Genomic DNA, 144,179 nt, shown 5'->3' on the forward strand with positions numbered 1-144,179 from the left:
AACAGAGCAGACAGGGACAGTGGGTAAGAGGTGTGATAATGCACTTCCACAGAGGTGTGGACCCGTAGCCCAAAGGCATGCTGGTGTTGGAAATCAATGTTACTGCAATAAGCATTTTTTAAATATTTATTCATAAAAGAGCTGGGGTGTAGGCTAAAGGCGCAGTAGGGTGAGAGGATTCACCAGAGACAGAATGAGGAGCAGATCAGGTGGATCTACTGAAACACAATGCTGAGGGGTGCAGCGGGCGAGATAGGAGAGGTCTGCTGAGCCATGTGGGTCAACTTCCTGGCAGGGGATTGAACTCAGGCCTCAGCAGCTGTGCATGGCTTCATAGTACAGTGGCTGTGTAACAGGGTGGTCCCCAGGAAAGGGGGAGGTTCCCTGCCCCACCCAAGGGAGGGTGGAGCTGAGCAGGAAGAGGAGAAGCTGCAGAAGAGACTGAGGAAGGAAGCAGGATGGAGCCAGGAGACCTGGAGGAGGCGCATGGAGCCTAGAGACACGTGAAGAAACTGTGCTTGCCTTTCGGTCGTGGGTCGTGGACTGGGTGACACAGATGTGGGTGAGACCCGTGGGGAGGTGACAATGGCAGCTTTTATCTTGATGTTGATTTTGCTCTTTTCCTTCCGGGCTTGTCTGCTTGTTTCTGACCCTTTTCTGTGGGTCCCCACTGGAAGATGCTTTAGACTTGTGGCAGGCTTTGGGGCCTTGTTCTGGGCCAATCCCATTTGGATGGACTTTTACCCACGAGGGGACGGGTAACTCTGGATGCTTCATTTAGAAACTAGACTCTTTGCCTTTCCTGTATTGTTTCCTAGTTTTATTAAAGTTCCTTCCCATTAAAGTCTCCTATGTTTTGTGTTGATGCGGCGGATGGCAGAACCCATGTAGAATAGGCAGGTTTGCGGGGTTTGGGCTGCCCCTCTCCCTGTCCTATAACAGCTTCATAGTGCTGAGACTTAACCCTTTGCACCACCAGGGAGGCCCACCACAATAAGCATTTTTTTTAAAATACCTCAGCAAAGGAAAGGATCTATAACTCACATGCAACAAAATCTTGATAATTTGGGTGATAAAGTGGTTCATTGTACTTACCTCACTGTCTATATTTTTTAAGTTTTACATTCTTTTTAATTGTGATGCTATCGCTGACAGAAAGAAAATAAAAAGCTAGTTTGAGAGACAGGTCATAGGTATTGATGAAAACATGAATTAGAAAGAGAGACTGAGGGCCTCCCTGGTGGCGCATGCGGTTGAGCGCCACATTGTGAAGCTGTCTGCAGCCTCTGCAACATGAGTTCAATCCTGGCCAGTCAGCAAGAATCCCACATGGCGCAGCAGACCTCTCCTGTCTTGCCCACTTCTCCACTCAGCAGAGTATTTCAGTCAGTCCGCCTGTTCTGTTCCCCGCTCTTTCTCCAGTGAATCTTCTCACCCTCCCGTGCATCTGGACTGTACCCTGGTTCTTGTATAAAAATAAAAATCTTTTTTTTATATACCTATTTTTTTAATACCTGGTGTTTTTTTTTAAGATTTATTTATTTACACAAGCACTGGGTACAGTCAGAAGCGCGGGAGGGTGAGAGAATTCACCAGAGCCAGAGCGGGGAGCAGAGCAGGCAGAAGGACCGAAGTACACTGCTGAGGGGAGCAGTGGGCGGCAGGAGAGGTCTGCGCGCCATGTGGGACCCGCCTCCGGTGGCCGGGGAGCAGCCGGGGATCGAACCAGCACTGCAGAGGCTGTGGGCAGCTTCGCAACCCAGCGCTCAACTGCTGCGCCACCGGGGAGGCCCCAAAAATAAAAATCTTTAAAAAAAAAAAACAAAAACAAAAAAAGAGAGACTGAGCTAAACCTGGAATCAAGACACAGAGACTGGAGCTGCTCCCCCTTGAAGCTTCATGCCCAGCACATGCGCGCAGGGCTGGTTAGATGGGGGGCTCATTCAGAACTCCCGCCTCCCTAACCCACCCTGACTCAGTCCAGCAATGAGAGCACCACCTCCTAGCCGGACCAGGCCTTTGGGTTTAAACCCCACTGTCCTAGGCAGAGGTCAGGGTGTGCGGTGTCAAGGGGTTCAGACTGGATGGGCTCTGGATCAGAGCCTGCTCAGCTATACCACCACGCCCGGTGTCAGCTCAGCCGGATCTCTGAGTCCCCCTCCCTGGATGACTCAGTGACTGTATAGTGCCAGTGTTAGGGGGAAAAGGCTGTCCTAAAGCTAATTCCATACAGGCTTTGTGGACTCCACCCCCACCCCAGGCCAAAGCCAAAGACACTGGGAACTCCAAATCCCATCCCCACCCAAGGGAAGGTGGCTGGGACCTGAGGGTGGGGTGAAGCAGCCAGGTGGATACAAATGGCAGACACGTGGGCTTTGGGGGGCTCTCCATTTTTGGGCTCTCGGCCAGCTCGCAGCGTCTGGCCAGCTCTGAGAGTGCCTTTGGGTTTCCAGGTCGGCAGATCGGGTAGGACGCATTAAAGACTTTATTTCCCTATTTTCTCCCTGAGTTGTACATTTTCCTTCTTTCCTTTTCCCTTGTAAATAAACCTTTTATGAACCTTCTGTGTGTGCCTGTAGTGGAGTATTCATAAGTCCCTTGTAAGCGCGCGGGTGAGGACCCACAGCCAGGCAACCCGCTCAACATCAGGGCTGCTCTGTAACAAAATCTCCTTAGATTCTCAATTCCCAAGAGCCCACGATGCTGGCTGCCTATAAACACCAGGGGCACAAGAATGCAGTAAAGGCCACCATCAAGCCCATGGGGGGGTGAGGGAGGGAGAGAAGAGGGAAGAGGAACAAATCAGGGACTTGATAATAAAGTAAAATGGTGAGAGCCCAGTAAGTTAAGCCAAAATATAAACATTGTAGAAGCTGAAAGCGATCAAGTAAGAGGTTGAAAAAAATAACAGAGGGCCACCCACCCCTCCGTGCCCCAGCACGACTGGAAGCTGGGGACGAGCCCCAAGGCCCCCTCTGTCTAGCCCCTGAGGCCTCCCCCCCATACACAAATCAGTCATGAGAAGAGGGAGAAAAGGAGGGGGAAGGAAAGAGAGAGACAGACAGGGTGAGAAGAAGCAATGGTGGAGGAGCGAGGGGGAGGAGGGGAGGGCAGGAGGAGCAGGGGAGAGGACAGACAGGCTGGCAGAGGAGCGGAGAGAGGACGGAAAGGAGGTGGGAGTGTTACAGGGCAGCCCCGATATTGAGCGGGTTCCTGGCTGTGGGTCCTCACCCGCGCGCTTACAAGGGACTTATGAATACTCTACTACAGACACACACAAAAGGTTAATAAAAGGTTTATTTACAAGAGAAAAGGAAATAAGGAAAATGTACAACTCAGGGAGAAAATAGGGAAATAAAGTCTTTAATGCGTCCTACCCGATCTGCCGACCTGGAAGCCCAAAAAGCATTCTCAGAGCTGGCCGGACGCTGGGAGCTGGCGGAAGCCAAAATGGGGGACCCCTCCAAAGCCCACGTGTCTGCCTTTATACTCACTTGGCTGCTGAACCCCACCCTCAGGTCCCAGCCACCTTCCCTTTGGTGGGGATGGGATTTGGAGTTCCCAGTGTCTGGCTTTGGCCTGGGGTGGGGGTGGAGTCCACAAAGCCTGCATGGAATTAGCTTTAGGACAGCCTTTCCCCCTAACAGGAGAAGCCAGCTAGAGACAGTGGAGCTCCGTGGCTTGGGAAAGGCTGATGAAAGAGCCAAAGAGGGAGTTGTGGCTGGAAAGCAGAGCAGGGGGTGAGGAGCCGGGAAGGAGGGGCAAAGGATCAACAGGGGGGACGTGGAAGACAGGCCAGAGGAGAAGCACCCAGAGCGGGGAGAGGGCAGAGGAGGGGGATCTCAGTCCCACCTGCCTGGGTGTTTGGGGGCCCAGCACCTGCTCTGGGGAGTAGAGGTAAGCTGGACATCCTGGAGGGACAGGGTCCCCCAGAGTGAGGGCCTGGGAAGCTGGGCACACAGGGTAACTCGGAGCTCCCCAGGGTGGAGTGCAGCTCCTCTGAGCACCGGGGAGCCCTGGGGGTAGCAGCACCAGCACCAGGACTGGGGGAGCTTCAAGAAGAATCTCCAAGGAAACCATGCCAGGACCTCCCTTGAGGACCTGGTGAGCACTGTGTGGAGTCTGTGCACCCCAGGGGAGCCACTGAGTCCCTTGGATGTGGAGCTGGAGAGGGTCCTTTGGGACCCTTTTCTGTTGCCCTGGGGCTCAAGGTCACATCCGGGTCCGGTCCATGTGTCTTGGGTCCACTCCTTCATAGCCGCGGGCGTACTCAGCAGATCCGCCATTGGGCTTCTCTGCTGGGGTGCAGCTCAGCCCCTGAGACCAAGAGCCCCAGGGGAGCCTCTGCACAGCCTCTGGGACCCCAGTGGCCTCTTTGTCCATATGCCCCAGCTCAAGCCCATTCCTCCAGCCTCCAGAAGATCCAGAATCTCCTGTAAAGAACAGCCCCTGCAGCCCTGGGCTCACAGAACCTGGAGGGGCAACAGGGGGCCTGCACCCCAGGGGCCTGTGAGGTCCCAGCTACTGCCTGCAGGCAGGTGGATGGTGCTCCCCAGGGTAGCTGAGACTCCCCATCAAGCCTGCTCTTCCAGAGCCTACTCACAAGGGGAAGGGAGTCACCCCCCAAACAAAGCTATGAAAGGGACAGAGCACTTCCTGTTAAAAAGTACACACAAATTGAAAAATGAAAGAAGCAAAGGAGAGGCTGGACTTCAAAGCAAGTTCAGGCAGGGCCCCAGCAGCCAGCTTGTGTGGTCGAAACCTGGGCCAGACATTCTGATTGTCCTGCCTCCTCCTCACCCGTATTAAGTGGGACTAGGGATCCCTTCAGCGGTGTTTAGAAATTCATGTCATGGTGGCAAAATTTCTAGTTTGAGGTGATATGTTCTTTAGAAAACTGCTTTTCATGTCAAAACAGGGCATTACTTTATTCCAAATGGCAGAACCATATATAATATATTCCCAAAGGATAATTTCAGAAAATGTTTCAGTTTAAGAATAATCCAGTAGGTTTGTTATTGATGGGAAAAAGCATTGATTTAAAGCCACGCTCTGAATTCTTCCATCAAAAAATATCCACTGTTACATATTTCCTTTCAGATTTGCATGCTATAGAGAGGGGGGGAGGAGAGGGGAGATTTAGTTTTTTTGTTTTTAATTTTTTTTTTTTAAGATTTATTTATTTATTTATACAAGCACTGGGTACAGTCAGAAGCGCGGGAGGGTGAGAGAATTCACCAGAGCCAGAGCGGGGAGCAGAGCAGGCAAAGGGACCGAAGTACACTGCTGAGGGGAGCAGCGGGCGGCAGGAGAGGTCTGCGCGCCATGGGGGACCCTCCTCTGGTGGCCGGGGAGCAGCCGGGGATTGAACTGGCGCTGCAGAGGCTGCGGGCAGCTTCGCAACCCAGCGCTCAACTGCTGCGCCACCGGGGAGGCCCGAGATTTAGTTTTTAAAACAAAAATTAGAATCCTAGCACAGGGCTTCCCCTTGTGGCGCAGCGGTTGAGCGCTGGGTTGCGAAGCTGCCCGTAGCCTCTGCGGCGCCGGTTCGATCCCTGGCTGCTCCCCGGCCACCAGAGGAGGGTCCCACATGGCGCGCAGACCTCTCCTGCCGCCCGCTGCTCCCCTCAGCAGTGTACTTTGGTCCTTCTGCCTGCTCTTCTCCCGCTCTGGCTCTGGTGAATTCTCTCACCCTCCCGCGCTTCTGACTGTACCCAGTGCTTGTATAAATAAATAAATAAATAAATCTTAAAAAAAAAAAAAAAAGATTTAAAAAAATAAAAAAAAAAAGAATCCTAGCACAGGTACTTATAAGTGTATTTAGAAACACAGTTATTGAATTCAGTTGTTAGCACAGATATTGAACAAGCGTTAGCTGAGCATCTGTTCTGGACAAGGACGTGCTGCTGCTGAGCACAGAGCAGGGAACACAGGAGACCATCTCCCTCTTGGACAGAACATCAGCATGCAATTATCTGAAATGCTGTGAACGAGAGTGACAGGGCCTCCCTGGTGGCATAGGGGTTAGTCTCAGCTCTATCACCCACTTCCATGGCCTGAGATCCATTCCCAGACAGGGAGCTACCCACATGACGCAGCAGACCTCTCCTGACTTGCTAGCTGCTCCCCTCAGCAGTGTATTTCAGTCAATCACCCTGTTCTGCTCCCCACTCTGTCTCTGGTAAATCCTCTCACTCCTGCATCCTCTGGCCTACACCCCAGTTCTTCTATGCAAAAATAAATAAAATCTTTTTTGAAAACTTAAGAAAAAGAAAGAGAAGGATAAGGTGCTAAGCAAATAATTTAAAAAAAATAATAATAATCCTTGCCATATAATTGTTTACTTCTGCAGTGCCCATTCCCACTGCTTCCTACAGCCCCAATTTGGGTTTGGGGACCCAGCTCATGGTGAACTCCAGCCTTAGGGGTGGAACAGGCCCTGGCCAGCCAGAACGGTGCTTCCCCACGGCCAGGACTCTTGGCTCTCAAACAGGCGATGCCTGGAGTCCAGGAAGCCAAACCGATGAGACCAAACTTCTAGGTTGTTTTTAGTTAGGAATCCCCCCGGTGAGGATCCCACTTCTCCTTCTAGGTTTGAAGGTAAAGTTGGAAGCTGGAGCCACTACAGCCATGTTAGCACTATGGAGGATGAGGCTTTCTTCAAGGCCAACATCAAAGAAATGAGACCAAGAGGTGAGAGATAGTCAGGTCCAAGTGATTTCTGGAGTCCTGGATCAAGCCTGAGACTGACTTTGGAATTTATAGTTTCCTGAACTAGTTTGGGCTGTCACAGTTTGGGTGGATAAGGCTGGGGACATAAATGAATCAGGCAAGGAAGGGAGGTGTAAGGTGAGAATAGTGGAATGAAGGGGAGGAGCTAAGTTGCCCCAAAGTAGGAGGGAGGCTAGGAGAACAAGAGAAAAAAGGCACCACCGGGCACAAGGTGTCTGGCACAGGGAGGCAGCGAATATTGTAGCAAAGAGCTGAGTGCATGGAGGGGCGGATGACACATGGCCTTGGAGATCAGGCTTTGCAATCAGGCAAGAAATGAGAAAATAGTTCAGGCCTGCAGCTGAAAGTGTCACGGTCCTGTTTTAAAGCTCCTTATTAAAAACCCTGTTTTCTACCGGATAGAGAGCAGACATGGGGAGGCCGTTGAAGAGCCCTTTGCAATGCATATTGCAAGTGAAAGATGATTGGGTGACGTCAACCAGTATAGGTGTAATGGATTTTTCTTTACATTATGTGATTTTGTGAGATTTTCTCAGTAACCATTTCTAGTTAAAAAAAAAAGGAACACAAAACTTAAAGGACGTACAAAAGGTGGTTTCTCTATGTGGAATATAGAGAAATCAAACAAACGGTCAAGACAAGACAAAGCCAGCAAGCTGCCCATCCATCTGAGGAGGGGGAGGGGAGAACACAAGGGACTGTGGGGATGGGTCCCGGGGGCTGTGGGGGCGGGGGAACTGTGGGGAATACACCTGGAGAAACCGATTACTGTACAAAAACGAGCAATGACCTAAGAAAATAAAATAACAAAAATACATCAAAAAGTGCATTCTTGGATTATCCATATTCCTTTTCCTTATAACTGTTACATGATGAAAATCCTGACATCTAAATCCTGATGACTAAACACTGAAATTGTTTCCAGCTGTGATTTTGTGACCACTGGTGGAAATCCCGCGCATAATCTGTTTGTCCAAGCTGCTGGTTACATCAGAACAAATACTGGTTAAAGAGTAAATCTTTGGGGCCTCCCTGGTGGCGCAGCGGTTGAGCGCTGGGTTGCGAAGCCCGCTGCTCCCCTCAGCAGTGTACTTCGGTCCTTCTGCCTGCTCTGCTCCCTCCCGCGCTTCTGACTGTACCCAGTGCTTGTATAAATGAATGAATGAATGAATAAATAAATCTCACTTTATCCCCCAAAATATTTAAAAAAAAAAGAGTAAATCTTTGAAGGCCTGTCTTTGTATCCATGCATCAAGCAAGATGGCCCCGCCGTCTACACAGACACACATTCCAACGAGTAATAAACAGCCAGTGTGACTCTTGAATAATAGTCCATGTAAACGCAGCTCCAGCTGAACTTAGCTGGAGAAATTCACAACTGTACTGGTCTCGCTCTAAGTTCTTGCTACGGATTTAACAATAACCCTCAGGGCCAACTGGCAACCCCCCATTTCCCTGGTCGGCTCTCTTCCCTCTTCTGAAGGACAATTCTCCTCTGTCTCTTCTTTGCTCATTCTTCAGCACCACCTCCCCTGTCCTCCCCTGAGCCCCTTATTTCACCCAAGAGCACAGAAGCAATCATAAGAGAACTTCCTTGTCCCTGAAGCTCCAGCCCCAGCCCCTGCTCTTCTCCCCACAACCCACAACTGCCGTCCTGTCTCCTCTGCAGTCACCGCTCTTCACCTGCATCTGCCCCCTCTCTGCTGAATGTCCCGGGACCAGGCAAACATGCAGGACTACCCTCTACCTTTTAAAAACAAAACCCGTGGGGCCTTCCTGGTGGTGCAAGGAGTTAAGATGCAGCCTTTGAAGCTGTCCACAGCCACTGCAGCTTGAGCTCCATCCCCGGGCCAGCCAGGGAGCTACCCACATGGGGCAGCAGACCTCGCTTGACTCGCCTGCTGCTCCCCTCAGCAGTGTATTTCGGTCGATCTTCCTGTTCTGCTCCCCACTCTGTCTCTGGTGAATCCTCTCACCCTCTGGCACATCTGGCCTGTACCCCTGCTCTTGTATGCATAAATAAATAAATCTTTTTAAAAAAACCTGTGGTTCACGGGGTGATGTGGTGGTGGGAAATTTATGGGGATTAGACCCAAGGGGAGAAATCAAAAATTTTACAAAAATGAACAACGATGTAAGAAAGCATTGATAAAAAATAAATACTTATAAAAACAAAAGAAAAAACCTCCTTTGGTCTTACATTCCCTTCCAGCCACCATCTTGTTTCCCTGCTCCCCACTGGAGTAATATCTCCACAGTCCCCTTGTACTCCCTGTTGTTGTAGCCTGTCACCCCTCCTTCCTTTGAATTCACTCCCTTTGGGCTTTTGCCCATGACCAAGCTGCTGTCTCCAGAGCATCAGCGAGTACCCCCTGCCCAGCGCCAGGGACAGCCACCCTTCTTCCTCTCACTGCAGCGCCAGACACAGTTGACCAAAGGCTCATCTCCTCCAGGAAGGATGGACGCCGCCTCAGGACACCTCCCTCCCGTCTGCTGCACCGACACCCCAGGCTCAGTGCTCAAACCATCGCCCCCCCCACCACCACCACCCCCTACCACCCCCACCCCCACCCCGGGTCTTCACATGCCCTAGCTCTGAGCTGTGGCATGAGCCAGGAGCCTGGGTCTCTCAGAACTGCTCAGCTAGTTTGCAACCTTTTCCTGAAGGGCCTTCATGCTAGTCCAATATTTTTGGCTTTGCTTTTAGACCATGAGGATCTGCGGGAGGATGGTGGGGTGAAGATATGAGGCGGGGCTGCCATGGAATCAGTTTTTGTGCAGCTAGAACGCAATTGTGCTTAAAAGAGTTGAGGCCCAGCAGGTACTTGTCCGCAGGGCTTCGGGGACATGATGTGAGGAGGAATTGTTCCAGCAACCAGAGGCTCAGTCAGGGCGACTTTAAAAGCACTTCTAGAGATTTGAGATGATGCCAACAATCTGGACGAAAAATTCAGAGTGTATATGTGACTTCATTCACAGACGTGTGTGCTCGTGTGTCCATGTGTGCACACATACATGCGCATGCACACAGATATGCACACACACCCCAGTAGAGGCAAAAGTTCCCCAAGGAATCAGTTCCCTTAGGTTATGGCTTTTTTTGCTCCTTGAACGCAGTCATCAGGGAGGGTAGGACTCAAACTTCTAAGTCGTTTGTATTTCTCCTTGAGACATTTCCAGCCCAAATCCCAAAAGAGTAAATATTCAGGCAGTTGGGATAGAGGGAAGGGGGAAGTAAACTCAAGTCAGAGCTGAGCTGGGATGGGACAGGGCCTGGAGGAAGGGGCCATAGTCAGTCATGTCTGACTGCTATCGCCCCTTCAGGCCTCGGAAGGTTCTCCACTGCTAAGCCCCCTTGGTCCATCCGTAAGTTAATTATGTCCATTATTTCTGGAGATCACAAGCTACATACATATGACCAGACACAGCCCATTCTCTCAACTTGCCAGAGGATGCGCGCAGACAGCGAGTCCTGAAAATGTGATAAAGTCCCTGCAGTTACCTGCATCTGCCTCAGAGACTTCATGGGATCCATTCTGATGACTTAGACACTGATCCTATAACCATAAATCTAAGGCTGACTTTCGGAAAGGAAGTGCGTGCGAAGTCTGCATTCTTTGCTCTGTGACTGTACACAACGCTTCCTATGGCTATTGACTTCTTAACTGTAATCTTTGGGATCTGCAAATAATTGATACCATCAAACAACATTTGTCAGGAAGGGAACAAGCCTTTCTCACCAATCACAACAGTAATCTGGTCGAAGGCTAATCAGCGAGAGCTGGGAAGGAGCAGCTGGTTTCCCTCTCGCTCTTAATTTTTCTTTGCCTTTCCACTACAAGATACCCCAAGCGAGCAAGCTGACAGTTGTCACGGCTACACTGAAAAGGAAAGGAGAGAATGGAATACAGACGAGCCTTGCTATGGACAGTCACACTCACCACTGGAAGGGCCAAGTGACACTGAGGGTCTCTGAAGCCACCAGCACAGGTGCTGGAGCGCTGGCCCATGTGGATTTGGTCCCCCAGCCAGAACCCAGTAGACTGGCCTTCCCCACTCCGGGGTTTGGTTTAAAGGGATCAGCAGCATTCCCGACTGCTGCACCCCACTCTGGCCACCATTTCCTCACTGCTCATCTCTCCACTGCTTTGGAATCCTCAGTGCTCAGAGAACACTCCAGAAAGTTCTGGGGGCTGCCCAGTGCATCCAGTGGCGAGGCAGCTGAATCACCAAGATAGAGAGAGGATGTTTTGGGCCAGGTTTATAGCAGGAGACACTGCCCCACTTAAGAAGCCTTCGGTTGGGTCAGAAGCTTTGTGCCACATTGACATGCAATGATATGGTCTCTGTGGAATATTCTGAAGTCCTTCACTGATGTTTAAATTCCAGCATCCACCAGACTCCTAAGTCCTGGTGCTTTTTATTTTTTTTAATTTTAAAAAAAGATTTATTTATTTATGTATTTATACAAGAACCGTGGTTCAGGCCAGCTTCGCGGGAGGGTGAGAGGATTCACCGGAGACAGAGTGGGGAGCAGAACAGGCACACTGAAGAAATACACTGCTTAGGGGAACAGCAGGTGAGACAGGAGAGGTCTGCTGCGCCATGTGGGACCCTCGCTGGCGGCGGGGATTGAACCGGCGCTGCAGAGGCTGCGGACAGCTTCACAGCATGGCGCTCAACCGCCCGCGCCACCAGGGGAGGCCCAGTCCTGGTGCTTTTGATGAACAACAGTCTTTGTTTTGGCAGCTTTTAGTGAACTCACCATATAATGCTGTGAAGGCTGAATACAGTTAAGTCACTAGATGCAGGTATCTGTCAGGCAAGGCCAGGGACTAGAGCTCTACACAGGGAGGTAGGGGAGTATGGAGAACAGTCAGAACCACCCCACCCTTAAGTGAGCTGGGGCAGGGAAAGGAGTGAGAGCCAGCCCTGCCCAGGGGAAGGTGGCTCCACAGACCTGGGCTGGATGCCCGGTTGTCTTGTGGAAAGAGAAGGGTTTCTGCAGCCAGACCCTGAGTGCCCATCCTGCCTCTCCTCCCGCCAGCCCTCTTATTTGTGATGCTTAACCACACTGCCCCTCAATTTTCACATCTATAAAATGGAGACGGTAATTTCTAGGCCTGGTAAAGAGGCTGACAGGATTATAAGGTCAACACTCAAATTATGTCTGTGATTACTACTGGTAGATTTTAATTAGCATTAACTTTATTAGAAAGCTACATAGCTTCCCATGCACCAAAGCATATGAAGCTTGGGCTTGTCGAGCCTGTTAAGGTGTGCATGCTGGAGATCCAGGGAGAGAGCTGAGCAGATGGCGTGAGGGCTCCAAGCCCCTTCCAGCCTGTCCCAGCAGCACAAGCCACGCTTGAAACTCGTTTCAAACTCAAGAAATCAGCAGAAGACCAATGTGCACAGAAGCAGGATAGGGACCACCACATCGGGTCGAGGCTCTTTAGGGTGAGCAATGTCAGCCAGCAGAAAAGTGTGTGAGAAAATATGGTCCCTTCTTCTCCTGAAAGAAGTCAAGTGTTTTGTCTTCTAATTTCTGTTGTCATAATTTATGCTGTCACAAATATCCCATTGTATGTAGCTTTTTCTAATACAGATCAGTATTCTTGAAAATGGTGGTGATCGGAACTAGATACTGGTTGTTACTCTTATCTTTAAAACAAATATTCTGCCCTTTTGATCAAGTATTTGAAGACTCAGGTGAAGCAAACAATTGCCAGAATTCATTTGGGGGAGGGTTTCTAGGCAGGCTTATCCCCTGCCCCACCTGTGCAATTTGACAAGTTTTGACATATGCAAATACCCATAAACCCATCACTATAACCATTAAAATGTGTCTCATTTTCCTTTCATTCATTTAATGCTTTTTGTTCTTCCTATAGGGTCTCTTATTTAGATCACCCATCCTGATTTTTTTTTAAATAATAAATTTTATTTTTATATTCCCCCATACAATTGCAAACGCCCCATTCTGACCCCAATCCCTCCCCTCCCCGCCTCCCACCCCCCAAAAAGTGTCTCTGGTTCATAGTTTTTTGTTGATTTGGATTTTCACTTTCTTATAGTTATTCATTTTCCTGGTCCCTTATTTAAGTTTTCTAGATTCCTAGAAAACTAATTTTCTAGATTTTCCTAATTTTCTAGATTACTAGAGACCATCCGGTATTTTTCTTTTTCTTTTTGGCTTCCCCTGCCCCACTTTTGGGGTGTTTTGAGACCAATGGAGGAGCAGAGGGGCTCTCCCACCCCACCAAACAACTCTGGGACACCCGCAGAACCCAACTCAGCCCTCACAGCATCCCCTCAGAGAGGCTATTAGGCTCCACAGGTTAAGGCTCACCCCTATCCTTAGGGGCTTCCTGAAAGCCACCTCATTAATGGCACAAAAGGCATTTTCCAAGGAATTAGGTGCACTGGGCCAGAGAAGAGCAAATCATGTCTAGTTCGTATTGTAAATCACACTATCAACTTTCTAAATCTATTTTCTTAAGCTGCATTCTTATCCTTTCAAGTGACTCATTTCATTGTTGATCTGTCAGATCATGCTTGTTTCCTCTGAAGCTCCACATTTTAGCAAGTACTGAGACTGCTTCAGTCATGCTGAATAAGTCACTATCCCTTTTTTAGATGAGAAATGGGGGCTGGGGACAATGAAGGAAGGTGTTGGGGCCGCCTCGCTGGTCAAGGGTGCAGGTGGAGGTGAGACGTGGAAACCTCGAATCCCACATCCATCATCCTTCCACGCCTGTCACCCCAGTCCTAGAAGCCTCCCTCTAGACTTTGAACTTTCCTTTATTCTTGTCCCCTTCATTCCCAACTCGTTGGCTGGATTTATTCTGGCCAAACCTCGGCATTCGTAGGATTCTGGAGCGGGTTCCCTGGGATGCACACAGTGCTCACAATTCCTTACTCCTGTCGCCGCCCTGGACAAGGGCCAGAGTTCCACCAATCAGAAGTGGGACCCACAGAAAAGTCAGACACCCATGGAAAATCCTGCTGAGGCCGTGGGGAGCCGTAAGAAGTCTGACCCCTCTCACGAGAGCTTGTGGAGCTCAAACTCTGGTGTACAGAGTGGCTACAGGGGAAGCCAGAGACGCGAGTGCCCGGCCATGCCCAGGAAAGGCAGGCTCAGAGCTGTCCTGGGGCTACTGGGAAGGTCACCGTGAATGCACGTTCTTCTGAGTCTTTGATTGGAGTCCTGTCTACAGCATTTGTTAGACTTGGACAGATGGCCAGACTTCTCTGTGCCTCAGTTTCCTTATCTGTAAATGAAGATAATATTAGCATGCAACTCAGTTTTGTTGGAGCTGTAACCACAGTAATAACGGTGTTCAGCACCTGAACGGTTTTCAGCATGCTGCTCGGTACATCCTAAGTGCTTAGTTAAAAGTTAACTGTTTTGTTGATTCTGTGAAAGCTGACATTTGTGCACCCATTTTTATTTTTATTTTTTTAAAGATTTATTTATTTATGCAAGCACTGGGTACAGTCAGAAGCGCGGGAGGGCGAGAGAATTCACCAGAGCCAGAGCTGGGAACAGAACAGGCAGAGTGACGAAGAACACTGCTGAGGGGAGCAGCGGGCGGCAGGAGAGGTCTGCGCGCCATGCGGGACCCTCCTCTGGTGGCCGGGGAGCAGCTGGGGATCGAACCAGCGCTGCAGAGGCTGCGGGCAGCCTTGCAACCCAGTGCTCAACCGCTGCACCACCAGGGAGGCCCTGTGCACCCATTTTTAAATGGAGCCAGGAGGTGTTACAGAGAAATGTTATTACCTGTCTCCTTTGAAGTAGGTAAAAGGCCATTGTTTTAAGAAATCTTGCAACAGACAACTGTTTGAGAAGTTATCCAAATATCGATAAGTGATGACTATGAAGTCCTTGCCAGAGAATAGAATCAGAAATAATCATGTTTAGCCAAGATATGTTGAGTTTATTAACACTAATTGACACTTTTCTTTAAATACTTACCTCATCTTCCTCTTTTTCTCCCATAAAAACCCCTGCCTCTCCCTCCCCTGAGCACATTTTAGGTTTACGACTTTGATCTGTGCATCCAGAACTGCAACTCTTTGATCCCAAATAAACACCTCTTGCCTTTTTAATTGCCTCCTGAATTCTTAGGTTGGCAATGCCGAGGTTTGTGAACCTCTGTCCTAGGTGTAAAGGAAGACCTTGCTGGACTGCATCTCCCTCAAGACAACAGAGGAGGCTGAGGCTTTTCCTCTGATCTGGCAACACAGTTTCACGGGCCCAGAAGTTAATTATCTTTCAACTCAGCTCAGTCCAGAAAACTCCCTCAAAGAGGGAAGGCCAGGCCATCCTGGTGGCATAAGGGGTTAAGCACAACACTATGAAGCTATCTGAAGCTATAGCACAAGTTCGATCCCCAGGCAGCCAGGGAGCTACCCACACGGTGCAGCAGACCTCTCCTGCCTAGCCTGCTGCTCCCCTTAGCAGTGTATTTCAGTCGATCTGCCTGTTCTGCTCCCCACTCTGTCTCTGGTGAATCCTCTCACTGCCCGCACCTCTGGCCTGTACCCCAGTTCTTGTATGCACAAATAAATCAATCTTAAAAAAAAAAAAAGAGGGAAAGCCCTGCCAGCTGCCTAGGTAGAGAACCCCAATCCAATGGCAAAGCAAAAGACGGTCCCTCACGTTTTTTTTCTTTTTTTTTTTTTTTTAAAGATTTTATTTTTTGTACAACAATTGGGGCAGGCTGGAGATACGGGGGAGGGGCAGTAAGAGGATTCACCAGAGACAGAGCGGGGAACAGAACAGGCAGACAGACCGAAGTACACTGCTGAGGGGAGCAGTGGGCGCGGCAGGAGAGGTCTGTCCCACCATGTGGGTTTCTCCCTGGCCAGCCGGGAATCGAACTCGTGCTGCAGTGGCTGAGGATCGCTTCATAGGTTACTTCTTAACCCCTGTGCCACCAGGGAGGCCAGTCCCTCACTTTTTAACATAAGCAATTCGAGAACCCACAGCTTACAAAGACTGCAGAGCGGCCTTCCTTATTCAGGAGCACCCGATCCATTCACCAGGATTTACTTCTTCACCAAGCCCGATGCACAATTACCTGTTATGCCCCTTCTCTGAGCTGGACACCTGCTGGTACACGGGCAGCGGTCATGAAGCAGGCAGTGACACCCCTGGCCTGGGCGAGTTTATAGTCTCGTGGAGGGACCAACATAACCAATCTACCCTCCACAGTGTAACTGGGAAAGGAGACCAGCTGGCGAAGGGCACGGGAGAGGGCAGGTGATCGCTTGAATCTGCTGAATGAAGGCAGGTGAGCTGCTGCCAGGTAGGAAGCAGAGCAGCCAGCGCAGACCTCGGTCCAGGCAAGCAAATCTGTGGGCTCCAGCAAAGACCTCAGATTGTATTTCTTTCAAAAAAACCTCTTTCAGGGGCCTCCCTGGTGGTGCAAGGGGTTAAGACACAACCTATGAAGCTGTCCGCAGCCACTGTAGCACGAGTTCAATCCCTGGCCAGGGAGCTACCCACATGGCGCAGCAGACCTCTCTTGTCTCCCCTCTGCTCCCCTCAGCAGTGTATTTCAGTAGATCCGCCTGTTCTGCTCCCCCCTCTGTCTCTGGTGAATCCTCTCACCCCCACACCTCTGGCCTGTACCCCAGTTCTTGTATGCATGAATAAATAAATCTTAAAAAAAAACCTGTTTCTTCCTATAAGTGAAACCAAATAAGGGATCAGGGGAAAAAAATAATAACAGTAAAAACCAAAACAAACCAAAATTAACAGGCAGCAACTGTTAATTGCTATAAATTAGAGACATCCTGCAGGGGAGGGAGAGGGAGAGGGATCAGAGGGAGTGTGGGAGGAGCTCAAGGGACTGTGACCCTGGCACATGGGTGAATTGGTGGTGGGAATTCAACAGAGAGGGCACCTGAGAAAAGAAAGCAAACATTGTACAAAAATGAACAATGATGCAAAACATTTAAAAATAAATAAATTATTTAAATAAAAAACAAAACCTCTTTATTTTAGGTTTCTGAGCAAATTGATGCCCAGATCTCATTAGTTCCTGCAGCTAATGAGTTTGTGGACAGACTCTTTCTTCCATAGCCCCTTCTCCCCAATTTGCATTCTTTCTCAGGCTTTGGCCTTGGGGTATTTGCTTACCTGAGCCCCTGGGCAACACAGGAAATCATTCTTCTTTTCTGTGGTTTTGGAGAGTCCCAAACTTTTCATTGCTCGTTTCATAATCCCAGAACATTTGCCTACATAGTCCCTTGGCATCAAAACTACACTTCTAGCAAAACGAGAGTCTGAGTTTCAGCTCAGAGTGTGATTGCTGGTAAAATGAAGCTCCCAGGGAAGTAACTAACTTTTTCTCTCCCTGCTGGGCTTAAAGACTAGATTCTAACAGTCTGCTGAGTTAAAAGTAATTGAGCTATTTTCAAAGAACACAAGACCGAGCTGATTGTAGGTCAAGACATGGCAGTGGAGACCCCCTGTGTTCGTTTTGAGTCATAGCTACCACTTTGACTCTCATCTAAAGAAAATTAAAGATATTAGATGGGAAAATGTCCTTTATGCACTGGGGCATCCTTAAGAATTTCATTTTTTTCTATGATAGGTGGCCAAATGCAACTAATTAGCAAGAAGATCAGCTCAAATTCAGTGGAGCTAAGCAGTGAGGCCAGCAAGGAACTGCCTGTCCAGCACACTGGGCCTTATTGTTATCTGCAAAACAGGAAGGGTGGACTGAGGTCTGTCCCGGCGCCTTTCAAGTCTAACATCACAGGAGCCTGTGATGAGAACTGGAGATCCGTGTTCCAGTGTTGCCTTTGCTTTGCCTTTCCCGTGGGTGGTCAAGGCTGACCCTCCCCAAGTCTCAGTTTCATGGGGGTGGGGTGGGGTAGGGGGGGTGGGGAGGCATGAGTTGGAGCCAGTGCTCTCTCGGGCACTTTTCAACTACTTTAACTGTTCACTTTCCAAATTTCTACCCATCGTCATAGGTTGACAGAGTCGCCATTGCCTTTCTCCAATCTCATGACATTCTCCAAGCTTGGCTTGCAAGCCGAGGTGGCTCCCTTTACGCTGTGTTCTCTGTCCCCAAAATGAAGGACATGATTGACAAAGGTCCATCAGGAACTAGAGAACATTCAGACATAAAACCACTTGGGCTCTTCAGCCACCACCTCATGGAACAGGGCTAGAAACCCATCTGGGGTCTGCCCAACATTCTGCGTTAACAAGCAAACTCAGATTCCACCTGCCAGAGCTGAGGAGCTGCTGAGTGCTTTTCAGTCCTCTGAAACATCTAGTCTTTGAACATCTGATTTTCTGGCCCAACAAAATAGCTCAAATATACTGGGCATTTGAGTACGTGCCAGGCAGTGTTCAAAACACTTTAATGCATGAACTCATTTAATCTTTACTAGAATGCTCTCTGGAGGTAATAACTCTCCCCACCTGACTGATAAAGCAATCTGCAGCCAAGCTTAAGGTCGCGCAGCTCTTCATGGGGTTCCAGTCTCAGGGTCAACCCCACGCTCTGTACTCTTGGCCACCCCTGACAAGCACCTCTAAGACCCAGAAATGCTGTGGAGTGAGCACCCAATCAACCCACATCTGGTGGATTAATGAATGATCAAATAGATCAAGACAAGACTCGATTTAAGATTCCACCGAGGAATGCTGGGCTCCAGATTTGCCTGGAATCCTCCCTTCCTACCTGGCCCTGAGGGATTCTTGACCAGCAGCTCCCCTCCCCCCCACCCATGGAGAGCCCCTCCTTCTCACAGCAGGGAGTCTTGGCCACTCTTAGGGTGTGGATCTCCCCTGCCCCCAATGTGTACTTTAGAGGTTTCTTCTTTAACTGGTTACAAGCATCCGGAGGCTGAGTCAGAGGACAATTGCACGGTACTGCCCAGGATCTACCTATGGTAAAAGCACCCTATCTTTCTTGCAGGCCATGAACCAGGAACTCAGGATGGGATCAGGCCACACACCTCTAGTCTGCACCCCAGTGTGGCTTTGCTGGGGGAGCACCCAGGCTCTGTTCCCCGCCGCCCTCCCAAAGCAGATCCACACTCCACTTCATCTCCATCATCGCTCATTAAAGAGAGGGAGAAGAAAGACCTCATATTTCTTATCTGCTTTGATACTAGGTAAGCTTTTTCGCATGCCTGACATAACTGCACTCAAGTCGCTGGGTGCCGAGGCTGAGCCTGCCCCGAATGCTCGCAGATCTTCCAAGTGTTGACAGGGCCAAGGAGCAGCTGCCTTGGAATTTAAACCCAGATAAGCCTGGGGCCAAGCCTGTCATCTCCTCACCCAGGGCTGTCTCAGGGGTATCCTTGCGCTTCCTGTTGGCTGCCTCTGGGATCTCAGGATCTCTGTTGGGACAGGTGTTTTGCAAGCAGAAAAACCAGAATTTGAGAGTTATTTCTTCATCTGTAAAACAGGAATAAAAATAGTTCTTGCCACAGAGGGTTCTTGAAAGGATTAAATCAAATAATCCAGATAAAGAATCGGGCACGGTGATTAGAAAAGAACAACCACTCGGTGCTTGTACAGTCCTGCCTCTCCTCTCTCCCCCTCCCGCCCCCTCCCCCCTCCTTCCCCTTCTCCCTTCCCCTCCCCCCTCCCCTCCCCCACCCCCTTCCGTCTCTTCTCATGCATTCCGCAGCTTCCTGTCATTCTGATTCCCACTTTTTTAATAGATTAATTTATTTTGTTTTCCAGCTGCAGAGACGTCTTCAGAAGACCTCAAACCAAGGTCACTCCCAAATTCCTTTCCCAGAGAAATTATAACATAATAAATAGTTTCTTTTTGATTGAAGCAGCGTTGTGTTATAACATGTAAGTTTACTACATTTACATATTTTTGTTTTCCATATTTGGGGATAATGTGCTTATATATATTGGTAGATAGCTAATCCATAAGGATAAGGAAAAAAAATGCCCAAAACTTGAACACTTTTCATGATCTGTGGTGGGCTGGCCAAGCAGACTATAATTCTAAGGACTTGAGAGACAAAGGCACCATAGTTTACTCAGTGTTGACTGAGGCAAATAATTATTTTGGTGCTATGGAAGGAGGCGTATGCATGCATGCGTGGGTGAGTGTGTGTGTGTGTCCTCGCACATGCACGTGTGAGCCTGTGTGTGTCTGCACCCACCTGATAACTCCTCCTCAGGGGTCTTTACTGAGTGACCAGGGGAATATGCTGAGGCTGGAGGTCAGAGCAGGAGACTAAGAGATATCAATCTGGAATGTTCTGCACTTTCAGTGGCCAAAGAGTAGAAAAGCTCAGAGCCCTGCAGGAATGGCAGGAGGAGAGGGAGACCCCCAGGAGCAGAGCCCCCAAGGTCCAACTGGAGGACAAAATGAAATGACCAAGAAGTTCTCAGCCAGGCTCTAAGGAAAGAGAGGTTTCCAGTGTGGGAAAGAAGCAGCATGGCCCTCGGGGATTGCTCATGAGTAACAAATACATGCGTTCAATCCAACCAAGTCCATCTCAAAAGTTCAAACAGTGAACATTAATATGTATAAAGAGGGCCTCCCTGGTGGCGCAAGGGGTTAAGCACCCCACCATGGGGCAATCCGCAGCCTCTGCAGCACGAGTTTGATCCCCGGCTGGCCAGGAAGCAACCCACATGGTGCAGCAGACCTCTCCTGTCTTGCCCGCTGCTCCCCTCAGCAGTGTATTTCAGTCAGTCTGCCTGTTCTGTTCCCCACTCTGTCTCAGGTGAGTCCTCTTACCTCCCGCATCTCTGGGCTGTACCCCAGCTCTTGTATGCATAAATAAATATTTAAAAAAATAAAATATAAAGACTTCAAAACTCAGAACAAATGAACAGGTGAAGTCAAGGAAGATTTTGCTGCCAGTCAGGTCTGATGTAATAAGCAGTGGAAGGAGGAATTTTTTTTGTTTCACACTCTCACCAGAGGAAAACAAGGCTTTCCTTCTGTGTCTGATTGAGATGCTAAAATGGTGATAAGCTTAAAAGGCAGTAAAATGATGGAAGCTCTCCTCTGCCTTCCAGAACTTTCCAGAATGGTAACAGGGATCTTGGTCCATCTCTCACACAAGTCACCTAAGACAGGAAACCGAAGCATGCCCCCTTTTACTCCTCTACAAAATCCTCTATGATTGAGACTTACTGTTGAAATTTCATGAGAGAAGAGATGAGAAGGACAGATGATCAGAGGTCAGAAAACCAGAATTAAATGGCTGAGTCGCATGCTTGGATCCAATGTGAGACTGGGCCTAGTCGTCCAATGTATTAGATCTCTGCCTGCCAAGCCACGCTCAGCTCTGTCACTGTCCTCCCCACTGAATGCAGGGGCTGTTCCTCTTCATCGCACTGTCTCCTACGCCTGAAGGCATATAGGGGGTAACCCAGAAAGCCCCCCTCCTCCTACCTCCTACCATACGGCCTCTACCACAACAGTTGACGCCTTCCACCATTTTGCCAGTTCTCTCGATAACTCTTAGAACCACTGACACCACCTCCGGGGATACTTTACCAGCCAATCTAACTTTCTCTCTCAAAAGCCATCTTGACATTCTATGCAGTGCTCCCCCACTCAGCCCAACCAAGGGGTCACCTCTAATAATGGAAACTTTCCAAGAAGATGGAAGATGGACTTTCCTTCCCTATTAAATCCTGTATATTGCCCAAAGGACCCTGGAGTTTATATTAAGGTGCAGCGAGATTACTCATAGTTCCTGGACTCCAAAGTTTCAGCTAAACATTTCTTGGCTTCAATTTATTATAGTGTAATACAAAGAAAGGCAGGGCTTCACCTGCCCTATTCATTAGTACATCCCCAGTGTTTGCTTAAACCAGTGCCAGCTCTAAAAAATGTGAAGAGGTTATTCAAATGAATATAAAATGAACAAATGAATCCATATTTACCCTCTTCGATTCTCTGGCTCTTCAAAACTCTACCTTTCAAGTGGAAATTTTTTAAATCACTAATTGGATCTCCCTCATTTCACCAGAGATACCTAGAGAATATATTGAGATAATAGTTCTTCACTGAGTTAACTTTAATGAGGTTTCTGACACTAGAAAAAAAGGTCGACTGGACTCCAAGATGTTCTCGAAGAACATATTTCCTTTTACGTCCCTTTCAATATTTGATTTCTAGACACTAAGTGCAAATACCAAGAAAAATTCTGTGATGGACTTTTATTTTCTGAGATGTAACCATCACTATGGATGTAACCATCACTATGGATCCTGCTATGGCTTGGGGGTGAGCTTTGGGCATGGGTGTAAATAAACCCAGTACTATGCGCTTAATTAGAAACTTCCACTATACTCATTGGGATGCAGATAAATAGTTTAAATAGCAAGAATAATGAGCAATTAAAATGATTATAGGAGCATGGAAACAAGTTTACAACTTGGGAGAATTTTCCTAAATGTGCAACTGCATTTTCAACACAATTAGGTGCTTAATTGTGTTCCACCCTTGGTTAATACATTCTAACACATAAAACAGAGTAAAAACAAAACTACCTTTGTCTACTGTCTTTTGGAAATTTGAAAAATATATGAAAGCTTCTCCCTAATGACATATTACTGTAGTTTAAAGTGGCTCAAGTTCATACAAATGTAATTTGCTTAGCATTCCTAAACAATAGCTTAAGTTCTGAAAATTTGTAAGGAGCCATATGAGAGATGTATAGTTTATATAGAAGATACAAATTTAAATTTGTTTCCTAACTAGGACTTTGATTATTTTACCATAATTAAATATAAATATCTGAGATAACACTATGTTAAAATGTGCATTTATTTTTGTTTATCTATATTCATGAGTTGTGTTTGAAATATGGCAGAAAAAAGTCTTCAACTTATTTACTAAAACAAATGTCCGGGTCTCATGAAAACTAACAAGTTGGGAGGGGATACAAAATTGTTTAAAAAGCACTGAAACAATAAAGAATTCAGTTAACAAAGCAGCATATAATTTCAAAAGACAAGAAAGTCAAGAACCTTCATATATACAACTACTGGTTAGAGATTATATTGGTAGAGAAACCCTCCATTTACAAAGTCAACAAAAATGAACAGAGAGGGGCCTCCCTGGTGGTGCAGGGGTTAAGGACAGCTTTATGAAGCTACTGCCAGCCACTCCCTTGCCAGCCAGGGAGACACACATGGTGCAGCAGACCTCTCCTCTCTTGCCTGCTGTTTCCCTCAGCAGTGTGTTTCAGTAGACCCACCTGTTCTGCTCCCCACTCTGTCTCTGGTGAATCCTCTCACCTCCCCACACCTCTGTCCTGTACCCTAGTTTCTGTGTGCATAAATAAATAAATCTTTAAAGAAAAAAAACGAACAGAGAAACCAAAATCTGGGGGATAAATTTATTTATTTATTTAAAGATTTATTTTTATTCATACAAGAGCTGGGGTACAGGCCAGAGTCGCGGGAGGGTGAGAGGATTCACCAGAGACAGAGTGGGGAGCAGAACAGGCAGATGGACTGAAAGCACTACTGAGGGGAGCAGCAGTTGGGACAGGAGAAGTCTGCCACGCCATATGGGCATCTCCCTGGCCAGCGGGGAATCGAACCCACGTTGCGGAGGCCGCGGACAGCTTCACAGCACTGTGCTCAACCTGCTGCACCTCCAGGGAGGCCCATTTCTCACCTTTTTAACTAACTAAAAGTGAACAGCACAAGAGCGTGCTGGGCTGGCAGCTGTGATGACAGGCTCTCCCACATGCACACTGTTTCACCCTTAGAAGGGTGATTAGACAATGTTTCACCTTTCAACACAGCAATCCCTCTTCTCAGAACTCAAAGAAGATACACCTCCAACATACAATACACATGCAAAAATTAATCACTGCAGCATCACCAGTAACTGTGACATACTGGACACGCGTGTGCCCGTATTGGAGGCAGCAAGGAAACGGCAGAGCACAGGCCTCAAGAAGGAAGCAGCATGTGAATGTGAAGCAGGAAGTTTCTTAAGTCTGCTGCTTGGGGGTGTCTGCTCCTTAGATTCTGCTGCTTGCTGGAACGGGGAAGTTGCTGGGTGTTCTGCACTGCTTGTTCACAGTGGTAGCCATGGCTACCTGACCCCTTCCTGAACAATAAAGAATGCTTATGCTATAATGGATGGGATGCAAGTTTCCTCATACAAACTGTATAAAACCCTGCCATTTTCACTCTTGGGTGCTCAGCCTTTTGGGAGCTATGCCACTGAGCCTGCCGGTGTGACAAGTAAATCTTTCTTTCACCTCTCTGAGTGCCGTCTGATTTCTCTGGGAAATTGCCTTAATAAATGAATGACAGGGGCCTCTGCGAACCAGCAGATGGTCTCCAGGATGGACTCCAGTGAAGAAGATGAAGTGTGTGCTGCCTTTGTGCAAGATAAACGAGGAATAAGAAGATGCACGTGTGTTTGCTTATTGTGCAAAAGGAACATAAACCAGCACTATCAGATTATTTACCTCTGGAGGGGGAGTCGGATGGAGAAGAAAGGTCAGCAGAAGCGGGGCTGAGAGAATGCCACTTCTCTAAGGGTAGCCTTGGAGCAGTTCCAGCACTGGAGTTCTGGCTAGTTTCTCAGCTCGGTATCAGCGAGGCTGTTCCAGAGAATGGGAACTTTAGGACATGTGTGTGTACAGAGACAGTGACATAAAAAGCCGATTAATTCACTTACCTTACAACCCATCACCACCTCCCAATGCTGGAGGCAACATCATCACCTTCTCTTTGAAGATAAGGAAACAAAGGTTCAGAGCAGTTAATTACGTCCCCAGCGTGGCACGGCCAGCAGGTGGCAGAGCTGGGATGCAAGCCTGGCCTGGCAGTGTCAGGCCTGCACTTCTCTTTTTCTTTTTTCTTTTTTTTAATTTTCTTTTTTTTTTTAGATTTTTTTATTTTAACATTTATCACTTTTTACATTTTTAAGACAATATTTGCTTCCCCCACCCCCTCAGATTGAGTCCCCACAGAATTTCCTTCCCCAAGGCACCCGTGCACCATCACCACAGTCCCCTGTGCTCCTCACTCCCTCCCTCTGATCCCTCTCCCTCCTCTTCCCCTGATCCCCCCCCCTTTTCTTTTAAAGATTTATTTATTTGTACAAGAACTGGGGTACAGGCCAGAGGCACAGCAGTGTGAGAATTCACCAGAGACAGAGCAGGGAGCAGAACAGGCAGAAGAACCGAAAACACTGCTGAGGGGAGCAGCGGGTGCGACAGGAGAGGTCTGCCTCGCCATAGGGGTACCTCCCTGGCTGGCCGGGAATCCAACCCGCACTGCAGAGGCTGCAGACAGCTTCACAGCGCTGTGCTCAATCTCAATCCGCTGGGCCACTGGGGAGGCCCCAGGCCTGCACTTCTAATCACTATTACCACACTGCCTCCACTTGCCCCAGGTTAGAGGCTTAGTTTTCAAAGTAAGGGTGGTCATCGGGTACAACAAAAACTACATTTTGTAAATTTATCAACTGAACTGTCATCCGTCCTCAGGGCTTATTCTGTATATCCTTTGAAAGTGTGAATTTTCTACTATTTAAACTTACAGTCATCATTTTCTTTTGATTTCAGAAAATTAAAATTGAGATGTAATATTATGGTGCGCTGTTACTTCAACAATAAATTATATGTAAAAAATAAAGATGTTCTGTGAGCCCCAACAGCGACATGGACCCTCGGCACTGTGTCTTTTCAACCGTGGATCAGCAGGGCCTGCTGGGGCAAAGCATTTATCTTTTCATGGAGCTTATAGTACGATGGGAGATACTGACACTCCCATTCCTAAGTGAAGAGGATGGTTTCAGATTATGATAAATGCTAAAATCAGGATAATGTGGCTGTGGGTGGGGCTGTTTGGCTCGGATTAGTGAGGCTCCTAGTGTCAAGCATTTAAGGAGTCAGCAAATTCCAATTCTGCACTGCAGAAGCCCTGAGGCAGTCTGAAGCAGTGTAGTTTGCATGTCCCTCACCAAATAGTGAACTGGTGCTTAATATCAATATAGTTATCGGTGGACTCCGTACCCTTCTAAACTGGCATCTTTGGAATGGTTATTCCATGCTGGGATGATAAAATGTCTGCAATCACCTCTTCTCAAATCCACAACCAAAGAATCTAACAAAGTGTCTAGAGTAGTTTCCAGCCCCTCTCCTCCCTGAGGGTTGAACATTCCAGCAGGCAAAAGCATTTACGCAGCAGTAACTAGTAACTATGCAGCCAGCACTTCCACATTGCGTCAATTTCCTCCTAATATTGAATATCTCCATGCAACAGAAGTCTACCAAGATGTCAAAAGATCATTCATCAGCCTTTCTTAATTAGCAGATTATCTGGCACTATTATGGACCCAGAGGTCAAAAGCAAAATGAATCCAAAGTTAGCACAAGCTAAGATACAAAGAAATTATTGGTAATGCCTATTTACACTTGGAAGCCATAGAATTGAAATACCTGTAATTAGAAATGATTCCCTATAACTAGAAAATTATAGGTAGGATCAAAGGCAACCAATCCAAGAGACTGTTGTGCCAGAAAATAAGCAATATGCACTCAGAACAGGGGAGATTTAGAAAGCAGTGATACTTTCAATCAATAATTAATCTTGCCATAGCTAAGCAGCACATTATGAAAAACAGTAAAAATTAGATAAAGCCTGCTAAGCTACTTTCTGGAGTTCTGCCACAGAGAGTCAATGGATGAGAGTTGACAAGGTATGGAGTTGAATCCCTCTCGCTGGGCTGGCATTTCCGAAGTTTAGCTTCATTCTCACCCCTATGGGGACCCATCTACCCCCAAGCCCCACTCATGGATGTTGTGTGACATGAAGAAAAAAATGCATATGGAGTGTGAATTTGGCATCTGATCTGTTCGGAATATGTTGGGTTCTTGTCTAACAAATTTAAGCCCAGGGTTGTGAGTCTATTTTGCCGTTCAACAAGTGGTGGTAACCAGGTATACAGCAGCTCCACCCTCCAGGTGCTCAGGCCAAACCTTGGGGCCTTGACTAGACTTCCACTGGACCTCACCTCCAGCGCAGCAGGAGGGGACGCCTCCCTCAATGTGTCCAGAAGACGATCACTTCTCCCTACCTCCTCCGCCACACTCCTGGCTGAGCCACCATCATGTCTCGACTGAGTGACTGCACAGCCCTTTCAGCGTCCTCTCCGCCTCTCCTCTTGCCCCTACAGATGGGCAGCATAGCCCCAGAGTGCCCGCCGATGGGCACGGGACACCCCCAGTACTCAAAGGCATTCTGAGGGCTCCCACCTCATGCTCAGGAAAAGCAGTTGCCCTAGCAGAGACCGAGCAGACCTCCCAGGATCCAGCCCCCACCGAGGTCTCTTGCCTTCTCTGCTAAAGCTCCCCCCACACACCCCTTATGTCAGTGCTGCAGCACCTCTTGTCCCTGCTCTTCCCCAAACACCGCAAGCTCCCTCCTGTCGGGAGCCTTTGATCTTTTCTGGGCCTGGGTCCTCTTTCCCGGGTTTCCCCTTAGCCACCTTCCTGGGCTCCTTGAAATTCTTCGTCCGTCCGTCCGTGTATCATTCTCATCACTATTCGGCAATTTCCCTTCACCCACATGCATTCTGCATTTCCAGCAATCTGCTTTTTTTTTTCTTTTCTCCAAAGCATTTATGAACTTCTAGAAGACTGGATAATTTACCCATTTACTAGGTTATTCTCTGTCTTCCTCTGCAAGAATATAAACTCCACCAAGATCCAGATCTTTGTTTTGCTCAGATGTTCTCCGAACCGAACCTATACATGGTGGGGAATCTATTTTGTCGGTGAAGGCATTGAGCTAACAAAAGCACTATGTGACACATACTGCGTAAAATATAGTTAGATTTCTGTGCTTGGAAAACTAAAAACCCCTTAATCCAGCATCCTCCCTGCCCTAATAACCATGGTGCAAAAATTGCATTTACAACACAGGCAAAAACATTGAAAAAATGAGGCATCCTAATATGGTCAGTATAAGTATCTGCATATGCTTAGTCCAGACCAGGTTAGTTCAAAACCAAATTCAATTGTGGCCAAACGCAAACTCCCCCAAAAAAGAATTTTAAGTGGAGGTAGAGGGATAGCTTTGGTGGTAGGAACATGGAGGAAATTTGAAGGAAAAAACAAAGACCTCGACCCATTTGCTCTGGGCTGCTAGAAAGGAGCTCATTCCAAAGACGCGCCTCATCTGAACTGGGCCACCTTCTGTCCACAGCGCTGTCCTCACAGGGGGGGCCCACTGCCCTCTGACTCGGGGTGAGGATTAAAAGCCCATCATTGGGGTTATTCTACTGTGTAACAGATCACTCCACAACGTGGCATTTTCAAAGGAACACTTTATTTTGTTCCGTTTAGTGGGGCGCAGCAAGGGTTCACTGAGGGCTCACCGGGCAGCCCTCACTTGGGGCCTCTCCGGCTTCTGCGGTCAGTGGCAGGCTGGGTCTGCGTGCGCCCTCCCTCCAGGAGCTGTCCACGAGCTCCGCTGGGGTCGCATCTGGCGTCCAGAGACCAGGAGGAAGCAGCATTTCAGACACTGCAGTGTCGCTTTCACATTCTATTAGTGAGTTGTTATGGCTGCCCACATTCAAATTCCAACCCCCCACAGGAGGAGGGCCTAAAACCTGCAGTAGTACTGTAAAGCCACCATCACATCTGTCAGTTAGGAAGCTGTAAAGTGGGGCTGTCTTGCAGTACGTTTTATGATGATCAGACACACAAAACTAGTGTTTGATGTTTTAGGAAAATGGGAAACATCTCGCTGTGTCTCTTGGTACGCTTTCCTCCAGCCGCCCCTTTCAGCCTGGAAACCGGACCTTTGGTTATAGGTGTGAAATGGCTGAATGATACACTTTGAAGGTAGTGCCGACAGACCTGTGCTGGGATTGTGTCTGCAAGCTTTGCCTACATTTTCTTTTTAAGATTTTTTTTTTATTCAAGAAGTGGGGTGCAGGTCAGAGGTTGGGGGGCAAGAGGACTCACCAGAGACAGAGTAGGGAGCAGAACAGTTGAATCTACTGAAATACACTGCTGAAGGTAGCAGCGGGTGAGTCAGGAGAGCTCTGCTGCGCCATGTGGGTCAGCTCCCCGGCCAGAGCCTGAACTCAGGCCTCAGTGGTGATAGCGCTGAGACTTAACACCTAGGCCACCAGGGAGGCCCAGTCTACATTTTCAGCACATGTATACCACGTGGGGGGTTCATCTGATCAAAAGCAGATATGATCAAAAGCTGATCAAAAGCTCCTGACCAAAAGCTCCTGCAGTAAAACAGATCAGATGTCGTATCTGAGGATAAACTACTAGAAACATCAAAGCACGTGATCTTAGAAACAAAATCCCCTACTCCCTTGAGCAAAGATTGGTTACCAAGTAAACCCAGAAATGAACAAACTTCTGTTTGACCGTATGCTTTTCTCTCTCCCTTTCTTCCTCTTTTTTAATACCACACTGGGGTAACTCAACCAGATGTTCGTATTTATTTATATAAGTCTCTCTCCAATTAGCTCCTCTAACCCCAGGTTACAGTTCAAGTGAGTGCACATAGCAGAAGTTTCTACATAGTCAGCCTAGTGTGGTGTTTTCAGACGCTGGGAAGAAACACACCTCCGTTTGCTCTCCTATCTGTTGAATAAATGAATGAAGATTGGAGAATCAAAGAGCTAAAGCCTTGCAGGATCGGGTTTCGCGTGGTGGACACCGGTCCCGCCTTCCTGTGCTCTCAGGGAGAACACAAACAGCAGGCAGGTGGCACCATGCATTTCTCAGACTCATCACATGAGCTAAAGTACATGATAGGCCCAGTAAAATGGCTTAAACAGAATTGCAATTATTAAAAAAGTAATTTTCCTGTTTAGGTATTTAAATTCAACAAGTTATGCAATCGCGCACATTTTGATACCGTAGAATAAACTGAAACAATCTACAGCTATGGAAATGTGTGGTGGTTACCATTAGCTTGTCGAGATTTAAGTCAGATTTATTTAACAACAGAAAGCTATTTGGAATGCTTAGATATGAAAACCGTGTGACTGCCTTGGGACTTTATTAGTTGGATTTGAATTTTGGGGTAGTATCTAAGATCCTGAGATGTTACAGGGATTGATGCCTGATTTAAGGACAGATATAAGTAAAAGCCCCTTAGGTGTGTCACAGGCTTAACCACCATACCTCAGAAAAGTGATTCTTAAGTCCCTTTAAATTCATTAGCTTGGGGCCTCCCCGGTGGCACAGCGGTTGAGCGCTGGGTTGCGAAGCTGCCCGCGGCCTCTGCGGCGCCGGTTCGATCCCCGGCTGCTCCCCGGCCACCGGAGGAGGGTCCCACATGGCGCGCAGACCTCTCCTGCCGCCCGCTGCTCCCCTCAGCAGTGTACTTCGGTCCTTCTGCCTGCTCTGCTCCCCGCTCTGGCTCTGGTGAATTCTCTCACCCTCCCGCGCTTCTGACTGTACCCAGTGCATGTATAAACAAAAACAAAGAAAGAAAGAAAGAAAGAAAGAAAGAAAGAAAACGTGCCTCTATATATATATAAAAAAAAAAAAATTCATTAGCTTGATTTGGGGATACCCCTACGTTATTTGCTATGCACTGATGGTAATCTACTTTGGATCAAAATAAAATTTACTGTCTAGGACTTAAAATAGAAAATCACATGACTTGATGGCTTAAAAATAGGAAGGTTCCGCAACACACGGCAAGCATACAGCTTGCCACCCTTCACAGCAGATCGGAAATGACTGGTTTGTAGTAAGTTGGCACCGAAGCCCGAAGCAGCGCCATGGCTAACAGCTTCACGATTGTGGAAAACAGCGTGGAACAGGGTCCCAGTGTCCCTCGCCACAAAGAGCTTGGGGCTGCACAGCCAGGGCACGCCGGTCAGCAGAGCACTGAACTCTGGCTTCTCCACAGCAACTAGAAATGCTCAGGAACATCTCTATTTTCTAAGATGGGCAAATGCCCATAGGGCAGCAAGTGGGGAGAGGTCTGGCCCCACTAAACAGACATCTGTCTGTGTCTGAGTGCACACTCATTAAGACCCTGGAAAGACACACAGCATAGGCTTAGCTGTGTTTTCTCTGAGTGGTAGAACTAAAGGTTTTAAAAAACCTTTTTATATACCTTTTGGTATTCTCTTTGGATTCTGCTTTTTTCTGTAGTATAATAAACATGCTGTGATGCTTGTTACTGATACATCAATTGATTTTTGAAATCAAGTGATTTTTTTTTTAAAAAAGTCTCTTACCAGTGAAACTAAGAATCTGTTCTCTGGACCCAAACTACCTGTGTTCACTCATAAATTGAGCTGCTGAGGTGGAGAAGCACATGGCTAGGTGCACTCAGAGACCCTGGACGTCCCGAGCAGAGCTGGCCTCGGGGCTTCTTATACTGCAAAACACACCAACACCCCCAGCCCTTCCGTAGCACACTTGTTCCCTGCGAGCCCTTGAAGGCGGGCAGCAGGATGAGGACATGTGTCTTCAAGTCAAATGGATGGCCGCTGCTTGATTATCTGGAAAATGGGGCAAATAATGCCTTGCAGAGGACTGAATTAATGTTCATAAAGCACTAAGCCCCCAGAGGGGGATAAATAAATGGTACCTGCTACTATTGTCCTATGTCGAGATCAAACATAACAAAAGCTAAATAAAGCAGCATAGTAACAAGCAAGGAACATTTTATTGTATGCATATTCTCAAAATAAAAAAAAAAAACCCACAAAAACAGAACCCACAAATAAGAGCAAAGAACAAAGGTTTCTAGCTCTCTGGGGTAGGCCGGGCACCAAATCTTATAGAAACGTAGCTAGTACAAAACAAAATGTACTAATCAACATTGCCCTTTACTTCCCCTTCAAAAAAGACTATAGAGAAAAACACTGGAGTCTAATATAAATTTGCTGCACAATTAAACTTCAATGCGCTCAAAGAGTTATTGTATAGTAAACTGCAGAAAAGAGAGTAGGCATTTAATAATCTGCTCACAATCAAGAATTAAGCAACAGCCACTTGGAAAAAGACCGCGCATATTACTTAGTTGTTAAATCTCGCTTACAGGGAGCAGATGGTTATCATGAATAGTTTTCTTACATTTTGGGGAGACACCAGGTCCAGTCATGGAAGTAGAAAGGAATTTAATAAAGACTGATTTTAGAAAATCTCTCCTTTGCCTAAGCCACAATTTATTATCTACCTATTAGGCTGGTCTCAACCATTTTAAAATGTAGATACCAACAGACCAAATTCTTTAGGGAGAGACAGACTGACATGTTCCACAACAGGATCGTGTGTTTACATCCTCCAGGCAGCAGGGCAGAACTTGGACACATCAAACATCAGAGACTTACAAGGCCGGCAACACTGTGCCTCCAGGCAATCAACTGGGCCTGTTTTGTGACTGTCTAAGGTAAATTTAAAATGAAAACCTGAAATCCCCTTGTCACCTGCAGACGAGATCTAATCATCAGGACCCTCTAACATTCTGAACTTCTCACTCCCTATTTGCATAAATTAGTGCAAGAATTCAGGAATGGAAAACCCAATAAAGTGTACTTGAAGACCTGTGTAGTGGCGGGATGGGCACTGAGCAGGTGGCAGAGGGCAGAAAATCCTGAAGATCATTTACCCTGCAGCCTGTTATTTTCAAAGACCCGTGGAAGAGACATGCAGTCTCTAATAAGGCCTCACCAAAAGCCTTGCTACGCTTTCCTCAGGTGTCTGTCATGAATTTTCAGTCAAAACAAATATAATTTTGCATACCTCTATCAAAACTATTACCCCATTTGCTACCCACCATGTGCCAGAGACGAGGCTGCCATGTATGTTTTTAAAAAGAAACCGGCGATAGCTTGACAGCGCTGAGGCTTTAAATACCTTGAGTTAAAAATAAAGGGCAGAGTATTAGATGAAAAGACAAAAGAATTGGGTACACATGCATTGGCTGAACTCAGGGCCGACACATTGTGCGTGTCTAGGGGAATATATTCACAATAAAGTCTGTGGCAGGAAAGAGAGAGTAGAAAATCATAAAAAACAAACAAACCGGTGACTGGCTTGGGGGTGGAGCAGATGACAGAGAATCAACTCCTTGCCTTTCCTGATATCCAGGCCCAGTTCTCCAAATACCCATTTCCTCCCTGACTCATGGTGCTTCACCTGCAGGCAGCCTCCTATTTGCTACAAAACATGGGGGTGGGGGGGGGGCCTCCTATTTGCTACAAAACATGGGGGGGGGGATTGGGGGACGGGGACAGGAGGGGTAAGTATATTCATTTCTTTTAATTTAAAAAGTGTGAAAGTTACGGCATCCTCTCAGCAGCTGTTGTGTTCTGCACAGTCCAGGGACATTAAAAAAAAACAAACTCGCATTTTTACACAAGTTACAGGAAAACAAAACCACAGTCCAGCTCTCTCCCATACAGCAAGGACCCACTCACATTCTAGTCTCCTTTCAGGACTTTCATAAAAGCCCAGGGTAGCACATGTGTGTGGGGTGAGCCCTGACTCAACTCAGCTGACACTCAGCATTGCTGCCCGCAGTTGCCACCACGCGGCTTTCCTTCCAGACTCTGTCACCTGCCAGGAACAGGTATTTGGCAAGGGGCCTAGGAAACATTTTTAAAGGAAACATCTTTTTCAGGAGATAAAACACCTCTCAAGGCAAATCAATCTTTAATGCAGCTCATTCTAGAAGAGACGGGCCGCCCTTCTCCCTGAAGCTGTGTCACCTGGCCTTTGAGGGGGACAGGCTGTCTGACATCGCTGCCCTCTCCGCTGCTGTTACAGGGCAGACTCCGTCCCTTCCTTAAGTCACGCAGGACCGCTGTGTTGTTGTTGCCATCCCAACACTCAGAGCCGTGAGTACTGGCGAGCCTTTATCCCTCTAAGACGCACAAAGACATGGCTGCCATCTAACTCTGAATTTGTCCTTAAGCCAAGCAGGCCTCTCCCCACTCACTTCCAGGGCCCTGAGCGGCGGCGCCTTCCCACTGTTAACAGATCTGTGAGGATGGAAGGAGGCTCCCCACCCCTCCACAGCCTGGTAGTGAGGGTCAAAAGCTTATAAAACGCCATTTGGTACAAGAGATTCTGCTAATTGTGACCAGGGCGATGGCCAAGCTGGGGGTCCCGCGCAGGACCTGGTCACAGACGACTGCTCCGGTCACGATTTCCCTGCAGGAGACGTTAAGGAGGATCAGTTACAAAGAAAAGTCGCATCGTTTAGGAAGCTTTGGAGTCTTTTCTGAGGTGTGTGTGCAATCGCCACCTCATGGGGCTTGTGTGGGCCGGACACTTGGCTGCTCAGGCCCCGCAATCCAGGCTGCGAGGAGGAAGCGCGCAGCCGGTGCGACTTCGTGGTGACAGCACCATGAAAACAGTTTGTCCTTGGGCGCTTCTGGGGGACGGGGAAGGATGGGTTTGCTGGGTGACCCGGGCAGTTCACGACCCACTGAGTAATGAGGGTCTGGCGCGCCGCGGGCACAGACGGGGCCACCTGGAGAGAACAGCGTCTTTAGCAGCCAGTCCCGGGGTGCAGGGCATCTCCACTTTCTGCCAGCACGAGGGGAGTCTCTGGGGTCTTCGGCTGCTACTGCCCCCCCTCGAGAGAGAGAGAGAGAGAGAGAGAGAGAACGAGTCCTCTTACTCCCTAATTCCTGCTGCGGCCAGAGAGCCACGGGCCCTGGGGGGCCGCGAGTCTGGGGGCGGGGGCTTGGGCTGGGAACTGCTTTAAGGAGGTTCCGAGCAGAAGCTGCTTTGTCCCCGCTTCCCTCTCATACGCTCATCCACCAGGTCACTCCCAGCACCTTCGCTCGCTCGCCCTTCCTGAAGGTTCGCTGCAGTCATCCTGCTCCTTGGGGACCCTCTACAGGTGAACCGTTTCCATAAGTCCCCACAGGTAGTTCCACAAATGCCCAAAAACACACCTTCACATTTTTTTCTTTTTTAAAAATGTCAATTTGTTTTTAGTGGCTACTGTCCGTTCACGAGACAGTGAGTGGAGCGACAGGGCGGGGCTGCGTGGCGAAGGGGGCGGCCGGCCGGCTCCGGGTCAGCGTGGAGAAAACCCCACCGCCAGGCTGCAGCCCACCACGGGCGTCATGTCCCAGACCTGCAGGAGAGAGGAGGCCAGAGGCCGAGTCACGCCGAGAACAGCAGAACCTGCCCAGGGGTCGAACGACCGCCCTCCCCCTGCACCACACGGCCGCCTCCGGTTATGCCGTGAGAAGGCGACAGAGCTCTCTAAAACCCAACAGAGCTTTTCGGTACAATCTCAACACCTGAAAATCATATAATAGCTTATGATTAAATTCAATTAAAAAAATCCCACAGGGAGAAGCCCATTTTTCCGCTATAAAATAAAATGTCAGTTTCACGCCTCAGGAGTGGCTCTGCGCAGGAACCAGCCTAGTGGCTCTGGCATCGCCAACGTGGTCATTCCTACAACTCGGAAGCCCCCTTCCCAGTAGGAAGGCACATCAGCGAGGGCGTGAAAGACCAGAGAGAGGGCCAGCCATGGCCCAGGCCAGCCGGGGAGGAGCACCCTGGGCCAGTGGCCGAGGGGTCCAGGCCCAGCGCAGCTGGCTCGGAAAGTCAGTGTGGCAGAGGGAAGCCACCGGGAGGGGCCCCTGCCAAGGGCACGAAACTTAAGAGGATGCACCTTGTCACGCAGGGTTTCCCGGCAGCCTGGGCCAGGCTGCCGATCAGATGGTGAGACTGGCCTGGAGCCACAGAAGCCGCCCCAGCCCAGTGATGGAGCGCTCTACTGGGAGATGCCAATGGGGCAATGCGGCAGGTTACCTTGACCACGCGGTCGGTCCCACAGGTCACCATCAGTCCCCTGGCGACATCCATGGCCATGTGGGAAATATTATGCTTTCCTTCATGAAACGTTGCTAAGGACGTCCGGCTAGCAGAGAGAGAAGAGACCACTGCAACTCACCCGCTGTCCCCCAACCGGGCAACAGAGAGGAAACACAGTGACAGCATCAGCGGCCTCTAAGGCGGTGGCTGCCTCTTAAAGACCTACTAATTGAGGGGAGATGGAAATCTTGGGGAGTTGCAAGACTATTGAGAGGATTTTATAAAACTTCCCCCCAAAATGGGTTTGTACATTCTTGGAAAGGAGAACGTATTCCCAGGCATAAAAACAGGAACGTCTCATGCAGCAGAGGAAGTGCACGGCGGCCTGCAGCCTCCAGGCCTGAGTGCCGGCAGCGCGTGCCCAGCACCAGACCCCTCAAACCCCACACTTGCCCACCCTTGCAGGGCGGCCGAGACCGCTTGGCAACATGGCCCCCTGCCAAAATGTGCTGTCAGCCCGTTTCAAAGACGAATCGGAAGGGGAGGTCAGGAGGAGCCTGGTTCCGCCTGGATTCACCTGCTGGGTCAGGCTGGGAAGGAAACAGACAGTCTCCACACAGTTACAACAGACTGCTGTGACTGACTTTTGTGGCAGAGAGAATACTGGTTGCTGGAGTCTTCACAGATCTGCAGGAGGTGTGAGCCCACACAGACGCCCCATGCTGGGCGAGCCGGCCTCACTGCTGCGTCCAGGGACATGGGATGGGGCTCAGGAATGTCCTCAGGAAGCGGGGCAGGGCTCCGCTCGTGTGTGGGAGAAACGTGTCTTAAGTCAGAGCCAGGATAGAAACCTCACCTTAGAAACCACTCATGGGTGGGGAAGGGACAAACGGGTGGGTGGAGGGCATCGACGTCATTTCACAGTAAGACAACGACAGGCAGACACTCACTCCTCGTCCTTGATGGAGTCGTAACAGGAGTCACACATCCGGACCTGGAACTCGAAGCCCATGATGGGGTAGCTGGAGCGCTTGCTGCTGCACTTGCCGCACACGGCCTGGCCACACTTCCTGCAGTGGTGCTGAGGGCCAGAGGGGGAGGGAGTTACTTTCTGCTTTAATGCACACGGTTTCCCTGCAGAGGGGAGGGAGCAGGAGCGGAAGACGTGCCTTGAATTATAATCACCAACTGAATGCATCAAAACACGAAAGGTAGGCACTTTCAAAGCTGGCTGAAATATGGATTTCCAAACAACCCTGCTTCACTGGCTAACTACTGCTTTTCACTCATTTGGATGATGTCTAGATGTCAACAACATTACCAAAAAAATGTTCCAGTTCATATGGGAGTCCAATGACTGGAGATATCAGGAAGGACAATTCCTATCAGAGCAAAGTTCTCAAATCAAATTTCAAGTGTCGCATGCCCTCATTAAGAAACAAATACCCATCATCATTTGTTCTACTGTTTCTTTTAGTCTTTCACACTGTCATTCTGGAAATAAGCTTCAAAAACATTCCAAAGAGCCCAGTTGTTATTATAGATTTTGGCATATTCTATCTTTCCTGTCTCTTCCATTAGTTAATTCAGAAGAGAAAATGCATTTCGTCATGTTTCTTCAGACGCCTCCACCAGTCACAATGCGGCTGTCCCCCCCTGGCATGCACTGTGAGAACGAGGCCGATGCTAAGACTCAGGTGAGCATTAGAAAGTTATGAGTGCTGAACTACTCCTGCATCCCTGAGCCTCAGTTAGACCTTGCTGTAGGGCAGCTTTGTGAGTAGGATGAAAGAAAGTTTATTAACACACGCGAACTTAAAGCAAGTCCCTCACAGAAGTGTAACCCATAATAAAAGGCATAAAGTCAGCATTTTTCACTTACCTGCAAGGTCACATTCACCCTGAGTGAGTGGCTACCTTCAAGGCTGCTGTAGAAATATATTTTTTTGCAGAACTTTAGTATGACATGATTACCTAGCGATAAGAATATCTTTGAAATCTAGAGGCTATTTGGGATATGTTTCTATGATTAAAAAAAAAAAGTACTTAAGACATGCTTAATAAAAAGGCTCTGGGTAGATGTTTATGGAGCAATTTATGAATGATTTAAAATTCTCAGTATCAGTGCATCCCAGGGAGGCTGCCCTGTTGCTTTATACTCTGATGGTGAAAGCATAAGGCCTACAGCCATCTGCCCTCGTTCATTCTAACTTTGCGCTTGGCCAGTGTGAAGACTTTAACATGGCATAGTCCTAAACTAAAAGATCTTCATCTGTTTACAAGCAGGGTCTCGGGGTCCTCTGCACCCTCTTTTCCAGTGCAGGAAAAGGGAGGGAACCGTGAGGGAGGCGGGGTGTCACTGCCCCAAGAATGGTCTTGTCACCGTTAGCCCCACAGGAACCGTGACACGTAAGTGCCGGAGTTAACAGGGAAGAGCGCGGCTCCAAACAAAAGAACAGGTCAGTCACACAAACACACAAGGTACATGATGGACCCAGCTTGGGTCCGGCGCTGGCTGCTCACCTGTCTGAGGCCCAGAGTCTTTGTGTCCCACATCTGCTTTATGTTCCAGAAAAAGGGCTGCTCGCATTTCTGACATGAGTCGCTTTCCAGCCATTGCGGAGCCTGGGGGAGAAAGCCACACCACCGTCAGCTTCTCTGCACGCCTGCCTTGCTTTTCAGAAATCTGTGACAGTCTCAGGCCTTGCTGAGGTCAGCATTTTTAAAAAGCCCTCCATGCTTTAGAGCTGTTGCTGTTCAATACCGTGCGTGCTGAGTAGTAACTTTAATGATGTTCATGGGGATTGTCCAAATATTAATCTACAGATGGCAGGCAGTGATTGAATTTTCACAGTGAATGCTTAAGAGGCATCTTTATGTGTGTATATTTTTATGCCAAAGATGTTTGACATCTCTATCCAGCTGAGTTAAAAACCCTTTTCTTGCAGAATATGGTGAACTCCCACCTGGGAAGGCTTGTGCGGTCATGAGGTGACCGAAATGAGAGTTCTTGGGGGACATACTGCCAGACAGACCTGCCACCATCTTCTTTGGCAGCCCCTGAGCAGGCCCCCCTCCCTGTGGGCTACCTGCATGCCTCCCCACCCCAGCCGTGGCCTCTGTGCTGTCATTCTTCATACCCATCTTCCACCCAACTAGCCACTGAGTTGCCCGCTCCTCTATCCATTCATCTTCACGCATGCACAGCCCTCACAGAGAATGGGCTCGATGGATTTTTCTTGAAACGGGACAATTCAAGTCTCAAACTTCCCCTCTTGAGAATGCAGAGAATATAGCCCTTAAAAGAGAGGCTGACCTTGATTACAAGATCAGCCTATTAAAAGGTTTGAATTAACCTCAACTGCTTGCCAACACACATGTGTACTAAAAAAGGTGGCAAATCTTGGTTTTTATAAAGCTAAACCAAAGATCATGAAAGAAGAAATAATCTCTTGATGTCGTAAGTGAAATTAAGAAGCACATATCTGATCAGAGGGGACGATGAAAGGAGGGTCACAGGAACCGAAACACAGTGAGTCTCGTAAGATGTGTAGTCAAGACAGCACTTCAGAGATTCTACTGAACTGCTGGTTGAAGGGTGAGTGCCCCTAGTTCTTTATTTGGCTTCCTATTGCATCAAAACTTTTGGACTTCCTAGTTCTTATTTTAGATCTGCCACTAGAAATATTTCTATGTATGACAGCTACTGTTGGAAAGGTCGTTCTTCCTGGGGGCCTTGGGGGTAGGCACCCACAAACAGAATGAAGGGGGCTGAGATAGGAGAGGCTTCTTTAAATAATGAGGGAGATGTTGAAAATGAGAAGGGAGGACAGGACAGAGAGAGAGAGGAGGGGTCACAAATTATTTGTTTCTGCGGTTGGTGGAGGAGAGAAGCTGGTTTGGGGGACGCTGCTGTGAACAAGGTCCCTGAGAAAGATGGTTCCGTGGGGGATCTGTCCTCGTGACACCAGTTGCAAGCGCAACAGTCATGTGGCAGCAAAACCAGGTACCCACCTGCTCACAAAGGCCACGTTCCAGTGTGAGCCGAAACACACATCCACGTGCGTGCTGATGTACAAGGTGAGTTCAAGTACATGCCTCATGAGGTTGTGAGGGTTAAATGAGTTAAGATTTGTGAGAGGTTAAGATTCGTGAGGGGTTTAGCAGACAGCCTAGCATTCCAACTGTTCTAGTGCCTTAGTTCATTTCATCTTTATCACAACCCCAGGAGACACAGAGAAATAGTATTCCAGGTTTACAGACAAAGAAACCGTGGCCCAGGATGGACGTGACTGTCTGTGATCAGTTACAAGCTTGAGGTCCTGGCAGGTGTGGGAGTCCAGCCCTGGATGTCTAGGCTCGATCCAGCCACTGTGAACATGTCCTATTTATTTCAACACACCAGGGTCTCTCCACGGATCTGGGGTCTGAACTGAGTCTAAGCCTCACAGAGCACAATTCTCAGAGTTCAGGAAAGAATATTACTTTGCTGAGCAGGAGATCAGAGGGACACATGGAGGCAAAAATGCTTAAAATAATGTCAGATAAACTAAAATCAAAATACAAAGTAAACAGGCTTTTTGGAATCTATTTAAGTATAAGAAATATCCACAACTTTATTCCTTTAAATACTCAGGGCTGTGGTAAGCTAGCCAGGGCCATTTGTTATATGCTTATTCTCCGAGGAGGAAAGTAAATTTACTTTGGACAAAAAGAGCAAAAGAGAACATTAACCAACTCTTCTGACTGTTTCACTGTCTTTTCTATATCCTGTTCCCTCTCGCTAAGCCAGACAGACGATGGCACCAACACTGCTGACCACTGCAGTGACCCAAGTGTATTCTGTGTGCTATGCCACACACGCCATGATCGACTAGATTCAAATGAAGTTCTCATTTCCAGGGGATCTGTTCTAGTTATTGTGACTTGCTCACTTATGTTTCATCTCTCCTTACAAAAAGGAACGCTCTAATTACAAGCCAGCAGCTGAGCAAGCTTGCCTCTAGCTGCCAGTGTGGAGGCCGAAAGCCAAGCAGGTAGGAAACACTGCTGTCAGCATCTCCAGGTGACCTGGGAAGACAGTCCCCGCAAGCACCGTGGGGCTGGAGACTGTAGGGTGATTCTCTGTTCTGGCCAACAGAAGCCCCAAAACTGTGCAGATCTCTAACACAGGGCAGAATCTTACAGTACAGGGACTGCTGACCTCTGTATTCCATTTACTGGTAAACCACAAAAAAAAGCTACTAAAAGTAATGCATTTTTTTACACAATCTGCTTTTCCATCAACACTGCAACCATCAAGACAGATAAGCATGGTGTGAAATGTGTCAGCAGCCAGAGAGCCTGTGATGTGGGGGTACCCTGCCATACACAACTAAAAGGACAAGAACAGCTGGCACAGGATAGACCTTGAACAACAGGACTGTCTTTTCTTCCCCTCGATGTACAAATGTACTCCATGTACAAGTGACCTTGACGGTAGGAACCTGCTTCTATTTTCCATTTTTTAAAAAAATGGAATGAGATGAGAATGGATGGGAAAAGGGATTGAAACCCAACTTGATATAAACACTGAGAAGAACCACAAGGGCCCCGGGGCCCCTGGAGGCTCCTCCCTCAAGCTCAGGATACAGATCCTTGGAGCTTTCTGCTCTCTCAGAGCAAGACGGCCTGTCCCTGAAACACGACAGGCCTAGAGAGCAGGAAACTGAAGAGCCTACTAGCTGTTCTTGATGCTAGTAACTAATAACTTGATGAATATAAAACACTGGTGTGTCCAAATAAACCCTTGAAAAGAAATTATTCCGCATTCTCTCATATCGTGCAAAATTACACATGTTTACTAACAAATTACCCTAAGCCACACCACAAGATGTTTGGAACATTCAAAAAGAGAAACGAGGCAACAGAATTGTAATCAGGATTTTTCTCTAATTGGTTAATCTTACAAGGTCACCAACACAACTAGCAATTGGTGCCTCTCTGCAGTATGGACAACCTTTAACTATGCATAGACTGGTCAATCTCCTTTGCAAGATACAAGCTCCCTGCAGGTAAGAATCTGTGTGCGGAACATTACAGCCTGCAGCATGGAGATGAGTGATGTTGCCATTCTTTGTGTACTAGGCCCCGAGGGTACGCCTGCTGGGGTGTGCTAGAGAGGCTGGACTGTGGCCCTGGTCAGCCAGCAGGGCAGAACCCCAGAGGCCAGAGAGGGTGAGGCTGTCTCCCTGGGCTGCCTGGCTTGCTCAGCGACTTACCTCCTCTCTGCTCACATCCATGTTCCACACTGCGATGCCACCATCCGAGGAACAGGAGACGAGCTGCCTCGTGAGCTGGAGGTAGCACAGCGACTGCACCCGGTCACTGCGAACAACACAGCGAGTCACGCTGGCTCGAGTGGGGAAACACAGGAGCCTCTTCACTTAGGCCCCAGCCCTCTCCACCCGTAGGGTCAGCCCACTGACTATCTGGGAAGGACTGTGGACTCGAGGAATACTTGACTTGGCATCCTGTAATCTCTCACACAGACAATCATGTCTATGAAATAAACACCACTTCCAAATCGGGGGTTAAGAACTGCAGGTCCGAGACAAGACGCGGGCTACAGTTGTCTGAACCGTCCGGGGATTTCTTTCTTGGGTGCATAGGATTTACCTACTTGTTTCAGAAACCACGATCAAAGGAGGCGTAACTCCTTCAGAAGCCACCAAACAAGGAACTAAACAGCATGGCAGCTATCAGGGTGTAGATGTGTACACACATGTGTGCACGCGTGCACACACACACACTCCAACGGGTGAAGACATCTGTCCCCTTCCTGCATTGTCAGATGCTGCTCTGGGTGCCCCAGGACACACTCTCCTCCCCAGCCTGTGGAGCTGTGAGGGAATCTTCCCTGACGCTCTCTGCAGGAAGCAGTCACCGCCTAGCCAGCAAGGAGGGAAGGGGAAGGAACGTTTTCATGACCAGAAGGCAGGGGCCTGAGTATGCCAGTGTCACAGCTGAGGTGCACAGGACTATAACGTCACCACATGCTACTCAACGTAACAGGTTTTAGAATTTAAAACAAGGCAGGCATCCAGTTCAAGCAGGGCTTAGATGTGTACACAAGCCTCCGTGATCCAAGCCCTCCCTGCAGCCGCTGACCCATGTGTGCCTCAAGCAGGTACTTCAACCCATGATCCCTTGGAACAGAAAGGTGGGGAGCACTCTGGATTGAGAAGGGAAAAAATCCTGTGCTCCTATTTGCTACAGAACCCCAGACATTCGGGACCACAGAAAGGCACCTACACATGGACTGAAAGGCCCATCCCACTGTCCTCTTAAAACATGGAACACGGGCTGAGAGGGCTTCCCCTAGTGGCGCAGCGGTTGAGCGATGGGCTGCGAAGCTGCCCACAGCCTCTGCAGTGCCGGTTTGATCCCCAGTCACCGGAGAGGGTCCCACATGGAGTGCAGACCTCTCCTGCTGCCCGCTGCTCCCCTCAGCAGTGTACTTCATCAGTCTGCCTGTTCTGTTCCCCGCTCTGGCTCTGGTGAATTCTCTCACCCTCCCACGCTTTTGACTGTACCCAGTGCTTGTATAAATAAATAAATAAATCTTTAAAAAAAAAAAAAAAATCACGGGCTGAGAGAACGCAGCGTCGGAACACCCCGTGGCCCCCCCCCCCCATGCCCACCGCCCCATACGCACTGGTGGCCCTGGAGCAGCAGCATGCGGCCCTTCCGCCCGCCAATGTCCCACATGATGATGCTGTTGTCTGAGGCGCCGGAGAAGAGCAGCCGCTGCATCGGGTCCCACCAGAGGCAGGCGACACTACCTGTGTGGGGAGAGGGCGACATGTTATGTCTTGAGGGCCTCACAGCAGCTCTGTGGCGCCAGGCATCCCCCAACACTCGGCCGCGAGGCACAGCAAAGACATAGCACCCCCATTCCCATTCCAGATTCGGGGGTGAGCTTGCCAGCTGTGCAAATCACTCTGACAAGGACTTCCAAAGGTTATTTTCCTCGCGCTGCACTTAAAGAAAAAATTATAAAACAGCTGCATATGAAAGTCTAGTTTAGAAAAAGTTTTTGGCAGAAAAAATGATAGCTGTTACTATTTAACGAGGAAAGGTAGTGAGGTTTCCTGTGGAAACACCGAGACAAACACCGAGATCACTCCAGGTCTCCAGCAGCCCGCGCGCCCTCCACGTGAAGGCCTATGTCTCACAAAATTAAATGCCTCAAGAAAAAAGTTGTGAGTGCACAGAGACTTTAAGGTGAAAAAATCCAAACCTTCCACTTCACACTACTGGCTAAACATATCAAATTTGATACCCTTGGGAAAATCTTGCTTTCTACAGATTTCTCTTTCAACAGAGCTCTTCGTTGTTCCACTGAGTGTTGCTTGCCTAGAAAAAAATCGTTAATAAAAACTTAATTAAATAGCCAGCCACACCAGCTAATAATATTTTTGGTGAGTATATAGAAAAGCAATGAAGCCACATTCAAAAACAAAAATAAAAACTAGCTTCTCCCAGAAACTTAACAAAATTGAAAAAAGTATCCTGTAAAAGTGGCTTTGGGGATCAAATCTATGTGAATCCTGACCAAGCCTGCTGAAGCCAGGTCCCAGACACCTCAGCTGGTGGCCAGTGGGAGGTAAGATGGTCTTCCATAGACACACTAGTAGCTTCCAGAACCTGTTCTGTCCCGAGCAACCCACAGAAGAATGACCCTCCCTCATCACCAGACAGTGGGGTCTTCCGGACCATGCTTTCCTGCCCAAATCTATTCTGACTTAGTGTTCTTTCTCCTCTACAAGCTCCCTCATCTTTTGAGAGACTCAGTCTCAGCTAAAAAGACTAACTGGAAAGCACAGAGTACATTTTGTCATATTTAAAGCCCTATTTTCATAAATAACTCCATCAATTTCTTTCAACAAATCTCTCAACTCTTCCATCTACACCAGATGGCCTCTAAGATTCTAACTCATTACCCCATAATAGCCAGTAGCGATCTGAACGCCTTCCGCTGAGCCTTGCTAATTCTCTGCAGCCTAGAAGCAATGCCAGCCAACCCAGGAGACCCCTTTCCTCACTGCCTGGCCGGGAGGCTTCCTGAGCAGAGGCTGAACCAGAGCACACACTCCTTCTAACTATTGTCCTAACAGGTCTTGCTCTATGTCCCAGAAACTGCAGATTAAATTAATAATAGTAATAACCAAGATAAAAACTTCTTCCAAAGTTCTGTTTACAAGAAAATTTGGAAAGAGCACCTGAAAATCATTTAAACTGGTCAACAAAACAGAAAGCATTTTCCACACAAGTATGTAGAAGATTTTGACAATATGAGACCCAAGCTGACACCCTTACCTTCACAGACTGTTCACTCTTTGAGATCTAAATCCCACAGCTGGGCCTCCTATCACCACCACAGCCTGAGTTCGATCCCTGGCCAGGGAGCTGTCCCACATATGGCACAGCAGATCTCTCCTGTCTTTCTGCTGCTCCCCTCAGCAGTGTATTTCAGTAGATCCACCTGTTCTGCTCCCCATTCTGTCTCTGCTGAACGCTCTCACCCCCAGCACCTCAGGCCTCCACCCCAGTTCTTCTATGCAAAATAAAATAAAATAAACCCCCCACTGACAGAGCAGACTGAAATCTAACAGACCATAAGGAATTGCTCATTCATGAAATCACGAGCTGAGAATGAAACTTGGCCACCCTGACTAGGAGGACACACTGCAGGGGAAGCACAGCCTACCTTCGTGTCCTTTGAGTGTTGTGATAACCGAACAGGTGTTCTGCTCAAGCTTCAGCAGGGTGATCTGTCCAGAGTAATCGCCAACAAAAGCATACTGAGTGTCAAAATCATATCTGTGGAGTAGCGGTCAAGGAGACATAACGCAACCCATCTCAAAGGCAGACAACAGAAAATGTGCATTTTAAAGAGAAGGAGCACAAACCAAAACCTGTAATGAGAAAAGAAATACCCAAGGTAAAATCACACAGAGTGTAAACGTTGGAGGAAAAAGAACGGCTGGAATCACTAGGAAGATGCATATTCATCGTTCAGCAAGAATTTGTTCACTGCTGTAGAAGCTGGAACTAAAAGAAGATAAACGCTGATGAAGACAGGCCTGAAAACAAGTATTTAGAATCAGCTTATAGCAAAGTATGAGACAGTAAAATAGCTCAATAACAAGAAAGCAAGAAAGAACTGAACAAAAAGGCTACCATGAAGTAGCTGTAGAAATAATGTAAAACTGACAGCAAATGCAGGACACGAACCCCTTTATTTTGGTCTACATGACTTAGCTTTAAGTGCAGAGGGTGGTTTACTTTCAAGTCTTGTGGACAGTTTAATCATCCAAAGGGCAGTTCTTTGGGGTAGCAGAAAATTTTAAAATACATTATCTAAGGGTAACCACTCATTACTTTCTCAATCACTTTTTAGCCATAAAACTCATGACAAATCAGTGGTTTATACACAATAGGATAAAATACCTTTTAAATTCCAAACACTGGTCAACAAGAGCACTGCTGACTGGGTATAATGTCATTACATATTATCATGTGTAATATGTGACTGTGCTCATTTCTATAACGCATATGAAAAGCCAAACACAAAACATTTGCTTAGCTAATTAGCTCATGACAGATCTGAATATTTCCCTTGTTTCACTATGAAGTGTATGGCACTATTTTAAATATCTCATGCTGCACAGTCAATTGTAGCAAACATTTTTTCATAAAGACTTTCAATGGGGAAAAAAGGCCTTTATGGAGAAGGGCATGACTTGCCGTAGCTGGCAGCCCTGACCGTGCCATCTCTAACCCACAACTTTGCAGGTGGCCAAAGGAGGGCGGTTATGTGTGAGACAAATGCCACACCATAGTAGGAAATTTTTAAAGTGGCAATTTCTTAACAGTTTGGGAGCTTCCTGAGGCAACTTTGAGAGCACTGTTAGGATGACGAATCCTTTCCAACAACAACAAAAAGTTCAATGAAAGATTTTTAAGTTTTATATTACGCTCTGCAGGGACACCAATTTGCTCTCTTGCAGGGTCTGCAAATAACCAATTATTATAAGATTAATTCCCTTTTTTTCCTTTACCCAATAAAAAGTCTTTTCTTTCACTTCAAAATTCAAAGGAATGAGGAGGGGATTTACATTAGTCAGGTTTAGATTTTCCATTTTATATTAAAAACAGATAGCATTTCCCCACAAAGAACAGCAATTCACTCCATTATTTTTAATTTTATACCAAAGAGAAGTAGATACAGAAATGCCTGGATATTATGGGGGTTTGCGGGGTCCATTCAGACTTTGGATCTCAATGCACAGCTGAGGGTCAGACTCAGAACCACATGCCAAGAGAGCGGTGCAGCAGGCGCGACCCCTGGAAGGATACTGCAGACAGGACGCCCAGGCGGAGAAGATGTGCCTGCCCAGCAGGCTCCCACTGCGCGTGCACATCCAGCTGAGACACTTGTCATGGCCGGTGCTGACCACCCACTCCGTGGCCAAGCTGAAGATGATCGCAGACACCCGGTTCTGATGAGCTGGGGGACAGAAAGGGACAGTCTGTGCCCTTCAGAATCACATCTCCTGGGATGAGGACTGAGGGCCCCTCTGAATCTGGAGCCTCCCAGTCCAAATTCCTAAGCGAATTCCTCCTGGCAATGCCTGCATTCTGTGCTCACGTTTCAGCTAGCCTGCTCTGCTGCGACCACAACCCAGGCCTCCCACCCCGGTCCTCTGGCTCCTGTGTGAAGACAGCAGAAGCTACAAATCACTGCAGGATAATATTCAAGAGGCTTCTAAAAAGAATGGTATGTTGTTTAGGACAACATGCATGGACCTGGAGGGCATTACGCTAAGGGAGGCAAGTTAACGGAGGAAGACAAACACCTATGACCTCACGTCTGTGGAAGGTAAGGAAACAGAACAGACAAACAAAACAGCCAGCTCTTAAACTACAAGAGAGGTGGCTCTGAAAGGGAAGGGGCAAGGAGGGTGAGTTGGAGAAAATGGTCAAGTAAGTGGGGGAGGTGGAAACCCATCTTCAGGGCGAACACAGAGTAGTCTGTGCAGGTGCAGAGTCCTAAAGTTGCACGCCTGAAGCCTTCATGTTACCCACCAATCACTACTTCAGTAGATTTTTAAAAAGATTAACGCTCAAGAAAGACTTGATCAAATATAGATTTAAAACAACTACCAATGAGTTCCATAAGGAAAGCAGCGGTCTTAAAAGAACAATGTTTTCATTATATTTAACTCTGATGCTTTGACCGTTTAGAATACCCTGACATTGTACAGAGAACAACTGTGATTTTCTGAAATTAAATAGGTACAGGCATTTTGTTTCCAGCATAATTTCTGTCTGTACACACAAACTTACTGTTATAAAGACAAAATAATCGCTAAGTTTCCTATTCCAAAAGAAGGGCTGAGCGTGAGGAAGGCGTTCCACTTATTACCTAGCTTCTAGAATGTTTCTATTTTCTGGTTGACCATAAACCATGGTGGGGCAGCGATCCATCTTCTACTTCATCACGCAGGAGTCCATGCAAAGAGCAGATGTTTCACAAGTGCCCAGTCTGATGACTGAGGTTAGAAGCCCGACAGGGAAACTGTAGAACTTACTCTCAGCAGTAGAAGCACTGAGGGACTGCTTCTCCCCAAGCCTCTGTGACCCTGGGGCTCACCCAGTGCTAGGCAGTTATGCTGGACTTTAAACACTCAGGTAGGAACCTGAAATTTAAAGGTTCTGGTGGCTGTTTGTCCTCAACACTCAACACCAATAAGCCAAGTCCCAGGTAGTGAGAACCGCCATCAGCTGACTCGGTGGCAAAGTGGGCCTTCTGCTTCTTTAGTTTCAGTGCTTTTTCTGATTTACACAAACACGGGGTGTGTGTATGTCCACGTTCAGAGAGCAAACTGAGAGGCAAACAGATTAAATGCCCAAACCAGCCACAGAGTAACCTCGCTGACTTCAAACACTGCTGGAACTAAGCCTGTGGGGGGCCGCCTCAGGCCAGAGGCCAAGCTGGTTCCCTCTGTCTGTGTGAAGATGTGGGAGCAAACGGCCATCTGTCCTCTCTGGGGAAGAATGCTCCTATTTCTAATCCTTTGTTTTGAAGTGTCCTGTCTTTTATGACAGTGTGGTGAAATATGGTCATGTGTGTTTTGCATCATTTTTATTTTATAAACTGTTCATTGAGGCAAAAAAAAAAAAAGCTGACAATCCTATCTTATGTTTTTTTAAAAATGTTACTAGTCAATGAAATGTAAAGGTTTTGAAGCCACTGCAAAAAATTATGTGGCCTTACAGCCCATAAAAAACCTAAAAAACCAAAATAGGGATTAAAACACCACTAAACATGTAACTATGAAATCATCTGACAAAGTATTCAATGATGAAATAACTTATTAAAAAATTTGCCTTTTGCTAGAAATACTGACTGGATAGATATAAACTTCATAAGGAACTTAAGGATTCTTGATTATTTCAAGATAAACCTATGAGTGAGAGTTGGTAAGTCAGAGTCGTTTCTATTGTTTTAATTTTTAAAAGATAGTTCAAAAACTAGGGGTAACACTGTAACACTTGGACATTATTCGACAACACAAGATGGGAGCATCTATTATTCATTTTCACAAAACAGTTTCGCCAACAACATAATCCATGTCTAGCAGTAATTACATCACTTTAAAATTTGGAGCAGGCCTCCCCAGTGGCACAGCGGGTTGAGCGCAGCGCTATGAAGCTGTCCACAGCCTCTGCAGCGCCAGTTCGATTCCCGAGCTGTCAGCAGCCTCTGCAGCACCAGTTCGATTCCCGGCCAGCCAGGGAGATTCCCAGATGGCGCGGCACACCTCTCCTGTCTCTTCCGCTGCTCCCCTCAGCAGTGTACTTTGGTCCTTTTGCCTGTTCTGCTTCCTGCTCTGTCTCTGGTGAATTCTCTCACCCTCCCGTGCCTCTGGCCTGTACCCCAGTGCTTGTATAAATAAATAAATCTTTAAAAAATAAATAAATAAAATTTGGAGCAGATGACACAGTATTAATGGAGCAGTAACTTGTGCTTCCTATTAAAATTCAAAGGTCTTTTCCATATCCTATTATCAGGCCAGACTTCACAAAAATGAACAATGTATACCAAAAAATATCAGGACTTGAAGTTTCACTTTATCCACAAACACAAAATAACAAATTTATAAATGTATGGTGAAGATGATGAGAATAATTGTTATGTGTGAAATTTCTGGGAGCCAGATAATTGATCTGATGGGAGCCCCCAAATTAACCAAACTGCTTTGGTTTTGCAAGTTCAAGCTCAAGTTAACATCAGACACTTGCTTTCATGAAGTGAAAAAATGCATGGATTTACAAGGCAAAGTAAAACTGGGAACAATATACATGCCACTGAATCCCAAGACTCTAAGCGCCTTATATAAAAGGGCCCTTCATAGGTTTACTAGCAAACATGACTCCCTGGGATCATGGCCAAAATTATGAATGTTCATAAAAAATGACATATGGTCGATATTTATTAAATAAAACTTAAAGTTGAGTATTCGTTTGACTACCAAACTGGAAAATAAAGAACGGGATAAGGCGGCAGCACTGTGAAGACTTCTGGGGCAGACAATGTCCACCAGGACTCCTGGGATGCAGAGTTAAAATATTGCTGGGAAGCAGTTTGCAAAATATCCAGGCATCATAGAACCTAACACTTGCCCTGTTTTTAGGAATTTGCCTCAAATAGGAGTAATCAGAGAGGCAGGATTGGAGTCAGAGTGACATCAACACAAGCGTCTACAGACACAGGACAGCAGCACCCACAGACATACACACACTCGCACACACACGGCAGGGGCACTGCCCAACGAGGCGATGCGTGGGTTCAGCAGCAGAAGGTTAAATTAAAGCTGATACCAGTACCCAATGGGACAGCACATACAATGTTTAACGTTAATGGGCAGGAAAAGGACGATTAATAGCAGGAAAGCTAATAGGCTCTCACATAACTGGGGGGGACAAGACTAAAGAGTTAACATGAAACCTGATTTACATCCTAAGAGACAGTGTTCCAGGGGTGTGTGTGTGCATGCTCATGTGCATGTGTGTCTGTGCATCTCCATGTAGAAGCGTGCAAGTGAGTGAGCACATTATAATTACCTGGGTAGGTCTTGATAAAGTTCATTTTATTAAAATCTTCAGAAACATGAAATTCCTAAAAGTAAACACATGCAATAAGATGACAGTTATGTTTTTTTTTAAACAACAGGAACTTAACTTTCAAGACAAAGTAAAATCCTAAAATGCCTATCAACACAGGGAGACACCAGATGGCAGGAGTTGCTCCTTTCAGCAGGCCTGGCCCCAGGCCAGCATTTCTTGCTTTTTTTTGTTTTTCCAAAAGGAGCGTGTTTATTGCTTTTTTTTTCCTTATTAGAAAATCCTCAACAGCAAGGCCATTTCTTGGGGAGACCAGACCACAAACAGAAAATCCCACTGCCCAGAGCAACACTTCTGTGTCTCCCCGCGTGAGCACCTCCTACCCCTCTCACTGCCAAGGCGTGTGCTGGCAGTTGGGCTCTCCCTGCTACGGCTGAAAATGCCTCCAGGCCATAGGCATAGAAAGTGACAGTCTCAGCTACAGTGAGAAGAAGGTAGTGAGCATCTGGGCAGTGTAAGGGGGAAAATAAACATTTCACATACAAAACACGGGGCGCGCGGGGGGGGGGGGGAACGGAATTTAGAGATTGTGGGTGATTTTCCTATTTTGATGCTCCCGTGTTCTCAGAAATTTTATAGACTAAGTCATACTCTATAACTAAGGAAAAAAATGAAAAGCAAATACTTCTTAAAATCAGAAAATGAACCTCAACATAAATATGGGAAGTAAAAAATCCTAATTAAAAATTCTACAGATCAAGGCTAAATCGGTAAGATCTTAAGGCATTAAGTAACACAGACATTGTAAACTGCTGACTTCTCAGACTGGAAAATAAACAAAACCCCACAAAGCAATACCAATTCCTGTTCTCTGTCTTGATTTTGCAAAGTACAAAGCTGTCTCCTCATTGCATAATCGCTACTAATCTGGTCTGCTTAGTAGATCAATCGCTAACTAATGATAAAGTGGGTTTACGCTGCCCCTTTCCACTGAGGAGTTCTAGGAGGCCTCACACACCATGAAAAATGGCAGCACCCACCCACGGTCCCTGAGAAATCATCGCTTTCTGCCACCATGACAATGAGAGCTGAGGCCGCCACCATGACTTCTTACATGTGTGTGAGCCCGTGGCCGTGATGAGCCCAAGGCATCTCCAAGAGCATCAAGCCCCAGCCGCCCGGCCAGCCCTGCCACTTGCCCAGCACCGAGGAACTGCAAGGGCAGGCGGCTATGCTTTCCACCGGCTCTTTCCTCCTTGGCCCCTTGGCCTCCTTGGCCTCCTTGGCCCCTAGCCAACAACTCAAGGTTTCTTCTCCTGTCATTTTGAAAAGGAAACGAACAAAACCTGAAACTCTTTCAACAATACAACATTCTTCGTCCCCTTTTCAGCCAAAAAACCTTCTTGAGAGATGAGCCCAAACCCGCTCCCACTGGCAACTAGCTTCGAAGAACCCACCCCCAGCCCAGACCAAACACTATCCCCTTGGCCCTCTTCGCCAGGGCCATGTCTGTCTCGAGGACAGCCAACCGCTCCCCAGCTGCCCGGCTAGAGACCTGGAAGCCAGCTGAAGTCCGCTCTCTATTAAACAGCCACATCTTGCCAGCAAAGCCAAGCCCTGCTGCCAGACAGTTCTGGAAACCCTCACTTCTTCTCCAGCCCCGCCCAGTGTTTCAAGTTCTCATGCCGGAGCCCCTCTCAGGCCTGCCCTCCAAGCCCCTCTTCCACACAGTGCACACGAGCTAGGAAAGCCAGGCCCCCCACAGCTCAGTGCCCCCCCCCCATTATGTAGGGCCTCTTCTCACACCCGATCCCAAGCAGCCCACTCACACACACTCCCGGTCTCTCCCGGCCAGGCAGGGGCCGGGAAATAAGTACTCCAACCAGCACCCCAACAACTCGTGTGATCACACCAGATTGCGAATCTCGGCTCACGTCTCCCCTCCCACAACCTGCCTTCCCCCTCAGCCCCCGTCCTAAATCTCAGAGAGAGGCAGGAGTCAGGCCCCGCCCAGTCTCCACTCCTCTCCCCAGGTGATCACCGCCATTCCCATGGTTTCAAAACCTCCTGGGGCTGATGACATCCCGCCTGGCCTCTCCTGGGCTCCACGCTGCAAGTCCAATGCCAAGTTCCATGGCCACCAGATGCCTCGGCGGCATCTTCAGCATACAGCTGACTCCTTGCTGTCCCCTTCCCAACCCTAAGCCTTTCTCTCCTTGATAAACAATACCTCTGTCTACCCACTTCCTCAGGCCAGAAACCTGATGTCCTCCTCCCGACAAGGAGACTGTCTCAGACCCATCCTCACTGTGCCGTCCTCACCCACATGCTACAACATGCTCACTGCCCTCGATCTGTTCTCCACCAAGGGGCTGTAAACAATGTAAGTTATGTCCTGGCTCTGGTCTGAAAACCCCCAGAGCCCCCCTTGGCACTGACAACGAAGCCTAAAGCTTGACCCAGACCTACAAGGCCCTGAGTGATGGGCCTCAGCCCACACTCCCCACTGGCTCTGGCACGACCTGGTCATGAGAGCCTCCTCCAAGTACTCAGCTACCGGAGGCCTCCCGCCTCGAGTCCTAATGCCTACCTTCCTTTCTGGAAAATTCTCTGGCTCTGCCCGCGGGCTCCCTCCCACACAGCAAGTCCTTGTAGCAATCTTCCTGTCCACAGGGGGCCACTGCCTCTGGGCTCCATCTTTCACTGCACCTGTGTGTGTCCACAGCACTGACTACAACATGTGACCTGACGTTTATTCAGTGCCTGTGCACTGTTTGTCCCTCCCACTAGACTGTCTGTCCCTCCCACTAGACCGAGAGACCCCTGAGAGCAGGGACTGAGTGACTTAGCACCCTGCATGACACTGGTGCTGGATAAACATTCATGAGCAGAGAAGCAGAGGAATAGGGAGTGAGCGCTCAGAAACCTTTACAGCCATTCAAAATGGTTGTGACATCCAAGAATGAAGTCAGTGGATTTTCTCACTGATTTCCGGAATGTAGTATCAGGAATATCAACCCAGCCTACTAAACTGAAACAAACAGAGGGAAGGAAATAAGAAGGACCGGAATTGAAAAAAGTAGAGAAAAGGAAAACCAACAGAGAAAATCAATGAAACCAAATCTGGGTCTTTGAGAATCAACAAAATGGATAAACATTTGGCGGGGAGAGAGAGACAAGAGAGGACCCACATTACTAGATTCAGAGAGGGAATGGGGGGGCACTACCATCAACCTTACAGAAAAGGGGAGCGCCCCAGGGCGGCTATGAACAAACTCATCCAGCACATCAGAGACGCCAGAGGAAACGGACAAACTCCTAAGACCAAAACAACAAATACCGAAAAGGAAATTAAAAATGTGTGAGAAAATAAAGAGCTTTAACTCGTACTCAAAAATTCCCACACAATGAAAAGTCCAGGACCAGATGATTTCATTGGTCAACTCTTTCGGACTGGAAGTCCAAGTGTCTTAAAATGCCAAACAATCAAACAAATAAATGCATGTTTTAAAAAAATGGGCCAAGGACTTGAATCGGTTAATTTCTCCAAAGGTGATGCACAAATGGCAAAAAAAAAAAAAAAAAAAAACCCATGAGAAGATGCTCATCACTCTATGACATCACTGGCCATTGGAGGAAAGCAAATTAAACCATAATGGGGTAGCCCTTCACATGGATAGGACGGTCATAAGAAAACCAAACAAAAATATCAAAAATAACAAGCGGGGGCAATGATGTCGAAAAACCAGTATCCTTGTAACATTGCTGGTGGGAATGAAAAATGGTGTAGTGACTTTGGGAAACAGTTTGACAGTTCCTCAAAAAGTTAAAGACAGAGTTACCCTATGATGTAGCAATTCCATTCCTAAGGGCTGTGTGTGTGTGTGTGTGTGTGTGTACACGAATGATCATACCACCACTCTTCACAGTGGTCAAAAAGTGGAAACAATCCAAATGCCCATAGGCTAACGGATGACAGTGTGCATATCAGTGTCGTGGAATATGATTGCACCACAAAAGGAAAGGCATACTAATTCAAGCTACAACATAGATGGACCTCGGAAACATAATGCTATGTGAAAGTCAGACATAATAGGTCACACGTTTTGTGATTCTATTTATATAAAATGTGTAGAATAGAAAGCTCACTAGACTCAGAAAGTAGATCAGTGGCTTCCAGGAGCTGGGGTAGGAGGTACAGGGCTGACTGCTAATAGGTATTGAGATTTTTTTGAGGGGTGGGAGAATAATGGAAATGCTGGAATTAGAAAGTTAATGGTTAAACAGTCTTGTGAATGTAGTACAAAACCACTGACCTGCACACCATAAAATGATGAATTTTATGGTATAAAAATTATCTCAATTAAGAAAAAAACAAACACACAATTAGATGCATTAAAAAAAACAATCACAAGTAGAAAACTTTAAATATCTGGTCCTTCACCAAAGATAGTTGGAGAAGCACTGCCATAAAGAGTTCTGTGAGTTGCTGGCTGAATGAATGGTCCCTAATTTTGTTCTTCTTCCTGCTCCTCTGTTACACACACACACACACACACACTCTCTCTCTCTCTCTCTCTCCCCACCATGCTCCCCTTGTCTCAGGCACTAAGGCTGTGTGAACCATCAATCACGATGGCATTCTGAGCTCTGTGGGACTAGTTTAAAATTAAGCACTAACTAAAATCAATGCATTTTGGGGCCAAAGTCCTACACTGGATTAAACAAGTGTTTATGCCGAACAATCAGGTATTTATCGCTAATATTATTTCAGCTAACAGGAGTGAGCACAGAAGCTACCTACCATCACAGCTCCATTATCCTGGCCCACAAATATCCGTCTGCTGTCGTGATGGTAAGTCATAGCAGAGCAGGGAGCTGCCAGAAAGACAAAGACCACATTACAAAGCAAGGCTAAGCATTTAAGTCAGTACTCAAAGCACACTGTCAGAAAAAGCTGTACCATTCAGGCTTAAAAAGAGTATAAATGTTTTGTAGAAAAGGATGATGAAAACTGAAAATGTTACTCAAGTTCTTTCTGTTGTTTTAGTTAAATTTTCTAATTTTAGTGCCTCCCCGGTGGCGCAGCAGTTGAGCGCTGGGTTGCGAAGCTGCCCGCAGCCTCTGCAGCGCCAGTTCGGCCACCGGGTGAGGGTCCCACATGGCGCGCAGACCTCTCCTGCCGCCCGCTGCTCCCCTCAGCAGTGTACTTCGGTCCTTCTGCCTGCTCTGCTCCCCGCTCTGGCTCTGGTGAATTCTCTCACCCTCCCGCGCTTCTGACTGCCCCCAGTGCTTGTATAAATAAATAAATGAATCTCTAAAAAAAAAAAAAAGATGATTAAGAACTTAAAAACAAAAAAATTTCTAATTTTAAAAAGCTTCTAAATGATTTCTGTAACTTTCGGTGAAGCTTCATCTGATTGAAACCCCTACCTACAGGCTGGAGAGGTCTAGGGACCTGAGGTAGGCCCTGGTCTGCCACCTAAACACAGCAGTTACCCCGCCCTGCCTCCGGTCCCATCACAGGGAAAAAGGAGCTGCCATGTGTAGAAAGGCGGGGTGGGAGTTCCCAGCACCAGAATTCCCTGGCATATGTGAGCAGCAGGGAAAGTCACTTTGGAATCACTTTTTTCAATAGTCAAAAAATGCTCTCTTTTGCAATGAATCACACACATGTCAGTCTACAGTAACCAGAGTCATGTGGTGTAGACACGGCTCTGTGTCCATCACAGTGGCACGTGACTCAAGCAGCACCTGCTTTTTCTCAGGCACAACCCCTGCCAGGCTTCACTACCCTTTCTGAAAGTATGAGCCAGACAAGAAGGCTTAGAAAGGAGAAAATCTAAGTAGTTTCCTTCTGCTAAAAACCAGAATTAAAGGGAGTTAGAAAATGGGACGGTGGAAAAAGAAATGTTTGGGCTCATTTCAGCCTAGAGAATCTTACTCATGGGGGAGCCACCATAAGAAGATGCATGCCTGGAAAAAGAAATAAGCAAGCAAACTAGAGTTTACATTAAAATAAAACTTCTTACAACAAAAACAGAAAAACAAAGTCTTATAAGCGAAGTCACCCATTTAGAAGTAGTTGGACATTCTCTCTATAATGGGCTCATATTCCCCCCTTAAAGGAAGAAAAAACTGTAATACTGGTTTGCACCCAAAGGCAAAAACCCAGTTACCTCTATGATCAACATACAGGAAATGATGCTTCCCTTCAGCTGCCACTGTCTGTATAAGACAATGGAACTGAGTACAAGCTTGCATTCCCTTAGCCACCACACTGATGCTTGAGACAACAAAAAAATGGATAGTTCAAGATTATAACCTCAAAGAGATATGTATCTCCACACAAAGTGCTCTTGAGTAAGTGCTCATAAAATTATCTTGGCTAAATCAAATCAGGCTTTGGTGATTTCATAGATTCAATGGCATTATTGCTAACTTTTCAGTTGGAACTGAATCTTAAAGCTTTGGTTTCAAAATTCTCTTTTTGCCCAACTCTTTAACTGTATATAAATATGTAAAAATCCCTCTTTTGTGCAAAAATTACAACACGCTGAATGATTTTAGGAAGCTAGAGAAGTCCTCCATTTAAAAATGAAAAAAGCTTCCCTCCCAAGTTTGTTTGTTTTGTATATAAAGATGTTCTGGCTTTCTTCCTAGAAGGGAAGGTTCTAGTAAAATAAGCCATTGAAGAAAAAAAGAGAGGGAGGTCTGGGCATTCACATAATTTTATTTAAAAAAAGCAAAATTCCAAATCGTTTTTCAAAGTAGTGGCCTTTAGCACAGCATAGCTGCAGCCCGAGGGCCTGTGCTGGAAACTCTGGCATGGTTAAGAACCTTCCTTGCTTGTCTGGAGCACAGTCAGGATCTGGGGTGTGTGTGCCGTTTGGTTGCTCTTTCGTTTTCATGGCAGAGCTGAGCGACTGTCACAGACACTGTCTGGTCCACAGTCTAAATATTTACCGTCTGACCTTCTGCAGGCAAAGCTGCTGGGCCCAACCAGTACCGTGGTGGGCAGCTGAGTTTTGGACTCATACAGGCGTGGGTTGGTATTCCAACTGCCAGTAATCGATTTTCCTCAGTTTCCTCATCTACTAAATGGTGAAAGAGCATCCACCTTGCACAGCTGTTGCGATTGCTTAGGATGGTATTACCAGAAGGAAAAAAAAGGCAGAAGGCACAGAGTAGGAGCAGCAACTAAGCTAAATTTCAGTCTGGCTACAGCAGACTGCTAAAATTGCTTTTGTTATGTGAGGCAATGTTATAAAGCATAACTGGGCTCCACAGAGCAATATACTAAGTTCTGGCATACGGATCATTCTGTCAGTCCACAGGGAACTGTTTTACATTGGAGATGACCACTAATGAGTGCATCCTGCGTCAGGAAATACGCAGGTAGTTCTTAAAGCCAAGACGGCACTTTCTTCTTGTATTTTGAATTTAACTTTAAACGTCATCCTAAAACAGGAGAGTAGTTATTTCGCATAATTGATTCATTCTGTTTTATCCTAGCAGAGTTCTTACAGATTTATCTGCAGACGCAGTTCCAGATGGAGATATTAAAGAAGCCTCTGGAGCTGCAGGCTGTGGGTAAAGGCACACACACACAGTACTGGACACCGGCAGGGGTGACTGTGTGCCTGTTCTTTCTGGCTTTCACTGTCTTTCTAACCACAACTTCCGGGGCTGCTCCAGGGGGTACAGCTCAGCCAAGTTAGCAAGGACAGCACCAAAGCCATGTGCCCAAGATGGAAAAGCCAACACAAAGCATGCATTTCTGCTGGGTTTGGATACCCTGGAAGAGAAAGCAATTAGGAGCGCTACTCAATATTTGGGGAAAACAAACAAAGGAGTCATCGAACTAAATACAGAACAATGTCCATCTCTGCTGCTCTCTGTCCTAATGAGCATGAACCCCAAGGTTGTAGCCTCAAGGAGACTGAGCTGTGGCCAAAATATGAAGTATAGGAGAAGGGAGGGTGGGAGGAAAAACAGCAGGTTAACAGGACTGCACACAAAGAAACCAGCACCACACGAGGTCCTGAGGCTGCTGCCATCCTGTCCCCACGTCTTTGGAAGGAAGGTGTTCTCAGTCTAAGACAAGCCTTATTTTGGCTGGGCAAAGGGTGGGCTTGTAACAGGGTGGTCCCCAGGAAAGGGGGAGGTTCCCTGCCCCACCCAAGGGAGGGTGGAGCTGAGCAGGGAGAGAAGCTGCAGAGGAGACTGAGGAAGGAAGGAAGCAGGATAGAGCCAGAAGGAGACCTGGAGGAGGCGCATGGAGCCTAGAGACACGTGAAGAAACTGCGCTTGCCTTTTGGTCGTGGACTGGGTGACACAGATGTGGGTGAGACCCGTGGGGAGGTGACCATGGCAGCTTTTATCTTGATGTTGATTTTGCTCTTTTCCTTCCGGGCTTGTCTGGTTGTTTCTGACCCTTTTCTGTGGGTCCCCACTGGAAGGTGCTTTAGACTTGTGGCAGGCTTTGGGGCCTTGCTCTGGGCCAATCCCATTTGGATGGAGTTTTACCCACAAGGGGTCGGGTCACTTTGGGTACTTGATTTAGAAACTAGATTCTTTGCCTTTCCTGGATTGTTTCCTAGCTGTATTAAAGTTCCTTCCCATTAAAGTCTCCTATGTTTTGTGTTGATGTGTTGATGCGGCGGATGGCAGAACCCATTTAGAACAGGCAGGTTTGCAGGGTCTGGGCTGCCCCTCTCCCTGCCCTATAACAGCCCCAAGGTGTCCCACCTGCCTCTGCCCTGGTCCAAAGAATTCTGCAAGCAAATTTCTCAAAAGGGCTCCACAAGATATCAGAGAGAGAATCCAAAGGTGTGCGTCACAGTACACAGGCCAGGGAGTGACTCCAGCAAGGCACATAAGTGTGGCTAGGTCTTAAGGCCGTTATCCAGAGGGCTCCCTATAGAAAATCTTATGGTTCCCTGTACAAGAGTAGTTGTCTTCACACCAGCGTGTTCCCAAAAAGCCCACTTTGCTTGTCCTGAACGATTGTGAAGACAGAGCAGGTGGCCAGCCCAGGCTGTCAGCTGGAAGCAGGACAAATGGAAGCGCTGAGCCCTGAAGGCAGCCAAGGCTCACTGGGCACTCGTGCAGGCCACCGCTCAGCTGGGGGTTATACAGAGTCGCTGAGGAGTGGGGGTCGGTAACAAGCGCCACAGCCTGTGGACTGACTCTTACACAGGCTGACAGCAGTGTCTGGAACAAATGTGAGGAACTCTATTTTGGACAACTTTATAAAGCTCTTTAGTAACAAACCCTCAAGCATGCCCCAAGACCTACTTTCTTATCACAGGGGCCTCTAGCTATTGAAACTCTCAACTAAGGAAAATCCCTCCTCAAGAATCTAAACCACAAAGGAGCTCCAGGCTACAGCAGGCTGCCTTCCCCGCCTCCAGAGGCCAGGCCATGCCCCGGGGCCAGGGTGGTATCCAGCCATCCTCTCTGGGTGTTCCTTCCAAGGAAAGATGAAGAAATGCTGCTGAGATTTGCCTGAAGGACGAGAATTTAAAGGTGACTTTATGTCACTACATCTCAGGGCTGTATTAAAATCTCACTATAAAAGTGAGATTTATCTTTAGCTTCCAGATCTATTTTCAGACCCTACTTGACTACTTAGAAAATTCTCTATTTAAAACGTGTCACTCCTTGGTTAGACTCTCCCAAGAGTGCCCAAAGGTTTGTGAAAATGGGGGCAAAAGGCCAGCTATGGCGGCACCGGGGGTCGCAATCAGCTATGGCTAAGGGAGAAGTCACAACCACAGATGTGGACACAGAGGACAGGGAACACAGGGGAGGGAGGCCCAAACTCTTTTCCTCTTTCTTTCGTCCCCCAGTTTTGCTCAAGTCGGCTTCAGTTAAGCCAGTAACCCAACTTCCTTTGCAAAAGTGAAGTTTTCCTGTAGTTTATCACAATCTGTCAGAGATATTAGGCAATGAAGAAACTCGTGCTGAACTCTCATGGCACTTTTTAATCAGGTATTTTGAGATTTAAATAATCATAGACATTAAAGGCACTTTCCCAAGAGGAACAGACAGTCCAGCTACTTACAGGCCATTGTGTGGTAGATGCTGGGCCAGTACTGGCCACTGTCTCTTTTCAGCCATACTCGGATGGTTCTGTGGCGAAAAGAAAAGAGTGGTCTTCAGTAATTTTGTCTCTTTTTTGCTCGAAGAAAACTTATTTTATCATCAATATTATTTCCCAAATAACTGTGAAATTAATCAACTGGACAAATTCATAAGACAATGCATATGGTACACATTGCACACAGGCACAATTATATATAGTTACATGTAGTGTGACCACAAATGGTAACTTACACAATACCCAGGAGTTGTGAGTTCAAAGAATTTTAAAAATATAGGAAATGCTCACTGTATAATGATATGCATAGGAAACTTGATAAAAGGGACTATGGAAACTTGGATGCTTGACTGTCTGAGCCAAATGAGGAGAGTAGTAGATCTAAATGGAGAGAAACTGGGAGAGAGGTGACTTCGCCGAGCCCAGTCCGCTGCCGTAACCAGGACCGTCTTCACGCCCCAACAGGCAAGCATCCTACTCCACGCATCTGGGCAGCTCCACTCATCAGAACACACGCAGGAGAGGAAGAACCTCCATCACAGGCAGGTAGGTGACAAATGACCAACACAGCTGAAGTGTAACATTGTGGTTTATCACCTCAGAAGAACAAGAAGGTGTGGTTTATCACCTCAGAAGAACAAGAAGGAATTCTGTGACCCTTGTTCTTCACAGAAGAACCTTCCAGAAACCCCCACTCTCTCTCAGGTCCCAAGACAAGCACTGCCCCTTCCAGGGCTGCCACGCGCTGCCTTTACAATGGTTCCTGAGTATCTTCTCCCCCGTAATCAGTCACATCCTTGTGTTTCTAACAGCAACACGGACTCTGGCTGTCAGCCAGTGCTGAATTGGTTGGTGTTTATAACCTTAAACTAAAACACGTAAGTCTAAATGTTGACATAGGGCCTCCCCGGTGGCGCAGTGGTTGAGCGCTGGGTTGCGAAGCTGCCCGCAGCCTCTCTAGCGGTGGTTCGATTCCCGGCTGCTCCCTGGCCACCGGAGGAGGGTCCCACATGGCGCGCAGACCTCTCCTGCCGCCCGCTGCTCCCCTCAGCAGTGTACTTCGGTCCTTCTGCCTGCTCTGCTCCCCGCTCTGGCTCTGGTGAATTCTCTCGCCCTCCCGCGCTTCTGACTGTACCCAGTGCTTGTATAAACAAACAAACAAATAAATAAATAAATCTTAAAAAAAAAAAAATAAATGTTGACATAACTTGTTTCCATTTTGTTTGAAGGTCAAGACAACTGAGACTGGCCTATGTGGGTAAAAATCTCACAAGGGGCTGCTTCTGGGGAAGGGAGATAGGAAGCCAAGGGACATGAGAGAACTTTCTAGGGGAATGGCAGGGCTTCTGGCTACCTGGGTATCTGCAATTGTCAGTCTGTACAGGATACAGTACACGACTGCCCCTTTACTACAAGAAAACAAAAACTAGATGCTGAGCTTCATTCATTCAAATAAAAGCCAGCAGCAGTGCAGCAGCTCTTGGACACATGCTATCCCATGTGTGAACTGGGGCAGAGGCAGCCAATCTGCCACGAGCCCGTCTCCAGCCACGCTGACTGGTGACCGTGGACTCTCTGCCAAGCTGAGTCACTGGGCATCTTCCTCTCCCTTACAGCTGGGGAGGCCAGAAGAGGGCACCTGACTCCGGCCAGATCCACCCCCTCCCTGGAAAGCAAACCCAGCAGAGATGCATCCGTGTGTCTCCAGTAGCTGAAATGGATGTTTCTGGCCATATGGCTGGTGTCAGGACTGGAGAAATCTGTCTATCTGTGGGGAAAAGGGAAAGAGCGAAACTGATGATAAGCCCAGGAGGGTCCAGGTGGAGGGTCCTAGGGCTGGCCGCTGGCACGGCCGCGCTATTTTCCCAGAGACCCCTCGAATCCTGACGCAGACAGCCTCGCGTCCTTACCACAAAGGCCGGCAGTGGCTTACGCCAGCCAGAGCTACCTGTTCACAATCAAGCAGGGTTAGGCCAAGAAGAATCTAGAACAGTTTCTCCATTCAAGCCCCATTAAACAAGCTCCTCCTTGACAAGGCTCACGGGGCGAGAATGGGGCAGCCTTGCAGTGCGATACCGGGACAGAAGCTCTATGAAGCCAAGGTCACGATCAAAGTTAAGGAGAGAAGTAAGACTAAAGCAAGCATGGGCAGACCTGTCATTTTCATACTCTGTGATTAGACATCTTCAAGCAGCAGCCAGCACTCTGCAAGGCACGCTGGCCGCCCCGGCTGCGTGTAGCTCGGAACCAGTCACAGCCCATGGGTTTTTTCTTTCATGAACCTCAGAGGCTAAAAGGGTCATGATGCAGATCTTTCTAATCTGGAAACACTTACATGAAATTATGGAAAATACTTAACTGGCGTGGAAGATGTTCACAAGGTTAAGTTAAAGCCCTATACAAAGCTGATGAGTGCAGTACAAAACCAATCTTATTTCAAATATAACAGCATGAAAACTGGTCCAACCACTGTGGAAAGCTGTGTGGAGATTTCTGGACCTACAAAACATAGAGCTTCCATATGATCCAGCAATTCCACTCCTAGGTATTTACCCAAAGGACACAGAAACATCAATTCCAAAGAACACCTGCACCCCTATGTTTATAGCAGCACTGTTTACAATAGCTAAGCTTTGGAAACAACCCAAATGCCCAAAAAATAAATGACTGGATCAAGAAGATGTGGTACATATATACCATGGAATATTACTCAGCATTCAAAAAAGATAAACACATGCAATTTGCAGCAACATGGATGGCGCTGGAAGGGATCATGCTCAGCGAAATAAGCCAAAAAGAAAAAGAAAAATACCGGATGGTCTCACTCATAGCAGGAATCTAGAAAACTTAAATAAGGGACCAGGAAAATGAATATAAGAAAGTGAAAATCAAAATCAACAAAAAACTATGAACCAGAGACACTTTTAGGGGGGCGGGGGCGGGAGGGGAGGGATTGGGGTCAGAATGGGGGGGCTGCAATTGTATGGGGAATATAACAATAAAATTTATTATAAAAAAAAATATAACAGCATGATATCGTCAAATGCCTGCATTCAACTGTCACCTTACTGGAAACGCAGAGGGCAGAAGGAACAGGAAAAAGAGCTCCGCCAGGGTGCACTCAACAAAGTCAGAGTTGTGGGACAGTCTAGAGACAAAATGACCCAGTTTCTCTGCTAATAATCTGTGAAGGGAAAACCCGGAGAAGGAGGAGGAGTCTGACTGAAGGGGCTTAGGAGACCATCAAGCACACGCGCAGTCTTCCTGCTAGATGTATGCACGTGACTCTAACACAGCTGGAAACACGAACACAGACTAGGTTTTTGGTGACTCCTTTTTCAACGCTGTTTTTGTTCATTTGGGGGTGATTACAGTGTTGCAGGTTTTGCTAGTTTGCCTTTAAAAAGCAAGCAGTACTTCCTAACGCTGAGCTAGTCCTGGGCTGCTCTCTGCTCACCCGCCCTGGTCTGGCACACCCCACCCACGCGGCCTCCTCTCAGGTGACCTGGCAGGCTCGCTCTCTGGTCCACTCGTAAATGCTGACCACCAGCCACATCTCCCAAGGAACCCTACATCCCACTGGCCCTGTGCTCAAAGTCCACCAGTGGTCAAATTGGGGGTTTCACCCCACACCCTGCATCCTGGCAAGCTGTCTGCCACCCTCAAGTGCCCCGAACACGCCCAGCTCAGGCCACGCCCCACACCCGCCTCCGTCCCCACCCTAAGGATGTCGCTCTCCAGGCAGCAGCTTCTGAGGCATATGGCAGATGGGCACCATTTCACACAACTCCGTCCCCTAAGATAACCAACAGAAACTTACATGAGGATCCGGAGGTCTGAACTACCGACAGGATACTACGTGCTTATGGATACACTTTATTGCTTATGCCCGACCTAGGGAAGGAGCCAGGGGAGCTGTTAATGAGTGAAGGCTGCTCCTCACTAGGTGATCGGTCTGCTCAAGGATCTGCTTCATTTCCAAAGTCACAGCCACGCAGGCCTCGGCGCTGGGTGGCATGACCCCCTCATCAAGCCCATCGAGCTGTCGGGCCTTCGTGAACAAAGGAGGTCAAATCTGGGGCCACCTAGCTATCAGGCTGAGGTCATCACACTCCAGAACCCTCCAAATAGACCCCAAAAGTTGTGGGTCACGATGCATGAGCAGCGCACACCTTTGACCTCCCAAAAGGAGAGCAATATTCAGTCAGCTGGCAAGTCTGCCAGGCGGGAAATGTAAAGGCCGACCCTTCCACCCAATCATCTAACTCGAGAAAGTCAAACTTGAGTTTCACATGGCTTCAGAATGCTATTTAAACTCGCTCCAGGTCGAAACACAACCCACCTAGACCTCCATGTCTGAAATGCAGTAGTCTGGCATTACCAACACCAGTGTCACCATCTGACCCGCTGCTCCGAACTGACAGCCAGGCCAGGCTGACGGACCTTCAAGACTTTGGTTCTGAAATAAAAACCATCTTGCTTGGGAGTCAGTTTCCAAATTAAGCACTTGGCCTTGAGGGCCCTGCCTCTGCCACATCTTCCATATGGAATTTCCGTTCTCTTCCCCAGGCATGCTTTCCTTTCCTTTGACAATGCTAAAATCCCACTTCTAAGACTAAAGCAAGCCAATGACAGATTTAACTCGTAACTCTCCAGCACTCCCAAGAACGTAGGTATTAGATACAGTTGCATAATTTCTACTAAGTAATATAGAAATTTGTCTTGTATTGTATTCAGAATACATCTCATTGGTTCAACAAACAGTTGTACAAACAGCCATGTCGGGCTACTTATTAAAAAAATCAACAAATTCCACAGATGAAAATAAAATGTACTCATCAGTAAACTGGAGGTCAAATTCACTATTTACTAGGTTGAAAGCAACACTGTAAGACAGCTTAGTCACATTTTACAGGCGCAAACTATTTTAAAATCTTGACAATGATATATTACTAAAGCATATCATCACTAAAGTGTCAAGATCAGATGGTATTATTTTTACAAAAAATCACAATATTTCCTGCCTAGATGAATGTCTATGCTACTCTCTCCACTGACATCAAATGAAACAGCTTAACTTTTCCTTTACTATTTTGACAACTTTACACCCACTCACTTAAACTCATCTTGTGTTTTTTCTTGCTGCTTTTTCCTACCCATTTTTTTAATGGATGGATTTTCTTTAACATGGATTCCAAGACCATGTCAATCTGAAAAAAACTCTCTCCTGAGAAGGGAACCTTTAGAAATATGTTCATTCTTTGCCAACCTCTATTTTTAAGTTATTTTAAAAACAATAGTCTGATATTTTTCCAAAAGGTACTTACTGAGGAAATGTGTCATTTCTTTCAAAGCCTACATTGTTTTTCAAGCTCCCCCATGTCTCTGTTACTTGTGGGGAGCTCCATACCAATCACCTTTGCCTGCCTGTTTAGTGGCCCAGAGACTCATAAAAGGTTGCAGAGCCTTCCATGGGTGAGGAAAGGCATCTCCCCGAAAGCCCATGAGGATAAAGAAACGTAACCACACTACTCTCAGCACAGACACCCCCTAATTTGTCCATTATTGTTCTGCATAGGGGATGGCCCACTTTCTAGACAAATGAAAGGCCAAAGTTGTATTATATTCTTTTTTTAAACAACTTTTTTTTTTTTTAACAAGAACTGGGCTACAGGCTAGAGATGCAGGAGGGTGAGAGGATTCACCAAAGACAGAGCGGGGAACAGAACAGGCAGATGAACAGAAAACATTGCTGAGGGGAGCAGCAGGCAAGACAGGAGAAGTTTGCCACGCCATGTGGGAATCTCTCTGGCTGGCCGGGAATCAAACCCTCACTGCGCTCAACCCCCTGTGCCATCAGGGAGGCCCTGTATTATATTCTTTACTTTAAATATTTCAAATTTTGATGTTTTTAAAACACATTGCTGTGCAGAGATAAGCAAAGGAAAACCCAGGGCAGGAACAGAACGTCACTTGGAGGATCCTCGTAATTTTTGGTCAACGCTGTGAATCAAAACCAACTCTTGGGTAGGAATTTTATTCCATATAGTCAGAAGCACATTTCCCACCTAATAATAAGAATAAGAATAATGGATATAATAATGACAACAACAATAAGTTGATTTAGTAATTCCAGGCTTGGCAACTGATGCTGAAGAGATGAACAGAAAGAAAAGCACTACACGATAAAGCTTGTAAGATCACTGAAAGCTCCTAAGACTGGGGTGGGGGGGAACCTATATAATGAAGTAGGTCAGTGACACATTAATTAAACAGCTTATATGTAGTCATTACATATAGTTAAGAAGACCACGGAACCATAAGAAAATGCTTATGAAATGCTAATTTGTTTAAAAAGCATAATGTAAGATGGTCTAATTAAATCCTTCAAGTACCCACAGTCAGGCTGGGGAGGTGAGAGAAGGGGTTAGGAGCAGGTTAGGGAGAAGGGCACAATCCTGGAGCGGGCGATGGCTGGCATGGAGACGGGCAGAGCCAGGACAGGAGCACCGGACGACAGCAGGGGTGCTAGTCAAGCCAAACACTGCAAGCCAAACATTGACACCTCCTTTTGAGCATGCAAGCACTGAGAGCTAATTTTGTCTGGCAAGTACAGCTAGGCCAAATTCTAAATGTAAAAACTGTCTACTCTCTAAGAGTGTGTCCACCAAATCATCACCACTGAGGGTGGCAGGGGTGGACGAGCTGGATCTGAGCTCTCCAGCAGACACAGCCCTAGAACCAGAGGTAACTCTGAATAGGGCGGGCCTCTAGGTTCAGTAGAGTGGGCCCGCCCCAGATTCCCGCATTCTCCCTAGGAGCTCCAGGTGACTCAGGCATTGGTCTTGCCCCCCCCCCCCCCCAGTCTAAGATGGGATCCTGCATCCAGGGGGTGAGTGCGAAGCAGTGAGCAAGCCCAGCACCCAAAAGGCCTGGACACAGACGGAATAGGAGGGGTGGACGGGGCTGGGGGCAGGGGACGAGGGCAGAACTGGGCCTCAAAATTGAAGGCAGAGTCACAGGGAATGTTATAGAGCAGCCCCGATATTAAACGGGTTCCTGGCTGTGGGTCCTCACCCGCGTGCTTTAAAGAGACTTATGAATACTCTACTACAGACACACACAAAAGGGTTAATAAAAGGTTTATTTACAAGAGAAAAAGAAAATAAGGAAAAGGTACAACTCAGGGAGAAAATAGGGAAATAAAGTCTTTAATGCGTCCTACCCGATCCGACGACCTGGAAACCCAAAGTCACTCTCAGAGCTGACCGGACACTGCAAGCTGGCCGAGAGCCCAAAATGGAGAGCCCCCCCCCCCCCCAAAGCCCACGTGTCTGCCTTTTGTATCCACCTGGCTGCTTAACCCCACCCTCAGGTCCCAGCCACCTTCCCTTTGGTGGTGATGGGATTTGGAGTTCCCAGTGTCTTTGGCTTTGACCTGGGGTGGGGGTGGAGTCCACAAAGCCTATATGGAATTTGCTTTGGGACATCCTTTTCCCCCTAACAGGAAGACACTGTGACACAGGCAAGGGCTCGCGGACCTGCCAAGTCCCGCCACACAGCACCCTCCGACCCTGCACGTCTCCCTGCTTCGCTCGGCTGGGACTGTGGCTTTGACTTGCATTCAGCTCATACACAAAAAGTTAGCGGTCTGTTGTGAATGTGATACCACGGGCTCATGGCAAAGACAAAAGCCAAGCCCTCCCTCCACTTTACCCTTTGGGTGGTAGAAGCAAGGAGAGGGAGAGAGTGCCCCCAAGTCAAATCAACCAGCGTCATCACTGGAGCTGATTTTCTGGTCCTAATTAGTGGTTTTGTCCAATTCTACCTCTCTCGTCAGAAAATGATGAAAAGTCACATTTCCAAATATTACGAAAGTAAGCAATTCAAAGCAAAGCAGCTTCATAGGGTAAGTCACGAGTAAAATTATTTCTTTAAAAAAGTTTTTTTTGGAAACTCAAGTGGTAACCCCTAAAGAACAGGGAACATGACGCCCTGATTCACTTTTATTGTCTCCAAGTAAATCCAGAGTGTGGAAAAGCTTAACTTCAAAAATCCCACTTTCTACTCAGAGATTCTGACCTTTGTGCTGAATGGGAAGAGGGATTCTAGAGAAACATCCCACTGCCTGGAGGTCCAGATGCAACTGAGTCCAGCCACCAGATGCAAGATAGTCCCGAAATGCTTGAGGTAAATAACTGCAAAAATGGCCCAGCTTTTTAGCCTCCCAGCATCCAGGCCCTGGGCAATGTGCCTTTGCTGCTCTGCCCTCAGAAAGGAGTCTACTTTTCTGAGCCCTAACTACAGACGGCTTGTGACTGGCTTTGGCTAATGGAATGTGGCCACAGCCATGGGGTGCCAGCTGTGAAGTAGTCCTCCTCCAGGAGCCCTCCTCCAGGAGCCGGCCACAGCAGGGCCAACAAGAGGCCAGCCCAAAGGATGAGATGAGCAGAAACAACCCAACTGTGCCCCCCAGCCCTCCTTCTCCAGCCCCCAAACATGTGAAAGAGACAAGCTGAGTGGGATCAGCCAGCCTGACACACACTCTGAGTTGACTACAGAGCCAAGGTGGGGCCGACTGTGACCAGAACAACTGTCCAGGTAACTGTGGCTCATAAGCAATGACGACGCCTGCTGCCTGGAGCCCCTGAATCCAGAGAGGTTTGTTACACAGCATATGTTACCCAGCACAATGTTCTCTGCTCCACAAACAGTACACCTTACAGAATACTTAGGGATCAGGCTTTAAAACTAAAAACAAAAACAGCACTTGAGTGCTGAGGATTTCCAAGTGCTCAGTAAACACTAACTCCACTTTTAACTTTTTGGTGACACACACGCTCCATTCTTTGCACAGATGCTAAGTTTGAATCCCAGGAGACTCAAGAAGTGCCAGAAGTTATTACTCTTAAATATTGTTCAATAATTTTCATCCTGTCTACCAAGAATAATAACTCTGTATGTGCTTTTACCTTAGTGCCTGCCATACATAGATGAAAAGCAGACCAAAATCCAGAGTTCAAATTTAAAATGGGGTATTTACTCCAGTGTTTACTCCAGGGGGACTAGTGTTTGATCTCCTCAAAGACCTGCCTGATGATGGAACAGGTAGAGAGGCTGCTTTTATCTCTCCCAACCCCTGTGTCAGACTCCCTCAAAGAGCTGATTAAAAGCCAATTAAATACAAGCTTCAGGGAATCACCCAGTCTGTAAAGTCTCATCTACTTAAGTTAAAATACAGTAGGAACAAAGGTAGGTTTGATACTACATTTTTCTTCTGCAAAGCACTGCCTCTCCAACCAAGGGCCAGTGTGGAAACAGTGATTACCAGCAGTTTTAAAGACATAGCTCCAGGAGAACACACATTTGGGTTCAGTACATATTATTTTCCAGTTTGATGACCTTGAAAATCATACCCACACTTTGATAAGCACATCCAAATAGCAGGCAAGAGTTTCTATAAAATCACAAGGCCATGTTCCTCCTGCCTGACACATCACCATTTCTAAAACAAGATCTTTTTAATATTTTCTCTTAAAATACCCTAATAAGCCCCTAACACCTAAATTAAAACAATTTAATAATCTTTAAATTATAAATTGATAGACAGGCATTACTCACCCAGAGAAGTCAGCCCAAGGTCTGACTCCTGCAAACTCTGAGCAAAGAGTACGTTTGAGGACATGCGATTTGCCAGCCACTCTGAGAGCTGCTACTTCTTATCTTGGTAAATCTCCAAACACTTTTGTTACCTACGCAGATTATATTTCTGCCAACATGAGAGCACTTCCTGGGGCTCTAGACAAAATTGTGATTCTGGTGGCCTGAATGGTTCTGGTAAGAGTCAGACCTGAGCCTAGAAGGGGAGGAAAAGCCCTGGCCATCAGCACCATCTGCTTTTATCAAATAAACAGCAGTTCCTGCACTCTGCCTCTCCATTCCTGCTGCAGAAAGAAGTGCTTTGATCACAAAGCGGAAAACACGAGATTTGTATTGAATTGATAACCTAAACCGAAAGGCAGAGAAATCGGCCTCTCTTTATAGAAAATAGGTTAGTTGAGGAAAGTGAAAATTTCCATCTCCTTCTGCTAGGGAGGGACTCCTGCATGGAGAGGGTCCATGACTCTGACTGCTGATGCATGGGGAGGAAGGCCTGGCATGGGCGCTCTCCTGAGCCCTGGGGCTGCTTTCTACCTGCAGACGTTCCTTTTTTTTTTTTTCTCACAAGGAACCATTTCTGCTGTTGCCTTTTTGCTAAGCACATCAGGTGGTGTCTTGTGATCTCTGTGCCACCAAGAAGGCATAACCACCTCCACCACTGGAGAGCGGTCACACTACTTTGCACCTTGCAAAAAAAGGTTCATGCTCTACCCACAGCCACGTCTTCAAAGACAAGGCTAAACCAACCCCAAAGACACAGTCTGAGGCGGCAGGAATGACCTGCTTTTCAGTTCTGTCCCTTCCTTCCTCAGTCCTCACAGATATGTTGGTCGATTGAGTCACATCAGCAGAGGTGCCAACGTGACCAGCCCCCCAGAAAGGCTTTGGGTACAGTCTCTAAGGACCCTTTGGGCTGCCCAACTTAGTGCCAGGGAGTGAAGCCTCCCTGGGAAGGGCTCCTGGAAACTGGTACCCAGCTCCCCCTGGACTGACCCATACCCGTCCCTTCCAAGGCTTTGTGTCCTTTCACTGTAATAAGTCATGGCCGTGAGGATGACCATGATGTCAGTCTCCCCAGAGAATCAGCTGGGAGCCCCAACACAGCAGGGGGGGAGGGTGGATTTTATAAAGCAAAACTTGCGCCTAGCAGGAAAGGAAGAAAAATCCTGACTTGAAGACAGACAACTTTAGCTCGTGAGAGAGCGTGGAACAGTGTCCTTTAGAGGGGAAAACTGTGTTCACGCACACACAGAGTAAGCAGAGACGTCGTTAGTTTTGATGAGATTAAACTAAACAATAAATGGGAACAAAAATAATAACGGCCAAGGCCTATGTGGGACCTTCTCTGATTCAAGCTCCATTCCACGAGCTGTCCACCTAATTCTCACAAGGCCCTGTGAGGCACTGCTCTCCGCTTTGCAGATGAAGAGGGCCGACACAGAAAGAACAAGTAACCTGCCCGCGGTGACAAGGCCGGGATGCCAGCTCAGGCGTTCCCGACCCAGAACCTGCCGTTCCCCATGCTCTCTCGTGAAAAGGAAGATGCCAGAATGAGGACCTGGGTGGGGACACAGGCACTCCCACCCAGGCCTCCCGCCTTCTCACTGCCCTTAAACACACTGAAGAGGCTACTTTTAGGCCCTTCATGACAACAAAAATGGCGCAGTTAAAAGCCTGGCTTTTCCATTTGCCGGATTCCCCTCCTCGTGTCCTCCTCTTGCTCCTCCCCCTCGGCACACCACTTGAAAAATCAACTTTTAGGCTGTTTCCAGGGCACAACTGGTAAATATACAATGCCCCCAACCATCTCAGTATGCTTACAAATGTCCTAAACAAACATATCAAAGTAGCTGATCTAACCAAAAAAATACCAAAAATATATATTTTTAAAGATTTATTTATGCATACAAGAGCTGGGGTGTAGGCCAGAGGGGTGGGGTGGGGGGTGGTGGTGGTGAGAGGATTCACCAGACAAAGTAGAGAGCAGAACAGGCGGATCCACTGAAGTACACTGCTGAGGGGAGCAGCGGGGAGACAAGAGAGGTCTGCTGTGCCATGTGGGTAGCTTCCTGGCCAGGGATCGAACTCATGCTGCAGTGGCTGCAGATAGCTTCATAGTACTGACACTTTACCCCTGTGCCACCAGGGAGGCTCCTACCAAAAATATTTTAAAAGCTGCTTTTCTGTTATCTGTTTACCAGGCTAACTGCCTAAGGCCTAAAATATTTTTAAAACAGGTGAGATCTGTCTTTTTTAACTTATGCCAGAACAAACTGAGTTTCTTATAAAAATCAACCTCGGTTTCCAGGTCCCTGAAGTAAATAGGATAACATGTTCACCTCCAAACTCCATTTTTCAAAAACGAAGAAGTAGACCCACAGCCTTAACTTATTTACAAGGCTTTATAATAAAGTTTTTGCCTTTTAAAAATTCTATCCTTCAACCAACTGTCTCAATTTTTGGTGTAGTCACAGCAAAGAAATCCAAAAAGCAAACTTGTCTCAGGAATCTGTTCCTGCTCCCTCCCCAAGGCACAGCTCCAAGCTAAAATATTTGTTTTCCCTAGGAGGAAAACACCTGTGGAGTTCAAATACTTAAACTTCCCACTGAGGCTATTACTTTATTTTTACAGTTTCTTGACTGAAAATCCTACTTTATTACTTTAAGAATATATATATTTTTAAACACAACAAAAATAACTCCTAGACTCTGAAAATTATAGAAGTTAACGGGGGGGGGGGGGTAGAAGGCCCAAGGGCAGAGGGCCCAACCATATCTTGGAGGGTGCTGGAACTTTGGCTTGGGTGCAGGAAGGCAGATCCACACCTTGAGGTATGAAGCCGTATTCTGGAATTTATACAGAACTGCAAACTGTGGTAAATCAATACAACTGTTCGTTTTTGTTTTTTTTTTATTTAAATACAACTGTTCTTAAGAATTTTTTTCAACTTTGCAAGCTTATCATTCTTTCTTCTTTACATGCTCAAATATTCTAGTTCCAAAGTCCACGCAACTGAAAACTATACAGTTCAAAGTACTCATTTAGGCTTAGCAGGAGAATGAAGATGACATGAAAGAACTGAGGGGATTTGTTGCTGAAAGGAAATCAGCAGGTTCTGGAATAATACTGCTTCCTTCGCATCATTTTTCCGTTATAATGTTGAGGAGGAAAAACAATCCCGGCCAAGGAAACCACATCATTCATTCCTCACTTGAGGACCTGTTTTCCATATAAGTAGCTTGGCTTAAAGTCCCAGTTTCCAAGAACCTCTCACAGCTAGTGAGGATTTAGAAAATAACTGTACTCAGCTGTGTAGTTACATGTAACTATGTATTCATATACAACCATGTATATTACATACAGACACGTGTGTGCATACATCTGACTATGTGTACCTATACCACTGTATATATAACTGCGTATACAGAACTGTATAAATGAATGCCTTCTGTTAACCCTTCACAGCACAGTAACCCCCACGATTCCAGGTACGAAGAAATTAGGCTAACAGTCCACACTGGCTGAATACTCCTTGGGGGAATTATTTGTATGTATAGCTCTGCCATATATACAGTTTGGCTTTATTGGGAGTAGGTGGGGACCTGTGAATGACGCCTGGCAAACATCCCAGAAACGGACAGAAAACAAGAACGAAGTGAAAACCGCAGCCAAGCACAGTGAGTGGTGGTTCTCAAAGTGTTCCTGGACCAGCAGCAGCAGCACCAACATTACCGGGAACTTGGCAGAAATGCAAACTCTCAGGCCCCACCCAGACTTACTAAATCAGAATCTCTGGGGTGGGGCCCAGTCATCTGTGTATTAATATAACCTCCATGTGATTCTGATGCTTGCTCAAGTTTGAAAAGTACTATCTAGAAAGACCAGATAAACAAGTACATTAAGTCTAAACCAGTGGTTTCTCAACCTCGGCATGTAGACATTTGCGGCCGGAGAGTCCTTTCTCTGAGGGACTGTCCCGAATATTATGAAATGTCAGCAGTGTCCCTGGCCTCTACCCACCAGGTGCCTGCCAGCAGCACCTTCCCCCGGCTCCCATGTCTTGACAACCAAAATGTCTCTATATTTTGCCATATGTCCCCTAAGGAGGGGGAGCGCAAGGGACAAAATCACCCCTGATTGAGAACCACTCAGAAAAATGAACACAAAATTCAGTAGTACCCTCATGTCTTGCACTTTCCCTCTCAAAATGCTCTCAGCTAGTTCCCACTGCTTTTAGCTTTTAGAAAATGAATTCAGCTGGAACCTGCTTACAATGTCAAAGTCACCATTCTGAGCACTAAAGCACAAGCCTTTCTTTTTAACTAGTGGAAAGAAGGAAGGATAACGGAATCATAGTAAAAAGAGGACTTCCAGCATCTTCCATTTGCAGCCAGAGAGCTGGCCTGGACTCACTTTCTCCAAACAGGTAGAAAAACCGGGCCTCTGAGTCAGACCAGGGTTTCAAAACTCACTCCTATCATGCACTGGCTCTGAGCAATGTCTTCCGTGCCTCAGTTTTCTAAACTGTCCAGTGGCCACTGTAATCAGATGTTGCACAGCCCTTCCCACCCAAAGCACTCCCAGGGGGCCTGGACACACCTGCATTGAAGGCCTGCTATTTCTGCAGTAAGCAAATACACGCTGCAGGGGATTAAAAAAAGACCACAACTAGCCCTCTTCTGTTCAGTTCTCACACCAAATGCATTGTCAAGCCCAACTGGGCAAAGAAAACACTTCTGATTATAAGAATGCACACAATTTTGGAAGTACTGATAAAGGCAGGTGACTATGCCTGCCTTGGAGATGTGAGGTCTGGATGCAAGCGTGTCTGTAGGTCCAGTACTGTGCTGACAGACAGGAGGGGCTTGTGAATGGGAACGAGTGTCATTTCTAAACGCAAATTCTGATCTTGTTAGTTGCTCTGAACTCTGATGACTCCTCAGTGCCTATGAAATAAGTCCCAATTTCTGCAAGAGGCACACAAGCTGGACACCCGCCTTGCAGCTCTCAGTCCTCTTTCCTGCCATGATTACCCGCACACTTTGGGATCTGGTCACCAAAAAATAACAGTGAGTCTTTATTCCCTCTGCCTGGAACAGGGAAGCACAGCCCTCTTTCCTTCACAGACCTCTCCTCTAGCCAATGCCATCTCCTCGAGGGGGTCGTCCATGGACCCTGGCCCTCACCCCAAGACACTACTTCCTTTGTGCCTGCCAGCACCCTGGAAGCTGAGCACTCCGATTCTTGCTTCAACTGTCCACCCTTCTAGGAACCCCATCTCAGCTGCCTTTCTAACCCCCTGGCCTACCAGGGCCTGGCACACAGGAAGTGCCCAATAAACGCTTGTTTGATGAATATGGGCAGATAGTGCTCTATTTCTTCAATATCTCAAGGGCCATAAAAACCAATGAATCAGAAGTTACATGATGGCAGGTGTGACTTTGATCTCTGTTAAATCCCAGGGCCTGGCACTTGATATAGTATTCGAAGTATATGAATGAATGAATGGAGATGACAGAAGAGTATGACACATAATTATGACAATGTAAAAACAAACCAACGGCACCACTAGCCAGAAAAACCCCAGAACTACATGTTTTCACTAAATCTCGTAAGGGTGACTGACACCTGCAAAGACTGTACTACCTTCAAGCAAGTATCATAAGCTCAATGCACAAGTAAGAAACCCAAGGCACCAACAACCCTTCCCGGTGCAGTGGTCAGCCAGGCCCTGCAGAAACAGCTGTGCCCAGGTGAAAAAATGAGCTGAGGTCGGGCTCCCCCAGAACATTAACATCCCAGTGCAGCTACGTAATCACTTTCCAAAAAGCACTGATCAGCGCAGCTCCCAGCGGCACTCTCAAATATTCAGCAATTTACCCGACATGCAAGAGTCGTAAATAAACTATTTTATAGACCAAAGATAAGTGACTTTTATGAAATGTCTGCAACCATGTTCAGAGCCCATAAATGACATTATTCTGTCCTTTGCCTTTTTTTGGACCCCCATTTTCTCCTTGTGGTCCGCGTACCCTTCTCTCCCCCACCCCCTCCTGCTCACACCCACCCAGGCCCTACAGATTATGCCCCTCTTTGCTGGAGGAGAGTGATATATAAACTAGCCAGAAGAGGCCACTGCTTGCTCACACAAACTCACTCAACAGCAAGATCCAAAAGTCAAATAGGAACTGGGGGCTGCAGGTCTCCCCCCTCCTTTCGTTGCTGGGAGTTACTGACTTCAAAAGCCATGAGTACAAAACACCAGGCTATGCTTCAGCTTTAAGGAAAGAGAAGAACCTCCGATTTTCCAGAAAGTCTTTTGACTTTAATATCACCGTTTAAGACTAGTCATTGTATCCAGGAAACACAGTTTCATTCAATAAACATCAGTCACTTCCTGCAAATTCCCACAGTCAAGTCGCTAACCTTTTAAACTTTAAGGATTTTAAAGATGCCAAAGTTTTAAACAAATACTATCTCTCTAGTCCAGTCACACAGCCCTGGAAAGATGGGGGTGGAGGGGGGAGTAGGGAGTCCTGGCTTGCACTTCTGGGGCTCATCCGCATTTCTGTGATTCTCTATGGGTCTCAGTTTCCTCTTGGGAAAAATGACTACATGGGATCACATTAGTGTTTCCGAAGGAGTGGACGCTCCAAGAGGACAGCGCGATCAGGAGGGCTCTGGGGCACTGGCTAAGTGTTTGAGCTATTAGTTTAATTCTTCATGCCAAGTGACACTGGATGTCCATTTCCTTTACAAAAAGGCATCCAGGTTGTTTTGTTTTTGGACGAGTTGCTTTGGAGGGAAAAAAAAACTGTTTAGTAAATAAAGTTCAGGTGGTACCCGCAGCTGTGGGGAAACAAGTGCTGCAGGGCGCTGGTGTAGTGCCAGGGAGGTAGGTGTAAACCCGGGGTGCAGCAGAGGGAGAGGGAAAACCCCAGACCTGCGTGAGGAAGGGAATCCCCGCCCCGGGGCCGCGGGGACAGCCGCCCGGCCTCCCGGCTCCAGTAAGAGGCGGCTGGAAACTGACCTGGGAGGCCAAGAAACTCCCCAGAGGTCGGGACGCCTCCGAAGCAACCCCCCAAGGAGAGGCGGGTGGGGTCGCCCGCTGGCGTCGAGGGGAGCGGAGGGGCAGGACCGGGGTCCCGGGAAGGAGGGGAGCAGTGGGGCGAGGATTCGGGGCCGGAGGGGCGCGGTGGGGGTTCCCAGAACAGGAGCGGCGCGGCAGGAGCCAGAACCCCGACGCCGTGGACCGGGGTTCGGGACCCCAAGTGTGCGGGGAGGCACCCACCGGGGGGGGGGGGCCCGGGCCGGCGGGCGCGGCGGGGCGGACGGGAAAGCCCGCGGGTGGGAACTGCGGCCCCGGGGGCGGAGGGCGCGGCGGGCGGGAGCCGGGGCCACCGGGGCCCCCCCCGCACCCCCCCGCGGCGGACACGGCGGATCGCGCCCCCCGCCGCCGCCCGCCCCCCGCGGCGGGCCCGGCCGCCCACCTGTCCTCGCTGGCCGTGATCACGCCGTCCTCCTGCGGGATGAGCAGCGCGGCCGCGACGGTGTCCTGGTGGCCCTCGATCTTGCTCAGCAGCACCGGCCGGCTGCTCTGCGGCCTGGAGTGGATCTCGGCCGCCATGTTCGCGCGGCGGCGGCGACCTCCCGGGCGGGCGGCCCATCAGCTGACGGCGCGGGCGGGGACGCGCCGCTGCTCGGGCCGGCGCCGCGTGGGCGTCGCGCCGCCGTAATCCCCCGAGCGCCGCCGCCCGCGCCGTATTGACTGGAAAGGCGCGCAGGAAAGTGACGCGGCGCGCCAGGGCCCCGGAAGGGAGGGGGTGGAGGGAAGGGGCGATGCGAGACATGGGGAAATTGCAAAGGTTGGAAAATAAAACCCTCTGTCCAGAAAGGATCGAGCCCCTGGAGGGGATGAGGAATTGTCTCCCCAAACCAAAGCCTTGGAAGAGAATAATGCTATTCTTTAATTTATTTATTTTATTTTATTTTCTGCTTAATGTAGTTTATTTTATATAATGCTTACATCATGTTTCATTTTTGCACAATGTATGCATTTTCATGCAAGTGGCCAACAGGCATATGAAAAAATGTTCAACATCACTTGTCATCAGGGAAATGCAAATCAAAACTACCATGAGATACCATCTTACACCAGTGAGAATGGCACATATTAAAAAAACTAGCAACAACAAATGTTGGCGAGGGTGTGGAGAAAAAGGAACTCTTCTGCACTGCTGGTGGGAGTGCAAACTGGTCCAACCACTGTGGAAAGCTGTGTGGAGATTTCTGGACCTACTAAACATAGAGCTTCCATAGGATCCAGCAATTCCCCTCCTAGGTATTTACCCGAAGGACACAGAAACATTAATTCCAAAGGGCACCTGCACCCCTATGTTTATAGCAGCACTGTTTACAATTGGAAGAGAATGATTCTAATTGAATTCATTCTAAGAAGCCATTGCTTGGAAGATCCCCCTAAAATCAGAGAGGTCAAAGGTGTGAAAAAATGGAGTACAGTTTAGGATCTTTGAGATACAGCAGGTGACACTCGTTGAGTAATGTCTAATACCAGGAACTATCCTAATTTCTTTACATAGATGATCTCATTTCATACCCATGACAGTCTTAAGAGATGGAGAAATAAGTACGCTTGTGTTCTCATTTGAGATACAGGGAAAATGAACCGAGGAGAAGTTAAATCACTTGCGTAAGATCATATACCTATGAGAAACAGAAAAACAACACTTGCCTTAAAGTTGCACGCCTGACAACATCCACTGGGATAACACGTTGCTGAGCCCTGGCTGGGAGCTCACAGCTCCTTCCTGTGGCAGGTAAATATCAGCATCATCACATCTGACTATAGCCAAAACATGAACGCTGTCCAAACCACAAAAATAACCAAACTTCCCTATTCTGCCTAATGACAGTGACTCCTGTTTATTCAGCATTACAACTTGTAGCCTTTGTCTGGTCTTTCTGTATCTAGACAAGATTGATTAAGACATCCAAAGGCAGTCCAGAGGGAACACCCTCCTTAAATCCTGCTCACAATCACCTAACACAAGCCCCAATTTTTTTTTCCCTGGCCTAGCAGTATGTGGTGTGATTCTCCTCATTCTGGGCAGTGTCATTGAGCCACTGTTTTTCACAAGGGTATGAATAACCAATGCTCTATAGACTATTTTTCACTTTCAGTATAGTAGTCAGTAAATAACATTAGTTAGTTAACACTGTGTTATAAGAGAAGCTTTCTGATAGGTGATTTTGCCCAAACATAGACTAACATATGTGTTCTGAGCACACTTGAGGTAGATTAAGCTATGATATTTGGTAGGTTAGATGTAGTAATACATTTTTGGCTGATGATATTTTCAATTCATGATGGGTTTATCGGGAGTCAAGGAAGATCTGTACTTCTCATCCAGCGAATTTACATACAAAAGCCAATTCCTATCCCCTCTCACCTTTCTTACCGAATTTGCTTCAACCAGACGTCTATCAGCCTATTTTGTGTAGGTGTCAACCCCCCTATTTCCTCTCTCGGTTCCCAAAGGGAGTCTTTTTATAGAATGGGATGAATCATTCAGAGTCTCCCCCTTGAAAGGTTAATCTCAGAGACTTAAACTGAGTTGTACAATCTGTTAGAGAAAAACCAAAACTGGGGAGTAGTTAAAAACAGATTATATTCAGGAACTGTTGCAAGAGAAGAAAAGAGACCTCAGTGCAGAACTGGCTCAATTCCTAATACAGCAAAGAGAGTAGGGATTTACAGCCAAGGAGCAGGGTAGGGATCTGTGGGTGGAAAATTACTAAGGGGAAACATCAGGAGGAAGGGGACTCTGGCTAAACCTCTTGTCAGAGTTTTTGCTGAAGGAAGGCCAGGGTGATGGATACCACCTGGTGGGTAGTGGAGAGTGACAGCTTTGCTCAGATATTGGGGGTGAAGGAGTCTAACCTGTCCTAACAGGATTCTTGCTGAAACTGGGTCAAGCAGGTCTGACAAGGACAGAAATGAAAGCCTAGTGGTTAAGCCTAATTGAGAAAAGTACTTAGGGCAAACTAAAGTTTGGTCAAGGGAAGAAACTTTGTTAGATCCTGACATTGGAGATTCTTGAGCTAAGTAGTAACATGCTTGGGTTCTGTGTTCCAGGGAGATGAATGGAGCCATGACTAGGGAAGGCAGGATAGTGCAAGGCCAGTTTCCAGGCTGTTTATCATTGCCCGAGAGGAGGTAAGGAAAGCCATTGGGTAGCTGCTGTGGAAACAAAGTGAAAAATTGGCAACTGGACAAAAGGGAATGTTTGGAAATAGGAACAACTGAAGACATGGGGATCCAATGTGAGTGACTTCAGGGGATGCTGACGTCCTTTGCAAATACACAGATCATAGGGCGAGGTGCCCCTCTGGGCATCTGTATGTTCAGCAGATAACTTAAAATTGGGAAATTGGATAAAACCTTTGTGTATTAATAAAGAAATTTTTATTAACAACTTGGTAGGCAAGCAATACAATATGACAATATTGCTAAAAAGAGGAAGATTTTTAAAAGGACTTAATTCCACTGTTTCCGTTTTGGTGTATTTTTTCCAGATCCTATAAAAAAATCGGTTGGCTTCTAAAAAAAAAAATTCTTTAAGACAATTCATAGTCTAGCGCTCCCAAAAGGAAGGCTTTGGGTAATGTGCTGGGTAAATATTTGCTCATAAAAAGTGGCTAATATTGATGATCTGGAATTTAAAACTAAATATATATTGATAGAAGGGTTTCCTTTTTTTGAGAATTTGTTTTCTTTGAACTGAATGTGAAACGGTTTTTTAAAAAAGATTTATTTATTTATGCATACAGGTACTGGGGTACAGGCCAGAGGTACAGGAGGGTGAGAGGATTCACCAGAGACAGAGCAGGGAGCAGAACAGGCAGACTAACTGAAATACACTGCTGAGGGGAGCAGCGGGCGAGACAGGAGAAGTCTGCTGCGCCATGTGGATAGCTCCCTGGCCAGGGATCGAACTCGTGCTGCAGTCGCTACAGATAGCTCCATAGCTGGCGTCTTAACCCCTTGCGCCACCAGGGAGGCCCTGAAACAGGTTTTTTGCTTGGCTCCGAAAATAAAGTAAGGGACAGGGAAGCGATGGAGAGGGTAAAGAAACTCCTTGCAGGAACTTCTGGGTCCAAAAGTCCTCTCAAACCCCGCTCACCCAAAAATAATTGGGCAAGGATAGACTGCGCATGCCCGGCGAAACTCAGCGGCAGCCGCCCCGCCCCCCGCATGTTGACTCCGCCCCCTTCCTTCTGGCCCCGCCCCAGCGCCCGTCCGCCTCCTAATGTGGCCTCCCGGTGTAACCGCGAATCCCTGCCGACCACCTTCCTTCCGCTCTCCGCCCGGGGCCCGCTGCCATGGCGTCCGGGCTGCTGCGGCTGCTGTCGCGTGGGCCTCGCTGCCTCCTGGCTCCGGCCGCCCCCCGAGCCGCCCCGCCGGCGCGGGGAGTGAAGAAGGGGCTGCGCGCCGCCCTCCGCTTTCAGAAGGAGCTGGAGCGGTGGCGCCTGCTCCGGAACCCGCCGCCGCCGGTGCGCCGGTAGGAGCGGCCGGGAGGGTCGGGGGCGGGAGGGCGGCGGGAGCGGCTGTGGCCGTGGGGCCTGCCCGGCGGGGCGCGGGGTCCGGGGGGCGCGCTGCCGCCTGCTCGGGACGCCCTTGAGGCCTCTCCGCTGACAGGTGTTGAGATGGGGCGGCTGGGGGTGACCAGGTGGGGGCGCGGGGTGACCGGGTGTGGGCGCGGGGTGACCGGGTGTGGGCGCGGGGTGACCGAATGGGGGCGCGGGGTGACCGAATGGGGCGCGGGGTGACCGGGTGGGGGCGCGGGGTGACCGGGTGGGGGCGCGGGGTGACCGGGTGGGGGGCGCGGGGTGACCGGGTGGGGGGCGCGGGGTGACCGGGTGGGGGCGCGGGGTGACGGGTGGGGGTGCGGGGTGACCGAATGGGGCGCGGGGTGACCGGGTGTGGGTGCCGGGTGACCGAATGGGGGCGCGGGGTGACCGAAAGGGGCCGGGGGTGACCGAAAGGGGCCGGGGGTGACCGGGTAGCGCCCGTTTGGTGATGCCTGAGAATCGTTTGCGGTTTAGTGCAGGGAAAACCGCGTCGGTCTCCACCAGCACACGGCTGCTCCCCTGAGTCACACGGGACGACGGTTAAGTGTTCGCCCTGGTTAGTCTTGGCACAGCTGGAGAAGATGTGGTAGCAGGAGACGCGGATTTTTTATAGTTCCCAACTGCAAGGTGCTGTCCTTGGCAAAGGTCTTTTTGTATGTCTTGGACAGGCAGCCGTGACAGTACAGACAGAAGCTTCGCGCGCTCTTTGGATTCCGCTCAGGGGCATCTGAGGTCCATTCGTGTTACTGTTCAGCCGGTGGCACAGTGAACAATAAAGTTATTACACTTTTGGGAATTCGCTATGCATTTTGGTAGCTGTTCTGATAGTCCCCTCCAAATAAAAGCTGTTCCTGGTTTACACCTACCAGTAGGAATGTGTTCATATTCCTTTACTCTTGCAACACAAAATAATTATGTTCTCCCAGTAAGGGAAAAAAATAACATTAATTCACATTTCTTTGATGATTATGAGATTAGTCATCTTAGGCTTTATAGTTGAAACAAACTTTATGGATTATATCTAGGTCCCGTGGCTTTCAACCCAGATCTTTATACCTTGCTGCCCTTTTTAATGTAAAAGATTAATTTTTTTTTTTTTTTAAAACCTTTTAGTCTATTCTTGGGAAGGTTTATAAACTTTTAACCTACTTAGAATATTGGTACCAGATTATTTAGTTGCTGACTTAAGTGGCTATTTATAGAACTTAATAAAATAGAAAAGAAACATAGTAGTGTACTTATTATTTATGCCTGAATCTCCGAGAGCGTAATTTGTATTTCATTCGTAAATAGAAAGCATACGTAAAAAATAAGGTACCTGAAAGTGAGGAATAATAACAGTCCTCTGAGGTTGAAGAACAACTCCAATGTGGCCATTAATTCAAAGCAAAAATAAAGTGAGCCACGTATGTGGCAAAATACACTAGCAAATTAAAACCTGCATTAAAATAAAATTCATTTCCTTTAGATTACTAATAAAGTTGTGGGGCAATGAACAGATCTTACAACATGGTAACATCTTTTTCTCTTTACCTCCTCTTACTGTCTTCTGTTTGACCTTTTCAGTTCAGAGAAGCCCAACTGGGATTACCATGCCGAAATACAAGCATTTGGACATCGGTTGCAGGAAACATTTTCCTTAGATCTTCTCAAAAGGGCATTTGTTAATAGCTGCTATATTAAAAGTGAGGAGGCCAAGCGGCAAAAGCTTGGACTAGAGAAAGAAACTGTTCTTCTGAATCTGAAAGATAATCGTGAACTATCTGAACAAGGGACAGCTTTTTCACAAACTTGCCTCACACAGTTTTTCAAGGACGCATTCCCAGACTTACCCACCGAAGGCGTTCAAAGCCTAGTGGACTTTCTCATGGGTGAGGAAGTCGTGTGTCATGTGGCTAGAAATCTGGCCGTGGAGCAGTTAACGCTGAGTGCGGAATTTCCAGTCCCGCCACCGGTGTTGCAGCAGACCTTCTCGGCGGTGGTGGGGGCCCTGCTGCAGAGCAGTGGAGCTGAGAGGGCTGCGCTCTTCCTCCGGGTAGGTAACAGTGAAGCGCACCTGCCGGGCCAGGCGTGCAGTGGGTGGAAGGAAAATTTTGTTTATAATTCATTCCTTTATTAGATGACTGTTTTGCAGCCATCCTAGGCCTGGTAGGTTCACCATCAGTTCTAGCAATTTGAAGAATTTTGGAGCCCTTGGCATCATTTCACAGTTTTTAGTGATAATCGGGGGAAAGAAGCCAGCAGAGCCCCTTGCGAATCTCTAGACGCTCTTTCTTCTGGGCTGCCTCTGTTGTGGTCTGGCCTTCTAGTAGCTGCTCCTCGCTGAGTAATGCTACCCTTATATGCCTGACCTCTAGGCTCAGGTGTGCTCACTTGCACGTGCGCACACACCTATACTCAGGTGTCCGTAGTCAGTTATTCGTGCCCAGCCCCCATGTGCCCTCTACATTAGCAAGATCAAGGCCGCAGGTGATAGCCACAGAGGCCAATGGCGTAAAAGCCTGATGATCTTCATTTACAGTGACCTTGGAAGGTTATATGAATTTTTCTTATACCAAAACTGAGTAAATCCTAAAACTTTTTTATGGCAGTGTCTTAATTATTTCAGTTGTGTCTTACTGAGGACAACATCAGAAGTGAATATTGGATTGTAGGTTGTGGCTCAGAAGCACTGCAAGCCGTGGCTTGGCTTAACCTCCCCAGGGCCTAAACAGTACCTGCATGGGAGGTACTCACTCCATGTTTAAAGGAAGCATGAGGCCAGAGGACACTATTTGACAGGCCAGTGTAGGAGGGAGCTTCATGCCTAAGTGCCCCTGTTTTTATCTCCACATGACAAAATCTTGGATTTCTGAGTCCCCGTGATGTACACCTAATTCCTTGTTAGTTGGAAGCTTAGCCAATTAAAATACTTACATGATTGGTGTGACTTCCACCGTCCTTTCAGAACTTATTAACTGGGAGAATTTTCATACCTGCAATTAGAAAACAAGAACCTTTGATAAGTCTTAGATAATGGAGACTCCACACAATTATCTTTAAGTCAAAAAACCAGACTTCATTCAGACATTTGAATCTCCAGCCCTTTAAACCAGAATCCCTTGCTGTTGGAATCTGTTCATTTAGTTTTGATACGACTTTGATAATTTTGATGGAGATGTTAGCCAACACTCAGGCTCATTCACATACTCCAGTTTTCTTCCTTCCCCAGCTAGAGCCTGTAATTAGTGGGCTCCTGTCTGCCTCTGGAAAGCAGCTGTGTTAACTGAAGTGAGGCCTCAGGGAAAGAGGAGAGAACAGAGCGTTTTTTACTTGATTTTATGTCTTTAAGCTGCTTTGGTTCTTTGAGCTTGGTCAGCATTTAGAACAGACTCGAGTGGGCATTCTGTGGCTTGCTGAACGTTCAGACTGTGCTTTTGGCCTGAATATAAGCTACTTCCTCTCTTTTCAGCTTCTGAGTTCCTGGATAGGGTTTCTTTAAAAAATGAGGCCCTGTCTGTTCATTCCACATCAGGTCTCCTGGATTTTTGTCTCTTGAATGGCAGTTGCGGATGTCCCTCCTACAGGTAGCTTCTGCCAGCCTCTGCCTTTAAGCCAGGCGTGTGTGCTGGCTGCCACTGACTGCTTCTCTTGTCTTAGAACTACTTAAACAATTTTTGTCTGTCATCTGAGTCAAGAGCTTTGATGTCTCCCATTACTACCTCTCCAGTTGTCCTCTTCATTCTTTGCCTAATATTTATTGTCCACCGAGCTGTGGCACAAGAGCTGAAGAGGGAAGGGTCCTTACCTGCAGGGGATTGCCTCACAGCTCATGAGGCAGATGGAGTGGAATGGGGGAGTCCTCTCCCGGAGACGATAAAGGTGCAGAGTAAACTCAGGCAACAGCCAGCTCCAGAAGGTTTAGGGTGAGTTTTAAGTGAGGCTTTATTCTGGAAAAGACATTCCAGGAAGAAGCCTTGAGGGCCAGCCTGAGCTTAGGGAATTATAACTCATTTGTGTGGCCAGACCCTTGTATAGATGGGGAAGCCCCAGGAGGTGAGTCTGGCCCCTTAAAAGCCAGGGTGCTCACGCCCCTCAGAACCTGTGCTCTGAAGGTTTCCGCAGGAGCTTGTTGGGCTGCAGAGTCTCAGCATTGCCTCAGATACTAAATTGGAACCTCTGGGAGTGGGAATCTGCTTTAACTCACTCTCCAGCTGATACCTCTGCATCTATTTGAGGGATTTAAGCAGCACTATTCTTAGCCTTCTTTACCAATATGTGTTTATTGGTTTTTAAAGGCTTATGTGGAGACAGCCAGTTTTAGTGGGAGGGTCTCACAATCAGATGTGAAACATCAGTTCCTCACACTGCTTTCCAGTTCTGGGGAGATGAGATTGGAATAATAAGCCCACCCCCTATCGAAAGTTCTAGTAATAAACTAATAAGGCCAGGAGCCAATAGGAAAAACAAGGAAGCATAGGTAATTGCCTCAGAAAGATTTTTCTGTTTTCCTGCTAATAATGTCTTATGCATTACCATTGTTTTTCCTCATCCTACAATGAGTTACTATGAGCTGAAATAGACTCTGTTGCTGGTGGAAGTGTCATGAACTCAACTGTTGAACTGAGGGATCTTTTAGTTTCTCTCCTCCTGCCCCATTTTCCCAACCTGTTACATCCTCCAGGGGTTTGTTAACTAGACTTAATTGCAGTATATTGTAAAAATTAATGTTCCTGTGTTTTCTATATAACATACATACTTTTTTACTGACAAAATACATTTCTACTTTGAAAGTTCATAATTTGTGTCTGTTTTCTTAGTCTTAAAAATTGAAAGTATCAAGTCAAATAATTTTAAAGGGTAGTTAGTGTGAAATTATTTTTAAACAGCTTTTTAAAATCATGAACTTATACAATGAAGTACTATTATGTAGAGACTTCAAGTGCTTTTTTATAGGGGTTTCCACCCACCAAAAGTTATTACTGTTTATTCATTAATTTTTAAAACATTGGTCTTCTTACTGCTAGGAATGTCCTAAATTTTCAAATAGAATTTCACATTCAACTATGATTTTTGTAATAAAATTTATATAAAAAACTATAGGGAATGAAAATACTACATTTTTCTTTTCCCATTTTTTAATTTGTATTAAAAGTATACTTTGAATTATGGTCCTTATTTTCTTTATATCACTTTAAATGCCTGAATTGTGATTTCATATGCAGGACTTCTTAATTACTCAAATGACTGGAAAAGAGCTCTTTGAAATGTGGCAGATAATAAATCCCATGGGACTTCTGGTGGAAGAATTGAAGAAAAGGAAGATTTCAGCTCCTGAATCTAGACTTACTCGGCAGTCTGGAAGCACCACAGCTTTGCCTTTGTATTTTGTTGGCCTATACTGGTTAGTAACGTTTTTATCTTACCTTCCTACCATTTGTTAGAAGCCTTAAAAACTGACTTTTCACAATTCCTTAATAGACAGCTAATTGCATTAAAAAATTAAAAAAATAATCTTATCCCCACTGATTATCTGTGTACTGCTTCCTTTCCTGGTGCTCATTGTTAGGGGAAGGTGAGTGAGTTCTGGTTTGCTAATAGTAATGTTGGCCATCTGCTCACTGTAGAATGTTATGAAGTGCGTGTGAATAAGATTTTCTGTATAAAAATAAAAGTTCCGACAATGTGTTACAGGTTAACCCTGATTCACACTTGTAATGGCTTCTATTGAGCCTAGACTAGAGTGCTTAGTACCCATCAAAATGTATTCATCAACCCACATTGGAAGCTTTTTAGTTTTGTTAATTAAAAACTTGACCTGCTCCAAATTGATTTCAGGTGTATTAAAATGTTAACTATAAACTAAGATTACTAGATTAAAAATTAGGTAAATATTTTTCTAATTTTCTTACGATGTAGGACTTTATAGGTATACAAGCAATGGAAGGCATCATAAAGGAGAAAATGGATTGTGTTGTAAAACATTTCCATTATAGTTTTAATTAAGGCGCAGGGCACTCTGCCTACCACATTAACAAACCATAAACACATTCTTTACCAGCAGTTCACACACTGCTGGTAGAAGACAAAAATGGCACAGTATTTCTGGGAGTAATTTTGACAGCTTGCCAAGAATCTTTAAGATATTCATGTCCGTGGACTCAGTAGTTGTTTTGGGGTCTGCTTGAGTTGGGCGCTGTGTTCTGTGATGAATCACTGCACACTCTCAGACCACTTTTGATTTCCTTCCTAGTGATAAAAAGTTGATTGCAGAAGCACCTGGGGAAACTGTCCTGGTCGCAGAAGAAGAAGCTGCTCGAGTGGCACTTCGGAAACTGTATGGCTTTGCTGAGAACAGGCGGCCCTGGGACTATTCCAAACCCAAAGAGAATCTGAGAGCAAAGGAGACCATCACAGCTCAAGCTGCGGCCACCTGAGATGTGTGAGCAGAACAGGGAACGAAATGTCCCTGACGTTCACAGCTGGCGTTTCTGAAATTGTACTGGGTTCCTAAAATTAAACACTTACCCATCAGGCCACAGTTTGTTTGCCTTTTTCTTTTTAATTCCTGTTTGGTCAAAGTTTTTCAACATTTCTGAAGAAAATTTTTGTAAAATCCTTGATGTTATATTGTATATAACTTGTACAGTTAGGTGTACTTAATCCCCTCTAGCTTTGAGGGGTCGTTATTTGAATACATGCTGCCTGTGAACTTTGCTAAAATACTAATAAAAAAGTTACTCTTGTAACTGTTACATTGATCTTTAATTGGACTTATCCAAGTTGGTGAACTTAGCCTCTCTAATATTTTAGAAGAATAGTAACATTAAAACTTTTATTGTTTAGAAGTGAAAGATTAAGAAGAGACCGGTATTTACATGTCTCTGGCTTCTATCTAGATTTAAAATTCTGTGTACTAATAATTGAATGCTGGGATAGAGGACCTAACCGCATGGTGAACGCTGCTTACACGTATCATCATAACAAATAGTCATGACTTAGCTATCATCTCACTGACACCGTAGCAGAAAAAAGATCAGAGCTTTCTGGGTAGCAAAAGATGGAAAAATGCTCTCCAGCCACTCTCATCCAAGATCAGCAAATGGTCAGATCCTACGAGAATATTACTTTAGGCAAATATTTTCTTCAAAAGGTCTTTAGAAACTTCAGTTGCTGGCTCCTATTTGACCCATAAATAATACTGTGATGTGACCCCAAGTTTCTCCTCCTGAGGCAGCTTGCAGACCCTAAGTGACAATGTTGAAAGGCAGCTGTCTTTGCCCTTAGAGCCTAAACTGTTAAGTTGTAGATTTTAAAAGTACCCACTAAAATACAATGAGTGGAAGTGTAGAGACCAAATGATTAACATTTCCAGTTACATAAGAAGTAGCTGGAACTTGGAACTAACTACTGGGAGCTATTTTTCCTTCTGAGAATGAAAACTGCATAAATTTAATGTGTGAGCAAGACGAAGCCCTGGATATAAGGGTGTTAAATGGGCACTGTAACCACGAACACTCAGTGACTGGAGGGGCACTGTTGTTGTAGAGCAACCCCGATACAAAACGGGGTGCCTGACTGTTGGTCCTCACCCGCGCGCTTAAAAGGACTTATCAGGGCCTCCCCCGTGACGCAGCGGTTGAGCGCTGGGTTGCGAAGCTGCCCGCGGCCTCTGCGGCGCCGGTTCGATCCCCGGCTGCTCCCCGGCCACCGGAGGAGGGTCCCACATGGCGCGCAGACCTCTCCTGCCGCCCGCTGCTCCCCTCAGCAGTGTCCTTCGGTCCTTCTGCCTGCTCTGCTCCCCGCTCTGGCTCTGGTGAATTCTCTCACCCTCCCGTGCTTCTGACTGTACCCAGTGCATGTATAAACAAAACAAACAAATAAATAAAACATGCCTCTATTAAAAAAAAAAAAAGGACTTATCAATGCTCTACTGTAGGCACACGTGAAAGGTTCATAAAAGGTTTATTGACAAGGGAAGGGCAAATGAGGAAATGGACAGCTCAGGGAGAAAAGTGGGAGACAAAGTTTTAAATGAGTCCTACCCGATCCGCCGATCCCAAAATGGCGCTCTGAGAGCTGCCGCGAGCCAGGAGCCGTGAAACCAGGAGGCGAGCGATAGCGAGCCCCCCAAGGCCCACATGTTTGGTTTTTATATCCAACCTGGCTGCCCAACTCCACCCTCAGGTCCCAGCCACCTTCCCTTTGGTGGTGATGGGATTTGTCTTTCCCAATGTCTTGATGGCTTTAGTCTGGAGTGGGGGTGGCGTCTACAAAGCCTGTATGGGATTAGCTCAGGACATCATTTCCCCCTAACACTGTGACCAAGAGTGTTCAGTGACTGGAGGACCGGAGTTTTGACTAATATCTAATCCATGTTGAGAAGTCCTCATGACCATAAAAAAGTGGTGGGATAGAGAAGCACTGATTCTTGAACTTGGCTCCGGAGGAAGACATTAAAGTCATTTATCTTGAAATGTTAACATCTTTCCCCACCTCTTTCTTCAGTTCCTTATCCCAAAGTATAATTACATCAAAACTGGTTCCCTAGCCAAAAATCTAAGTTGATATTTACAAACCCAATGACATAATTCTTATTTTTTTTAAATACATCGTATGTTCTTATTATATGTGTAAGTAAAACTACTATCTCAAGGTGTTTTACGCGGTCATGAATAGAAACAAGTAAGGGTTGCTTTTGTGGTCAGCAGTGTATAGACTTTGGCCACAAGGTGGTGCTGTAATCATGCAAAGGGCACGATAGAAAATGCTGTTATCCAGGCGAGATCCTGATTAGGGCCTGGGATTACAATGGAACACGGCTTCTAGGTCCTGACAGCTCCAGCATTCTGTGCATGTATCTGCAGAAACTAGCTCACTCTCTCCTCAGGACAGAATTAATTATTTTTTATTTTTAATAGAGGCATGTTTTATTTGTTTGTTTGTTTTGTTTATACAAGCACTGGGTACAGTCAGAAGCGCGGGAGGGTGAGAGAATTCACCAGAGCCAGAGCAGGGAGCAGAGCAGGCAGAAGGACCGAGGTACACTGCTGAGGGGAGCAGCGGGCGGCAGGAGAGGTCTGCGCGCCATGTGGGACCCTCTCCGGTGGCCGGGGAGCAGCCGGGTATCGAACTGGCGCCGCAGAGGCCGCGGGCAGCTTCCCAACCCAGCGCTCAACCACTGCGCCACCGGGGAGGCCCCTCAGGACAGAATTCATTATGAACAATTCACCTCCGATGCCAAGATATGGGATGTTTGAGCTCTTTTATATTTACCAGAAAGAGTTGCAGGGCTGCTGTAGAAAAAACTTTTGAAGACTTTTTATTGGCCCCTTATTACTATTCCTTTCTCCTATTTATAGGATGGAGAAATATACTGCTGAGGCAAGGAAATCTTAGTGTCCTCTAAAATTAGGGAGTGTAATATTTATAGCTAAACATGCAAATGTGGATATACAACTAATATTTATCTCTGTAGCCCCTACTACTTGGTACCCAGTAGGTAACTGAATGAATAACTGGAGTGCATAATTTTCCAATTACTACTAGTTGTATTCCTATTTTAAACTATTCAAAACAATGTAGCTGAATAGGATCAGAAATCTGGAAAGCCACTAACACTGGCTCTAGACTACCACATTTGCCAGAGAGCACAAAGGGCCTGAGGTTTCCTTTCAGAATAGTTTTTTGACACTCTTAAATGAGGAAAACAATCTTCCCTACCCTGCTTCTCCTGTGGTTAACCAAAGCAGCCATATTTACTAGTTGCAAACAGCAGAACTCAGCCCCTGACAAAAATTATGAGTGGTGAGGGGGTGGGATGTTGAGTGTGATTTGAATGTGGAGTTAAATAGTGTGAAGCAAAGCTCATGGGTTAAAGAAAGCATGCTATCAAGTTCTGATAAGCAATGCTTTAAACCCTTCTTGGTTTAGATTAAGACTACCCAAATATTTAGGAAATGTGTGTATGTGTGTGGGGGGGAACAGGCAAACCAAAAAGGGTAACATTAGGAGTAAGTTCTCCAAGAAACAAAATTAAAAAAAACCCTTGTCATCTCAAAAAACAAACCCTCCAGCCTGTCACCAAAAACGAAACACACCCACTGCCCACTCATTCCCAAAGTGTACTATTGGGTTATAGGGACAGTCATGATGCATTTTTGCTTGAAAAACACAGAAAAATACCTTATGGCTTTTCCGACAACCCAGCAGTACTCTTCAACTTCTTTCCGTGCTTGCTATAGAATCTCTACCTTTGCAGCACTAGCACTCACCTGAGGAGCCAACCCTGAGGTTAGAGGTGGACTGGGATCCCGGAAGAGTTCCTCCTTTGAATGAGCTACCAGCTGAGAAGTGTTGCGGTAGGCTCAGTCTGATTGCCAGGTTTAAAGGAAAACGGCAGGAGAGGCCAGGGGTTTTGAGGTTTCTATTTAACTAAGGGCTAGAAGAGGCAGAAGTCTTTGAAAAGGTTCCTATATTTCAAGTAGCAGAGAACTGGCACGGTTGTTTTCTTGTTTTTTTTTTTTTTTTTACTACTCATAACACTTTATTTTTACTTTGTACAAAATACAAAAATGCAAATCCAAGAGTACAGACCAGTAGTGACAGGCACACCGCACGACAGCAAACTTTGTCTAGCAAGACATTAGTTTTTTAAACTTTATTTTAGTGGATACATGCATTATATAAAACAGCAACAACCATAAAAACACCAAGAGGCTAGAGATTCAGCTATTTCTACCCCCCAAATAATGCTTACTATTATCAAGACTTTGGATGGAACAAAAAAAAGAATTTAAATGGCCAATAACTTTTCATAAAAAAGTAAAAGCTAGCATAAAATGTCTTTTTTTCTCGTTACACTGATTAAATTTCTTCTGAAAAGCTACACATATAAACAAAACAAAACTCCTGAACTGGACAGTAAATACTCAAGAGGGTTGTTAACCTAGGTAACCGCTCAGTAGTTTAAAGAATCTCTGAGACATTTTGAAGCCTTTCTCGTCATCCCTCAGTACAGTGTTCCAGCCAGCCTGCCCCTTTTCAACTCGGACACATCCCATCGCAGAAATGCCTGCATCGTGGAGTCTCTGTTCCTAAGAACTAGTTTCAAAGAAGAAAGCAATGTACAAAAATATTTAACAGAACTATGAAAGATGTAGGAAAGGAGTCTTCATGGCAAAGTCTTCTTTGCTCTGCAAGGTTTTTCTGTATACTCTTCAGGGTTTGTTTATCTGCCCCATGAATAAGACAGCACCTACAGAAGTAAAGTGAAACAATGCATAATTCTATGAAAAACGGTCCTCAAAATAAGATGGAGGATACACTTAAGGAGAGGTTCCTTGGCTTTGTTTGACCTATGACCCAAGCAGTGGAGCCAACAGAGCTTCCTGCAGTGATGCAAAGGGGCTTCCCCTTCACTATTCAATATGGCGGCCACCAGTCACATGTGGCCATTGAGCCTTTGAGAGGTGGCTGGTGTGACTCAGAAACTGAATTTATAATTATATTTCATTTTAATTAGTTACGTGCTCAAGTGAAACAGTAACATGTGGAACAGTACTAGGCTGCTCAGCCATGCAGCACACAAATCACATTAGCAAAGCAATGAAACAAAAGGTAGAGAAAGAGTCTATGCTGTTGATGGAAAAGGAGTAAAAGATAATAAAATGTATTACTTTCTACTCTGTACCAATGTGTGAAGCTAACATCTCCATCAAGACAATCCTCTTTTTTTTTTTAAAAAAAAGATTTATCCATGTGTACAAGAACTGGGGTACAGGCCAGAGGTGTGTGGGGGGGGGCGGGGGTGGTGAGAGGATTGATCAGAGACAGAGTGGGAAACAGAACAGGCAGATTAACCGAAGTACACTGCTGAGGGGAGCAGCAGGCGAGTCGGGATGTTATAGAGCAACCCCGATATTAAACGGGTTCCTGGCTGTGGGTCCTCACCCGCGCGCTTTAAAGGGACTTATGAATACTCTACTACAGACACACACAAAAAGGTTAATAAAAGGTTTATTTACAAGAGGAAAGGAAATAAGGAAAAGGTACAACTCAGGGAGAAAATAGGGAAATAAAGTCTTTAATGCGTCCTACCCGATCCGACGACCTGGAAACCCCAAAGTCTCTCTCAGAGCTGACCAGACGCTGCTGCTGGCCAAGAGCCCAAAAATGGAGAGCCCCCAAAGCCCACGTGTCTGCCTTTTCTATCCACCTGGCTGCTTAACCCCACCCTCAGGTCCCAGCCACCTTCCCTTTGGTGGGGATGGGATTTGGAGTTCCCAGTGTCTTTGGCTTTGGCCTGGGGTGGGGGTGGAGTCCACAAAGCCTATATGGAAATAGCTTTGGGACATCCTTTTCCCCCTAACAGGGAGAGGTCTGCTGCTCCATGTGGGTAGCTCCCTGGCCGGGGATTTAACTGGTGCTGCAGTGGCTGCACACAGCTTTGTAGGTTGCATCTTAACCCCTTGCGCCACCAGGGAGGCCCGACAATCTTACTTATCTTTCGTGACTGTAGCAAGGGGTGACAACTATCATTTTTCCTTCCTTGATGTCCCTCAGAGTCCCCATCTACCAAATTCGCACATTTCAGGTCCTGACAGTGAATTGGGCTTACAAAGTTGAAGACGTGTAGCTTCTTACAAAATTTAATGCACTTATCAATTTACGGAAAAAAAATCAATAGATGTGAAAAGTGTTCCAAAGGGCGGCTGCGCTCTCGCTCTATGTTAAATAAATAATTAACCCCTACAGTCTTGTCGGTGTTTATGAGACTCCCTCACAGTCTGTAAGCACAACCCTGATGTCCTCATCTCTGCAAGGTGGATGATCATGTTATTCACAATGTGTGCAGTGGCTGACACAGGGCCGAGGGACTGAGTGGACTCTAGGAGAGAACGGCGGGGGACCTTCCAGAATTCCGGCAATGGGTGAACAATAGAAGAAAGAGGAGAATCACTCACCTGTGGGGTTATGTCGGATGAAAAATAGAAAAGGTCTGTCTACTATAAACCAGGGAGGCGATGACCTTGCAATTAGAATTGCAGCTGGGGAAGAAAAGTAAAGCGTGTTACACACACAGTGTGAGGCCTGCGGGCAGCTGGCTCCTCCCCAGTGTGTTTGAGGACACACTTGATTCCTGCACGGGGGTCTGGCCAAGTTAACACAGGACGATGCTCACCATTTATCAAACACCTAGCACGGGCAAGGCCTTGACACTGACGGTATTATCCTCTTTAATAAACCTACTTACTCCTTATAGGGTTTTTGTGAAAACTAAGTGATATCAACCCTGTTACAGCTCTTAAAACAGAGTTTGTGACTTAACAAGCACTGCCTCTCAGTCCCTGTTATTACAAGCTGTTTCTAATTGATACAACCTTCCTTGCCGATGAAGGTCCCTGTTCCTTTCAGCCAGTCCAAGTCCTCTCTTCAATCAAGGCTACATGCCCCTCAGCCGATTGTCTGTGCCTTCCTCCCTTGGCATATTGTCCAATCTTCCGTCACCCTGACAGTGTGGACCACTCATTTGGGATCTGCCACCTTGTGCTGCTGTTCGACCCATCTGGTGTCAACACTGGTCTTAGAAAGTAAGTTTCCTCAGGCCCGTGGGTCTTAGACAGGCTTACTTGGCCGTGATTGTCAATGGTGGCTTTGGTTTGACAAGCTTAGACTAGGCACAGGTGCCAGGCACAACTGCCCCATGCTGCCGAATGGCCCAGACCCTTCCTCAAGCCCTGGAAAGCATTCATGGCTGAAGGGGCATCCTCAGCTAGGCGGGGTGAGCCACTCGACTGCGCTTACTAAAAACAAATGAAAAGTTAGCATTTCTTATGGTCTGAGTTGTATCCCCCAAATTCATCAGTGGAAACCTGAAGCCCCAATGTGACTATGCTTAGAAGCAGGGTCTTTAAGGAGCTTTAACTTTAGATGGTCTTTAACTTTAGATGAGGTCAAGAAGATGGGGCCCCTGTTGAACAGGACTGGAGCCCCTATAAGCAGGGAGGTGCCAGGGATGCACACACAAAGGGAAGGCCTGTGAGGACAGGAGGACATGGCAGCTACATGGAAGCCAAGGAGAGCGGCCGCAGGAAATGCCAGTCCTCCCAACACCGTGACCTTGGGCTTTCCCACCTCAGAAGCAAGAGAGGGAAGTTTCTGTCGCTCAAGTCTCTGGAGTCTGTCTGGCTTGTTAGGGCAATTCCAGCAGAGCAAGACAGCGGGGTGGCCTCATAGGTGTGTGACCCGGGCGGCCGCATGAGGCAGCCACAGCGATTCCCACTTGCCGTGCTCCGCTGCTGCTGTCCTGAGATTCCTAGCACGTTTTGAACAAGGAGTTGCATATTTTCCTTTTGCACAGGGCCCTGCAAATTATGTCGTCTGTGCAAATTAGGCAGCCTGTCCTGATAGGGACGCTGGTTGGCAAAATTGGTCAATAACTTTTAGACGTCACTATTGTCATCTAGAAAATACAGAAAGCCTAAAAAAGCTTAAAAATTCTAAGCTCTCATTCCACGCCTCTGCTTTAAATGCTATTTTAAAGGAATGAAAATTAAATGAAGGTAATCAAGTGCCTGTTGTGAGTATAAATGGTACCTCTTAATGAGCAGGCATATTTGACCCAGTTACCAGCGAGCTGAGATGTTCACTTTATGAGTTCTCGGAGTTTGGCTAGATCTACTCATCCCATCTCATATGGATAATTAGGGGGTAAAGAAACCAACCTAAGAGTATTCCATTTTCTCCTTCATTACATAAGCCATGGAGGAGAAAGCAGATGTGGATGTTCTAATTATCAAGGACGGCTCACAGCAATCCTGCTCTAATTCAATAGTAGCTTGTGAGTTCTCCACTTTGTCCTGGATTCACCTGATCGGTGACTTTCTGATTAGTCCCTGCTAATATTACATGTTTCAGTGTGAAGGCAGGGCTTTTCTGGCAATCAGGGGTCAGCCAACTGCCACCCTCAGGCTAGGGCTCGGGGCAGAACCTGAGGTGACAGTTTGACCGGGCGCAGTGTTCTCTATGCTCAGATCGCCTGTGACTCTTTTCACACCTCAGGCCCCAGCCCAGCCCCAGCTCAGTACCAGCCCAGTCCCAGCACCAGCTGCAGCCCAGCCCAGCCGCAGCCCAGCCCAGCCCCAGGAAGACCCCAGCCCCAGCCCCAGTCCAACCCAGGCCCCAGCCCAGCCAAGTCCCTGACCCAGACCCAGACCCAGACCCAGCTTAACCCAGCCCCATGCAGGCCCCAGCCCAGCCCCAGCCCAGGCCCCAGCCCAGGCCCTTGCCCAGCCCCACCTCTTGACCCAAGCCTTACTTGTGGCTGCTGAAGCTTTGGTTCCGTCTTCACTGACTTCAATCTTTGCTTTTTGCAAGATGTGAGAAACGTGAAGGTTTTCTGACCCTGTTTCCAGAAAACAAAACAGAAACAGCCGTGTGTCTGAGAGGCAAGCTGTCGGCTTGGATGGGAAGTAACCTCCTTCACACCACAGTGCCGGCAGATGGCCGGTGACGGAAGCCAAGTGGACTTCGGGGTCACCTCGCAGGAGGCACTCCTGGCCCCAGTCACCCCAACTCCGACCATTAAAAATTTGATCAAGTGAAATAAAAAGAGGCCAAAAGCTTTGAAAAGGCTGCCCAGAGATCTGGAAGCAAGCCAATGCTGTTAACTTTCAATTACAAAAGGTCAGTTCCAGTCAGGGTGTCAGAGGACTTTTACAGACGGGGAAACTGAGGCCAGGGTGTTAGGAAATCTGCCCCCACATCACAAGGCTAGTTAGCGGCAGAACTTTTCACAAAAGAAGCCGCTCCTCTCACGGGTTATCAGTGAGAGAAGCGGAGGCCTGTGGAGGGCCAGACCAGCAAAGGCAGTTGGGTGAACTCCCTCTCCCACTCAGCTAATCCTGGCTATCCCAGCAATGCCTCGGGGGCTGAGGTCAAGGGGACCCAAATGGAAGTTAATGCCTCGATGGGACACAGGTCTGAATGCAAAGGCAACAGTGACTACTGTGTCGCCTGGTTTTACACTGGGCTCCAAGGTGACCCATCGTGACTGAGAGGCACATTGGCAGGACCAAGTCACCTGCAGGGTTAAGAGAACTTCTCAGGAGAATCCAGGCCTCTGGTCCTCCCTCTGAGCTCGTGTGAGCTCCGATTAGCATTTGGGCTACAGAGAATAACCCTGAAGGGCAAGTGCAGGTGGAAGCTGCCGGGCAAACTTTATGGGGCTGAGGAATCTGGTGAAGATGAAGATTCGGACTCTGCACACTTGGTCAGGCCCTGGAGCATGCATTTCAAACAGGTGCTCAGGCCCCGCTCCTGCTGCTGCTGTGCTTGACAGGGCCAGAGCGCATCAGCAAGTCCATGGAGCTGCAGTCCCACCCAGGAGACACGTCCATGCAGGACAGGACTAGGAGTTCATCAGCAAGCAACCAAAGTCAGTAATGAACTAATTTCTTATCACTCAAAGGGAAAAATAAATGGAGCACAAATAGAGTTGAAGCCACATTTCCTTGGAAGGAAGTTTCTGTGCTCTAAACTAAAAACAAAGAGGACAGGTCACTCAACATAACTCTAGGAAAAGGTCCTGAGATTGGCAGGCAAAAAGGGTATAATGCCAGCTTGTCCTAGACACCGTGGCAAAGAAAAATCTTACTCAGACTTCTGGGGATTGATATTATTTGAGATTACTAGGCATGAGCTCTCTCTGCCACACTGAGAAAGTCCTTCCTAAAAAAGAGCAGAAAGACTGTCCCTAACCCAGAAGAGGAGGCTGCACAGAGGAAAAAAAGGGTCCCAGAAGATACCGAAAAAATAAAAACGTATGGCCAGGGATTAAGATCAGCAAAAAGTAAATGGAAATAAAAGTTAAAGCAATGACCAAAAAAAAAAAAATATGTTTTAAATTGAACATACTTGTTATTTTTGCAAAATTAGCCTTTGATGGATCAAACATCTCAGTGATGCCAAGAACTCTGAGCGGCTCCTTCAAGTCTGTCTGCGCTACAGCTGTGAACCTACCATAAAAGCAGAAAATAGGGGAAAATCATGATACTATAAATGATATAAAGGGACATAATCTGTTTCAGTGAACAGGTTTTACAACTAGGTTCTTCTGTAAGCACATTCTGAACACCAGTCTAAGACATACACAGTGCTGTCAACCAATGTTATCTCAGTAAAAATTTAAAAAACTGAAAAAAATACATAAATTGTATCTTACAATTTAATCCTAAGATATAAGTCCAAGTGAACAGAGAACAGCCCTTCTGCAAACCTTGGCTGATAAGCAAGCAGTGCACAGCAACAGAGGGTGGGTCTCCAGGACTTACAGAAGGAAGCACTTTCTTTTCTGTTAGTGGGGACAGGCAGGGGGTTGGCAAGGTTCTGGAACCACCATGCTTACTGGCTTGGGGATGGTAGAAAGAGAGAAGATACATTCCTGCTTGTTAGTTCCTGTTGGGAGTCTGAAAGCACTTCAATCTTAAAATAGGGACAAATATTAGGAGTGGGTGATATGGTATTATTTTTGGATATAATAAGGGTTTTGACTAGCTGCAGGCTACCTGACCTTGTGGCCCCACATATGTAAAATGTCTGTTATTAAAACTATCATCAAAGGATATTTTATAAGGTTTCATCTCATCCTGAGAGACCAGCAAGGGTTGGGGAGCAGATTGCCATCATGGAACAGCTAAAATGGTAATCTGCCATTTTAATCGCAATTCACTTACAATGTCACTATATTATCCATTTATATCAAGCACTGACTGCATAAAGGATTATTTTACAATAAAAATTAATCTTGGAAGGATTATTAGTACTTATTAATTCACTGCTCTGATCGTTTAACTCAGTGACTAGAGAATGAAAAGCTATTAGAACTAGTAGGTATCTCCACCACCATTGAGCCTGAGTGGTGAAAATCCCTGGATACTCCCAGAACAATGGTGAAAAACTCACAGAAAGGGGACATTCATGCTGCCCTCACAGATCTGGACAAATCATTTTCTGGCCTGTTAGAAATGTAGTATTCAGACAGAATTTCTGATGACTTTTTCCTTGGTCTGAAGTCATAACAGCTCAAATTTCACGTCTATTATATTTTTAGGTTATAAATAGAAAAACTATACCAGATACTAATGCAAGAATTCTGCCTGGGGGAAAATAGTATGTTGCATTCTCAAAAAATGAGTAGAAACAGCATAGGATTTAGCCATTCCACTTCTGGGTATATTTCAGAAGGAAATGATATCTGTATTTTGAGGAGATATCTGTAGCCCCATATTGACTGCACAATTATTTACAACAGCCAAGAAATGGAAAATCTAAGTGTCTACTATGGATGAACAGACAAAGTAATGCAGCCTATAGTGCAGTGGAATATTATTCAGCCATAAAAAGATGGAAATCCTGTCATGTGTAACAACATGGATGAACCCTGAGGGCATTATGCAGAGACAGACAAATACTAGATGATCTTACTTATATGTGACAACTAAGGAAACCAAACTTAAAAAGAGAGATTGGTGGTTACCAGAGGTAGGGGTGAGAGTGGAGCACATGGGTGAAGGTGGTCAGAGAGTATAAATTTGCAGTTATAAAATGAGTAAGGTCTAGGGATGTAATACACAACATGAAGCCCACAGCTGACAGTACTGTATCATGTATTTGAAAGCTGGAAGAGAGTAGAATTCAAGTTCTCACACAAAAAATGGGTGAGGTGATGGATGTGTTAACTAACTTTACTATGGTAATCTATTTCCAGTCTATACATACATCGAATGATTAAGTCACACACCTTAAGCTTATACAATATTATATGTCAATCAAATCTCGAAGAGAGGGAAAGGATTCTGGGTCTCCCTGAATGGCCTCGGGTGGCCTAGGGGGTAAGTCTCATTGTTATCTCCTTCATGAACTGAATTCAATCCCCAGGCAGGGAGCTAACCTACATGGCGCGGCAGACCTCTCCTGTCTCGCCTGCTGCTTCCCTCAGCAGTGTATTTCAGTAGATCCACCTGTTCTGCTCCCCACTCTATCTCTGGTGAATCCTCTCACCACCCCCCTGTACCTCTGGCCTACACCCCAGTTCTTCTTTGCAAAAAAAGAAAGAAAAAGAAAAGAATCCTGCCTGGTTGACTTCAAAATATATCTTGACCACCTAGGATCCGGACCTTGGTCTGAAGTCATTTCCAGCTACAACTGAAGGAGTACCTGAACTGAACTCCTTATCAGAACACAGGGAGCACGGTTAGACTTTTTGGGTTTTCATCAGCTGTAGGAAGGTCTGTGGGCACCTTTCAGTCTTTTGAATAGAGTGAGATATGTAAAGAGCCCTTCCTGTGGCCTAAGGAGCTAGAGCCCTCCTGGTGGCTCAGGGACCAAGCTGCCTCGTCTCTCCTTCCCCGTTAATTATTCTCCTACCATATAAGAGGCACGACCTTATGTTCCCACCATGCAATTTCTGCAAAATGAAACAGGTGCCATGATGTGCCCTGTGTCAGCCTCTTGCTGTCGCTCCCTAGAACAAGGGCTGCTACTGGGGGGCTCCCATTGCTCTCTGAGAGAAAGGCACTTACTTGGGCAGGACAACCTGTACCCGCTTGGGCACCATGGTGCTCATCCAGCTGTCGATGGTCTTGGAGCTGATGTGCGGGATGATGGCCGACAGCGGGGTGGAGCTCTCGGTCGGCAGCGCAATCAGCATGCTGACGCTCTCCCCGTGGTAGGGCAGCTCGATGAAGTTGTACCACAAGTCCCCAGGGGTGCTCGTTGACCCTAAGGGAATCAGAGGGAGGTTCAGAGTTTCCCCAGTGACTTTCAGAAATGGTAGCTTCAAAGGAAGACACCAGGGTGGCTTCAGTGGGAAGAGAGCAATTCAGTTTGAGAACATTCCTTTCCCAAACACAGCTTCTTCAGGACGACAAAGGGCACTTATTTCTTCCTTCTCTGGTAAAGGACTCTTTCTCCTGTTAAGTCATGTCTTGACGGAATGCTGCTGGGCATCGCTAAAATCACCGTAATTCTGCCGAGTGGAGTTTAACCAGCTCATCAGGCACTCGGGACGTGGTGCTTTATAAGAAGTTCACCCTTATCATAGAAGCAGGAATCTGAGCTTCCTTTCTGTGGGTCCTTGGCTGAGCTCACGTGTGCACGTGAAGAGGCCGGAGGGAATAAGCAGCGTCCACGGTGTAAACTAAAGTCAACAGTTAAAAGGGTACCCCTCTCCTGGTCTAAGGGGCCCAGGGCACAAGACAAAGAGGTAAGAATGGAAAGGCCTTGTGAGCAAGCTGTGTCAGCAACAGCAAAACTGTCTCTAGTAACTCAGCAAATTCAAGCACAGACAGACGTCAAGGTCTACAGCACTGCTGCACCTTCCAGGTCCCAGCTCATATGGCTCTAAATAGATGGGGTACATTTTAACACCCCCCCCCCCCCCCCGTTTTCCTCAGTGCATAAGAAACATCAAATAGATACATTAAGCAGACACCTGCCTGAACTTTGCAAAATCCTTGAAAATGGCAGGGCATTTCCTTGCAGAACGTATAATGTTCTCATGTTGAGCTCAGAATTCCCACAGATTTCCCAGAGCTCTCTGCAGTCTATCCCTGGCTTGAGCCCTCAGCTTGGATTCTTTAATAGACCCACTAACTCTGCTTGGTACAACTTTTTTAAACAGGGGTTTAGGGTCCACCCTGGCCAGGAATGTAACGACCACTTCCTCTCACTTGGAATCAGCTGTGCCCCACCAGGGAGGACCCCAGATGGACTGCGCAGGTGGAAAGGCTACCATTAGGGAAACAAGGCCCAGCAGAGGGGACACTGGCTGTACTGCGGGGAGGGCCCCCTCCCCCGGGGATGCTGGGCTGGGGAGGGGTGCTGGCCGAGGAGCAGGCAGCCAAGGGGCACAAGGCAGGACTCAGACTCAGTACTCTTCACGACCCCACCTTCCACTCCTATCTCACCCAAGCCAGTGACTGTCATTAGAGCTTTCAGAGACTTTTCAGCACTTGTGCGACCAAGAAAAACACAAGAATGGGTGCAACACACATTTCTCCAAAGTTATCCAGAAGGCACACCAGCTTTAAAACACCCCTGACAGCGGACCCCTATCCTGGGACGCTTTGGAGCCCTGGCCACCATCTATGCAGGCACCATGGCCACATGGGGCGCTCTGAAGTCAGGAAAACAGGTTGGCTGGGGCTGTCCCAGATGTCCGCAAAGAATCTGAGCTTAAACCCTTTGATCCGATGGCAAATACTCAAGACATCTCACAGCTAAGGAACAAGGTTGAGCTCTGATGAATCAGAGGGGGGAGGGGTGGCTGACGGGGTGGGCAGTGTGGCCTGCTCCCCATCCTACTGCAGGTTCTGTGACCTGGTGTCCAGGCCTCACCTCAGCACCCTCACCCCGATTCTGTCCTGTCAACGACAGGAACCTCATCTTTCCTTGCACCCTGAGTAATAAAATAGCCTCCTTTTCAGCAGGAACTGACACATCAGTGGGAAGCTGGGGGAGACAGTCTCTTCCCGACGTGTCCTTTAATGGTTAGAGGAAACACGATGACGTCCTCACCTGGGCTGAGCTGGCTTTTAGGAACTGCAATGGGGGAAGGAGTCCATAAAGACGTGCTGTCGTGCCATACACCTGAAGAGGTGGAGCCCACCCCCCTAATTACACACACGTGGTAGACCAGTTACCGCAATAAAAATGATGCAGTGTAAGAATGAATAATTAAGTTAATAATTGACTGTTGCTGGACATGAAACAGAAACCTGTTTCACTGTTCTGATGAGAAGGATGAGTGGGGGGACTTGGGGGGATAATGAAAGATTATCAGGTGGGAGAGAAGGGAGGTCACTTCTGCTCCACCAGGCAGGCCAGCTTGGACTGGCCTAGTCCTTGATGGGTGAGGCACACTGACAACAGCCGGCCAGCCTGCAGCCAGCCTCTGACCCCCACTGGACAGTTCACCTCTCCCGGGTGCCACTTGTGCTTCCAATGGCTGGAGCCCAGCCCTCACCTCCTCCATGATTACCCTGATGTGGGGACCACGGAGCCTCCTCTGCCTCCCACCCTTCAGGGAGGACGTGGTGAACCTTTTGTGGATCCCTGAGGTGATGAACAAAACCCTTAATGGGAAATAACAGGCCCAGATCAATGTGGAGATTTAGGACTTTCTGTGGAAATTTAGGACTTTCTGTGAATGGTCTGGGGATGATCCAGTTTCCTGGAGAGCCCCCTAGGGTTCTCTTGCTTCCTATCCTAATCTGCAGAATTTATCCTACAAGGGAGGAAGTGGCTACACTTGTTGTAACATTAAAAACTCTTCTTGGAAATGTATATATACACAATGGAATATTACTCAGCAATGAAAAAAGATAAACTCATGCAATTTGCAGCAACATGGATGGCGCTGGAAGGGATCATGCTCAGCGAAATAAGCCAGAAAGAAAAAGAAAAATACCAGATGGTCTCACTCATAGCAGGAATCTAGAAAACCTAAATAAAGGACCAGGAAAAAGAATAACTATAATAAAGGAAAAAACAAAATCAACAAGCAACTATAAACCAGAGACACACTATGGTGGGGGGAGGGGAGAGGAGGGATTGGGGTCAAAGTAAGGAGGGTGCAATTGTATGGGGAATATAACCAAGATGAAAATGCATACATTGTGCAAAAATGAAAAATGATGTAAGAAATATATTAAGAAAAAAAACCTTCTTGTCCTGTAAATTCAGAGAATACTTTCAATATTTAACATGATTAAGTATTCGATGCAGCCATTATCAGGGGTCATTATGCTGAGATGTGTTTAGAGGACATTTCCTTTCTGCCGTCACTGTATTTGAAGATTTTTTGTGAGCATGAAATGCCCTTCTATTAAAAAAAAAAAAATTCAGGCTTTTTCTAAATGAATGTTTCTGTCCTCAAAGCGCTTATGTTTTATGGGACATTTGTCAGACGGCCATCCCCACATCTCTTCTATTTCTTGCCCTCTCCCAACACTACCACATGAGTCTTCTCAGAGGTCTTGCCAACATCTTGGGGCACAGGTCAGGAAGACATGTAACTGGAAAAGGAATGTTCTGGCAAAGCCACCAAGAGTAGTCAGGCCCGGCTGAGGTCCGGGAGGCACCAGACAAGGAGGCCTGACCAGCGGGGCTGCAGGCCCTGAGCCCTGGCTGTGGGGCAGCCCAGCCCGGGAGGAGACAGCGGGAGACAGTGACCTGCCCAGAGGCCCAGGGGCCTGCGGTCACAAAGGCTTGCTTGGGGCCGCCCACGCAGCGGGGTTTTCCACAGGGCGGCCACAGGACAGGCTGCCCTCTCAGCGCGAAGGGACATCCTCGGACTCCACAGCCATGAGAGGAGCTGGGTGCCAAGTCCAGGCCACTCGGTAGAGACCCAATGGCCGGCACAGCAAGGAGAGTCAAGGGATGGCACCAAACACTCAGTGTTTACTTGAGAGGGGATGAGAACCCTAGAGGCCAAGGAGGGGCCTGCTGTGGGCTGTTCTGAATTCACTGCAGGTCAGTCAGGGTCCACAGGAAACAACAGGACACCAAAGTGGCTCCGTTAAATAGTGCTTAGTGACGGGGCTCCTTATAAAGTACATTACAGAAGGCACTATTAAGGATCATCCCCACCCCATGTCCATTGCCAGCCTGAAGCTGGCAAGGGTGGGGGAGGGGTGGTAACTCAGAGAAGGGGCTCTGGGGCACCCCCTGCTGGCGGAGGGAGGCAGCGGCCCTGGTGACTGCAGGTGACTGCAGGACCCCAAGCTCTTACCCTATCACCTGCTGGTTTCCCCAAACTAACCCAACAGAAAGCCAGGGAGAGGGAGCCCACAATGAAGCCTCCACAGGCTGGAAGGAAGGATGGAAGAGGGTAGAGAAAGGAAAATCTGAATCAGGGGAGACCAAGGGAACAGACCGGATCACTGTAGCTTTAGTGTGGGAATCTTTGACAAGACTAATTTTGTGTATTACTTTCTGTAAAACACACACATATATAGTCAGAAAAATCTGTTCTTCATGGAGGAGCTGCCAAAGTCAGGGAATATACTATATACTCAAGAAATGCATGTCTCATTCCTGTGCAGACATTTTAATGTAGCATGGGATGTCTCTGCAATCCGTGCATCTTAGTCTTTACTAACTCGTTTACTATTTTTCATCCACAGACTCGACATACAGTGATAAAGGCACCCTTCCATATATATATATACATTTTATTATTAGCATGCAGAACAAGCACAAGGATTGGGCTGAAATAAAACAGCCTTGTTGTGGAGGTGAGCTGGTGGGCATGCCAGCGTCTGATGAATCTTCCTGGTGTGGCAGGGCTGGGGTGTGATGGGGAGTGGGCATGGGCTTTGGGCGCAAGAAAACTTCTGTTATTCTCAGTCACTGAGCATGATAATGTTCCCCAGGGCTTTTAAATACCTATTATCCTTTTCAAAAATGCACTGGGTGAATGACAAAATTTTATCCAGAAGCTCAGTGAATGATAAGTGAGACGGAAAGGGACTATTTGTTGTGTCCCTCACCTGAGTCATCCCTTAGTTTAAAGAATGAGGCTGGGAAAATGTTCACGCTAACAAATGTATGCTGGATGTGGGACCCATTTGTTCAGGATAAAGTGGAGACAATAGGGCTAACTTTCAGAGGGAAAACAAGATTAATTTAAATTGTATTGTAAGTGCATTAATGAAACCAGATTTAAAAAACAATCACCTGACTTAGTTATCTATGCTGTGGTAGTGACAGCAGAAATGGATCCCCCCCACCCCTCCCCCCACTATAAAATTGATACATGATGATTACAATTTTTTCAAATTCCAATAGAGAGAAGTAATCACTTGAAATATTATCACTGTTAACATTTTATGGGACATCCTCCAGCACTCTCTGCAGATATCTCAACACAGAGAAAGTATTTTACACACATGAGGTGAACTGGCATCTTTCTAAATCTAATGATGATGAATGCTCTGCTATATGTTAAGTGCTTGGCTTCTGTTTTTGTGCTTGTGTGGGATGATCCTTAGAGTATAAATTCCCTGGTGTGGGGCTGCTGGGTCAAGGGCTGGAGGAAGTTCTGCAGACCCAAACCTCAGTGCTCCCAGGCGCCTACCCGCCCTGCACCAGAGCCAAACAGTCTTGTCAATCTCCATAATGTTTGCTAATCTAATCAATGGAGAAGAAATCTCATTTTACTTTTATTTCTAATTTGGTAACACCAGATGGCTAGTGAAGAACTGATAATCCTCTCATAGGCTTAATGCCTGTTTATATTTATTTTGTGAATTGCCCTTTCATTTTAAAATTTTCAACCTAAGAATCTATATGTGTCATGTATTAATACATAACTTTGTATGGGCCTCCCTGGTGGCCTGGGGATTGAGTCTCAGCACTACCTCTGCAACAGCCTGAGTTCTATCCCTGGCCAGGGAGCTAACCCACATGTGGCTATGGTGCAGACCTCTCCTGTCTTGCCTACTGCTCCCCTCAGCAGTGTTATTCAGTAGCTCCACCTGTTCTGTTCCCCACTCTGTCTCTGGTGAACCTTCTCACCCGCCCCACACCTCTGGCCTACATCCCAGTTCTGTGCAAAATAAGTAAAATAAATAAAAATCTTAGAATAAAGGAATAATTCTTAAAAAAAAAAGAAAACAAAGACTTTCTCTGAGCTATTCAAAAATCCTGCCTGCTCCTCCCCTTCCCTTTGTCAGAAACAGAAAGTCAGATTTGCTCTGGAGCACAGAGAAGCCACGGAGGGCCCTTCTGTGGCTGGCTCCTTCTAGAGCAGGGCCTCCCTGAGTGCCAACTTACCGCAGCGGAACACGGAGAGCTGGGCCAGCATGGGCACCTGATAGGCCTTCCCGTCGCCCGCCACAAACGTCCGCTTCTTCGTGTTCTCGGGCTGGAACCGTGATTTCCACAGGCCCTTAAAGTACACAGCATTGACCAGGACCAGCCTGGTGAGCCCGCCGTCGATCAGGTCTGGGGAGACCAGGTTGTCGATCATGCCTGTGATGTCAAAGAACAGAAGAGGGGAGACTCAGGACAGGCAAAGTCACTGCTGAGCATGTCAAGTGAAAAAGCAAAGACATTTTAAAAAGACTTTCAAGGGAAATTTTCGGACAACATGGGTTGTTTCTTCTTGGTTTCTTCCTCACAAAACGTGAAAGCTGGCAAGTTATAATCAGAGAACCAGACAAGACTTTAGAGGGCCTCTGGAGACTGCCAAACTTTTCATCAAGAAGTTCTTTTATGACTATTTCCCTCTAGCCTCATGTTTCAGAAAATGTTCCTCATCCTAGTAAGTAATTCTGGATTAATCATTGATTTCCCCACTTTTGCTACTAAAGGACACTCAGGACTCCGGGAAGGGCTGTGGGTTCCCACGGAGAAGCAGCTACTGTGTTGTTGTGTTGGGAGACACTGGGATGATTTAATCCCAGTCAAAAGTTAAGGACTACCGCAGCCCGTGTGATGTTATCAAGGGACAGGCTCAATTTCTCTTAAAACTTTAGAAATGGTGGGTGCTGGTTTGGAATTCATGGTTATCTCCAGGTCTCTGAGCCAAAGAAGAATTTTAATGAAAACTGGGACTGAGCTAGGTGCCAATATTACAGAATAAAAAGAAACAGTCTCTAATTTTGAAGGAAAATACTCTTCATGGGACAGTGGAGCCAACACAACCATTCCAGCTTCTGGATGCTTTTTGAGGCCAGAAAGAAGAGTCTTCTGCAGTGCTATGGGTGTTTGAAGCTCTGGTTTTTCTTTTAGGTTCCGTTTGTTTAGTCTTTGAAGACTCCACGTGTGCGTGCATATGCATGTGCTTTAAGACAGATCACTAGTTACCCAAAACTATTAAAAATTACTTCAATGTACAGGGCCTCCCTGGTGACGCAGGGGGTTAAGACGCAACCTAAGAGCAATTCGCAGCCTCTGCAGCACGAGTTCGATCCCCAGCCCACCAGGGAGCAACCCACATGGCGCAGCTGACCTCGCTTGACTCCCCCACTGCTCCCCTCAGCAGTGTATTTCAGTCAGTCTGCCTGTTCTGCTCCCCACTCCGTCTCTGGTGAATCCTCTCACCCCCCTGCATATCTGGCCTGTACCCCGGCTCTTGTATGCATAGATAAATAAATCTTTTAAAAAAAAAATTACTTCACTGTAGCTTTTAGCCTAAGCATATTTAAAAAAAAGAAATTGTAATGAGTAATATAAATATAAGTTATAATAGGTTTAAAGGTGAGAGTAAAACCAATGTTTTCTGAAGGCCTATGAATGTCTAATTCAGCAGAGAGACCTCGGAGTCCTTTTAATGAAGTGCAAGAGTCAATGTACAATAAACAAGCCTTTAAATGAGTCCTGGTGGAGGCGGCTTCGCCACCACTTAGTAAGTTTCATCACTGTTCGTTACTTACACAAGGGGGCGCCCACGCCACCTTTCATAAGGTTGGGAAGGAAAACACATCATAAATAAATGGCCATCCCTTCACTACAAGGCTGCCTCTGGGAACAGACTCCGTCCCCGGGGAATAGAAGATAGAACTCTGTGCTCCAGCAACAGCAAGCTCCTTAGACCCAAGTCCTGATGCAGAATGTCGTTTCTCTCCTGTGCTGCGAACATTACCCAGCTCAAGCCCAGCTGGTCTTTAGGGCACAGCTCAATGCATTCCTCTTCTTACACACCTTCTCCGACCTCCCTCCCACCCCCAAGAGCCTCCTGAACCCAGAGCCGAACACCATCACCCCCACCCCCGACTTTATTCTAGCCAAATGTCATGCGTTCATCTCTCCCAGGTAAGCCATGAACTAACTGCACAAGAGCCAGGACCGGGTCATTGTTTCATTTTTTTTTTTAAATCAAGTCCAGCTCTGTGTTCAGCATACAGTCAGCGCCCAATAAATGTCTGAAGGAATCTCTTCAGCCCTTTCTTGCTGAGATAAATAAAGCTAATCGTCGCCACTGGTAGGAACGAAACTGTAATAAGGGAACATGAAACTACACAAGGCTAAAGAGAGAACAGTAAGATGGGCAGAGTTTACCATCAATAACTGCCATCAACACGTGCCTCTACCCGCCTGCTCGGCCCCTCCTGGATGCCCACTTCCATGTGCCAGGGACTCTACTGGGTAAAATAATAAACCAAAAAATGAACCCTGCCCTCCAAGAGCGGTGGACTAGACACGGGTGCAGGCAGACACAAATGTCTTGGAAAAGAGGAAAGCCCCAACTGTCGTAGCGACCTTGAAGGGCAAGAACTCAGGATGTGCAAACAAATAACAAGGGGCGTCTGATCCAGCCAGCGGGGTCAGGGAGGGACGGGTCCCTTGAGGAAGGTTACTTAAGCTGATAGCTATAAAAATAACTCACACTTGTGGAACATTTGCTCAGAGCAAAGCACTTTGCTACATGCTTTGTGTGTTTATTGCTATTATCGTATTTATGTTCCCACAACAACCTCCATGTTGTTATAACTTAGTAGGGATAGATGTGGACTCTGAGGTCCAGAGAGGCTAAGTAAGTGGCCCAAGGTTACACAGCCAGTAAGCGGCAGAACTGACATTCAACTCAGAACCTTTGCTTTTTCACGTGCTGCCGATGAGTGAACAGGCTTCAATAAGGGGAAGAGGAGGAAAGAATGGGGGAGCAGGATGCATGTTGGGGGCCTGCGACCAGACAGAGGCCACGTGGCTGGAGCACAGAGTGTGTGCAGGACAGGCTGAGGCCGTGGGGAGGGGGCAGGGCAGGCTGGCTGGACAGGGCCTGCTGCTGGCTCTCCCAGCTTCTGCGGGACAGGAAGTGCCCTCTCCCCGGGAGGGAAGAGGCAGTCTTCTGCACGGCAGTTCTCTGAGCCTGGTCACGTGCACAAGTATCTCTCAGGGGGCACTTCACCCCAAGGGGGTCGTTTGGCAATCAATCGCTGGGAGCCTTTCTGGTTGAGTGGGCAGTGGCCAGAGATGCGACTTGCCAAGCGATGTTCAAAACACACAGAGAACCCTGTCTCCCAACACCCACAGGATATTCAGGGCATCCAGACTCGGGTGTCTGAATCCTCACTCTTTTTTTGCATTTAAACACAAAGTGTCTTTTTTTGCATTAATTTTTTTTGAGTATAAATATTTACGCTGAATTTGCCAGGAATGTGAACCCCATGCAAATCGAAGGGCACCTGTATTTAACTTGGTTTGGAAATTTACCAAGAGGTTTGCACCGTTTCAGAAACGACTGCAACACAGGGAATGCAGCTGGTGGCTTCATGTCTCCGGTGCACAAACACCTCTTCTGCTCTTGCTTTTGGAGCTGTCAGGTCACAATTATTCCAAGAACACCACTGCTTTGTTATGCACTCAGGTGCAGGGGCCCCGAGGGCTGAACTGTGGAACTACCTACATAAATGACTTTTGTTTTTTCTCTTATTACAGTTTGACAGTCTATTTATTTTTTTAAATTTGGTGTATGTGTTCAAAGGTTGCATAAGTGATTAATCCATTCCAAGAGCGTATTCCACATCTTTGCTTACAAACAGGGGCCAGGGTGTGCAGGCTGGAGAAGCTCTCAGCTGGCCCTTCCCTGGAGAGGCAGGGAGCCGCTGATTCTGAGGACGCATGCTCAAGTGCTCTGAGAGCTGCTCGATGGTGCAGGCCGCTCATGTGACTTAAGATGACTGTTATGGAGGTGAAGAAGGGGGGTGCGGTGGCAGCCCACAGTCAGAGCCACACGGCAACTGAGTGCCTCCACTTGCCATCACTGGCTCCGGAAACCACCAGCCCCCCTCCCCCACACGGGCTGGTTTCCTGAACATTTTGTGGTTTCAGGAAGGCAGTCTGGATGGCACCATCCCAGGCGAGAAGGGATGCTGTGGGCTCACCAAAGGGCCTGCCCCCACCCCCCCACCCTCCAGGGCCTTCTGTGTCCATCTCCCCACTAGTTACTCCAGCGGCTGGCAACCATGCCTGCACACAGTCTGGTGGTGGCAGCAGAGGCCAAGGGAGGGAGAACCTGCTTTCATGCAGAACAGGACTTGCATTCTGAGCACAGGGCCCAGGATAGCCTGACGCTGATGACTCAGGAACACAACCTCACACGCCAGAGTCTCCCCGAGTTTGGTCTTTGGGTCACTGGGTCGTGGGTATGCTGAGGCCTCACTGCTGGCCTCCCTATTACGTCTGTGAAAAGGGTCCCCAGCCCACTGCGCTTCCAGCTGACACTTCCTCTGGGCTCTGGTCTTCCTGCTCCTCCTGAGTGTCTCTACCAGGACCTCTAGCTGACAGGTTTACAGGGTTAAAACAGGGAGGGCAAACTCTCCCCAGTGGGGGGAGCAAGGGCGCACAGGAGGACACACCATCAGGTCCTGTGGAGAGGCTGTAAGGAAGGGGCAGAGAAAAAGCCAGCTGGCCTCCAAGAGGGGCAGCAACTTCCGCCAAGGACAGAAGCCAGAGGCAGGATGGAGAGCAGAGAGAGCAATCCCGAAGCCTACAGGCCGAGGACCTGCCAGGTGAAGGGGATGGCAGACATGAAAGCAGGAAGCAAGAATAACAGGGTCGCGCAGAGGCAAGGCCGCGGGCAGCGAGGCAGGAAGACCCTGGGGGCTGTGCTCTGCTCTGCAGCTCGCGGCCCAGGAGAAAACCCCACATGTGGGAGGCCTAGGGCCGGGGGCTGCAGGAGGAGCACAGTCAGGGTCCCGGGCCTCGCACCCCTTCGCCCCGGCCCAGCCCTCACGGTGCCCGCCTTGCAGACACGCATTATGATCCCCGCGGTGCAGCACCCAGCCCAGGAAGCCCCTACTCACCCCGGGTCTCGTTCTTCACCCACATGTTGATGGAGTCGCAGGCGGAGGCTGGATCCGCGAAGTTCACATTGCGGACCTCGCACTGAAACACGTCTTTGTTCCGGGTCACAAAGGGCGCCTCCATCTTGAAGCCGTTCTTCACGAACACGGCGTTGGCCACGGTGACCACGTCCTTGTTCTTCTTGGAGACGATGGCCTTGTTGATCTTCTTCAACACTTTCCCAACGCCTGAGGGGGGGATGAGAGGAGGCAGCAGCGTTTCCACAAGGATTTGGAAAAGTTATTCATTATGATTTTTAATTTGAGGGGAAGGTGGTTTTCACCAGGGCGTGTGATTTGGGGGGGGGTGAGTGTGCACCCCTTCAGGCGTCACCCCACACCCATGACCAGAGCGCCCACAACCCTCTGCCCTCTGTCCATAGACGAAAAGGTCCAAAAGATGAAAAAAAAAAGTCTTTTATTTGGTTTGTCAAATAAGAACATATAAATGAGATAAGGAGGGATAACAAGAGCTAAATCATCCGCTTTCTCAGTGGCCTGTGATAAGAAGGGGGTTGGGGGCAAATGAAGTACAACATGGCGAGCCCTTAAACATCTGCTAAAGCAGGCACATTCCAGGCACTGCCAGAGCTTCCCAGAGACCCCTGGGTGTGAGAAGCAGGGCCTGGCAGCTGCCCCAGGACTCAGCCAGGGAGGGGTAAACCAGAGGGCGACTCCTCCACACCTTTTCCTTAGCAATCTAAGTGCTAATCTCACCAAAGATTTAGCAATGCAATTTCTTTTTTCCATTGTTGAGGGGAAAATGGATAAAACAAGCATTGGAAAGACCATAAATATCACCATGTGCCACCATCCAAGCACGATGTGATTTTTACTTGGAATCAAGCTCAAAAAGTTAATTTTATGGCAATGTAAGCTTTCCTTTACACGGCCATTCAGACATGCTCCATTTAGTTTTAGAGCAGGGAACAGGAAGTAAGTCACCAGGATGAAATGTGTTTCTACAGAGAGCTCAAACTGCAGGTCCGTCTACTTGCTTGGGGTCTTTTCAAAATGACGCCTGGACTGTCACCTTGCTGGTCTCCCAGAAAGCCCACCTGTGCCCGGCCAGTGTCTCTTTAAGTAAGTGCAGGTGGAGTCGCCACTGGGCCACAGAAGCGGCTCAGCCCTGGGCAAAGCCTCTCCTGACCCCCATCCCTGTCCAGCCCTTCTTGTCATACGGCCTTCTGGCCCCTTCTGGTCACAAGGCCTCTACCAAATCCCCAGACAGACCCTCCCCCTCAGCCCAAAATCATCCTGCCTCCATCCGCAACAAGAACATCACCATCGTGGGTCCTCAGAGGCTGAGCCCAAACCAGGGTGGTGAGAAACGAGTGTGTCCTGGGAACTGAAGGCACAATGTACAGCACAATCCACCGCTGGCAATTTGGACAAAGAAAGGGGTTGCGGGGAGGCGTTGCCAGCAGGCCAGCATCATCAGAACTGTGCAAACACTGCATAAAATGAACCACAAAGACCCTGTTGCTCTTTTGGAATCGATTTGGCTGAGGGCCTGGGGGGCATGAGGAAAGGCTGCCAATTCTGGTGGTGATTCACCAGGAAGCTGTAAACCACCAGGAGTTTTCTGAACTTCCAAGCAAGGGGCAGGACAGGGTGTCTAAGTCCTTATCCCTTAATGTCTCCATCACGTGAACACACTGCAGGCTCACATGGACATCCAGTGCCATGTCTCAGTGGAGGGCAGAGGCACAAGGCACTCCTGGGCATCCCGACTTCAGTGAACAGGGGTGGACAGAGCCAGACAGGGAGCCCACAAATCTCCTGTATTCTCCTCCCAGCTGGAGGCTGCACAGAGGTCAAGCTCCCTGGAACCTGGCAGCCAGCAAGGATAGAGGAACCTGGTAGGAAAACTCCCTGGTTTTCCAATAAAGTCACTAAACCAAGATGTGACTAGAGCTGTGCTCAGAGCCACCATGGGGTGGGCACACAGCAGGGCGCCAGGCGACCCTGAGTGGGAAAACCCAAGAAGCAAAGCAGTGGGGCCAGGAGTCTGACCTCTAGGTTACTAGAGGTCATTAGAAACGGGGCTTGCTTTCAAGCCAACAAAATCTTTTCCACTGGGCTTTACTTAAGAAAATTTGGGGTGTGTCAGCTTATTTTGAGACAACAGAGATTCACAGGAAGCCATATGAACAATGCACAGGGTAGTCCTGGGTGCCATCCCCCATTTTTGCCAGTGGCAATGTCTCTCGTGACCACAGAACTATCTCCACCTGGACGTTGCTTCTGGATGGGCCATGACACGCGGCTGCACAGCCCAGGCTCACTCAGCTTGGGCTCTGCGTGTGCATATCTGTGCACTTTCACCTGAGGCGCTTCCACATGCCCACTGCCATCCACAAGTCTCCCTGCGCACTCCCCAGCCACACTGCCCCGCTCCCCAGCTTACAGGTCTCCAAAGCCCCTTCACAGCTATAACACATGCTTTGTCCCCTGCAGCATGCAGTGAGAAAGCTGTGGATTTGGGGATCGAGTGACAAACCCAGAACCCCACAGCTACAAAGCAGAGGCCAGAGTCCACTTGCCATAACTTCCAGCACCACACATCTGCCCTTTAAGAGGAGGTGGCGCTGAACCCTAGAGGGCCGCAGCAAAGCCCCTGCTGGCTGCAAAGATGGCTGCTTGGGGCTGGGGAAGACCCAGCATGGAAGCTCAAGATGCAGACCCCCAGCAGCCCTGCCCGCTGGAGCACCGAGCACGGGGTACGCACCATTCACCCCATATCTCATGGCCGTAGTGAGCTGCTTCTTGGTCCTGCCGTCGGCCCCCAGCTGGAGCATCCCCAGGACGGACGCAATGCCGTGGGGGGACACCACGATGTTGTCATGAGGCCGGGACTTGACGATCTGGTTGAAGACCTGGATTCCGGTGTCGGAGCCTAGTTCCTCCAGAGCCAGAGAGTTGAACTGCGAGCAGACGTAGGGCAGGGTCACGGTGGCCACGAGGAAGAAGGGGAAATGCCACTTCATGGTTCCTCCCGGCCAGGACAACCTGCAAAATTAGAAAAAATAACTTTAATTCTACCTAAAATGAACACTTCGGGAGGGACGACTTAGTATGCAAGTAGATCTGATCTCCTATAGTCGAGTGCTCGCTTGTATTTAAGACAGGCAGTGTAGACGACATCATCGCAGCGGGTGAGGGGAGGGGGCCTTCCACCTGGGAGAGCTCCACCCCGTGCCAGACACCACTGTAATCCGTGCGCAATGCTCATCACCGCCCTTCATTCAATTAAACCAGTCTCGGCCGAGTGTCCACTGTGCGCCAGGCACTTGTCCAAGAGGTGGGTATACAGACAAAGTAAATAAGCCAGACAAGACCCCACCTCCTGGAGTTGGCATTCGAAGGGGAGACAGAAAATAAACCAAGTCAGCAATATCGCCGTTTCAGAGAAGGATCTGAACAAAAACGACTCAGGAGGTGAGGGTGTGACGCGCCAGGCAGGGGCATGGTCACACGAGGGGTCAGGAGCCCCCTCCACAGAGAGAGCACACACAGTGAAACCTGTGATGAGACAAGCCCGTCCTGCACCACTCGGGGTGGCTGTGCCACAGAGGGACGGCAGTGCAAAGGCCCCGAGGTGGGAATAAGGAGATGCGTGAGAGGTTCATGTGACTTGGAAGTAAGGGGGGCGGTAAAGAGGAGGGCCAGATGCTGAAGGCCTGCAGAGCCTGGACAGCCATTTCATCCTCAGGGCCACAGGACCTGCCGGAGGGCTTGAAACAATGGAGCGACTCCTTTGGGTGGCTCGAATGATCTTATAACCATACGCAATTAATTATCTTAGCATGGCACATCACCTAATTAATGGAGGGGACGGGGGAGTGGCAAAGGTAGGAGGAGCCCAGTGAAGCAGGGTAGAGGACTATGGGTGGTGGGCATGATGCGGTAACATACATCAGGTGTGAGCCTGCACCCCGAAATCCTATATAGTGTCATAAGCCAAAATTACTCAAAACAAAGTTATAAGAAACTGATAATTACAATATATTTAAGTGATGCCCTTAAACCTGTGGTTGGGTATTGGGTACATTTATCAGGTGTGGTGGCCTTGTTTACACAGATATTCTCAATTACCCCGCTGTGTGTGCAAGGTGCTTTTGTCCTTGATGACCACTCACCGAACTTTCTCCAGCTACGACAAGTAAGAGTTAGAGAATGTACAAGTTTATGGAAAAGCAACATGTTGGGCCTCCCTGGTGGCGCAAGGGGTTAAGATGCAACCCATGAAGCAATCTGCAGCCACTGCAGCATGAGTTCAATCCCTGGCCAGGGAGCTACCACATGCACAGCAGACCTCTCCTGTCTCGCCTGCTGCTCCCCTCAGCAGTGTATTTCAGTGGATCCACCTGTTCTGCTCCCCACTCTATCTCTAGTGAATCCTCTCACCTCCCACACCTCTGGCCTGTACCCCAGTTCTTGTATGCATAAATAAATCTTTAAAAAGAAAAAGAGGGGCCTCCCCTGGTGGCGCAGCGGTTGAGAGCAGGGCTGCGAAGCTGCCCGCAGCCTCTGCAGCACCAGCTCGATCCCCGGCCGCCGGCGAGGGTCCCACATGGCGTGCAGACCTCTCCGGCCGCCCGATGCTCCCCTCAGCAGTGTATTTCGTCACTCTGCCTGTTCTGTTCCCTGCTCTGGCTCTGGTGAACTCTCTCACTTTCCCGCGCTTCTGACTGTACCCAGTGCTTGTATAAATCAATCAATCAATCAATCAATAAATCTTTAAAAAAAAAAAAGAAAAAGAAAAAGAAAAGCAAGGCAAATACTTTCCAGTCAGAACTTTCCAGTGGCAGCTGCTAAAAGAAACAAAGACTTTGCAACGTGGCTGATGTGGTACCCTCCTTTAGACCTGAGCTCCAGAGGGGCACACATTTCCCCAGGAGCTCCCGTGTCCTCCTGTCCTAGCTTCCATGCGTGGGAGGCTGGGAGTGTCTGCAGAGAATAAGAAAGTGGCACTTCCTAGGATGCAGGTGGCTGCAGCGGGGGGAGGGGGGATAATGTCAGGGGGAGAAAAGGCACCGACAGCAACAGGCGACGCTCCTTTGGGGTGTTACTAGGTCCTTGTCCTGCTTGGTCACAGTCAGTGTTCAATAAAGAGCACTGGAGGGATATGAGTACTTGCTATTTTTATAACGTTTTGTTGCATCATAACAGTGTTCATTGGGGTGACCAAGACAAGGCTGGTGTTTTGTCCTGAGTCTCACCATTAGCTCCATTTTCCCAGAGAGAGCACACTGGAGCAGGGCCCCACCTGCTGGCCCCACAACACACACACAGGTCGCCAGGTGAGCCAGAAGACACTCATCCAAGGTGATGTCGCAATGTTCCTAGGTGTTGTGAAACGAACACACTGAAAGCAATTCAAACATCCAGAGTTTCATAGTAAGATGTGTAAATGCAGCCCGTCTGAATGCGGATCACGTAAGCGACCTACATACGCTGGGACTTGGGGCGGTCCCGGGGCCGGAGTGGACTGTTTTGGCTCTGGCACCTGAGCTGGGCTCTGATTCCATGACAATTTCCTGGGTTTCCCTGAGCCTGCGGGACACCGGAGAGCTTTCAAGTACTGATGATCGAAGCTTCATTCATTCCATCTAAAAATCAGCAATGGGGTCCACTCTACTTTCTTTCGGAAATAAACTCGCTTCTTAAAATGCACCACGAAGCGATCATAACTATGCAACAGTCTGTGCAGTGTTTGTTACACGTGGTCCAACTCAGCGACGGCCACCAATTCCCCCTGAAAGGCTGAGTCTCACGTTGTTGTCTATCCTGGCACCTTCCACCCCCAACTCTCCAGAAGGAATCCTCCTGCGCTGGCAAATGTTTGGATAAATATTTGACTCGAAACCCTCATGAGGCATAAAGGACATCAAATTGGTTTTGCCTCTGAGACCTCAAAGTTGTTTCACCCAAATGCTACATAGATTTAAGTAGAAAATTGTGAAACAGAAGGGGACCAGTGACAGAGAGACATTTAACAGCCCCATGGTCCTGGAGTCAGCTGGGACTGGCTCCCAAATAAACAGCCCTACCCTATTTAGCACAATTTGGCTTGTTTATGAGTTTTGGCTAAAAGAACAGTTTCATTATGCAGCAAGGAAAGGCTGCCATGGATGTTTTTCAGATTTAGGAAGTTTTTGAGGGATGTCTGGAGTTTTCTAAAGCAGAGCAAGTGAGATGGGGTCCGAGCTGCACAGAACTTGAAATCAGCTACTTGTGATTGATGTTCTGGGCATAACTTCTTCTTGGCCTCAGTTTCTTAGGCTAAACGCTTACTCGTTCCAACTCACCTGGCTTAAGTTCACGTCTAAGACTCAGTGTTTGTTTCCTTCCAAAGTTCAGTAGCCGGGAAAGTGGGTGCCCATCCATCAATTACTGCATAAATTCCTAATATTGATACTGACTTGTTTCCAAATGGACAATCTTTCACATGAGATGAATGTTGGAGCTTCAGGTTTTGAAATACTTCATTTCTAGAACAAGCAGATCCCCATTACCAGAAGAACACGGTGACCTTCTGGTTATTTTTACGCTTAAGAGATATTACACTTGAAATTTTCAAAAAAGGGGGAAGTAGGATGGGGCCCAAGTGCCCGCTGGTACTGGCTGCATCAACACAGAAGATCATAATTGTGTTTCAACGTTTCTGTTGCCCGATACTATCTCAGTTAACAGTAAAAAATAAAAAAATCTCTTGTTTGGACAGTGATTGGAGGGAGATCATGAATCCATAAAGAAGACCATCCCCACAGGCATGGCATGTCCTCCCAAGTATGGGTTTCTCTTTCCCCACGTGTCCTGCCTGGCTCCTGACCACAGCCCTTGTGCCACAGGGTGGAGGACGCTGCAGAATGGGTGCTGCCGGGAGCTCTCAGCGAGAGCGGGCATGGTAAATAGCAGGCAGGAGCTTGACAGATGCCAGCCTCGAAGGCATCCTACATTTGTAAGCACATCACTTGCCAATAGCAGGTCACAGAAAAATACTCTTCAGTCCCCATGCTTTCAACCATAATGCCAGCACCCACAAGCCTCGACCCTGCAGCCCCAATCCTCAAGACCTCTCTGAATTTCAGTGCCAAACTCCCCGCTGTTCACTGCCTATGCTCACTGGATTGTTTAGAACCTGAAAAACCCTCCATCGACGGGTTATATCCCCAACCCCCCACAGCGGTAGCCAGGGCCTCCCTTACTCCTTTCCTGACCTGGGGGAGCTTTCTCATTGTCCCCCAGGGATCTGCACCCCTATCTCTGAATTCCCACAACATTTTCTATGTACCTCTCTTATTTTAGTTTTCAAGCATGTTTTTGTGCCTCCCAACGCGGCTGGAAGTTCCAGAAGGCAGGGAGGGGGACAGCTGCAGCCTAGTGCCCAGAGCTTTCTTATTCCCACCTGGTCATTGGAACCAGAGGCTGACACCTGGGACATGTCCAGCTGCTCAAACATTTGGTTTGCAAGACAAGGTGTTCTAAAAATACCTTGAGCGATGACAGGTAGAAGATGTCACATACACTCTGGATTTAGACTAATTCTCAGGAAAAAAGGACAAAGCACAGGAGTTCTGGTGACCCGGAACCTCATTCTATCCAGGGGCAGGGGCTTGCTTTCCAGCCAAGGTCCCTGGCTCCTGCTGCCATCACCTGCACTGCCTCTCCAGGCTCCCTGCACACCTGCCGACAGGTGAAGCAACAGGGAACTAGTGTCAGTCACAGACGATGAAACTGGTTTCAACCTAATACATTTTTTTTTCAACATAAAATCCAACATACTTTATGTATGCCATCTACATGAGTAGATGAAAAATATGTCTGCTCCATTGATAAATGGTATCTGTCAACTCTACTTAGTATTTAGTAGGACAAACAAGTGGTATGTGAACAGTCTGGGGAGGAAGACACTAGAAAGGCTTTTGCCTCCAACTCTGCCGAATGATTCACATCTGACTCAGAAGGTTTATCAGCAGCATCTGACAAAGGGAAAAATATTCCTTCTCATTCTCTAAAAAATGTTGAAAGTGTATTTGGTAAATGCCTATGCTTTAAAAAACTTTATGGCCTGAGACATTTCAAATAAAAGCCAAAATAAAATGAACCCCCCAGCACCCAAAATTTGGATGTCTTTTTTTCTAAAAGCAAAGATTTTGATTGAAACATTCTAGACATCATGAAATATAATTCCACATATTTTCAAAACATAACTCTCAACCCAAGAAATACACACACCCTACTCCAAAACTAGTAACTTCTCAATGTTAAACATCTAGATGGTGCTCAAACTTTCCTGATTATCTTCCTATTTTTTTAGTTTATTTAAAGGAGGACCCACACATTGCAACTGGCTAACACATCTCTTGCCTTTTTTAATCTTCCCCTAATTGCTTTGCTTTTGTCTTTTTTTCCTTGTACCATTTTTATTGAAGCATTCAGGTTACTTGTCCTGTGCTGTTTCCCAGTCTAGATATTGCCACACAGCATCCATGTGATGCTATTTAACAAGATCCTCTGTCCCCTCCGATTGTAAGCTGGAAGTTTCACCTGGAGCAGCAGTCTGCACACTCCAGCCCGTGGGCCAGCTCTGGCCTCGCTCTTGCTTCTCCAAGGACTTGGGCAGTCAGGGGTGCTGTGGAGACTGTGAGGCCCGTGAGGACAGAAACACCCTTTACAGGAAGTTTGCTGCCTCTGCTCAGAGGTTGCTCAGACTCAAATTCGTGACTTTTTGCAAGCACGTGTCATGAAAGTTTTGCACCAGTGCTGGGATCAGGAGTCAGCGGCCATCTGTCTCTTTTGTGAGGTCAGCAGCCATTCCTGGCCATTGACTAAGAGCATTGTTTTATTAGAGGTTACCCAATGGTGCCCCTGTAATTCTAACTTCCCTTCTTCATTGATTAGTTGGAATACCTCTTCTAAGAAAACTTTCCAGGGTACTCTGACGTTCAGTTTGTTTCACAATGACAAGAAAAAAAAAATGCTCGATCCACTCCCCATATTCTCAAAATAATGAGCAGTTTACCCCAATTTCTTAGTTTGTTTGCTTGGGATAATCATGAACTCATGTTTTTCCACACAGTTTAAGAGTCGTGTCCCATTAATGTTTTATTATTCTTACTGATGGTTCAAAACAAGTCCCTCCAGGCTGGCTCCCAAGTCCTTCTTGCGACTTGGTAGTGTCAATAGCTTTCTTGTTTTCTGGTTTGACAAGATGTTCAAGCTCATTTCCTGTCCCAGGAGGAAGGAGCCATGTTTCTGGGGAGCTCCTCTGGTTCCTTTCAGTGGAAGACAGTGCGTAGAGACCACAATCTGAGCACGTTCATTTAATAAACTCTAAGGTAACGATGAGGATACTGGGTGACAATAATGGGAAAAGTCAAATCGATTCAGATCACTCTCTCAACTATACTCAAATACTGAAATGCACATTACAAAGGACCCTGCTTATGCATGAATGGGTTTGCCTCCCATGCCCACCTCACCCAGAGGAAGTGTAGTGGATGCGGAAAAGAGGGTGGAGTGAGGTGAGCACTAGGAGCTGGGCCAGGATGGTCAAAATGGGTCACTCTCATGTGAAGGCAGTAAAGCTCCTGAGAAGCAGGGCTCCCTAAGAAGCCCCTAAGCAGCAGCCCTGAATAATGTGTTTTTTTTTTTTAAGATTTATTTTATTTATTTATACATACAAGAACTGGGGTGGACCTCCCTGGTGGAGCAAGGGGTTAAGTCTCAGCATTATCGGCAGCCTCTGCAGCACCAGTTCCATCCCCAGCCAGGGAGATACCCACGTGGCGCAGCAGACCTCTCCTGTCTTCCCGCTGCTCCCCTCAGCAGTGTATTTCAGCAGATCTGCCTTTCTGCCCCCCACTATCTCCCTGGTGAATCCTCTCACCCCCCATACCTCTGTCTTACACCCCAGTTCTTGTATGCATAAATAAAATAAATCTTAAAAAAAAACAGACAGTGGAGATTCTTTTAAAAAAAGAACTAGGGTATAAGTCAGAGGTGCAGGGGATGAGGATTCACCAGAGACAGAGTGGGGAGCATGACAGGGGGACTGACTGAAATACACTGCTGAGGGGAGCAGCGGGTGAGACAGGAGAGGTCTGCTGCGCCATGTCGGTCACCTCCCTGGCCAGGGATTGAACTCGTGCCACAGTGGCTGGTGGTAGCTTGATAGGTCTGAGACTTTAACCCCTGAGCCACCAGGGAGGCTCAGATCCTAATAATGTAAGTACCTGCAATGAACAAGTAGCACACAGCACGGAAGGAAGAGGTTCAGGGGGAAGGAGAGACAGCTGGCCCCCACTCCTAGATGAAAGCCAACATTTTCTCACGCACAGAGAAAATGTGGAGATTTTTCTTCTTGGCTTCGTGTTTCCAGGTTCCTGGTTCCTGGAATGTAAGGCCCCTTATTAATCTGCCTCGGGACGAACCATTTCTTCTAGAAGGGCGACTATATCAGAATCAGGACATTTCCCAACAGTTTTCAAGACAGGGCTTCCCAAAGAAATAAATGTTCAGGAAAGGGGGTGAGACTTCAAAGTGGTCTAAGTGGAGCTGCATTGCCCAGAGGTCAGGCCAAATGTTTCTCACCAACACTGCCCCAAGAGGCAGAGGCCTAACTGCCCAGGGCACTTGGTGAGAGGCATTCTAGAGACCTTCTGAGTGGACCCACAGAGATAAAGGCTGCATCTACGAATGACTATTGTTAATGCATAAATAATTGGGATTCTGCCTCCAAAATGGTCCTGTCACAGTGAGAGGAGAACTCGGTCCTCTCAGACCTCCACAGACGTGACTATGTCCACCAAATCCTGTCTCCATTCTCCTTACACCTACTACATCCCTTTAGGGTGGAAAGTTGGGGGTGCAAGTAAAACCAACATGCATTGGCACACCTTGGGACTGCAGAGGGTAATCAGAATGTCTACATCTTTAAAACATGCACAAGAAGCAGCAGGAAAATGCCAGCTAATCAGCATGACAGCAGTGGGCTTTCTCAGGTGAATGAAGAGAGGCTTAGAAACCTCTTCAAAACTTTTTTGTTAATTTTTATTGGGCTTCAAAGTGTACATTTGATCAATGACACTAATTAATTTAAATTAAAAATTTCTAAAAATACTCAGTCATTTCCAGCCACTGAAATGTATGGCAACAAGGTCTAAAAGATTCCGTCAATGAAGAGACACAGGTATGAAGTTAAACCCTAATACCCCAATGCCTTCCACCCACACATTGTTCTCTCTGAAATCTCTAGAGGTGTTTGGGGAGGGACAGGAAGTGTGCAACCACGGCTTTATTAGTTGTGTATCTCTTAAAATACAAGATTACGGGGCGTTTATTCTATTTTCCTCTTACTGTCAGAGGAAATTAAGGTAAGGCTCAAATCCCAGTTTTACCAATGACTAACCAAGTCAAGCTTTCTCCTCTACCATGTTAGAAATTATATTTCAAGGGTACTTATGGGAATGCCATAAGGACAAACAGAAATACAGAATGGAACTAGCACAGTACCTGGCTCAGAGCAGGTGCTCAGGAAATGCTGCTCAGGAAATGTTTTAAAGATGCAGACATTCTGATAACCCTCTGCAGTCCCAAGGAGTGCCAATGCACATTCGTTCTGTTTGCACCCCCAACTTTCTACCTTAAAGGGATGTGGTAGGTGTCAGGAGCAGGTGCTCAGGAGCAGTAGGCTGAGAGCAGGTGCTCAGCAAATGTTGGCTCCCTTCTCGTCTCCCTCAATGGTCAAGAACTGAAACTGCCTCTGATTTTTCTTTCAATAGCTATTGAGGAAGCCTCATGGGTCAAGCTGGGAAAATGGGTCAAAGAACACTTCCACGGTGATAAAGCCCAGTCTGAGTCTTTATAGCTTCTAGGACTATCTGGGACACAGAGTAAGACAATGCTGGTGTGTCTCAATGTCTCTGAGAGAGAACAGTGGGGTTGCATTATGGTGGAAATGGAGGTGGGTATGTCCCCCCAAACCTTCAGTGCTTCTGAGGTGAGTTTTTCAGTCTGCTGACTGAAAAACATTAAATCTGTTTAAGATATTATATCCTCTCTCCTTTCTTATTTATTTTTTTAAAGATTTATTTTTATACAAGAGCTGGTGTAGGCCAGAGGCATAGGAGGGTGAGAGGATTCACCAGAGACAGAGTGGGGAACAGAAGAGGCCGACTGATGAAATACACTGCTAGGGGAGCAGCGGGCACGACAGCAGAGGTCTGCAGCGCCTTGTGGGAATTTCCCTGGCCGGCCGGGAATCAAACCCGCGCTGCAGAGGCTGTGAACAGCTTTACAGCACTGCGCTCAAACTGCTATGCAACTGGGGAGGCCCCCTCTCTCCTTTCTTATTGATATTTTATCCTCTGGACTTTCTTACTGACAAATCTTTGAGATGCAGCAGATGAAGTGGATAAGAAGAAACAGCCAGGAGACACCTCAGACCTTACAGTGACAGGACCAGTGGTTCTCAATCTTTGAAATATGGTAGCGTCTTTTTTAGACAGAACCTTTCATGGCTAGCTGAATTTTCAGTTCTTGAGAAAACGCACTATAATGCTGCCATGAATTCAGGTACACTTTAATGGAACACGGGTTCTTTTTTTTTAATCTATAATAGCATCTACATGCATTTCAAAAATCATATTTTGAGGTATTATTTACTGTCTATTCTCCAAGGTGAACCATGAATGTGACTTTGCTAGCCCCTGGGAGTTACTCTATAGGTCCTTAATCTGTAGGAGAGAGCAACAATCTCTGAACTGTTGTAAAAGTGAGCACTTTTAGAAATGTAAATTGGTAAAAATCTTTCTGAAAGGCAATTTTGGTATGCATTTTAAAATGGGTATACCTGGGCCTCCTTGGTGGCACAAGGGGTTAAGTCGCAGCACTATGAAGCTATCCGCAGCCACTGCAGCATGGTGCAAGTTTGACCCCCAGCTGGCTGGGGCACTAACCCACATGGCACAGCAGACCTCTCCTGTCTCGCCTGCCCGCTGGCCCCCTCAGCAGAGTACTTCAGTCAATCTGCCTGCTCTGCTCCCCGCTCTATGTCTGGTGAATCCTCTCACCTCCCGCACCTCTGGCCTGTACCCCAGCTCTTGTATGCATACATAAATAAATCCTTAAAAAAAAAACAGGTGGAAAAGTTTACAGTGGAGTTATTTCTAGAAGTAAAATCACTGCAATATTCTTTGCACTAAATAATTGCAATGTCATCTCAGATTAAATTCCAATGGAGGGGACACCAGGTGACCTTTTGCTAGCCTGGGTACTTATTTCCCAGTTTTTCTGTGTTTGTAGTAAACAGTTTACACCTGTTACCTTTAGAGGATTGTTAACAGGAGTTGGAGTCCATTAGGCCTTCAGTGGCTGGGAGTTTATATACACCATTCCTTCATCCTGGGGACCAACAGTTACCCACTTCAGACATATGATACAAAAGCCCAGCTCTACTAAATCGAGGTGGCACAGATCACCTGGAACTGTAGTTGCCTCCCTAGAGCTCCCTGTGGGTTTAGGCTGAGCAAGGGACTTCACCTGATAGCATCTCCTTGCTTGGTTGCTTCCAATTCCCACCTCTCCACTCCTTTAATATTTGACCTGGGAACAATTCCTAAAGAATCACTTTCACCTCATCCTTGGCTCAGAGACTGTGTCTGGGAGCACATGACCCACGGGTGACATCCAACAATGAGGGACAATGCATGACATCATCCGTGCAGTATCACTGAGCCTAAGAAACTATATCCGCAGAAAACATGACAATATGTTAATATCCTCTGAACAGATCTCAAGTGAGAAAAGAAAACCATGTGTGATTAAGTATGTAAAGATTATTCACAGGCGCAGCAAAAAGACTAGGCAGACATATCAAGATGTTATCATAGAATTATTTCCGATGGTGGGAACATAATTGTAACTTCTTATTCTTCATCCTATTCTGTATTTTTCAAAATTTGTGTAGTGGGTGTAATTACTTAAAACAAGCATCCCCTTTCTGTTTATTAAAACATAGCAGTGGGGGGCTTAGATCCGCTGAAATGTGTACTAAGGGGGCACAGAGAAGGTGATAGAGCATGAAAACAGCTGTTAAATGACAGAATCATAGAAACTGCAACAAAAAATGGTAGTTATTGGAAATGAGAAAGAGTTGAGAAGTAATATAGTCGGATCCCTTGTGGAAACACTAAGATGAATGCTGTACCCCACTGCAACCCATAGATCACTTTATGCTGAGTTTTTCCAGTAAATGACAGCTCCATTTTGATGAACATGATTCAACCTATTTATGTGGCTCAATCTCCACATCAGATAATGAAAGGCAGGGATTACTGTTTCTTAACTTCTGTTTTATTTAGCGTGATACCTAGTGCACAGAGGAAGGCAATAATGAACTAAATAGTAACTCAATGGAAATTAACAGTCCCCATCACTATTTTATTTTAGCAGCATCTGCGTTACTGCTAACTTTTTAAAAAGTTCCAATTTGCTTACACCTTGTGAACTACCTTCTTGCATACTCAAGGACAACAGTGATCATTGACAGAAACTCTACCTGGAGCTTACTATTCAACATCTAGCTGAATCCTCAACTTAGGAAGCAGGCATTAGTATTGCATTTTATAAACGATGAAAGCTGAGTTCCAGAAAAACTAACTCATCTGTCCAGACTGCACAGCTCATACAAGGTGAAGAGATGTTTGAAAATTGACACTCTTAGTCAACGTGTCTTGCTGCCATCTTGTGATGGAGTTTAAAGGTCTTTCAAAGGAACAGGGAGGAAACACAGTCTCCTTTCTGTCCCCAGTCCTGTGCTTAAATCATCAAGCCCTCGGAGTAAACAAGTGACCACAACTTTATGAGGACAAGAATGGAACAGAACGTTCCTTACTCCAGAGCATGGTTCTTAACCGGGAGGCAGGTGACACTGCTCTCAGGGGACATTTGGACATGTCTGGGGACACTTTGGTTGTCATACCTGGGAGGGGGTGCCACAGCGCCCCAGACACCTCTCCACCCTAAGGAGTCACCCAGTCTACACGTCAGCCATGCCAAGGACGAGGAAGCCTGCTACAGAGAAACAGGTGATACTCGCTTTTGTTGCCTGCACCCCCCCACCCTCACCCCCAGGGTGACACACGGCAATTCCAGACTCTCCTTAAACAGGAATCCAGGCTTTGGTCTTAAGTCAGAGGCTGTCTTGTCAAAGCCACAAGGGCACTGCCACTGTCATGGAAGCTCTCCATGGAAGGTTCCACCCAAGGTGCTTCCCGGTGTGGGAGAGGAAGGAATCCAGCCCATTTCTGCCCAGAATCCCAGAAGGAAAGGTGCCCATGACCAGTGATGGCAGCTCTGGCCTGTTGGCCCACCTTACCCAACCAGCTCCTTACAGCTCCTTACAGAGGCCCTGCTGCTGTGGGCGTGGGGATGCATAGGTGTTACAGAGCCTCCAGGAAGGCCTGCCCCAAGCCCAAATTGGCCACCAGGCAGCCACTCCCCAACAGGGGGGACAAGCCCAGCACCTCAGGGCTGCAGGTCCTCTGTGGACCCTGACATCCCTCCCCTACAACAGCAGCAGAGGGAAACCATGCCAGATTTACCTTTCTCCTTCTGGCTTACTTCGCTTAGCTAACCCTCCAGTCCATCCACATTGTCACAAACATGGGATGATTTCTCTCAGATGTGGAACAGAAAGAAACAAAGCAGAGCCTAGAAGTCTGACTGGATTTGAGACCCCCAGAGACATGGTACAGTGAGGGGAGGACCACCGGTGCTTTGGCGGTGGCCGCGGTGTGGTCACATGCACCTCAGGATGTGTGAACCTGTACTCCTAGAACACATAACATGTTGCAAACAAACATTACCACAATAAAAACAATTTAATTAAAAAAAAAAAAAAAAGAAGCAGAGAAGCATGGCTGACATAACCAGGCATTACCTCCCAGCCACCCCTAAAGTCAGCTCTACCACTCAGGCTTCGGGAACTACCAGGTTCCTAAAACTGAAATGCTCACGCATACCCTAAATTATCCTTGCAACCACTGAGGTTACTCCCTGGGAACTTTCTGAACTAATTACACCCAGTTATATGCTAAGTCAAGCACAACTGTGCCCACTCCCCACTTACTTCCTTCCCCTCAAGAAAGCAGGAGGCAGCTAGAAAGGGCAGGGACTCCGCAGGTGAAGGCTGAATTCTGTCTCCAAGATTGCCTGGCACCAAATTACCCTAAAATGCCACCTGCAGGGGGTCCTGTGCCTGCTGGGATGCCCTCTTTTTCTCAGGAGGAGAGGTCAGAGTCAGTGGGAGGCCCGTGAATGGTGGAGGTGCTTTTTGAGGCTGTGAGGGGCCCTGCCTTGGTGCTAACAAGGAGGTGGGCTTTAACTGGCCAGAAGTGGAAACTCACTCTCCTGGACACTGTCACTGGGGATAAGGGCAAGGAGACCACCCTCAGCTGAGAAGACTCTGGATTTCCGGGCTCAAATTCACCAACCCAGGACTCTTTTGAAATCAGGGTGGTTTTTCCAAGGTCTCCATAAGCAACCGTGGGATCTGGGTACTGGCTGTCCACCTCTATTCCCAAATATCAATGGAGCACCCATGTGCCAGCCTGGGCGGGGCAAGAACTCCAGCCAAACAGACGGCCCCTCATCCCGGGAGCTGACAGCCCAGAGCCATGGTGCTCAGCCTAGTCCTTCTGCCCCTCAGGGAACACCTGGCAGCCGCTGGAGGCATCCTGGGTACCACACTGAGCATGGGGGCATCTAGTGGGCATGGCCAGGGACGCTGATAAACTCCCTGCAAGCCCAGGCCAAGCCTCACCAAGGGGAATCATCTGCTTGAAAGTGTTCATAGGGCCGAGGTCCAACTGGTCCGGAAAGGAAAACAGGCTTTAAGCAAGTCATCATCGCACTGACTTGGTCTGCACGTTCATTGTATTTCTTTAACATGTTCTCCTATCAGTAGAATGTGTATCAAAGGAGGCCGTGGCACACCTGGACAGGGGCGGGCAGGGGTCCGAGGAGGCCGTGAGGGAGGGCTGTGTAGCTGGACATCGGAAAATGAGCTGGAGATGACCAGGCAGAGGGGGAGGCGTAGTGGGATGGGGGCAGGGAAGAGGGTTCTAGACAGAGAATCCCCAGTGCCAGGCAGCTTTGTGTTAGGAGGCCCCACAGTGGCTCTGGGAATATTTTCCATTTTACACCATCAGCATCTCACTGACTGTGTAAGGGAAGGTGGAGCCCGGGGCCAGACACCTGATAGTGGCTGATCACGACAGAGACCCAGTATTGTAGGATGGGAAGAAGAACTCACCCCAAACGGAGCTGCTCCTCCTCCGGGCTCAGCATCTCAGTAAGCAAGAGCAGTGCCCATCCGCCCCAGAATCTAGACGGAAGTGCAGGAGTCACCCTTCATCTGCCCTCTTACCCCACAAGACAGTAAGCTGGAGTGTGCTTCCCCAGAGACGGGGCCCCACGCTCTCCGCTCTCCACCTCCATTGCCCCCACCGAGCTGCCACTTTCGGGAACAGGACCTTAGTCTCTCCTATACCCAACTCATCGTCTGCACTGCCCCAGTGACCTTCCTGACAGGACAGCTGACCTTGACCCTCAGCATCAAGACTTGCAGAAACCCAATAGTTTCCCCAACCCCTCAGGACCTGCAACCCCTTGCTGCAGCTATGAGCTGGTCTGCCTTCTAGCCGGGGCTTCTCCAGGCCATTGGAAGATTCTGCCAAGTGCTCACCAGCCGCAGGCCTCCATGCTCAAGTTCCATCCAGTCCAGAGGACACCTGTCATCTCTTCTCTCTGTGCCTGTAGGTGGGGCGGGGACCTTGTCTGTCCTGTCTCCGCTCTTTCCCAGTGTGGCTCATGGGACACCGAGGTGCTCAATATACAATCAAGGATTTGATGAAGAGGAAGCTTTCAGCGATCAGTTTAATCACTTCATGTACTAATGTCAATTACAGAAACCATCAGCTCATAAGCAGGTTGTGATCGAAAGTATTTTGGGAAGCCTTTTTTTTTTTTTTAAAGAAAGTCTACAGCAAAGTTTCATGACCTTGGCGCTGTCGATATTTTGGGCCAAATGAACCTGCAATGCAGGGGCTGTGCTGTGACTTGTAGGATTTAATATCCTTGGAGACGATCCTCTACCCACAGGACAGCAACCCCCTACCCCTGCCACCCCCACCCCATGTGACAATAACATACCTGGAGGCACTGACAGATGTTCCTGAGGGAGAGGAAAGGCTGGTTGAGAACCATGAATCCAGAGAAAAATTAAAAATGGATGGTTAGGACTTGAATTCTGCTCACACAATGTCTCGTTAAGCAGGCTTTGCCTGAATTGCAGGTGCAACAGTGCATTTTGATACAGGATTCCGTAACTAACACATGAAGCACCATTTCTGTGGGAGTATCTTTCCCAGTCTTCAGTAACACTGGTGAACTGCAGGGGCTGGGGGGTCGATCCTGACGGTGGGCTTAGCCTTCTGCACCAGCACACCTGATGACGTCTGATGTGAGATGTATGCAAAGGATGGTGGGGGAGAGGAAAAGAAGCTGGTGACGTACTGGGGGAAGGATGGAGCTCTTAGCATCTGATCTGCTCTTTCATCTATGTCTGACACACAACACCGTTCTGGGTCCTTCCTTAGAGCATCCTCAGGCAGAGAAACCTTTTCTTTCCATGGTATGGCACGAGCCACGGATGGAATGGGAAGGAATGAATCTCAATACTGCTCTGAGCCCTGTCCACCACCTGCCCCGTTGAGTAATGTGATGCTATTGAGTGTGGAGGACCTCTTCAGGAAAGCAAATGACTTCCCCTCTTCACTTGCCACACTGCAACAATATTTCCAATTATTGGTTAAACTGTAAATGCCCCATGAGTCATTGGACTAAATCTCACATGTATGAAATAGTCAATTATATTCTCAGAGCAATTCCCAGCTGTAAAAATAGAGCCACATGGAGCGTATTTTTTTCCTGCAGCTAATTGAAAATACTGCACATATAATGCATGATTTAAAGCACCCAGGAGGAATTTCAATTTGCATTCCCTATTTTAAAATGTACAATCCAGCGCTGTCTTAAAGTGCTCTGTGCATTTAATTCAATATGGCTCGCCGGAAGCCCCAACCACTCCTAAATTTTCACACTACGAATTGATGACCTGAGGATTTCAATGCTCCACGAGATATTTAAAACAACTTTATAGGAAGAGAAAGACAAATACTGAAAAGCTCACATATGGAATATTATAAGGAAACAAAGCAGATGAACTGATAAAGCAAAAGAATTATGAACTAGTAGACATTGCTAACTGAACTGAGGTCTCTGAGGTTTCAAGGGAGGGGGGAAAAAGGGGTAGAGGGATAGAAGGGGTGGTGCTGGGGGAAATAAAAGGGGAGAAGGGAGGCAGAGAGGAAGGAAGGAAGGAAAAAAGGAAGAAAAGAAGCAAGCTACATTATGACAATATATCCATGAACCACCCTTGCTTCATACTTTTGATTTGAGGGCTCCTTGTTGCAAACATTTTGGTGTCTGCATAATAAAATTTTATTATTTACTAAAAAATTAAAATATCAGCCAACACAGAGCTTTCTCTTCTTAACTTAGGTTGCATATGGTAACAAAGCTATCACTGGAAAAATGAATAAATAAAATCAAACTTTCATAGGACTTCATTTTCTGAGAAAGTAAACATTCCTGCATGAGAACCATTCAGACCTCTGGAGGTAAGAGAAACCTCCAAAGCAGCAATAAGATGCCTGCCAGGAGGAACAGAACAAACATCCTTCACTCTGAGGTCCAAAGTGCCCCCAGCACCACCCTGGAAAGGATGTCTTGGTGGTCGACAACGATGGTTGATCAGATGACACCTAGCAGAGTCTAGAGTGATGAAGAAAGGATCTGTCAAAGTAACAGGAAGTCAAAAAAGGAGCCCGAACGCTTGGAGGCTGAGGGTAAAGGGGATTATAAGATTCACATCAGCTTCCCTTTCTAGCAGTTTCAGAGGTTGCACACTCAGGAGCCATCCTAGTTCCCAAGGCCCTACACCATAAGTAAAGCATCATGGCAGAACTTAAAAACTGAACAGAAAGACAGCCTAGAGTCATAGACTAACAACAGACGGAAGGGCAGACATGCCTCATTTTATTGTGCTTCTCAGGTCATGTGTTTTTTACAAGTGGGGTCAAGCTTGGGTTGAGCAAGTCTACTACTGCCATTTTCCCAACCACTCACTTCACGGCTCTGTGTCACATTCTAGATACCATGAAGAATATTCTTCACTCATAGGAGGAAGCTGGAATATCAAGGGCCACAGGAGTTTGGGGGAAGTTGATTCCAACCCTCCTGGATGACTTAGAGGGGTTCAAGACTCCAGTGGTGGAAGTAATACAGACGTGGTAGAAACAGCAAGAGAATTAGAACTGGAGGTGGAGCCTGAAGCTGACAGGACGGTTGCCACCTCATAGTACAACCCGCATGGATGAGGAGTTGGCTGAGCCAAGAAAGTGGTTTCCTGAGATGGAATCTCCTGGTGAAGATGCTGAGAACAATGTTCAAATAACCGCAAAGGTCTCAGACTATTACACAGATTTAGTTGATAAGGCAGCAGCAGAGTTGAGAAGATTGACTCCAATTTTGGAATAACTTCTATTGCAGGCAAAATACTATCAAACAGCATCACAGGCTACAGAGAAGTCTTGGGAAAAGAAGAGCCAATGGATATGGCAAACTTTCTGGTTGTCTAATTTTAAGAAACTGCTGACTACAGAACTGAGGCACCCAGAGGGGAAGAGGGAGCGGAGAGCTAAGAACAAAGTGGGCAGGGAGTAAAATAGAAGATGGGGGTGGGGGCAATGCGGTAACGACACCTGAAGGGGGATCCAACTTCGGAATCGCTAACAATGACCTCAACCAACAGCACTTCAATAAAAACATAAATAGGGCCTCCCCGGTGGTGCAGCGGGTTAAGCGTCCTGCTGTGAAGCTGTCCACAGCCTCTGCAGTGCAGGTTCAATTCCCCGCTGGCCAGGGAGAAACCCACGTGGCATGGCAGACCTCTCCTGTCTCGCCCACTGCTCCCCTCAGCAGTGTCTTCGGTCTGTCTGCCTGTTCTGCTCCCCGCTCTGTCTCTGGTGAATTCTCTCGCCCTCCTGCACCTCTGACTGTACCCCAGTTCTTGTATAAATAAATCTTTGAAAAAATATAAATAAAGGAACAAAAAGGAAATTGCTACAGCCACCCTGACGTTCCATACCCCCAACTTGGTCAGTCAACACAATCACTACTGAGACAAGATGCTCCCCCAACACCCACTGACAGCTCAGATGATGATCAAGCCGTCCCTCAGGTCTGACGCCACAAGCAAAGCACAGTAGTAGAAATTACAAAGCTGACCTTAGGAACTAGGCTAACGGCAGACAAGCACAGAGAGAAGACTAAAAAACAGGGCACTCAGAGCTTCTTTTGGCAGTAAAATGTTTTTTTAATTAAGGTACATAATTGCTTTTTTCGACATACTATTATGCATACTTAACAGACAACAGCATGGTTTTTATATATGCATGGGGAAACCAAAAACTTTGTGTGACTCACTTTATTGCCATTCTTGCTTGATTCCAGGAGTCCAGAATGAACCCACAAATCACTGAGGTGCTTGTGCATAGAAAGGACTAAGAAACACAGTAGAGTGTTGATAGGTGGTATCAAAGGCAAATAAGGTGTCAATCTGCCTTGACTTTACCTGCCATAACAGAGTTTGATCACAAGTGCTTCCCTCCACACAGCAAATTATCAAGTAGAGGTGGAAACCGGAAGAGCCTCCATTAACTTCCCCTCAACATGAGAGAAAGGCAGTCTCAGCAATTGGGGTCCCCCTGGCAGGTGACAACCAAGCTAGCAAAGAACTGAGTGCATCAGAACCGAAAGCCAAGTCACAGTGGACACTCCACACATATTTATAGAATGAAAATGCCACTCACAGCTTAGTGTTATTCCTCAGGTAGGTAAACCTTTAACCTTAGCTCTCGCGCCACACATGAAGGAGCAGAATTAGCAATGATGAAAGGACTCAGAAGTGACCTATTTCAATAACCTCTCACCAAGGGCTAATGCTATCATCTTATATTGTCTGTACCTAAGACATAGACATCCCTAACACTTGAGAATGTGAAATGTTGACTGTAACCCTGGGGGTTTGTGCTCTGGTTGACCAGAAACTGCTTTGGCCATGAGAAATAATTCAGGTTGGAGCCTATGACTTGAGACGTTAATGATCTCACTTGTTACACACTGTACTTATTAATCAGCTTTCCCATAACAATGGGCTTCTGTGAGGACTATTCATGTGGACAATACCATAACTTAGGGATATGGCAGCTGTTAGTGTCTCTGTCCTGCAACAACCCTGGGGGTCCTGATGAAATCTGAGTTTTCCACAAAGGCCTCCTGCTGTGACTCCCCTAAGTGATGCCACCTCAGGCAAGCCTCCTGAGCACCTGCTCCTCAGCATCCTGACATTAAATCAGCAGCCTTTGACAGCCATCCTAAGTTCCTCTTCGCCCTTTGGCACCACTCAGTATTTATTTACAGTGTTTTTTTTCCCCCCAGAGCAAACAGAGGGAAGGCAGGAGTATGGAGCCTGAGTGACAGAACCCAGGAGGGAGGGAGGGATGGAGGGAGAAAGGAAGAGCCTGGTGTAGTTCAATCAGCTTCCAACACACCTGCACCCCCAGGTTCATTTCTGAGACTCAGATAAGGAAGGTTTCAGGGAAATGAACAGACGAGCAACATCCTCCGTACATTCCCTCCAAATACACTAAAGATTTTGCATTAAATCCTGGCTTCTGGCACGGAGCTGTAATGATGCTCCATCTTTCACTAGATGAAGCCAGAGCAGCTCTGGGATAACTCTTGGCACCCGTGGAAGGGATCCCACAATGCCTGGTGCATTTATCTCCCTTCCCTGCTCCCCACGCTGGTTCTGGTCATGAACTCCCCTCTTAACCAGCCTGCACGAGAGACCCAGACAGGCTTGGCCCACCCACATGCTCCATGGTAAGTTCTTGACAACAAGTGAAAAAGTTATGCAGAGGAAGCTGGGAACGGATCCTGAGTTCCATGTTTCCTCATTTTAACTTCTGGGGGGGAATTAAATGGGAGACACCATCCAAAATAAATTAAACAAGTAAAACATATGTTTATATACATCTAGGTGCAGGATCAAGAAATACTGCTAATTGGAAGCGGAAATGAAGGACGAGGAAGATAAGAGAGGTAATAATTCCCACTTTGAGAAGGGCCCTCTGCTTTTATCTCTGATCCTCTGTTCTCCTCTTTCAGTACAACGAGTGTGTCAACAAATAAAATGCCAATGGGATATTTAAAATGATAAACACGCTACATTTACAGCTTTTATAGGGCCAGCAGCCGCTTTGCCAGCAAAATTCTGCAAACATGAGAAGCCAGTTGAAGCAGAGCAAGGTCTGATTCCAAACTTGGTTTTAGCCACCCAAATTTGCTGAGGTCCTGGTCAATGTCTTCTGGGTTTGGTGGCGGGTGGAAGGGAGGCGTGTTTAGTGTTTCCCAGAAGAAACCTGTGTCCATTTCACCACACCTGTGGGCCCAGCTATTGTCTAGTTTGACACCTGTTCATTAGCAATGAAACTGGTGAGTAGCTGCCCAGGAGGTAGAAGTGGAGAGTGACTTTGAGAAAGCTCCTACTGTGTGAACCTACTGTGTGCACCTGCACCTGTCACAGGCTGCCTCACTGAAGCTCACAGGAGTCTTTCAGGATACAGCTGATGGGACAAAGCCTGCACCTGCCTGTCATCAGGCTCCTCCTCGATCAGTCAGCGATAAGCTCCTCCCCATCTTGAACCCTGGAATCCTCTGAGGATTGTGTGAAACACTGCTCCATAAAACTATGTGACAACTTGGCACCACAGCACTTTTCCTCATAGGACCAGTCTTTGTACCTCCCCACATCCAAAGCCAGGGCAGAGGGACATGGATTTCTGGAATTAGAAGTCAGTGACAGCAGAGAGGCACACCTGAGATTTAACGTTATAATGCAAGGTTACCTCAAGGAAAAATAAAAATCAGCCCATCAATGACTTCATGGGAGCTTTCCCTCTCTCCTGTTCAACCTCTGCCACAAGACGAATCTACGCTGAAGAATCTTGAAGGGTGGACAAGGTTGTGCTTCTTTTTGTCATCAAGTCACACTTTAGAGGGGGAGAATGTCTCCCAGTTTCTCATCGCCAGTTAAGGAAACCATGTTTACTAGCAATGGAGCTGGTGAGTAGCTGCCAAGGAGGTAGGGGTGGAGGGTAACTTTGATAAAGCTCCTACTGTCTGCACAGTCCTGTCACAGGCTGCCTCACTGAAGCTCACAGGAGCATTTCAGGATACAACTGAGGTAACAGATGCAGGAAGAGTCCCCCATTTGCTTGCCCACCTTCTTGTACAACCTAGGTACCTTGTACCTAGCGCCTCTAGGTTTTTTCATCTACAGAATGACCTTGTGCTGCCAGCCTCCCAGAGCCACCGCCCGGCTGCAGTGCATATAAAGCGCTTTCATGGTCTTCACTCCGGCACCCGTGACTGCTCGGGCCATTGGGGTTCCACCCCACTCTCCTGGAGCCCTTCCACCAAGAGGGAGGAGAGAGGCATCTCATGCAGCTTCCCAACCATTTGGTCCTCACTGGCCACTCCAGTTTGACCCCCAAACAGCTCCTTTGGGGATGGATTGCTAAGCCAGGTCAAGGGGACAGGTCTGCCCTGGGGAGGAAGAGCTGGTCACTATGGCACAGGGTGCATGGTGACCATGAAAGGCCAGCCCACTCTGAGGACATTTCCCTATTGCATTTAAGTCATCTGCAGACCATGTACCCCTTTCTGCTGCCTCCCACTATGGCAATGCTGCTGTTCTAGACTATCTCAAATTGACAAAGTGTCTCAGATACGTTTCTTGCACATAAATATATATGATCCTCCAAGCCCTGTTTTGGTGGATATTCTGTGTTCAGTAAGTGCTCAAACCCAGCTCGCAAATGGCCTCCCAAATACAACAGTGTGACTGCCTCCTACTCCTTTGAAGTCTTGTGGGGGCAGGTGCATCAAGTGTAAGTCTTGGGGACTCTCTCTACCCTCTGGGAACAATCCTCTAAGAGAACAGGGAATGGATATGAACATGCCCTCAACATGGAGAAAAGCAGCAGGAGTCAGCCCCATGGCTTAAAGGAATGATGGTCACAGTCCCCAAGCTAGTGGGGTTCTCTGGGCCTAATCCAGGGTGGGTGACAGGTGATGGGACTTGTGTCAACACGCTGTACCCAGACCTGGCATCTGGAGAGGGGATAAGGGACAGGAGCCAAGAGAGGAGAGACGTGAGTTCTCAGCCTGCTTCAATCCTGGCCTTGCCAATGACTTAAGGCATCAAATTTCCTCTTTTCTGGTCTGTGACACAGCACAGTAGGTGCCTTCTTTGCAGGAGGCGCTGTCCTGGCCACCTCCACTCTCCAGCTATGGAAGAGGAACATCTGGAGGCAACTTTCCTGCCTACCTGTGATTAAGCAAGTACCTGTCTCTTTTTCTCCTTTTTCTAATAAACCTGTCCTTTTAAAATGTAAAAAGAAAAAAAAAATTTTAAAGGAATACCCATTGGCAAGTGTTATGCCTAAAGCCCCAAAAATACCAAACTTGGAGCATGGGTTTAACCAAGTTCTCTTGACCCCCAAATTCATCTTCCATCTAACAATGCCCCAGCCTTTCATGGTGGGGGGGTAGGTCGGGCATGGTGGCTCTGCTCCAGCCTCCAGCCTCTGTCATTCACTGCAAATGATGTTTCAGTTGAAAATCTCCACCCCACACGAAGACCTGGGTGAATATTCCACCCTTGGAGCTCTTAGCAGAGTTCACCACACACCTGAACCTCAGTTTCCCCACCTGTAAATGAGGAATAATGTCTACCTTACATCAGCTGGCACGATTCAATAAGATCACAAAGGAAATGTGCCTCCCAGGACTTGACACGTGGAAGATCCAAGATCTTTCATTTCCTTCTCTCAAGGCTCTTTGGGCGCCTCTGTGTCAGGCACCAGGAAGAAGCCAAGAAGCAGAAGACAGACCAGAAAAGCCTGGGGGGTTTCTGGAGGGGTGGACAAGGCATGCATGTGACTAGGACACAGTCTAAGTTCTAGTTTGGAAACTAGCTCTCACCGAGGCAGGCAGGAAGGCCCAGAACTTAACTTTTGTCATTGTGCATGTAAAAATACACTCAGAGAAATTTGAAGCTGGTAAGTACGTGGGAACAATTGAGTTTTCAGCTCTTGCCCTGTCAACTCACAAGCAGATGATCAGCCTTTTGACTTCAGGAATTACCATCTCGCTGCACCCTGACAGGTTTACTCTGGACACTTAGGCATCTCTGGCCCAGCCTCCAAATGTTCTTTTAATTAACATGTCACACAAAGAAATGAACAGGTTGTATGTAAGATGGTACGAGTCTAGGGCCTCCCCAGTGGCCCAGCAGGTTGAGCCCAGCACTGTGAAGCTGTCTGCAACCTCTGCAGCACTGGTTCGATTCCCGGCCGGCCAGGGAGATACCCACATGGCGCGGCAGATCTCTCCTGTCTTGCCCGCCGCTCCCCTCAGCAGTGTTTTTGGTCCATCTGCCTGTTCTTCTCCCCACTCTGTCTTTGGTGAATTCTCTCACCCTCCCATACTCTGGGCTGTACCCCAGTTCTTGTATAAATAAAATAAATCTTTCAAAAAAAAAAAAGATGGTATGAGTCTACAAGGTAATTAATTTCAAAGAGAAAGGCCATACCTTCAGAAAGAAACTTCACAATGAATTCATCGCTCAGAATGCCCCTGGCATCCCCTGCCCCACTCTCAGAAGGAAATTCAGGTTTGGGTGTATAGGGAAAGTGGTATAAAACCCCAGTGGCTATTTTCCAGTAAAATCCTTAAAAGTCACTTTACTGGCAGCAGAAAATACATTTCCTATCTGGGAATGTTTACTGAGGTTCATCTCACATTCATAGAAGTCTTGTATATTGCGGGAATCAAATCACAATTAAATGACTGTTTAAATATGTTCAGTGTGTGTTGAAAATGATTCTTTTTGGGTATTTGGACATCATTGGATTCAGTAGAATGATTTTTTCACAGTCTAAAAAACAAGAACAAAAAGAGAGAAGACTCTGGATGCGACACTTGCAAAGACCAGAAAATTAAACCAAATAGATGATATGTCCTACTGCATAGACATTGAGTCATTCTTTATAAGAAAAATAAAAAGCGCCCAGCCCATGACAGGTTCAGCCTGCGACATATCATGGAAGCGCCTCCTGGCCACACAGCTGTCTGCACGTACGTCCTCACGCAGGTGGAGTAAGAGGGAGCTTGTGTGTTCACCACCCTTTGTTCTAAGGCCAGTACTGAGGCACCTAATGCCTGTGGGAAGGACAGAATACCAGCTGATCCCCAGGAGTACTGCCCCAGAGAATGTTCCAGCAAAGGGGTCTGGAAACAGCACATGAACACGAAAAGCAAGCCCCTTGTTAAACAGCTCAAAGACACAATGAAAAAGTGAGTCCTGGAGGAGGTAAGCGCTGCCCCGTGGGACAAAGAGAACCCCGAGTCAGCTCCCGCCCGGCTCCTGCACAAAGCATCTGAAGCAGGCTCGCCACGCCATCCTCACAACACTAAGACAGCTACGCGCACGCCCAACTCACAGACACAGATAAAGAAACCAAGGGTTGGAGAAGGTTAGTAATGTGGTTACGACCTCCAGCCTCCAGCTAGTGAGTGACAGCATCTAGATACAAACCAACACCAAAGTGGAATCCAAATATTCCCCATTCTTAAATACTGCACTATACTAAGGAAGAGAGGACAGGAGGAGGGGCGGAGGGGATGGTCTATACTATTTAGATGTGTCAATTGTGAAATAATGTGTGCACCTATAAACTTTAGAGAAAAAGAAATTAGATCTGGAGGAGTGGTCTCGGCTAAGCTGCACACACGGCTGGCACTCAACCTGGCATCTTTTAAAAGTCACATCACACCTGCTCTTTGCTTATTCTGAGTTTTATTCAGCTCAACCTAAGTTATTCCCTTGGCCTCTGGATAAATGCACTCTACCTTTCAATCCAAAGGTCAGTACTAATTTTAGATTTGAGTCCCAGAAAAACACAAGTATCCAAGGAATGGGGGGGGTAGCAAAGGCATAAAGACGTTGCTTCAAACATAACATGAACATAGGAGCCTCTGCCCGCCTTGAGGGTCTGGGTGGTGTTGCTGAAGGACACCCTGCAGCCAAGTGAGAAGCTTGTCTTTAGAAAGGAGGCATGTCATTTGACAGGAATTTCTTTTTGAGAAGCTATAAATATTGATTAGACAAAAATCTTTGGAAATTCATGGTGTCAGCTCACAATTCACACACGTTTACACACCTGGGTTCAGGCTGATTCATTCAGGTCGTGTGCAGGACCACAGATGTTCCAGCAGCTCCACGCTCCTCTTTCCCAAAGGTGGGACGAGAATAACATTAGTTTCTGTCCCACAAGAGGCGTGAGGTTCAAGGAGGCAACACAGAGCCTCTGTCAACTGAAAACAAACGCTAATACCAGTTGGGGTGACTTGTCTGCCCAGCAAGCACACCACTCTTAATACTTCCCTCTTCACCACAGGGCTGAGCATGTGACAGACTCTGGCCAATCACAGGATCCCATTCCTCTGCTCACAGTCATGTGGGCTGAGCATGTGACAGACTCTGGCCAATCACAGGATCCCATTCCTCTGCTCATAGCCATTGGTCTAGAGAAAAGCACATGACCCAAAATGAGCCAATCAGATGATTCTCTAGGATTTTTCCAACTGGAACAGCAGGAAGTCCCTCTTTGGATCATGAGGCTCCAGGGAAGAAGCCCAGAGCCACCTGCCCAGAGGCTGAGCAAAAGATACAGAGGGCAAGGAAAGGAAGTCAAAGCCCCGAGTCCCTGCTTCTAGTCCCTCCCAGACTAGCAGTGCCTCCGGGTTGGCAATTTGAGCCAGCAACTTCCTTCCTGCCCTCCCCCCACTCCCTTGTTTTTATGTCAGTTATTTTGATGCCAGCCAGTTTCTGCACTAGTAACCAAAAGATAATGCAGTGACTAATCACTCACATAACTTCAGCAGTGACCAAATCCTCAATAAAATACTTGCTTCCTAAGTGGATTCCTTATTTTAAAAATGATAAAACAAAATTAGCAGAGGAAGTAAACACTGCCATTATTTATACAGCATTTTCTCAAAAAAAAAAAAAAAGAAAATAAAAAGAAAAACCTATATTAATTTTCAGTCAATGTGTTCATTTTCTAGTGGGCTTCCTATTTGGTGTTAAACTCCTGTACACCCACCCCCTCCCACTTTCAAAATTTGGTCCATTAAATTTAGGATTAAAGTTATTTTTTTCTAAATCTATACTAACTGGCACTAAATGGAGGGGGGAAGGGGGAGTGAGGGCCAATGCTATTTTGGGGATGCTTTTTTTTTTTTTTTTTTTTTTTTTTTAAACTTCTTGAGAAAGGGAGTCTTTCGGCTCCCTTTGTTTTTTTTTTTATTTTTTTATTTTTTTATAGAGGCATTTTTTATTTATTTGTTTCTTTGTTTGTTTGGTTGGCTATACATGCACTGGGTACAGTCAGAAGCGCGGGAGGGTGAGAGAATTCACCAGAGCCAGAGCGGGGAGCAGAGCAGGCAGAAGGACCGAAGCACACTGCTGAGGGGAGCAGCGGGCGGCAGGAGAGGTCTGCGCCATGTGGGACCCTCCTCCGGTGGCCGGGGAGCAGCCAGGGATCGAACCGGCGTCACAGAGGCCGCGGGCAGCTTCGCAACCCAGCGCTCAACCTCTGCGCCACCATGGAGGCCCTTTGGGGATGCTCTTAAGAGAAATTCCCCAGGTTACCAGAGCTCTCACTATGGGGGGGGTAAGGGGGATGTTACAGAAACTAAGACCTTTACCAAGACCTGCAGCCGCTACAAGAAATCTTTTCTGCCTTTTCATGGGATTGTTTTTTCTTTTACATTAAAATCTTCTCCATATTATCTTTCTCCCAAGGATTAACTGATAAAAATAGAAAGGCACAGTGGGTTCCAATTCTCGAATTATCATCTGAAGCGAAGGGCAAAGACTGAGGTCAAACTGAAGCAAGAGTGTGGGGTGCTCCAAATCTGATCTTGAACTGGGGCGTCCACCCCAACCTTTGAAGGAATTCAAGGATGAAAGGGGACGTGTTTGTCAATACACATGAATGGAATTACAAACAGAGGATTGCTCAGGCTCAGTGGCCATCCCCAAGCACAGAAAGAGGCTGAGAAGGAACGCCAACTTCTCTGGCCTGGGCTGACATCCAGACCTCGAAATCTAACAGCAGAATAAGGGGAGAATCACTGACTGTGTCAATGGACTCAGTCTGTCGGGTGAAAGGCAGCATTTCTCAAAAGAGAAATGAAATTGCACTCATCTTTCAGTGTTCTTAGTCAAATTGTGAACTGGGAAATAACTTAAAGGTGTAGTCTGTTGCATTTGGCTCCATTACATACTTAAGGAGAGTTTCTTAAAAATTCAACATAAGATTTGCAGCCCCGGCAAGCAACCTGCTCATGAGAAAAGGTGGTTTTGCAAAGAGAACATGGACTCATTCAGGGGTGCTCCACAGAGCTTTACAAAGAAGACCCAAATAGGGCCTCTCTGGTGGCACAGCAGTTAAGCACTGGGCTGAGAAGCTGCCCACAGCCTCGGCAGCGCTGGTTCGATCTCCAGCCGCTGGTGAGGGTCCCACATGGCGCACAGACCTCTCCTGCCACGCCCGCTGCTCCCGTCAGCAGTGTACTTAGTCAGTCTGCCTGTTCTGCTCCCTGCTCTGGTGAATTCTCTTACTCTCCTGCGCTTCTGACTGTACCCAGTGCTTGTATGAATAAATAAATCTTAAAAAAAAAAAAGAAGACCCAAATATTTGGGCCCCAATTTATTTAACATTTTAATACAACTGGAGAATTTTATATCCTCCAAGTGAGAACACAAACTAAATCTTCTTATTGATGCTCAATGCCATTTCTGAGTACTAAGTAGTCAAGCTAAATGATTTCATAAGTTTAAGAGAGAAAGAGGAAGGTGGAGGGAAGGAGGGAGAGAAGGAACTTCATGGAAACCTAAAACAAGGCACTTAAG

The 144,179-nt window shown here is 47.3% G+C and overlaps 3 protein-coding genes across 3 annotated transcripts; 1 reads left to right on the plus strand and 2 right to left on the minus strand.

Moving 5' to 3' along the window:
* Nucleotides 1-34,756: 34,756 nt before the first annotated feature.
* WDFY1 (WD repeat and FYVE domain containing 1) lies at nt 34,757-78,286 on the minus strand (the record flags this gene model as incomplete). Its single annotated transcript, XM_084230665.1, has 12 exons — nt 77,939-78,286; nt 60,752-60,819; nt 55,487-55,560; nt 50,683-50,737; nt 46,912-47,062; nt 45,260-45,372; nt 43,205-43,331; nt 41,769-41,874; nt 38,032-38,133; nt 36,459-36,589; nt 35,506-35,614; nt 34,757-34,816 (listed from the first exon to the last, which is right to left on the minus strand). Exons 1-12 carry the CDS (start codon nt 78,073-78,075, stop codon nt 34,757-34,759), a joined length of 1,233 nt encoding a protein of 410 aa, XP_084086791.1. The 5' UTR covers nt 78,076-78,286.
* Nucleotides 78,287-81,851: 3,565 nt separating this feature from the next.
* MRPL44 (mitochondrial ribosomal protein L44) lies at nt 81,852-88,516 on the plus strand (the record flags this gene model as incomplete). Its single annotated transcript, XM_084227827.1, has 4 exons — nt 81,852-82,030; nt 83,667-84,135; nt 87,305-87,483; nt 88,333-88,516. The coding sequence occupies 4 exons, from the start codon at nt 81,852-81,854 to the stop codon at nt 88,514-88,516; spliced, it is 1,011 nt and encodes a 336-aa protein (XP_084083953.1).
* A 4,782-nt stretch (nt 88,517-93,298) lies between these two features.
* On the minus strand, nt 93,299-115,941 carry SERPINE2 (serpin family E member 2; the record flags this gene model as incomplete). The annotated part of the gene is made up of 8 exons (XM_084245405.1): nt 115,665-115,941; nt 112,895-113,122; nt 107,919-108,116; nt 101,663-101,861; nt 98,997-99,097; nt 97,399-97,485; nt 95,045-95,128; nt 93,299-93,336 (listed from the first exon to the last, which is right to left on the minus strand). Exons 1-8 carry the CDS (start codon nt 115,921-115,923, stop codon nt 93,299-93,301), a joined length of 1,194 nt encoding a protein of 397 aa, XP_084101531.1. The 5' UTR covers nt 115,924-115,941.
* Nucleotides 115,942-144,179: the final 28,238 nt, after the last annotated feature.

Source organism: Talpa europaea, assembly GCF_964194135.1.
Source record: "Talpa europaea genome assembly, chromosome: 1".
In the NCBI taxonomy this organism is placed as follows: domain Eukaryota; kingdom Metazoa; phylum Chordata; class Mammalia; order Eulipotyphla; family Talpidae; genus Talpa; species Talpa europaea.